The sequence below is a fragment of the Apium graveolens genome, chromosome 4, assembly GCF_009905375.1.
Source record: "Apium graveolens cultivar Ventura chromosome 4, ASM990537v1, whole genome shotgun sequence".
NCBI lineage: Eukaryota > Viridiplantae > Streptophyta > Magnoliopsida > Apiales > Apiaceae > Apium > Apium graveolens.
The window spans coordinates 268,258,526-268,402,704 of NC_133650.1; the positions used below are offsets into that span (position 1 = coordinate 268,258,526).

Sequence of the window (144,179 nt, forward strand, 5' to 3'; positions counted from 1 at the left end):
CGACCAAGGAAGGACGTCCAAGGAAATGGGTTTTTGCTGGAAAAGTTAGGGTGAGCCCAAACCTTGGACGAGTTAGGGCGCACATAAACCTTGGACGAGTTAGGGCGAGCCCAAACCTTGGACGAGTTAAGGCCAGCCCAAACCTTGGATGAGTTAGGGCCAGCCCAAACCTTGGACGAGTTAGGGCCAACCCAAACCTTGGACGAGTTAGGGCGAGTCCAAACCTTTGATGAGTTAGGGCAAGCCCAAACCTTGGACAGCTTGACGAGCCAAAATCTTTGGACGGGTCAGGGCAAGCCCTTTTTATTGGAAGAGTTAGGGCGAGCCCTAAATATTTGATTGACAGATTCCTTGGACGGATTCGTCGGACATGATTACTTTGACGGATTCATACATTGGCTTTTCTTGGACAGAGTTAAGGCGAGCCCTAACCATTGAATAAGTTAGGGCACGCCTTATAAAGAGATCAAAGGCTGATAACACAAGGTGGCGCCAACATACAGAAATGTTTGGGCGCGCCCTTAGATTCTACTTGGCACGAAATACAACTTTGACATGTTGTTTGGATGTGGACTTTGGATGCTTCAAGGAAGATGAAGATTATTATTACTAACTTATTTGATGCAGGTACTCTATTGAAGACTCCTTTCTTTAGTGCATCTATAGGAAGGCGGTGCCCATGGTCAGAGACCTCCAAGGATATGCCTGGACGGAAGGCCTGCTCTTGTAGTCAATGAGTGTCTTCATTGGAGATGTGGGTTGAACTTTGGTGTGTGCTTTGGGAGCTCTGTCTCTGTAGTCAACGAGTGTCCTCGTTGGGAGACTTCGGAGTATCCTGCACTTTGCACCCAAAAGCTTGGGATCACTTGTCCTATAATCTGGTAGGGGCTCCTTATCGGGGGACAAGGATGCGTCCAACATTTGGGATGAACTACGACTATACCTGCATCCACGGTCTAGAGAAACAACTGGAGCGGAGGGTTATCCTTGGCCAGGGAGATGTCTTTTCCGTGAAGTCTCGAAGGCCCGGACGAGCCTTGGGCCTTTGTGGTTGGGCCTCATCGGCGGATATTCCTAAAGCTAGTAGAAGACGGTTTCCAGTATGTTTCCTACTGGGACTCGGGACAAGAGATCTATGCCCATTAGGTTTCTTGTTCCCCAAGAACTACGTTGGCTTGATTCCCTATAAATAGGGATACGTAAGCAAATTGCAAGGGGTAAGAAGCGAGAGCACAAAAGGAGCCACCACTAACCCTAAGCAATCTCAGCCACCAATAATCACCACCACCAAACACTGTTCATACTTTCCGACGAACACTATTCATCAGATCCACCAGTACTGTACCGTTTCCGATAAAGAACCACAATCACGGATCTTGTTTCCGGCGACGAATCTCAAATTTTATTGCTCCCAAATTCCTCCGTCAACGCTAGTTTTTTACTAATCTAACAATTGTTGTTGGACAGCCCACAACAGTTTTTTTCAGAAAAGTTGTTTTAAAACTGTAAATTTAAAAGATGAATCCATTTACAAATGGACTAGAACATAAAAAAGTGACATATGACAATAATGTTACATTTGAATTTGTACAGAAGATATTAGAAATTTATAGAGGTATGTATATATTATTTTTTTTATGTGAATGCACAGAAATATTATTGTAATTACAGAATTAATTTAAAAAAAAAAACATTAAAAATATACTATATAATTAGGTGTACTTGGCGCATTTTTCTCTGATTTTAATTCAAACAACAAAAAGTCTCAAAAACCAAGTTTCTTGCACTTGGGAGAAAACCTGAAAACAACATTAGAATGATGGTATCTGGACCATTTACCAGACATAAAAAAGTATATCCAACATTGTAGAGAGCTGTATCAGCGCGAGGAGTGAACTATTTAACGGTACAGCTAGGATTGAACTTTCAAAAAGATTAAAATTGAGTTTTGGTTTCAGCAAACTCTAATGACTTCTTCCCTTCATGTGCTTTTCCAAAAAAATTGGCCATGTATTCGTTAAACATGTACTCTCGATAATGTGCAATCCCATCACGCTCTACCAGCTCAGGCAATGGTCCGATTTTCTCAGACGGTTTTGGCATTGTGAAGATTGGAACCGATACTCGTGATTGTGTGCTCGTGGTACGTACTCTATGTTCTGCACTTTTGTACCTTCCATTGCTTAGAACCTGATTAAACAAAATTTCAAGCACCAATAGCTTGAAATCAATCAAATTGTTCACTTATCGCTTTCAAGTGAAATTATGCATCCACTAAAATTATCTATTTGTCTTATATATGAGTAACTGTCAAAATTCTGCAATACTTAGTGTGGATCCATCTTGACAGAACCTTCATTCTGATACTCACACGCTCATGCCTCTACTGAATCGTTAAATAATCAACCTTCTTTTACTTCATTATACCAAGAGAAAAGTGACATTCTTTGGGTTAGAACGCTAGGTAACTAAAGTTAACATGTGTGAAATTCCTGAAATACAAATTAACTAAATTTAAATAAATCTAAACGAGTTCTGACCTGCAAAGTGTCTCCAATGTTGATTACTAAAGCACCAGGGATAGGAGGAATCTCCAACCAATCTTCTTCATCTCTTCCCTCTAAGTTTTTCTCAGTTTTAACATACAAACCACCAATGCCATCTTGTAGTAACAATGTCAAAGTTCCCAGGTCCGAATGACGACCCACACCGACAGTTAGATCTGGATCAGGACAGATTGGATAGAAGTTCATGTTGATCATTTTCAAGCCAACTAGTGCTTCAAGTTTCGATTCGTCTAATCTCACCCTAAGGTGTTCAACAAGAACCTCCAAAATGCTCTTTACCAAATGAGTCGTTGTCCTCAAAAACTCCAAAGCCACTTCCCTGTAAAAGAAAGTGTAATTCCTGAAAATTTTAACAGAAAAAGCTAGCTGCAGTAACCAAAAAAATGTAGTTGTAGTATTGTAATTACTTGTAATCATTTGGCCAAAACTTATGAGCATCTGAATCATTGGTATAAGTCATGCTAACATAGTCTTTCCACTCCAAAGCCTTCTCTTTGTCCGGGACAAAGCTCGTCCCATACTTAACGGAAGGGCTAGGACTATGCCCTTTAAGATAAACTGCCTTAGTTTCTGGAGGTTGTCCAAAAAACTTGTGAGCTGCATCTTTAAGTGCCTCAAGCAGTTCAAGTGGCACACCATGGTTGACTACCTGGAAAAACCCAAGTGTCTCTGCAGCTCTAGCAATAGCAGTTGCAACTTTATCGCGATTAGGCCCGTTAAGCTCAGATACATCAATGGCTACTTGTTGATTTGAGGCTGCTGTTAATTTGTTGATTCGCTCTTCTGGAGGCTGTATATAATTTTCGGGTACTTTGGTGAGCCCTGAATCGACTAAGCCTTTGACACCATTGCCCTTGACGACAACGAATTCGAACAATTCATTTCCATCATTCAGATTAGGAGCCATTTGTAAAGTGTGAATATGCTTGTTAGCTATTTAGAATGCACTTCTTTGTTTGTGATTAAGCTTGTTATCCCAGGCCAATATATATCTTTAATAAATACCAAGTGATCAGTTATTTACTATACTTCTAATTTGAAGTTTGAACCTTAAAGGCTAGTGGAGGTGGAGATTACACTAAAGACATGAAATCACTTATATTATAGCTACACATTCCATATTTTATAGCCACGCTTTCATAATTTGTAGAAACTGTTCCATATTTTATAGCAAATGTGTTGAAAGTTACTCTACTTAAGTCAATACGAAATCATGGTAATTTTATATTAGACATATCTTATACATATTAATTATTGTTATGATGAAAATGACAATTTTTGTCCACATTTAGTTTTTTTTTGACTAAACCTTCAGTAATGCTTTATCATCAAACATTTGAGACTGGTGGGTTTGGTAGGATTCAAACTGGCAAAATTTGGAAGTTGAGTTGATAAATCTTCCCTAATCTTACTGTGTCGAAACTGTTGATTATTTGGCATCTGTGGGAAAGAATCTATAAGAAAAAAGGAGTTGGAAAGACAGCCTAGGTTGTGTTAGCAGGCATAAAATGAAATGCAGACTAGTTTCGTAAACATATTTGTCACAAGGTATAAAACTCACAAAACTATAAGAATACAGTATTATGAAATGAAGAAGAAGGTCACCAACAATGGTGTCTTACTGAAGAAGCTAACTCATATTAAGAGAAGAGAGAGAGTTTATTATTTTTCAATTCTTATCTTTAGATCTACACCTCTAATCTATATTTATACTAACTACAAATCACTACTAACTAGCTGAGCTGGCATAACTAACTAACTGCAGTGATGTCACCCTGATGTTGACATGATGCTGTTCTATTTGATAGTGTATGTTCATCATCCCCCCTCAAGCTTGGACGTGAGAAAAGATTGAGCACTCCAAGCTTGGACAGTAAAAATTCCATTGCATATGAAGGAATGGCTTTAGTGAGTAAATCTGCAGGTTGCTCTTGAGACGGAAGATAAGCTGTCTGAATAACTCCTTTTTGAAGCTTCTCCCGAACTAGATGACAATCTATTTCAATATGTTTTGTCCGTTCATGAAAAACGGGGTTAGCTGCTATATGCAAAGCTGAACGGTTATCACAGAATAGTGTCACAGGTTTCAGATTCTGAACTCCTAGCTCATGAAACAGAGATAACAGCCAAGTAATCTCACAGCAGACATCAGCCAGAGCTCGATATTCTGCTTCAGCAGAAGATCTTGACACAGTATGCTATTTTTTCGACTTCCAAGAAAGCAAAGAATTACCCAATGTAATGCAATAGCCAGTTAGTGATTGTCGAGTATTTGGACAACCTCCCCAATCGGCATCAGCATAGGCTATTAAACTCAGAGAACTATCAGAGGACAAAAAAATCCCTTGGCCAATAGTATGTTTGAGATACTTTACAACTTTTAGAGCAGCATCCATGTGACATTGCCGTGGTGATGCTAAAAATTGAGATAACACGTGAACCGAGTAAGATAAATCTGGGTGAGTGATTGTTAAATATATCAATCGACCAACTAAACGTCTGTAGGGAGCAGGATTATACAGGAATGGTGAAGTACTATCACTTAACAAAGTGTGATTCTGTTCCATAGGAACTGTAGCAATACGAGCTTGCTCAAAACCAACATCTTTGATAATGTCAAAAGTATATTTCCTCTGATTCAAGTAGATACCTTTGTCTGATCTTGCAGCCTCAATCCCTAAGAAATACTTAATGGGACCTAAGTCCTTAATCTTGAAATGACTGGCTAAGTGTGACTTAATTCTGCTAACAGTAGTAGGATTGTTTCCCACGACTAGAATATCATCCACGTACACCAAAATAGCCAGAAAACTAGTTGGCTGAGCTAGTACAAACAAACTGTGATCTGAATGAGCTTGATGAAAGCCATACTCCAGTAAAACAGACTTAAATTTTATGAACCATTCTCTGGGAGATTGTTTTAGACCATAAATTGACTTAACCAGTCTACAAACAAGAGGAACATTATCAGAATAATGAGCAAACTGAGAAGGAATAGTGTACCCTTGAGGAATAGCCATATACACCTCCTCTTGCAACTCACCATAGAGAAAAGCATTAGTCACGTCCATCTGTGTAACAGACCAATTGCTAACTGCTGCCAAAGATAATAAAACTCTGACTGTAGTCATTTTTGCCACCGGGGCAAAAGTATCAAAATAATCCAGGCCTTCTGTTTGAGTAAATCCACGAGCAACTAACCTTGCTTTATAGCGTTCCACAGTACCATCTTGATGGAATTTCACCTTATACAACCATTTACAACTTACCACTCTCTTTCCTTCAGGTAAGGGTACTATTTTCCAAGTCTCATTAGCTTCAAGAGCTGCCAGCTCAGTAGCCATAGCTTCACACCACACTGAATGTTGACAAGCTGTTTTGTATGAAGTTGGTTTAGGAACATGAGTAATATTAGCCATAAAAGCATGATAGTCAGAAGAAAATAGATTTGACATCTGAAGTTGAACTGCATTAGTAGTTGGCTTGAGAATTTTTGGTACTCCGACATAATCTTGAAATTTTGCTGGCATTTGTTTGTGGCGAACCGATCTTTCTCTGATAACCGGAGGAGCTACTTGAGTTGATGATGACGTTTGAGTCGGAGAATCTCTATATTGCGATTCTACAACAGGATGAGAGCTAGAAGTTGTAGAATTAAAATCCTCAGAAAGAGGATCTGTATATGTAGTCTGTTCTGGGTACAAATAAGGAGGAGTAGGGGAAACAATGATAGATTTAAAAGGGTAGACCTGTTCACAAAAGTGTACATCTCTCGAAACAAAAACTTGTCTTGTTTCTAAATTTATTACTTTGTATGCCTTTTGAGCAAATGGGTAGCCAATGAATATGCATTTAGTAGATCTGTCAGCAAATTTATCTTTATGTGGACTATTATTTGTAGCAAAACACAAAGTTCCAAATACCTTCAAATGATCATATGATGGAGGTTTGTCAAATAAAATCTGATATGGAGACACCCCTTTTAAAAGTTGAGTAGGTGTTCTATTGAGCAAATAAGTGGCAGTGAGAATGCAATCCCCCCAGAAAGATATAGGTAAAGTTGCTTGAGTTCTTAGAGCTCTAGCAGTGTTTAAAAGGGTTCTGTGTTTGCGCTCCACAACACCATTTTGTTGTGGAGTGTATGCACAACTCTTTTGATGGATAATACCAAGAGATGAAAGATGACTTTGGAAAACTGAACTAAGAAATTCAGTTCCATTGTCAGTACGAATGTGTTTGACATCATACTTGAATTGTTTTGACACATAAGCTATAAAGTCTGTAAGTAATTTTGCAACTTGACCTTTATCTGCAAATAGATAAGTCCATGTAGCCCGAGATTTATCTTCAACTATAGTCAAGAAGTAGCTACAATTTCCATGAGTTTTATACTTGTATGGCCCCCAGACGTCCACATGAATAACATTGAATATTTCAGTACTAACAGAGATACTATTTGGAAATGGAATTCTAGTTTGTTTAGACAGAGAGCAAACTTCACAATCTTTGAACAACACGCTGTTATGATACATATCTTTAGGCAACAAGTTCATAGAAGAGATAGATGGGTGACCCAAATGGGCATGCCATAATGAAGAATCAACTACATGTGTCTTAGCTTGATTACAAAATACTGAATAAGCAGAATAACAATTTGTCACAAGTTTGTGAGTTGAAGTAGATGATTGAGCTGGCTGATTTAGGAGGTAGAGACCGTCTTGAAGTTCACCAATCTCTATGGTCTTCTTCAAGATATGGTCCTGAATATAACAAGCATCCTTAGTAAAAGATATATCACAAGAATTTGAATTTGTGAGTTTAGGAATAGACAGCAGATTGTAGTTAAAGCTCGGTACATGAAGCACTTCAGTAAGTGTTATATTGGAATGTAGTTGAATAATGCCAATGTGTGTGACTGTGGTTGTTTGACCATTAGGTAAATGAAGAGTGGAATTTATAGTTTGGATATCAGTCATTAGATGTAAATGAGGGGTTATATGGTCTGTAGCCCCTGAATCTATAATCCACATAGAATCATTTAACAACTGTTTATAATTTGTATGACAGACAAAATGAAGGGCAGTACCAGCTAGATGATGATGTCCAAGATTTGCATTTTGATTTGAAGCAGTATGACTTGCAGCAGAGGAGAGATCCTTAAGACTTGTCTGTATCATGTTCATTAGTTGCTGACATTGTGCATTAGTGAAAGCTCCAGATTCACTATTCTTATCAGTCCCTTCATGAACAGCATCTGAAATAACATTGTAAGCACGAGAGTTCTTAACATCAGAGTTCCTATTATTTTGAACCTTTGGTTTGGGCTTAGGCTTGCCATAGAGTCTATGCCATTCAGGATATCCGTGCACACAGAAACATTTATCCTTATTGTGACCTGTCATACTACAGATTTCACAAATCACATTACTATCTGCATTAGTCTTTAGTTTAGAGATACGAGTACTCTTGTTTCCAGAATTAGACTGAAATTGAGAAAACCTCCCAACATCATTTTGCTTCACTGCCAAAGCTATTGACTTAGATGAATCGACACTGCTAGTACCAGAGATACATTCTCTTTGACTTTCTTCTTGCATCAGTATACTATAAACAACACTCAAACTTGGAACCGGACTCATCAACAACAAATGTCCTCTAATTGCAGTATACTGATCACTTAATCCCATCAAGAACTGAGATAATTTTGTGCTCTTATAGAATTTATCCAGTTTCTCATTAACAGAGCAAGTGCACTTTTTACAATCACATCGAGGCACATCAGTTAGAGCATCTAATTCATCATTTAAGGAGCGAAACTTAGTGAAGTATGAAGAGACTGACATATTTCCTTGATTTAGATAGGCAATTTCTCTTCGAAGATTGAACAGTTTCGGAATGTTTGTCTGAGCAAACCTAATTCTCAAATCCTCCCAAATTTCATGAGCATCATTCAAGTACATAACACTCTGTCTAATTTCAGGAGAAACAGTGTTAAGCAGCCATGAAATTACAATATCATTACAACGAGTCCAGTAAGTAAACAGATTATCAGTACAAGCAGGCTTAACACATGTTCCATTGACAAAACCTAACTTCAGTTTTGATGATAAAGCAATACGCATAGATCTAGACCACTGATTGTAGTTGTGTTCGTTGAGAGTAACAGTGATTAAGATCATACCTGGATGATCAGAAGAGTGAAGATAATATGGTGAATTAGAGTCAAGACCTGTAGTTGCATTCAAGTATGAACGATTAGGTGTAGTAGTAGATGAACTCGCCATTAACGGAGATTGATAGCTTGAAGGTTGAATTAGATCAGCGGAAGTAATCAGTGTTGGTAATCTGGCTCTGATACCATGTCACAAGGTATAAAGCTCACAAAACTATAAGAATACAGTATTATGAAATGAAGAAGGTCACCAACAATGGTGTCTAACTGAAGAAGCTAACTCATATTAAGAGAAGAGAGAGAGTTTATTATTTTTCAATTCTTATCTTTAGATCTACACCTCTAATCTATATTTATACTAACTACAAATCACTACTAACTAGCTGAGCTGGCATAACTAACTAACTGCAGTGATGTCACCCTGATGTTGACATGATGTTGTTCTATTTGATAGTGTATGTTCATCAATATTTCATAGTATATATTGCTTTTGCCAATCGCCACTCTATTCTATCAACCTAAGCAACATTCATGATTTTAACTGCTGTTATCGTTGTGTTTATAAACTTCCCATGATTTCAACAATAAAATATAACTCTGCACACAGTAATGCAACGGATCTATAGACAACAAATCAGAAAACTTTACAAAAACAATGTAATTTCTGAAATGAAGAAAGTGTTGATTCTTATCATGACAACAATGAAATACTACTAATAAGAGGAGCATGTCAATTGTTAAGATGTTCGTTGATAATAAACTCACCAGTATTCACCACAAGAACAATTTTGCTTAACGTTTATTGTCTCTAACAATCAATTCTCTCCCGACTATCCTGTACATGATCTTGATGGAATGCAAAGGTTCTTGATGATTCTCAAGGTTGTCTGTGCTGATCAGTCCATATGCGATTGCCAGTTGTTCACTGTGATAAAGCAATGCCTGTTCTTTGGCTTCCTGGTCAATATCATGTCAAACATATCTGTGTCTGGCATATCTAGTGGCTCTTTCATTGCAGCCCTCAGCTTCTCATCATCCTTGTAAAGAGTTGGATTCCTGATCTCAGCAAGTCTATTTTTACCCTCCAACATAGAATCCAGTCCTGTTTTGCCCACCTTTGTGTTCATTTTCCCGGTTTTAGTTCAAGTTCCAGGACTGCCCATGTTTTCGGTTTTCTCTCTCTATTCTCTTTCCTGTATTGCACAATCTTCTTTTTATTACTTTTATTGTTTTATTTAATAAGCTAATTTTAACTCATTTTTTTTATTTATAAATTAACTAATTTAAAATTTTACTAAAATAAAATTAAAATTAAATTAAAACATGATATATTAGAATAAATGCGTGCATACATATTTAAAAACTACATTACATAAATATTAAAAAAATACATCAAACAAACATTAAAATAAAATACATTACAAGAAAAATAAAATACATAACAAAACAAATTAAAATATAAATAATTAATAGATATCAAATACTAATAACGATATTCAGGGCATCGTGAACTGCGTCTTGTATGCCCTTCTTATCCGCATTTTCCACACAATATCATCTTTCGAGAGTTGTCCATTTCAGTACGAATACGTGAGCTTTGACCCCTCTGTCCACGCTTCTTTTTCTTCTTCTTTGTGGCTTTATCAGCAATAAGAACCCCGTACATCTCCCAATTATTTGCTAGTGGAAATGTCCAATATATCTGATTAGAGATTGGGTCAAATTCGTACTTCCACATTTCACAAAGCGTTGATAGATTATGATATGGTTCAATGTAGTGCTTCCAATCTAGGCTGCAAGTCAAACAACCTGCCACAATATGTGAACATGGAAAATGATATCGGCTCCATTTTCCACATGAGCAAAAACCTCTATAGAGATCCACATTATGTTTGTTACCACATTTTCAAGATCCATTCTTAGTTCTGTATTGTGCGGTAATGATTTCGAAGACACCCCTTTGTTCATTATAGGGAATAATCGTATGTGCAGATGTTTTTTTCTCGACAGTTTCAAATAACTCCCTTGATTTTTTGCAATAAATTTGACCATTTTGAAGATCATCTAAAGTTTGGGTTCTTCTCTTGGCAACTAACTTCACAAATCGATAATATATGTACTCCACCATTGCTGTGACCGGTAGAAATCGAGCAGAACGTAAAAGATCATTAAAACTCTCAATTATGTTTGTTGTTACTTGGCCATAACGATAACCTCCATCATGAGACATAGTCCACATTTTCAGTGGAATCTTTCATAACCATCTTTCTGCATCGGGATTAAGCTCCCTAATTTGCGCCATTGCTGTCTCAAATTTTCGTAACTGAGATGTATTACCAGCCGCCCAACACAACATCTTCAAATGTGAACTTGGAAAAGTTGAACAGAAATTGCTACGCACAGTCAACAAACAAAATCGATGTATGCCCTACTAACCAGCAAATCCACTTTCCATCCTTTTCATGGCCTCGATGATTCCAGGATGTCTGTCAGAAATTATGCACACATCTTTTCTATATTGACATACATATATTCGAAGGTGGTATAGAAACCAAGAGCAATTGACAGTTGATTCTTCATGAACTAAGCCATATGCAATAGGATACTGTTGATTATTTAAATCAGATCCCATTGCAACTAATAGCTTCCCATTATACTTTCCTTTTAAAAAGGTACCGTTAATGCTGATAACAAGTCGGGCATGCTGCCATCCGTCAATCATTGGCTTAAATGCCCACCAAACACGTTTGCACACAGATGTGTTGGGCTTTGTAACATCAGATTCAGCATCAATTAAAGCAACTGTGCCTGGATTAAAATGCATTACAACACTAAGAAATGTAGGAAGTTTATTATAGGAAGTCATCCAATTGCCATAAACATCTGATATTGCCTTTTGTTTTCCAATCCACGCCTTCTTATAAGTAACATTGTAGTTATACATGGATGTTATTTGACTCATGATGTTATTTACTTTTAAATATGGACTCTCTGTAACCTGATTGATACAAACATAGAGAAAGAATTAATAATACAATATAAATTTAGCACAACTATATAATGAAAAAATTAGTATACTTACTTGTTGTTTAATTACGTTCGCAATCATCCTAGAAGTGAGTTGCTTGTGATCTCGTTGAAGTGTCCTCAAAATACAGTTATGTTCAGCAGGTAGTTTAGTGATTACAAAAAAACCAGATCGCTTTGATTTCATAACTCAAATTCTCTATGGACAATCTTCCACAACACATTTTGCCTCATACCGTGTTGTATCACTCTTTATAACATGATAATCCCTAGAGTTTTTTATGTGATTTGTTTTAACAACACTTATTGCAGTTTGCATATCTGCAAAATTTTGACCTTCAAATAAATCGTTATCAAGTGGATTAACGTTTGAACAATTACTTGATAAGACGTTAATTTCTTCACTTGTAAACCATGTGGCAGTTGAAATATGTTCATTATCATTATCGGTACTGTGATTAGAATCATCTTCCTCGTCATTGTCTATTTCATCGCCTTCAGATACATCCGTTTCCGACTCATGTTGATAGTCTTGCTCATCATCAACACCACTTAAATTATATATAGCATTTGATCTTGCTATTTCATTGAGAAGAAAAGAATTCATCTATAAATAGAAAAATATTAGTGATAAGCACATGAAATTCATAACAATAGAATTGTGAAAAAACTAACCTTATGAGTTTGTTTGATTTTGCAAACACGGTGGAAGTTATTTATAGAATGAATTCATACAAGTAATAATAATTTGAAGTAATAACACACTGAAAAGCTGAAAATAATTTATTTAAAAAATTGACATTGATGTCACACTAAAAAGTTTGAAAAACAACACACTGAGAACTTTGAGTTAACAACTCACTGGAAAAGCTGGACTTGACCAATTCAGTGTAAATTGAATTTTGAGTTAAGAAAGTCCACTTCAAAAGTTGGATTTGACAATTCACTACAAATGGTTGTAATAATGATAATTTAAAATTAAAAAAATTCATATATAATATTTTGAATTATATATTGAAAGGAAAAAAATATTAAAATAATTTTATAATTATTTATATGATCATTGTTCTTTGATTATTTAATTTAAAATCTAATTTTTATTAGTAAAATATTCACTGAACAATTATTCAAATATTAAGTGAGTTTTAAATATAAAATTATTACTTAAAATAATATTTTAATTTAATAGACATAATTTAAAAGATAAAAATAATACAAAATAAAAAGAATTAAAATTATAAATGCATGCATGTCCATATAAGTTAGGGGTCGTTTGGTTCAGAAAATTTGGGTATCAGGTATGTATTTTGTTCATTCCAAACTCATACCTGTTGTTTGGTTCATAATTTGTATTTCCTGAAACCCATACCTGAAACCTACTTGGGAGAGGTGGGTATGTACAAAGGGTATGAGGTATCAGATTTATTTTTATTATTCATCTTTATTTATATGATTAAATACAATTTATGTACACATATTTTAAATTTGATATATTATTTAATTTTAAATAAAATTATAATAATATTTTTCTATTGCTAATTTGTAAGATTTAATTTATTAAAAAATATTAAATTATTATTTAATTGGTTAAATGATATTTTACTAATCATATACTTTTGTAGTAAAAAAAATTTGTAAATTGTGTAAGAATTTAATTTCAATGTACCATGTATATTTGTACATAATATTAGAATCAAAATTGAAATGTCGATTATATTTAAAATAAAATAGATTTGTTCCAGTACTGAACTAAACACATAATTTCAGGAATCATTCATCATCTCCATACCAGTCTAACTCGATTTCTGATTCCAAACTTATACCGACTTCTGAACCAAATGACCCCTTACTGTTTATTTGGTTTATTTGAGTAAAAGTGGTGAAGGAATGAAGTGAGGTGGAGGAGAGGAGAGAGAATGAGAAAAGGGGGTAATTTGAGAAAGTTAATCAAAACATGGATAGTCCGGAAAAGGAAAGGTAAACATGGGCAAAACATGGGCAATATCCTAATATATTCCAAGGCCTCGTGAACTTTCCCAGTCTTCCCTAGAATGTCAAAAAACCCCAAATAATGCTCAATTTGTAGAGATATTCCATACTTTGGTCCTGATTGAATCAAAATTTATAAAACCTTCTTCAACAGCTTCGCCACCAGCACAAGCTGCTAAAACAGCCAGAAACGTTTGCTCATCTCGGATGCAATCCCAACGTTCGCATCTGCTCATACAATGCTAACCCTTCATCCCCCAACCCATTTGCTCCATATACATTTACTATCAAATGTCAGGTAATCCATATTCCTCTCCGCCACGCCATATGATCAAAAACTCTACATGCATCGACCATACTGCCACATGGGGTACATCTCAATCACTTTATAAATTAAGTTCATATCAGTACTAAACTTGGATCTTAAAATATAATCATGAACTTTTTTAGCAGTCTCCAATTTCTTTGATTTCCCACAACCCAAAAAGTACACCAAAGCACGTAGCATCAGCACGCACCCCTTCCTCCAACAGCTCAATAACTTCCTTAACTTTACAACTGGCATTTGATTATTCACAACTTTCTCATGACATCCCAGACTATTCTGACCTTCCCGGTTCATTTGATTCAGACTAACTCCTTGTAGATAACCCTGTTGCTGACTATGGTCCGGATAGCCCAGGTTGCGAATAACCCTGTTGCTGCAAACCATGGTCTGAATGACACTGACGAGGTTGCGAATAACCCCGCTGAGTGACGATGTGTATATCCCTGTTGTTGCTGCTTCTGCTGCTGACTAAGACCTAAATTACTAGCTTTTGCATAGCAATTCTTATTTCTGAGCAAAACTAGGACTAATTCCATTTTGTGAGGCCCAATCATTTTGTATATTTTGTGCATAGTTCTGGTTGTGATTATTCCACTGAGTAGTGCTATGTTGATGATTCTGTTTCGAAAACCCAGTGCCTCTCGGGCTCGTAAAATTAGAGTAATTACTAAATTGATTAGGCTGAGATTAGGAATGAGTGAATTGATCAGGTGGAGGAGGTTGTGGAAAGTCTTGGTTAGGGGTGGGATAAGAAGTTAGGGTTTTAGTCAACACTGGAAATCGTGAAATGAAATGACAAGGAGAGAAACGTAACTGGTTGTTGTTCAAGAGTGATGATTAAAGTGTGAAAAAGGAGGATTGAGTTGATCTGCCAAGAATCGCCATTGGAAGAGTGACTCGCTAGTTCTCTTCCAACAAACTGTTCTTCATTGTCATACATTTTGCTTATAATATCTGCGTAAAACAACGGGGGATGACACATTATTCTGCATTCAGAATGTGTAATGTTGTTTTATTTTAACATGGTTCCTTGCTTGGATTGATTACTGAAGTTAGATGGCTTCCACCAGCAGATAAGCAGATTAGGGTATTGAACTCTGCATTTGATGTTGAAGCAAGAATTCTAATGATAATTGTTCGAGTTCATAAACATCCGTCCTTGTGGTATTGGGTAGACCATGAAAAATTGCCACCAGACTAGATGTTACATGGTTCTACACAAGAATTCTTTAGTTGTAATTTCACAATTAGTCTTTGAATGTCAGATTCAATAGAGAAAAGATTAACAGTTCACTCTGAATTCAAAAATCAACAAGCGTCTTAATTTATTTTCATTACGTGCAGAATCTCAGAATTAGCAAACTCAAGTACGAGGAGGCTATTCTCGTGTATTGCTAGGCCTTAAAAGAGGTGAACTGTTAGAAGGGGAAGAGAATGTGATACATTACCTGATACAGTGATACACGAGCTGCTTAACAGACATATTTCAGTTTTTTTTGTTATTACTTGGAGATGGAGCTATGTATTTTAAAAATTAGTCGGGACCCTTTTTGGCTGATTGTTAAGGTCTTGTGGTCATAAATCATAGTAAGTATCATTTTTAGTTTTTGTGGTTCAGGGCTTTGAGAATGTTTCATGTCGCGTCTCTGATCTGTAGTGGTCGTTTCAACCTTTACGAGATCTTAAAGCTACCTAAAAAGCAACGCATTATGTTTATGAGATGTTAAGAACTTATAACTTATCACTCCCTCAGTATCAATACCTTAATATACTAGAGTTGCAAAGCGTCCGCGTTATAAATAGCAACAGAAACACGTATGGAAAAGTAGCCGTAAGAGCAAAAGAGGGGAGTGCAAAGGCTAAATATCCGAGTTAAAGAAGGGCAAGAGACATATTATGATGCAACAAAGAACAAACAAAACTGATAGCTGTGTACCCTGCTGTTAGACTTGTAAAACTGTTTAAATTGTACATTATTCCCTCAAATGTACCCAAAATATATGTTTATAGGATTCCAATCAATGATCTGTCAAACAACAAATAAATAATATATCCACTTGAGAGCTCTGAACCAAGATTTTTTTCACTAAACTCATAGACGAGCAGCATTTTACTTGCCTCAATGCAGCATCCATACAACTTTACAAGCTTGCAATGCAGCAGCCCCCATACATTGCCGCAGTCTCTGCAAATTTGATTATTTCCTTGATGAGGGATACGCTACAGAAAGTTGCCAATCCGCGATAACTCTTCCATCATAAGTATACCTTTGTTAATCTTACAGTCCACAACTGGACTCCTTTTCCCTTATTACAACGCGCACAAGAATATTGCTTTTGCACTTTTTCAAGCATTAAAGTTCCCTCTTTCATGTGTTCTGCTTCAGATTCAATTTTCTCCCAAACCTAATACTAATACTCCCTACATTCAATGAAAAGACTCCATTTGAGAAAAGTTCTGGTTCTGCAAAAAAACTTCACTTCACTTTCAATATACTGATAACTAATACATAATAATTAATGACGACACATAAGCAAGTTATTTTGGAATTCTCTTTTCATTTCACGGATTCTTTTAACAAAGGAATTTGATCTTATACTCGATCCTAACCTTCAAGATTGCTATAAAGAATTTTTTATAGCAATCCTAAAGGTTAGTATCGAGAATAAGATCGAGTTCCTTTGTTAAAATCTTGACTTTGTGATGTGGCTTTCGTGTACAAGTAATTTATAAGTTAAAAAATGTACAATTTTTTTAACTTATGTATAATTTTCCTTGGTACCCCCTCGGGTCGCCGCTGCGTATAACAATAGACTAAAGATAATCTGGTTGCAAAACAAGTCTGCATCGCAAATGTTCTATATCTTATTCTACTCAACTCCCCCCAGTCCCCTGTATGCAATCATGCAAGTAGAAAGCAATGATTATTGACAAAATAATGATAAAAAAAGTTTACAATAATCGATGGAGGGCCAGAAGAAGGGCCATGCAACTATGCAATCAAGCAACTTGGAGCATAAAGATTGAGATTAAGTGGTAGGCGTTTAAAGGGACTTTTATTCAGCTTCTTTCCCTACCAATCAAGCAACTATTCAGCTTATTTCCCTACCAAAAGAATAATTAGAAAATTACTAAGAGACAGAAACATACACAAAGGACAAGGAATGTAGAGACATGTTTTCAATGTTCAAATGTAAACGGATCCTTTTCTTTCGGCCATTTCTTAGAGTTAGTTTGATATCAATATTGGGATAAATTCTTGGATTCTCGTGCAGACTTTTGCATTAGTCCTGTCCGACAAAATAATATTATATACAAACAGTTGACGTCGAAATTATTAAAAATCATAATAGTATAATAGATTAATTTCGAATTTAAAATAGAAATTAGATAGTAAATATTAAATTTATGTATCAAACTTGACGCGGCACAAAAACCTTAGAAGAACTAAGTGTTAATCTCGCAATGACACTTACACGAATTTTTTTATAATATCTTAAATTTACAAGGTAAATTTTCAATTCAAAAGAAAAAAAGTTCTCTAGGATTTTAATTTCAATAATAAATTATCATACATCACATTATAAGGATAGAAAATCCTAAAGCGAAATAAAAAATAAATCGTAAATATATCGTGCAGAATTTTAGCATTATCATGCACAATCTCTCCCTGTCCAATATTTCAATTTGACATGATTATGTAGTCCAGCAGCATGATAATGTCATCATGAATCCTCAATCCTGAATATGATCATATCTTTACTCTTCTCGCATCTCATTACATTATCGTAATGCATGGAAAATTCTCCTATATCAGAGTCATCTACTTCAAAGAACTCATTCTCAAGTTCTCTATGTTAATAATTGCGACTACTTAATGTTTATCTATCTATCATGATATTTTTACACGCAAAAATCTTATTAAAATTTTGTACCTAAACTCCTCTCCAAGATTAATATATTGTGAAAATAACACTTGAAACACATCTTTATTAACCATTTCGACTTAAAGATTAAATCAACTTCAACTTATTTAAGTGCATTAATTTTAGTATCAAACACCACATATTTGAATTATGAAATCTAGTCACGCTTATCGTCCGATGAATATCATGCATAATTTTTATCATATAACCATGCATAATTTTTATCATCATATATGAAATCAATTATTTCCTCTCTACTTTTCTCACATAATGCATGACATAAGTTCTGATACTGTAAATCAAACACTGATTTAAAATTATCGAAAGTCAATTTTAATGCAACTTTAACCTGATGTTCGTCGTCATTTTATCTTTATAAGCATCATTAAGGTTTTTCTTGATGTGTTTTTTTGCAATATTCCCCCTTGTCTTCTTGTTTAACATTGTCAAGTACGTCAAAATTCATTTCAACACCATTTTCAGCACGCACTACCTTACCCATTTTAAATCTTTAACATAATTTTCAGCATTTACATAACCAAACACTTTTCTCTCTTCATTCGCCCAACAATCTACCCAATTTTGGTTGAGTACACTCACCTTACATAATCGATTTTAAAAAATTTATCAGTATCATCATCATGCTTAGCCACAATATACATCTTAGACTCGTATCCTTCCGATAAAAACCTATATGTCAGCAACTCTTTCATCTTACGCCATGTTCAAACGGGTCTCTTAATTAGTTTTTATCTATGTATAACATATTCATCCCACCACATAGACGCGACACGCATCAATCGAACGACTACCATCTTAACTTTCTTATCTTCAGGAATCTCAATGAACCGAAAAATTTATCAGCATCACTATGCCAATTTAGAAACTGCTCAACTCCCAAAGTCTCAAAGAATAAAGGTATATCAGTTTTTTCCATATAATAATTTGTTATTATATTGATTACATGTGTTTGACTTCGAGCTGGAATTCTTACCCCAGGTGATATTTTTTGTCTCGAGGGACTCGATTTCGATTTTCACTTTCACATTTACGTTGCTTATTATTGATTTTCCCTCGGTTTGACAATGTATCCACTCGATATGTGAAAAATTTTCAGACCGCGGTTAGAGCCGTCGTAACCTCTTGAAAATCTTCTTTGGTAACCGATTCTCCATAATGAATCTAGTAACGAAAAGACAAGATAGCGTGCTATGATGCCAATTGTTGTAGCACAGAAGCGTAGAAGAAGTAAGCGCTAATTCTCGTAAGGATTTTTACACGAGAAATTTTTTAATACTTTAAATACACAAGACAAACCTTAAATTCACAAGAATTTCTTAAATTTACAAGAAGAAGATAAAACTATCTAGTATTTTAATTTGAATAAAAGATTATCATACGTTATATTATAACATTGTTGTTTATATGAGAATAGAAAATCTTAAAATGAAATAAATATAAATTCTAAGTAATAATTAAAGATAGCGTGATCATGCAATATTTTAGCATGATCATTCCAATTTAGGTAGCGTGATAATGTCATCACGCATCCTCAATAACGTGATCGTGTGGTCTTCAACTTGATCAAGTATTTACTTTTCTCACATTTCATCATGTACTCGTAATGCACCAAAAATTCTCTTACGCCGAAAATTTAATTTTAATTTAATATATTTTTGTAAGAATAATATCATTATATGAAAAGTCAGTTTTAAATCTGACAAATTCATCAACAACATTGTAAATGATATACATTGTAAATGATATTTGTAGTTTTGACAAAAAAATATTTTTCGGATTTTACTTTGAAAATAATAAAAACATGTCATACTTTTATGATTTACTGGTATGAAAACACGTGCGAGCACGGGTTATGTTCTAGTGTAACTTCTAAGATATTGTAATGTGTACAATGTTCATAATTTATAATGGTAGTGTTATATTTTAGCTATGAAGTTACCTTATTTTCGATGAAAACCAATTTGACGCGTGTAATCTTATTATTATCCACGATTGAGATATTTTTGAGTTAGGAACTTAGTGACCATAATACTGAATATTTGGTGTGTGTAAGGTTTATTCAAAAAATACCATTTAAATTTGGTTTTGTTGTGCGTTAATGTACAAAATTATGTACAATTTTCATAAAAAGCATAAACCTACTTTATTTTGTTTTTGTTCAATGTATACAAATTACCTTTACAACTCATTAGATATAAAAGTTAAATTCGATAGTACACTAACATAAATGAATATGAATTGTATGCAAGGAAAATCCTTATAACCTAATTCTAAAAAGAAAAGTTTTATTTTCAGCTAACATAATTTCATCTGTGCATAGTGGTTTCGGTGTAAAATGTGCATTGGTACATGGTGCAAAGTACATAGGAATTGAGGTTGGTTTATATTTTCATTGACAGTGTCTTTCAAGTTTATACTATGTGTTGTGCGTTTACAATATTCTTACTGATTTTAAAGTTGCAGAAATGTAGTTTGCGTTTTTACATGCGCTATTTTACAATTTAATCTGACATGCTTGTTTTATTGTAAAGGCGTATTAATTTATGACAGAAATTGTCACACATCTCATATATTCCTTCCAATACGTATGTTTACCTTCAAAAACAATTGAGACTGCACTAAAAACTGGCAAAATGCCTGATATTTTATGCAACCTCGAGTTGTATGAGGCCACCGACATATCCCCTATAACAAGTTTAGAGTTTTAATATAAGGATGTGTAATAAATAATTCTCTGTAAACTTCATAAATAAATTGAAATAAAAAACCACGCACCCCCTAAAAAGCCTTCCGCCTTCAAACAATAATGAATCCAAATTTCAAATTTTATCCTTGTAAAAAAAAATTCCTTGCAAAATTATGTCTTTATTATATTGACAGTTCAAGACACACATTTTATTAAATGCTAAAATTCATAAAAGACAAATTTATCATGTACCTTATATTTCATTTAATAAATTACAATTTTAATTATATTATTGGTATTCTCTAATGGAGGCACGTGTTATCTCGTAGACATGACAGAAAATTGTGTTCAATGTGTTTGAAATATACGTGTTATCTCGTAGACATGACAGAAAATTGTGTTCAATGTGTTTGAAATATTTATTTGATATTATATCGAAGTAATATGATTTGTATAACTATTTGTGAATATTTTTAAAATTCTTATATTTAATAAGTTGCAATAGTTAAGATATTAAATATATCTGCATTACGCGGCACACGCATGTGCACACACACTCATGTATCATATGTATAATTGCAAATACATGATTGGATAGTTACGTGATCCGGTTGTTATATACTCAATGACAAATAATTTATCTAATCTTACTCAATCAAGTATCAATCCCGAAAGTGATATTAAAATCACATATATTATAAAAACTAACTATTTATATTATATTATTAATATGAATAATTTAGAAATGTAAAATTAGATTACATATGATACACATTACTAATTCATACTATAATATTGTACCATCAAAATATGTAAATATAAAAACAAAATATGACAAAAAAATTAAATAGTTTCAATAATCAATTTCAAATATTAATTCATTCATGACACACATATATGGATGAAGACACGTATGTTTCAGCGGCTAAGTTGAATAAATCAATTATTACACTCAAGTTCGATCAGCATTAATAACTTTTTTAAAAAAATAATAATAAACATGGGGTAAAATTATAATTTCAACTACTTGAATAAAATGTATATTATGAATTTAGAATCTAATAAAATATCTCAATCTCATCCATGTTGGGCTAATATTACTCTACAATACAATAGAAACACTAAATTGATAATCTTAAAATAAAAATATGATTACAAATCCCTAATTTTATTATAAAGATAAAATAAGCTTAATTGTTTTCTCTCTGAATTTTCTTATACAAATTTCTTTTCTATATACATTAATGCCAAGCTAAAAACCTCACCTCTGCAATCTATAACAAGATAACATACAGTTTTTTATATATATATATATATATATATATATATATATATATATTTAAGCTGAAATTCATATAGATCAAGTACCTAATAAACATCTACTATTATAATAATTATAAAGATGAAGAAGCAAGGAACGGTAGATAGTCCGTTGAGACGCCTGAAGTTGCAGAGCCCAAGATGATGGGGAAGTCGAAATAGGGCATAGCATTCACTAGGGACTCCGGTGAGCTGTTCTTGATTCATCAACTTTATAATTATTTAAATGGTTTTGCTTATTTGGTATGCGATTAACATGATAGGATACTTAAATATATAGAAATAACTGTTATGTGTAAATTGTTATGGATTGTAGAGAAATTATAAAATCATGTTTTATGATTTATATATCTGTGTGCCTTCCCTCTTTAGGGTTATTAGATATAGAAAACGATCCCCAATCAATCTGGTTTCAGAGCTAGGAAATAGGCCGAGAAGACGAACAGTAAATTACTGTAGCAAATAGTAGTAAAATCAAATCTATTAAATTATTTTATAGTAGAAAATAAAGAAACAAAACAAATGTGTAAGAAAAATCTATATAGACAGTTAATATATTTATATAAATAACATAAATAAATATTTGATTTATGGAAGATTATAAGTTAGAAAGTATTAAAATGATAGCAGATAAAAACTTTACTTTTAATAAAGATATAAATCAACATATTGAGAGTTGAAAAATAAGTATGCAAATAATAAATGAAAAGTTAGATATTATAGCTAGGTTACGAACAATGTTGGAAGAGAGAGATGAAAAAATTAGAAGACTGGAAGAAAAAAAACTTTTAATAAAATGAGAAAAATTTATCAAAGAAACTAATTTAGAAATTCAAATAAAAGACTTAAAAGAAGTATTAACTGAACAATATAAATTAATAAATGATTTAAGGCAAAAAATTAAAAAATGAATTGGATAGACTAGAAATAATAGAAAAATAAAAGAATTAATAAAAAATCAAGAAAAACTAGAAATAGAACTAGATAAATTCTTTTATTTTTCTATTATTTATAGTCTATCCAATTCATTTTTTAATTTTTTGCCTTAAATCATTTATTAATTTATATTGTTCAGTTAATACTTCTTTTAAGTCTTTTATTTGAATTTCTAAATTAGTTTCTTTAATAAATTTTTCTCGTTTTATTAAAAGTTTTTCTTCTTCCAGTCTTCTAATTTTTTCATCTCTCTCTTCCAACATTGTTCGTAACCTAGCTATAATATCTAACTTTTCATTTATTATTTGCATACTTATTTTACAACTCTTAATATGTTGATTTATATCTTTATTAAAAGTAAAGTTTTTATCTGCTATCATTTTAATACTTTCTAACTTATAATCTTCCATAAATCAAATATTTATTTATTTTATTTATATAAATATATTAACTGTCTATATAGATTTTTCTTACACATTTGTTTTGTTTCTTTATTTTCTACTATAAAATAAATTAATAGATTTGCTATTATTTTAGACTTATAACTTTTATTATTATCTTTTAGTATTTTTGCCGGAGGTCTCATTTAATTTTTATATTTTAATATTAATATTTTCGTTTTTTACTATTCATATTCATAATTACTATTCAATTTTCACTATTCATCGGTTACTATTCATTCCGAAATTTGGAATTTTACTACTATTTGCTACAGTAATTTACTGTTCATCTTCTCGGCCTATTTTCTAGCTCTGATACCAATCAATCTGGTATCAGAGCTAGAAAATAAAGCAAAATCATTTAAACAATTATAAAGTTGATAAATCAAGAACAGCTCACCGGAGTCCCTAGTGAATGCTATGTCATATTTCGACTTCCCTATCATCTTGGGCTCTGTAACTTCAGGCGTATCAACGGACTGTCTACCGTTTCTTACTTCTTCATCTTTATAATTTTTATAATAGTAGATGTTTATTAGTTATTTGATCTATATGAATTTTAGCTTAAATATATATATAAACTGTATATTATCTTGTTATAGATTGCAGATGTGAGGTTTTTAGCTTGCCATTAATGTATATAGAAAAGAAATTTGTATAAGAAAAATATTTTTTTAATTAATTATAAATTAAAAAATTAATTTAGATATTTTAAAATAAATAAATTATCTACCAATTAAATGTCTCACAAATGAATAGATTAACTTACGGACCGAAGAAAAAACAAGCTCTCGCTGTAAACAAGCTCTCACTGTCTCGCTCTTGCATGCTCTATTTTCCGATTCCTCTCGTGAAGTCTTCTTATTGAAGATATATTATATATATACTTCATCATTGAATTCACTCTTATTTCAACTCACATTGCTCTTAGTCACCGCACACAAATTTCCAATATTCAACCTTTAAGTTTCAACAGTCAAAAGATACCGTTCATCGACTTGTAATATATTAATTAATTGAAAATATATTTTTAAATTATCAAAATAATTAAGTTTCAAGTTCTGACCAAACTTATTACATACGTCTGGACGTATAAATAAATTAAAAAAATAGAATACGTGTTGAACTCTCTTATGTTGAATTGAATTAGAACATTCCAATGATAGTCAGTTATTGTTTACTAATTTGAAATTATACAAAATGCTTTCCTAATCAAAACTAATATTAAAATATGAAAAACTGCATTTACCAATTATACATCACCCTGTATATATATGCCATGTGCATAAAAATTAGTAATCGGTATAATATATTGATCGACAACACGGCCTTAACCATCAGTGGAGTTAACAACTATTAATTAGAATATTAATCGGACAGATTAAAAATAAAATAATTATTAAATTATTATTTTTTTCATAAATATCCAAGTTTACAATTTTTTGCAAAAATATCATCACTTCTTAAAAATATTTTAAAAAATATGTTATACAACTTTGAAACCATTTTTATAATATTCCGTAATTTTTAAAATTAGATTGATAATAGAATAATAGAAAAAAAAAGTATTAAAATTTGATAAGGAATATGATTTAAAATTGAATTAGAGTTTTGGGTATAAAATTTGGATCACATTCTTGTAGGTTAAGATATAGGGTTTTGTATATAAATACACCATATTCGTCTTCCTCGTTTTTAATATCAAAATTCGTAGGGCTTTTCTCAGCAAAAATCAGTATTCTAGTAAAATTCGTAGAAAATTCATCGTAAGTCGTAATTCAATGATTCTGAACTTTACGGAAAGATCTTTTTGTTGTCTACAACTTTCGTGTTTCGTGTTTTCCAAGAAAAAATCGTTTAGATGGTCAAAAAGGATATATTCAGATCTGATCAGATTTTGAGTTAAGTACTTTTTGACTTATTTTTATTTTCGAAAAAATTTTGATACTCTAATTTTCGAATTTCGTATAAGATATAAGAATTTTATTTCGAACTATATAAAAAATAAGATACGAGAATATTTTGAAACTCAGTCTCTATATTTTCGAACTCGTTCATAATTTACACTATAGTTCTGGAACTAGTCTTGGATACCCTTATTTGGCGCACAAGTGTTCAACATTAGATACCTATTAAGGGTGCATAATTATTGAACTTTAGATGCCGACCACTGGAAAAGTGTGGTATAAAGAATAAGAATAAGATGCCGATTACTGGCAAAGTGTGGCCGTAGATTAAGACTGTGGCATTTATAAGAATTATCGTTTCGTTCTATTTTACTCTGTTATAAATTCTGTTCTGTTTTAAATTTTGAATTTTGAAATATAAAACTTTGGGTTGGATCTATTTTTAGAAATTATTTTACAAAATATTATTGTTTTGAGAAAAAATCGTTTTATTAAAACACCCATTGTTTTCCGGTTAAATAGTTAATCAATTTGTACTTGCTGGGTTTTGTAACTCATCATTTTAATATTTAAGGTTCGGTCTATGATTCGAGTTGGATAGCATTGGAGTTCGAGGACTTATGATTCAAGTAGATTGGTTTGTGGACTTCCGTTAGCTGTGCTTTTGTAATAGCCACCTTTGTAATAAAAGATTTGATCAATAAAATGTATTTTGTATTAGTTTTTATTTAGAATTAATAGTCCGGAAGTGTGGGCTGTTACAGTATTTATAACATCCAAGTCCACAACCGAATGCGTACCGGACCCAACAACCCTCCACAGGTCAGTCCGCAAAAACTAGTGATTTGGTACACATTGGTTGTTTACTTGTATCTATAAAGGTCACAAACACTTTTATTCTCATCGATGTGGGATTTTACAAATACTCCTTCTTATATGATCGATGTCCTCGTCGATCTCACAAACACACATACGGAACCCGGACAGTGTCTCTGCACTTCCGGCCGGGCAGAGCTCTAATACCATTTATAACATCCAAACCCACAACCGAATGCGTACCGGACCCAACAACCCACCACAGGTCAGTCCGAAAAAGCTAGCGATTTGGTACACATTTGTTGTTTACTTGTATCTATAAAGGTCAAAAACACTCTTATTCCCATCGATGTGAGATGTTACAATTTTGCAATCACGTTTTCAACTTAAATTTTAAAAAATATTTGCAAAAATACGTTTAGAAAATTTGTAACCATATTTGCAACATAATTTGCAACCTAAAATATAACATAAAATGTAACCCGAAATACAACTAAAACAGTTGCACAATTTAAACAAAATAAACAGTTGCACAATTTAAACAAAATGCAGCTTATTATGCAATATCATATTTTTGCAAATATTTTCTAAACAAAACAGTATTTTTACAAATATTTTCAGAAGTTGGTAAAATTGTAAATAATTTTACAAGAAAATTGAATTTTGATAAATTCCCTTTAATTTATTGACCATAATATATTAATTTACAAAAATTATGTAGTGATTTTTTATATTGTAAAATAAAATAGGTGATTTTTTGTAAAAAATAATTAAAAATTTAATCGGTTAAACCAGAGAAATATATAATTATGACCATATCACTAAGGTTAAGAATAATTTTGTGAACGTACATCCATCTTTTCCGTCGATGATGAAATATTTTTATAATAAGAATTTATTTAGATTAGGACTAAATTTTCATCAACTTCATGCTTGGAGAATCAACTCACTGGAGCCGGCCAAACGAGCGGTTTGGCTCGGCCCGTTCGCTATTCGGCTCGTCAGAAAATCGTAAAAGTCGTCCCGCCACGTGCCGAATCAATATTCGGCTCGAACCGGTAAATATAGCGAACCGAACACGAATAGAAAAGCTGAAAACCGTAACCGGCCCGGAACCGGATCGGCTCGGCACGCCTGAATTCATCCCGAACTCACAGGCACGAACCGGCACGGCTCGGACCGCGGTTAACCGGCTCGGCCCGCGAGTCCCTGCCAAAGGTGTTATGTTTGCTGTGCTGAGTAATGTAAGAAGATATAGAATTTTTGATGACTCTCTTTGGTGTTGTTTTCAACAAGTATTTGTTATAATTGATTTTTGTCCCTCCCTTTTTGTAAAATAGTAATTTTTTTTCTTTTGATCAGAAAAGTTAAACGCAGAAAAAAAAGAGACAACTACAAGAATTATATTTTTGTAAATTTGTATGGGCTTTTATATGGGTTTAAGACTACTAAAGTTAATTTTGGATAATTATCTAAAGTTAAGTAACTTTTGGATACAAAATCAATACTATTTTTTTTAAATGCAGGAGTTTATTATTGCAAAAATGCTATTGAATTATGTTCGAATTTTTATAATTATGTATGCTAAAAATTGTTATTCTATTTTATTATGTCCATTTATGATCAAATTTTATATTGAAGATACAAACTTTGATCAAATGTTAATCAAATTCGAAAAAATAACAAACTTTGATCAAATAAAAATGTTGAAATGTTAAAATATGTTAAAAATTGAAAATGTTATTAATCGAACACAATAAAAATGTTATTTTATTATGAATCGGAATTTTATTATAACTAAAAAAATATTCATCATAATTCATAGCCATTTAAATATAATCTAAATATTTAATTTTGATTCTAGCTGTACAAGTTTACATAAATATAGAAATTGAATCACAATTCACAAGTTCTGAAACACAACAGACTTGACAATTTACAGTTGGTACATTCATAATAATAAAAAAAAAACCAAGTGGGAGTTGCTTGCCAGTTACCACTTGCAAAGTCAAAATTTGGTTATAAATTATAATTGCATTCATATCATCTGTCATGTCCAGCCTGTAGTAATAGTAACTAGAAAGCATTCATAATTAACCGGCTAACTCGTCTCAATTCGCTAAACAAACGGTTAACCGGCTCGTATTCGCTGAATTCGCCTAATTCGGGTAACTTGCCTAACTCGCGAGCCGATCACGGGTTATCGTTTAATCAAACCGGCACGGCTCGGCTCGACTCGTTCTCTTATACGTGCCGTTCACGGGTTACTTGGTAATTGAATCGGCTCGCCGAAAATTCGGCACGGCCCGGCCGGCACGATCGTCTGGCCACCTCTACAACTCACTGCTTGCATGGACAAACTTGCTACGAAGGAACTTTTTCCGTACCATATATATTTTAGGTACAGGTCACAAAAACAGACCGGTAACCACCCTTTAGTTACAAAAGTGTATTGAACTCTTGCAAACCCATATGTTTTTATTCGGCTGATCATCCAGATTACGTGTTTGGTTGTTAATATAGTTTTAAGAAGCGAAAACTTAGAATTTGCCACTCATTAGTAGAGTGCATTGTTGATATATTTGCCAAATCAAGAAATGGTAACAAAATGCCCAAACACTAATGTAGCTCCCAGTTGCGTAAGATGTTTGCCCAGGCCTAATTCCATGTGATTAATTGTTTTGCACAGCATATGGTAAGACTTGAGTTTTGGTAACAATTATTCAATTAGGTTAGACTCGTGTATATACGGTAAAGTATAGATTCTCTTACAAATCATAGACTAGTAATCTTCTTTTTTTCTTTCCTTGCGAAAATCTATAATGATTTCTCCATGTTATAGCATCTCTGATAGGGTACGGAAGGTGCCGTATGGAATGATCAGGCATGAAGTAAGTGAGAGAGTTAACCAATTTTTGACGCTTTTCATCACCCTCCCTAAAAAGAAAAATTTAATAAATGGTTTAAATATAACTTTAATTATACTCGTGTAGTAGTTTGAGACCTTTGAATATTGATTGTTGACTAAATTTTAGTAATAAGCTAGGGTGTATAAAATATAATTGAATAAAAAAAATTACAATATACTAATATAATTGATGAGTTGACAATACGCTGTGGAGCTCTTAGAAGGTCTCCCGTATGGCGAGCAAAATCAACCGAAATCGGAAAACCGAACCGTACTAATTCGATTCGGTTCAGTCCTGATTATTCAGAAATTCGGTCTATTTGCTCACCGAAATAAAATTTGGTTCAGTCCGATTTTTTTAGAAAATATTTTGATTCGGCCCGAACATACCAAATTATAAATACTATAATTTTATATTATATACGTTTTACATATATCTTAAAAATTATAATCATAATTTTTAATCTGTAATTGTGTTTATACACTCATAATACTTTATATATCACCTTACTTTGATAATATTTTAGATTTTATAATTTTTAGTTTAAAATTTCAATACAATTTTATTTAAAAAAAATCGGTCCGTTCGGTCCAAAACCAGGCCGGACCGAACCGAATTATTTCGGTTCGATTTTTTCGGTCCATATTACAATTTCGGTCCGGTCTGGTCCAAGAAAAAATGGTAATACGATTTTTCGGTCTATTCAGTTCAGTCCGTTTTGAACCGTACTCAGCCCTAGTCTCCCATAGTAGGAATTATTAGCAAAAAAAAGTTCTAATTAACAAAATTGTACACGTACAAACAATCTCATGAAACACAACATCTTCCAGATTAATTAGTAAATTATATATAATTGTTAGTTTCACAAACTATTATTTTTTATAGGATTTTCACAAACTATTCTAATTAACACTATTAGAGATGAGGAGGAGAAGCTTAAAGTATTTGATCACATTGTCCATCTTCATGTTGCTTGAAGCGTCCATCTTTATATTGCTTGAAGCGTCCATCTTCATCAGAGTTGTAGCCGTTGTTGCGGGAGTTTCCATCATTTTTGGACATCTTTTCCTCCTGAGATTCGATTTGATTCAAGCCTCTCCTTCTAGCACCAATTTCTTAATGGAGGAATTTGGTTAACAAAGATTTGAGGTTCGCGGTCGAAATCAAGATCTGCAGCGGTGGTCGGTGATAAGGGAAATCACCGGAGTGCGTTGATTTGTACTTTAGAAACGGCTGAGATTACTAGGGTTTATGTTTGCCACCTCAGAGTTCTCAAATACACTCTCCGCAATGTGCCCACGTACCTCCTTTTATAGAGGATCAAACCAGACATAGTTCTTGGGGAACAAGAAATTTAGATGGACTTGGCTTCTCATTCCGTGGCCCAATAGGATTTGTCGAACCAACTTTCTATTATAATTCGGACACTTATTTGCTTTAGTAGTGCCCAGCGATGCGACCTAGAAACAAAGGCCTAAGGCTCGGTTACAACTTCGGAACTTCACGGATATGAAAACTCCCTGGTCGGTGGATATCTCATCCGCTACCGTTATTTTTGTCGATCGTAACCGCAGGTATAACCTTAACTTACCGCAAATGCTAAAGCGCATCCTTGCCTCCCGACGGGGATAACCCACCAGACTCCAGGACAAGTGACCCCAACCGTATAAGTGTAAAGTGCGATATAACCCAAAAGTCTCACGGCGAGGACGACCCTACGAATGTAGGGACAGAGCTCCCAAAACACACATTAAGTGTTTACGACTGTTCCCCTACGAGGATAATTCACAAGACTATAGAACGACGCCTTCAATATATTTTCTGGCACGACGGGCTTCTGGAGGGCCCTTTTTCTTTTTCGGGTGCACCCTGGGAAGGATTGGAGTCCTCCAGAGTCCTCTTTCATGCCTAGGGCGCGCCCTAAGCATGGAGAGCTCCTCCGGGGCTCCTCTTCTTCTCTTGTGTGATTCTTATGCTTTATTTACTTCCCATGTTAGTTGTGGGAGCAACCGCCTTGCTAATTCATCTCAGTCTTCTCACTTGCACGGCGGAGCGGTCATCCCGTGCTACCATATAGCACGGGGCACGCTCTGGGGGAGTCTGGGGTCATTTCCCCGTAGCCCGGATCATTCTTCGTTCCTTGATTATTTCACTCTTTCTCCTTTGACTTAAAATCATCATTTACAGACTCTTCATCAAAACTTGTTTTTCATCGTCGTATTTTACTAGCGACCGTTGTGGTATCGTCGTCGTAGCAGTTGTTGCGCACTTCCTTCATTATAGTTGTGGTGATCTCCCGTCGTGATGGTCATCGTAAACCTTTATATAAAATTTCATCAATCGTTGTTATAACTTTTTGTCTTCAGTAGTCGTCGTAAGCGACGACCATATAGGGCAAGCCCTATAAGACGCGCCCTAGGCTACAAAGACGCGTTCTCCTGAACTCGTCCGTCTTCTTCCTCGTCGGTGATCTAACCCATTTTTTTAAAGGTCCGATAAAATACCGAACTCGTCTGCCTTCTTACTCTGTGGTGATCCGACCCATTTTCTTAAAGATCCAATAAAATAGCATGACGATTTTATGATATAACATGAAGTTCATGCCATAAAATAGTATTTAGAGTATAATGATGTTTAAATATGCATAACAGGGTATTGATAGCTTTTGTACACTTTTGTATGAGGTCAGAATTGTACCCCTTGCTGGAGATATAGTGAGGTGAATTTGGCGTGTAACATATGCGTGTGTCATCTATTAGGAAAAAAATATTTGAATGCGCATATTATTTTTGCACATACCTTAAAATGAAGAAATATTTAACTAAAATATAAACCATTAATAAAATGAGATACATTTAATATTCGATGATAAAAATGGTTAGTTGAATTTATGCAGAGAAAACATACGGTCAAAAAAATGAAGTTATATTTTATGGTAGTTTCCAAATAATATTCGTATATACTTTGTGTACCTTCCCGGTACACTTGTGTGTACCTCTCATGCTTATCGCACTCCTCAATATTCTACTCCTCCCCTGTATATATAATTACACACTTCTCCTTCACTCCCATCCATGCTCTTCACACTTTCTCTCTCTACAATCCACTCTCTCTCTCTCTCTCTCTACAATGAAGAAACTCATTCAGCGTCTCTCTCGCGTCGCGGACTCGACAAACTACTCACTCCTGCGATCCGAGTCACGCGTCTCAGCTCGTTCTCGCCGATGCAACTCACTCCGAATACTAAAACCTCGCCGGTCCGGCGGCGTTCCGGAAGGACACTTGCCGGTTTACGTGGGAGAAGAATCAGAGAGGTTTGTTGTGAACGCTGAGCTGTTAAATCACCCGGTATTTATGAAACTGTTGAATATATCAGCTCAGGAGTACGGTTACGAACAAAAAGGCGTGCTTCGGATTCCGTGCCATGTGCTTGTGTTCGAGAAAGTTCTAGAAGCCGTGAGAGTAAACGAGATCTCGCCGGACGTTCTTCAACTTCTCGATTCCTTTTAAAAGGCTCCGTTCATTTGACGGAAATTTGAATTCGATATTAGGTAGTTAAGCTTGCTTAGAGTTCAGAGTTTAGGTAATTAGATAGCTAGATTGTGGTATTCATCCATCGGCTTACTGTTGTAAATATATTGTGTATTTCTCATATATACAAACGGTTATTATATTCTATAATCATTTTGTCATACTCATGCACACGGTACAGCATCCGTTTTTCACAAATCTAATAATGACTTATATTTTGTCACGTCTGCTAAAAGAATTACGTTCATCACTGTAATTTGAGAAAAAGGAACACAACTTCATTGCAGCAAATGATCCCGCTGTAATCTATAATCAATCTTACAGATTTCGGAAATCGGGACTATTCGGTTGAGGTACCGATTTACGATTTATCGGACGATTTTTAAAAAATCGGATGATTAATCGGCGATTTATCAAAAATCGGTCAAATTGGACAAATATTTTTTACCGATATTTTAACGATTTATCGGAGATTTTTGAAAAATCGACCACTTTCAATAACAGAAACTATAATACGTAAAAGAGGACAACCCCATTGTAAAGCGAGTGTTGGGAACTCATTTCGTACGCTGTTTTGTTGCGGTTTTTAATTTGTGACGCATATTTATGCATGTCGAATCCGTTGATATATATATTTAGGAAGGTTATTGAAAATATCAGAATTCGGAAATTTTTGAGAATTTTTTTTGGGTAATATAGCATTTCTCTTATTTTATTTTTAATCTTATTATTTTATTTCCTTAAATGGATAATAACAAGAAAATTTTAGACCTAACAACATTTTAGCTAAAACCTGACAAAATATAAAGAATAGTTAAGTATTGTTATATTTAGGCATGGATGATTTATGATGTTATTAATAATTAGTTTGACTACTAAAAATTAAGTTATGACTTGTTTTAAAACTTTTTTTTATAATTAATTATATAAAAGATGTAAATCATATTTGAATTAAATGATCATGATTAATTAGTAAATTTTATCAACACTACAAGAAAAATGGGCATTTTTTACCGCCGAATTGGTAGGAAATGCCCCAAAATCGATAAGAAATGACTCATTTCCTATCGATAAGGAACGATAGAAAATCCTAAGTGGAAAATGATATTGGTAGGAAATGAGTATGATCACGGTTAATATGAGTTCCACGTATTGATGTGGACAGCCATACGTCGACAAAATTGGTAATAAAATACCCTCTAACTTAAAAATTGATAGGAAATGGTTGGTAGAAATTATATTCGATAGAAAAAACTGTTTTTCTTATAGTACAAATTTGATGTTGTGTGCATTCTGCTTTGATTATAAGTTATTAAAATTTTAATCAAAGGTATATCTATATAACAATATGTTCAATGAAGAAAAAGATACTTTCTCCGTCTTTTTGATAACACCGTCCTTTTGATTTGTTATTAAAAGGATTGAGTACGAACATTAAAAAATATGTATAACCTATAAAGTAGTGAAAAAGAGAAAGAAAAATGGATGAAGTGGTGTGATTCGTTGATTTTTAATATATAAAAGGGAGATAGTGGGGTAAAAATAGTGTGAAAAGGGAGGGAAAATAAGGAAATGAGAGGACTCATTAACTATTTTCGGTAAGTTTTGAAATGTAAAAAAATAAATTAAACATTCAAATAATGAAATTATAAAGAAATAAAAAAACGGAAGGAGTATACTAACGGTGGATACATAAAATATCTTGGAAGCAGCACTTGCTTGATTTTTATTATTATAAAAGGCCGCAATATCTTTGTGTGGCAATGACCAGCAACTGACCTTAAAAATGCAACCTTTTTGATAGAAAAATAATAACAATAACAAGTTGGATAAATTTATGAAGAACATTTTTATCATTGGACATGGGCATAGTTGATAAAATACAAGAACTTTTTACTTCTTAAACTTAATGAATCATATTGTATCTACAATCTAATGCCTAACGTCAATATAAATCTGGGGCACAAATTATCTGAAATTAAAATATTTTATAATATAAAATTTTAATGCTAAATATGTAAGAGTAAATAAGACCCGTTGCATTCATAATTAAAAATACCCCTACACTTATATTTTTTTAATCTCGGATAAATCTATTGAGTTCATTCTTAGACACATCAATTTCATATTATTAATATATTTTTATGTTAATGAACATATATAAGAAACATGATATTATTTTACATTTTATGATATTATACATTTGTGTAGTATTTATTTATATACACATGTAAAGTATACATTAAATAATATTATAATATTATAGAAAAAAATACTTTTTATTATTACAATATTACAGATATCAATTTAATTAATATTATACAATTTTATAATAATGATATAATATAATAGCATTGAAAATGTCAAACAGTTCTAGGAAAAGTAGTACGTTTACTTTACTACGGTGCAGATACTCCAGCAAGATTTGGAAAGATCTCTCGGTCTATAGCCCTATTTGGCTCTTTCTTATTTGATTTCTGGGACACTTTGGATTATGTGCTATGGCTAATTTTTTTCGAGAATTTACCAAAAACACTAATTTTTTTAAGTTTTTTTTGTAAAAATATTATATTTTTAAATTTATTGCAAATATACTATCTTAATTGTAAATATATTATTTTAATTATTTAATAATTATACTATGCTGACTATGCGCTGACTGTACCTATACTGACTGTATCTATGCCGACGTGGCAGCTGACGTGGCAAGTGGGTCCCACTCAATGCTGACGTGGCAGCTGACGTGACAAGTGGGTCTCATCTAATGCTGATGTGACAGCTGACATGACAGCTGACTAGGCAGGCTGTGTAGCTGCTATGTGGCAGTGGGCCCCACAGGAGCAGTAACCTAAAATGCAACCAAAAGTAATCTTAAATGCAACCAAAAGTAACCTTAAAAAGTATTTTTGTAATTTTTTTAAAAAAGTGACAGTATTTTTTGAAAAAATGTTTTTAGTTTTGAGTATTTTTCAAAAAAGCCCCTTTTTTTGGGGCTATCAAAAATTGAATTAAATTACTAATTCAAGCAAATTAAATGTGGAATACTTGAATAAGTTTTAGCACAATGCCTCACTGTGGCGAAGATTCAAATTCTACTTTTTTTTTTATTTTGTAAAACGATAGATTCGGGGACAAATAAAAAAAATAAAGGATGGATGGAGATTTTGTTTTTTGTTTATCATCTAGTTGGGTTCATAAAGATGGCGTGGGGATCATGAACAGAGGACTAGAAATTACAATAATAAACCTTGATCATGGTAAAGATTTTGTAGGAGGCCTGAGATAATACGCAAGTGATAGAAGATCCAAGAAAGAAGGGTTAGATTATGAAAATTAAAACTGTCAAAAAATAAAAGATTATTTCAACTTATTTTGCAAACGTTGTGAAATTGTCAGTATACAGTCTGAATCGAAGTCCTAAGCAAAATAAATACGAGAACGCCAGTAATTTTTAATAGGCAAAGGCTGAATATTGATACTGATCCCAATCTCATACTACCTCACCAACCAAATAATTTACAGTCTGCAATAAAAAAATACTATAATCAAATAATTTTCTGAGCCCAGTAAAAAACTCAAATCTTAGCAATCCATTTTTGTATATATCATCAGACTCTTCCCTCTCATTTTTGTATATCTTTTATGCACAAACCTGCGGAAACATATTTTATACCAAATAGTTGTTACAAGCATAGATCATAGTCATACTGTCTTCAGAGAATCAGAGTGATGATTCCTTTTTCTGTGGTTATGTTGCTTGCACTGCAGTGAGTCCAACAGCACCATACATAATTACATAGTACTTTTTGACCCCGAGCCCAAATCCTCACACACATTACACACATGAATTACAAGATTGTGATCATTATGTGGACTCTTATAAAGCAAAGCAAAGCAAAAAAAATATTTTTCCTTGTCACATATAGATGCCTGTTTGACAGGTTATAGTGGCCAATGCATAAAGATTAACTAATACCAATTCGGTTTAGTTCTGTTTCAGCAGTCATGCTACTATCAATGTTTATGTTTACAACTACACAATAACTTCAAAACAAGGACACCAGACTACTTTAATGTATGTTCGGTGGAAATATATCTAACTTGTAGCATACAACCAAGTAATTAGTAGAATATCTCACAACTCAACTCTCCAATTTGCAATTACCAAATTATCATCAAAATCCTTAACTGGTTCCTGAAATTACAACTAACAGAGAAACAGCCAAAACTGTAGCCAAACTCTACTTCATGACACGTGATTAAACCTCCTCAATCAACATCTTGCCTCTCGGTTGCGCTTTATCTTGTACATTCAAAATATCCTTTCTATTGCCTGTACAAGCCAAAGTTGCAGCTTTTTCTGCTTCTACCATGCTTGCTACAGAAAACCAAGTGTCCTCCGGCTGTTCATGGACCCAACACATTATAAAATACACCTTCCTCTCTGCAGACTTGAGATTACCCTTAATCTCTAATCTTCTTGACTTGTGTGGTTTCTCCGATTTGAGCTCCTTCTCTGCAGTCTGAATCATCCTTTGTAAATCACAAAGCAGACAAACCAAAGCTGTTCCTCCTAGGGAAAGCAGGCATACTACATCATCTAAGAGCCCCAATCCAAATTGCAAGCCACCCATGTGCCTCAAAGCCGGGGAACATGTTTGCTCCAAACAATGAGATAAAGCTTCAGAAACAGTTTCGGGCTTCCCCGCTTGACCAAGAACAAAAGATATATTCATACAATGCACGACTGATCCTATTGGATCTGTTAGCCACTCTCCATTATAAAGGCGAAGGGTAAAACAATAACTATAGATTATGTCTACTAGGTGAATTGCTAAAAGCGGGGAGGGTTCAGTTGCGCTGAGCTTGCTAATTGGAGGCAGCGGGGTCTCTGGTCCAGGTGGAATGTGGAGTGATTGATCAACTTCAATATTGTCACCCCTTGATGGCATACTCTCATGTATCACAAGCGGTTGCACTAGTCGACTACCTTGCTGGCCCAGAGAGATTGTTTTTGCAGAAGGCTTCAACCACCAAGGTTCCCACGGCTCAATCAACCTGCTTAGCTCTCCAGAAACCACCGCTCTTTGAAATCTTTTCTTATCATCATCAGACAAATCATCAACATGTATTTCTCCTCCTGCGGAGGTAAATAGCAAAAATAATCAGATGTTGAAGCAGAAGCAGTTCTGTAATAGCAAGCAAGACTCCAGAGTAAAAGATTTAGCACAAAAAAAAAAGGAAAAGAAAAAAAAAGTAAAGAATCCTAATACCAGATAAGATCTTTTGAATAACCTCCTCCGACAAAGTTGAATCCGTAACTGAAAGGACAAATATCGCCCAATTAAAAATCCATCAAAACATTTATAATAGTTTGCAAATAATAGCAAGCTACATGTTGCCGTAGTAGTGTGGTTGGGTATGTGGACATATAAATTCATAAAAATGCAAAATACTGTGTTCACGGTTGTGTTTGTTGCGAAGGTTAAATATGTCTTTGTCATCTGGCAGATAAATGGTTTGAACTTTGAATCCAGGAAACAGCTTAATTTTTATAATGTCTTATGCCAAATACAATTGCAGAAATAATTTACAATGTTCAACATTTACACAAGTCTAAGAGAAGGATACATAGCTATCATTCTTGTTTGTACTTTCCTGCACAAATGTATCCATTGAATTTGCATATTCTTAACGGGTATATAAGCTTTTCCATTTCCCTCCCTTGCTCTTAAGGCTAGCTTTAAAACGTGTTACTGTAGCTAAATATATCGCACATACCTCTCAACTCTGGCTTACACGGTATTGATACATTGGTTTTAGCTAAAGATTTGCTATAAATTGTCAGACACTTTAACTAGAATAACTGAAATGATATGATGCTATTACTAAAAGCACTAGACGCATTAAGTAAAAAACAATAAATGCTATCCATCTCCAAGTATCTAAAATTTATCATTAACTATATCTGCTAAGAAGAATTCCATATTAGGTATTGTACGATGTTCTTTCCCTTGTTATGATTGTTGCTTCATACCGCTTTTATATCTTGCAATAACACGAGGATAACCATGCAAGTGAGCTTGTTAAAATACCCATAAATTTTGTATTCGAATTGTATTCCTAATCTATTTCTGTATTCTTTTTATGCTCAAAAATGACTGACAAAAAAATTTGTAGAAAGGAACCATGCACCGGGACACGAGATACTTTTGGCACGTCTGTGTCGTCAAACGTTACAAAATTTGGGACCTCGTATATTTCATCAGATTACAAGTTGTTAGTTTAGTTAAATATTTTCAAAATTAGTACCATATTACCATGCAATAAGTCATTTACTTTCAGGTTTCTTTTTGTTTGGTGAGGGTTTTTTTTCACTAATTTGCTTCTTGTTTGTTGTGGGTTTTTTTCAATTTCTTTCCTGTTATCCTACTATACAGGTATGTTTCAGATAATAATAAATATACTTCGAATCTGGTATTGTGTCAATTCGCTGTAAAACAGGATGCCGAGTCCAAGAGTTTTGTGGAATTTGATGTATTGGGAGGATTACATATGAGGGATCAATTCCGTAAATGGGAGAATTTGGTAGAGGGGTACACTGGAATGCTGTCTGTCCTCTCATCACTATATTTTAACTTATATCCAACTACACAAACAAGTGATGTTAGTCTAACGAAAACATAAACAGTGTCAGAAGTAATCCTAGTTCTGCATCTTACCTTACTACCACCCAAATTGAGACTTTCTAAGATAGTAACCGAGTGTCAGAACTAAAGAATGTAACTTAGTTCCAACGAATAACAAGTCCCCAAAGTAACTTTTTAATTGGCTAAACAAACGAGGGCTACATTCTCAGATTCATTCCATTCCATTCCTTCCAACCAAACACAACATAATATTACGTATAACTGATATTATATCAGATCGTAAACATATACTAATCACTATTTCAAACTATGGAAGTACCCGGTTCCTGGATTGATAATACAAGGGTAGACAAGTTCTTAACTTACAGATAATCAGACAAATCAGTACTAAGTACTAAACTTTTTAATTCCTATTAAAATTAGCAAACTTCAAGTTTCACTATAATATATTGTATGTTCACAATGATAAAAAGAAAAAAATTCATAGCAGTATATGATAATTTTTTTAGTCAATAAAAAAGGATAAAAGATGACATACCATCCCCACTTGTGCTATCCATCTCTTCTTCTTGTGTATGAAACCGTCGGAGTATGTCCATCATTTTAAGTTTAGTTGCATCATCAGGTTCCAATTGTTGGAGCTCCTCCACTACATTATCTCTCATAAAAGATTCAGTGCAAGATCGACTATGAGACTGCAACAACAATACAAGTACTAATTAAGATGATGAGAATATAATAACGCACAATACCAAAAGCCCCCACATATATTTATCAATATGGAGAGCTAGAGAATCGCATTACTAAACAAAACAGTTGATAGAAGTCCAGAACTAACAAAAGCAAATAACAGAAGGTGAACAAACTAACCTTGTAGCAAAGAAGAGAGCAGTACCTCGTATTGCATCGTGGACAAGTATACTGTGAAAACTGCTTTTCACATCTGCATATTAAAAGATATAAGCTAAGATCCAGGCGAAAAAATAGAAACTACAACTAATAAAACAATTAAAATTAAGGTTGAACCGTACACACGACAGATAATGCGAGAGGAAGGATTCAACAACGCCGTAGTAAATCTTTGGGCCTCAGGAGTAGTAGTAGTTTCTGACATTACTAAATCTTCTTCTGATATAACACAAAATTGTAAGTAGATGTACAGTTGAATGAATAGTGGCATCAATTCCGAATATTAAATAATTAAAATCATAACACCGTATTAGTAGCTTTCATGGTTTTTAATTTTATTGTTAACTTGGACAGATGATGAACTGAATGATAAAATATTGGGTTCAATACAAGAAAACATAGAACTATACAAAGTAAGCAAGAAATTTCTAATTCTCAAATTTCAAATCCAACTCTAGTACCCCCACCCATTACCCATCAGAAAGGGGAGATGAGAAAAGAGGGAGGAGAGAGAAAATACTGGATCGCGGATGCTGATTGATTTATTCCCTCAGCTTCTATCTATAAATAATAGTATTGATTTGCTCGTGGCCGTAAAAATCGGTACTAATCGGTTAACATACTGATTAGGGATTAATCGATAAATTGGGGATTAATCGAAACGAAAATTGAATATATTTAAATATTTTAATAATGTTTAATATATTTACCTTATTTACTATAAAATATATAATTAAAAAATAATTTATAATATTAATCAAATTTCAAAAATAAAATCGGCCAAATATTTTTTAAGGATTTATCGGGGATTAATCAGGACATTTTTAAAAAAATGGGGATTTTAGAACACTAGATCTACTTAACAATTTTAACTTAATAGTAACATAATTATACTTAAATTATTAAAAATTAATTAATCTTATACTAATCCTAACTTACGACCCATTTGAAGCGCTGAATGTCCTCAAATAGGTTATTGTATTTGATATAAATTTTATTCAATATTTTAATATGTTTTTTTCATTGTTCTTTTTCTCTATTTATTATTATTTTCAGAATAGTAATATGAACTTACAGTATTAATGAGATTTAATGTAAATAAAAAATGACACTTTAAATGAATTATTTTACGAGTTTAATGGTGAAGAATGTGCAAGTACATTGGTAGGACTATGTTACTGGATATTAAATTGTAAGTAGAAATCTAACTATGAGTAAATAACTTTTAAGATATAAATCAAATCAGTTTAATGTAAAAAAATTGGGTAACCAAAACTCGGGGTTAAACGAAAACCACCTATTAAGAAAAGTTTCAAATTTGGTAATTATATATGGTGTATAGATAATTATATGATATATAGAATATAATTTAATAAAAAATTTATTGGAAAAATTAAGTTAATCAAAACCAGGGATTTAGTGCATGGCATTGTGTAATGGTTAGCAAATCAGAAAACTAACCTCCCTCTGTGAGCCTGACTTGATAAGATTTTTTTTAACCAGATCTAATGTATATATTAATGGTAGTCGTGAAAGAATTCCTTTCTTAAGATAAATTAATTAATTTTAGAAATTTGTAGGTAGAAATTGAGTACTAATAGTTATTACTTAAAAATTAAAACATAACTTTTATATTATACAAGATTTTTAATTAATATTAGGTTAACCAAAGAGTTAAAACTGAATTTACAGTTACATTTCAAATCTCGATCAATTTTACTAGTATTAAGAAAGTACATAATATTAATAGTTATAATAAGTTTAATTAGATAAAAGAATAATATTTTTATTAATGAGTTTTATTGTAAGCAATGAGCTATAATTTTAAACGAATTATGTAAAGAGAAATTTAAGAGGTGAATAAATTAATCAAATACCTATCTTGATATTAGTTTGTACGTAGAATTTTAAGGATCATTATGTATTATTTAAATACAATGTACATACAATATAGTATCAAAAGAATTGAGTTAATAGGTTAATTGATCTTAATTTTAAAACTTAATATATAACAGACCCCCACGGACGCATATATCTACAAACTAGTATTAGCCCTTTGTTATAAACAACATATGTCCAAGCTTTTTCTTTTGATACAAACCAGGGACACATGTCCCTCTCTCTAATGATGTGTGAACTCAAATCAACGATATATCATTTACAAATATTGCTCTATTGTTCAAGAGTTTAACACTAAACCATACATGACCTACTGCAAGCCCTTAAAAAAGTGTCAACATGTGTAAAAAGTGTTGATATAGTCTTATAAAGAACGCAACAACGTTAATTGTCATAATCAGTCCTTTATTTTCTCTTGCATATTCTCAGATAAGTTCCCATTCCATAAACTCTTCTTCAGGCTCCTTGAGTAAAAACATTTTGTCAGCAACAAATTTAGTCCATTTCCATCTAAGATCAAGCTTTTATCATAATCAAAACCCCCAATACCAAAGGATTAGCCTTACAGTTGGCTATCTAGTACTACTTATGTCACATATATTACATTTTCAACACCAAAAACCAGCTTAGGATTCTTAACCCTAAGGATCTTGTAACTTCAAAAGACTTGTCTCATGTAAACCATATAAAGGATCATTACAGGAAAGATTATTCATAAATATTTAAAACAAACCCTCTTGCAAACTTCTCTCTAGCTAAACACTCTGTCACGCGACAAATGTCCCTATCCGAAAGATGTATTTCTGTTAATGTTAATTCATTACATGAAGAAGCTTTCTCGGGTCAGTATAGTTCATATAGCCGTTCTAACAATGGACAAGTACAGTTTGGCATTATAACAAACAGGTAAGAATCATGTACAAGCAACTAATTATCCATTCGCATATATACGCAATGATTCTGTATGCAATTTACATTAGTACTAAGCACAATTCATACTAGGATTTGCAATCAACTCTCACACGTACTAAACCCCCTCGCGCATATAAAATCCACATATAGCCCCTAAATTAAATTACAAAGTACCGAATTAAACAGTGGACATAAGTATTATGATTTATAAACGATGATTCATGTAGTACAAACACAAGTAACTTATATTGGGGCTGGGCTTGAAGCAGAGAGAGAGAGAAAATAAATACCTAGAGAGTGTGCGAGACTGAACAAATAAGAGATTGTGTGAGAATCCACCAGATTTCTCCTATATGTAAGTGTGTGTGAGAGAAAGGAACACCGCAAGAGAAGAGAGTTGTGAGAGATACTCGCGTGTCTTGAAATATGGGTTCCCTCCGGTTTAGGAGTTTGACCAAGTCTATCTTGCTATTTCAGTTATGTTTGGTTTCATTTAACAAGTGCTATTATTTAGGATCAGTTTAGAGTTCAATTTAGAGTCGGTTTTTCTTTGTACACGTTGACATGTTTGTTTAACATGGGATAATTCAGTTGATTGTATTGGCTATTTATGTTAAGGCTATTGAATAATATAATCAGTTTTTATTTTACAAATTAAGTTATTTAGAGTTTAGTTTTTAATATTTATCAAATGGTATCAGAGCCATCATGCTAATCGGTGGTTCTGTGAGTAAGTGAAATAGTTGAGAGTGTGAGTGAAATAGTCGAGAGTGTGAGTGAATATGGCTGAGGGAAACAGTTCGTCACAACCATGTATTCTGAAGTTTGATGGAGATTATGATCACTGGAGTATGCTCATGGAAAACCTCTTTAGGTCAAAGGAGTATTGGAGTGTTGTTCAGGATGGTTACACGGAGCCAACAGAAAAGGAGAAAGAAGAGTTAACAGCAGCGAAGCGGAAGTCTGTTGAAGATATGAAGTTGAAGGATTTAAAATCTAAGAAATACCTTTTTAATTATATTGACTGGTCCATCTTGAGAACGATTACCCAGAAGGATACAACTAAGCAGTTGTGGGATTCTATGAAGGTGAAATATCAAGAAAATGTTCAGCTAAGCAGTTGTGGGTATCTATGAAGATGAAATATCAAGGAAATGCTTGAGTAAGGCGTGCTCAATTGCAAACCCTTCGCAGAGATTTTGAGTTATTAGCAATGAAGCCAAGTGAAACAGTTTCTGATTAATTCGGCAGAGTGATGGTGGTGGCCAATGATATGAGAAATTGTGGTGAAGATATGTCGGATGTGAAGATTGTCGAGAAGATTTTGCGTACTCTAATCGAGAAGTTTAATTATGTTGTGTGTTCAATTGAAGAATCAAAGGACATTGATTCACTTTCGGTTGATGCTTTACAAAGCTCACTTTTGGTTCATGAGCAGAAATTTAAGAAAGTTGGTGGTGAAGAACAAGTTTTAAAGGTCAGTTACGAGGAAAGAACCGTCAGAGGCAGGGGATTTGCAGCAAGAGACCGCAGAGGTGGTAGAAGCAGACAAGCATTCAACAAAGCAATTGTTGAGTGTTTTAAGTGTCATAATATTGGATACTATCAGTATGAATGTCCAAAGTGGAATAAGCAAGCCAGTTATGTGGAAAGTAAGGAAGAAGAGGAACTTTTATTGATGGATCAGGTCGAGGATGTGCGGGAAAAGAAATATGATGTTTGGTTTTTGGACTCTGGTTGTTCAAATCACATGAGCGGAGACAAGGAATTGTTCTCAAGCCTAAACGAAAATTTTAGACATTCAGTAAAGCTTGGAAACAATACAAGGATGAAAGTAGTAGGAAAAGGGAGCATTAAGCTTCCTTTAAATGACATGATGTCCACAATTACTGAGGTTTACTACGTTATTGAGCTTAAAAAAAATCTTTTGAGTTTGGGACAACTACAAGAAAAGGGTGTTGGGGTTAAACCCAATAGGTAGTATGGTCTTGGTGATAGAAAACATAATTGAATTGGGTAATAATTGTATGGGTAGACAATTATTATCATAATTGAGTTGGGTAATAATTGTATGTGTTGACAATTATTATTATAATGGGAATGGGTAATAATTGTATGGGTAGACAATTATTATTGTAATCAGATTAGGTATGTTTTGTTGGCTAAGTTTGTGATGGCTATATATACATAGTCATGTTATTGTTTTGATGTATGCTTGAGTATTGTTTGACTTAAGTATCGCTTGAGTGAATACCGTTTGGTGAGATTAATTGTATTATTGATAATTGTTTTGATTAATAATACAAGTTGGGACGTGAGTTTTTCTGCGTCATATATTGAGTGTGTGTTTTGCATTGTTTGTTTGGTTCTATACTTGTGTGTGTTCCCCCTAATAATTGGTATCAAGAGCCAAGGTTCATGATGGAGAAGGTTGGGGGATTTGAAATTGAATTGTTTAATGGAAGAAACAATTTTACCTTGTGACAAAGTACGGTAAAAGATCTGTTAATTCAACGAGGGTTATATGCGACTCTCGGAGGGAAGAAGCCTACTGAAGTTGATGATACAAAGTGGGGAGACATGAAGTTACGTGCGGCATCAACGATCCGGTTGGCCCTTGCACCGGAAATCAAGTATGATGTTCTTGAAGAGGACAATCCCAAGAATTTGTGGGAGAAGTTAACGAAGACTTATCACTCAAAGTCTTTGGCCAACAAGTTGTTTCTCAAGAAAGATTTGTTTGGGCTCAAGATGGAAGAAGACGGAGATTTAAGAGATCATCTGAATCGTTTTAATGGCTTAATCAACCAGCTAAATAATTTGGATGAAAAATTAAAGGATGAGGACAAAGCTGTTCTACTACTAGTGTCTCTACCAAAGAAGCATAATACTGTGATGACTTCTTTATTGGTTGGGAAAACGAAGTTAGATTTGGATGAGACTATTGTTGTTCTTCTGGAGGCCGAAAGATTGATGAAACAAGAATCGAGTGACACATCTGATGGAAGTGCATTTGTGGTACGTTCGCGTGACACGGAAAAGAAGTATGCTAAGAAACATAACCCTAATATCAGGTGTTTTTATTGTGAGGAATTGTGTCATATACAATTTATGTGTCCAAAGGCAAGAGAAGACTTGAGAGAGTTGAAGAAAAATCGAGGGGGTAGTGTTTCGCTTGTAGAAGCTGATGAAGATGTTCTTTTGGTTCAAGAAGAGAAGGGATCAAAAGAAGAATGGGTGTTTGACTCGGGATGTTCTCATCACATATGTGGTAGGAGGGAGTGGTTCTCGTCCTATAAAAAGTGTGAGGGAAAGATTGTAACTTTACCGAACGGTAAAACGGTAAAGGTTGCTGGCATTGGTGAGGTAACAATGAAACATCATAACGGTCGTGTTCAGAAGTTAACTCAAGTAAGATACATACCGGAGTTAAATCGAAATCTGATTTCGTTGGGTAAATTAGTTGATTTGGGATATATTGTTATGATGAAGAACATTATGTTGAAAGTCACTAAAGGAGATTTAGAGATACTCAAAGGTCGAAAAGATAAGAGAAATCTTTTTGTACTAGAAGGAGGGGTTATTGTTCGAGGGGAGGTATTGGGCGATCGACGTCGATGGCTTGATGGTGACCGTTAATTCGGTTGTGCATGAAATCATATTGGGTTGAAGGGGAGGATTGTTGGGGTTAAACCCAATAGGTAGTATGGTCTTGGTGATAGAAAACATAATTGAATTGGGTAATAATTGTATGGGTAGACAATTATTATCATAATTGAGTTGGGTAATAATTGTATGTGTTGACAATTATTATTATAATGGGAATGGGTAATAATTGTATGGGTAGACAATTATTATTGTAATCAGATTAGGTATGTTTTGTTGGCTAAGTTTGTGATGGCTATATATACATAGTCATGTTATTGTTTTGATGTATGCTTGAGTATTGTTTGACTTAAGTATCGCTTGAGTGAATACCGTTTGGTGAGATTGATTGTATTATTGATAATTGTTTTGATTAATAATACAAGTTGGGACGTGGGTATTTCCGCGTCATATATTGAGTGTGTGTTTTGCATTGTTTGTTTGGTTTTATACTTGTGTGTGTTCCCCCTAACAAAGGGTTTGGCTATACTTATACAAGGGGGTATGTGCAAAATATATCATCCAGAGAAAGGACTATTAGTTAAAAGTGAAATGAGTATGAATAGAATGTTTATACTTTCAGCAAGATCCTCTCCAATTACACACACTGAGAATTGCTTGCACTTAAGTTCTGTGAACCAATCTCAGTTATGGCATGAACGAAATGGACACTTAAGCTATAGAGGTTTGAAAATACTTCATGATAACAAGATGGTGATAGGTCTGCCACGGATTGAAGACACAACCAAGACATGCGTCGATTGTTTTGAAGGTAAGCAACAAAGGAAGGCAATTCCAAAACAGAGTATGTGGAGAGCAAAGGAGGTTCTTGAGCTAATTCATTCAGACATATGTGGACCAATCAGCCCAGCCTCAAGCAGCGGTAAGAGATATATTTTGTTTTTTATTGATGATTTTAGTCGTAAAGCATGGCCATATTTACTTGCTGAGAAATTTGAGGCACTAAGTTATTTCAAGACTTTCAAGATTTTGTTGAAAAGAAATCAAGTGGGCAGATTAAATGCTTAAGAACTGATAGAAGTGGTGAGTTCACCTCCGACGACTTCAATAATTTTTGTAAAGAGCATGGCATTCAGAGGCAACTTACTACCGCCTACACATCGCAGCAGAACGGTGTAGCTGAGCGCAAAAATAGGACGGTCATGAATATGGTCTGATCTATACTTATAGCAAAGAAGGTGCCTAAAGTTTTTTGGGCAGAAGCAGTGATTTGGACATTTTATGTCCTTAATAGAAGCCCTACATTGGCCATAAAAGATTTTACACCTCAAGAAGTATGGAGCGGAGAAAAGCCTTCAGTTGAACACTTCTGAACTTGGGGATGCCTTGCTCATGTACACATACCAGAAGCCAAAAGAGGTAAGCTCGACAAAAAAAGCTATGTTTGTATTTTATTGGGATGGAGTGAAGAGTCAAAGGGGTATAGGTTATTTGATCCAAAAACAAATAGAATTTCTTTTAGTAAAGATGTTGAGTTTGAGGAAAATAGAGAATGGGAATGGGGGAAGAGTTACGAAGAACAAATATGGACTGATCAGGTATGGAGTGTTGATGAGAATGATGAAAATGCTTTGAGTAGTGATGGCGGTAAGACTGCTCGTAACACAAGTGAGAACATAATTGAAGATGAAGGAAATAAAGAAGGCGAAAATGTTATTGGAGGTGCAGGTTCAAGGGAAGGAAGGATCAGAAAAGTTCCGGCTTATCTCAGTGATTATTTCAATGGTGATGATCTCTCCGAAGAAGAAATTGAGGTAAATATGGCAGAAATTGAAAGCCTTGAAGCAACTGATCCATCAACATTCGAGGAAGCTGTGACAAGTAAACTATGGATAGAAGCTATGGATGTAGAGATAGATGCAATCAACAAGAATCATACATGGGAGTTGACCAGTCTACCTAAAGGGGCTAAGTGCATTGGTGTGAGGTGGGTCTACAAGACCAAAATCAATGAACACGGAGAAGTAGACAAGCTCAAGGCGCGTTTAGTAGCAAAAGGGTTGTTAGGTCACACACACTGTAGAGGGGGTGAATACAGTGTATAATACAATCAAATCGAACTTTAATATTTTAAGTAACAGAAAACAAACTTTATTGAAATAATAAACTCTGTTACAGTATGGAACTGTTACCTCTCAGTGATGAACAAATATCACGAGAGCTGCTAGGGTTACAATGAATAATCTTCTCGAATATGATAATACTTATAGTGTAAACCCTATGTCTATGTTTATATACTACACAGTTACAAGATAATCGCTAATTGATATGGAATATAATTCTGCTTCCTAAAATATATCAATCAGATATCTTTTCTTCCAAGTATTCCATTCTTCACGGAACTCCTTCTTCATGCATATATCTTCTTATGTTTATCTTGATCTTCTTTCCTTTAATCAGCTACTGACCTTATCTGATCGTCCTTCAGCACTTAAGTTCTGATATCTAACTTCTGATGATTATCTCCTGATAATATAAGTACTGATATCCTTAAGTCCTGACTTCCAGTATAAGTACTGATCAACGGTTAAGTACTGATTTATCCTGTTAAGTAAGATCTGAAATCTAAACATAAATTATATTAGCCATGACATTATCAAACATATCTAACAATCTCCCCCAACTTGTAAATTAGCATAATATACAAGTTTAACAGATATTTGATGATGTCAAAAATATTAATTACAAATGCATGAGAATTAGACTAGATAACTATAACTTACAGTCCTTAAAACTTTACCAATATTCAACTTCTGATAACAACTTCAGTCTGTACAAATATCAGAATTTAAGCAGTTGTAGATCTTCGACTTGGCTTCATCATCTGATCTCTCTGATGTCAGGAGTTGTTCTGAGATAGTTCTTCAACAAACATCTCTCAGCATATCTAAGTTCATCAATCATTCTCCTTTTGGCATCTTTAAGCTCTGCAGTATCTTCACCAATTTGAAAGATTATAGCTCTGAGATCATTGATCTTTGCTTTTCTTATATCCTGATCCAGTCTGATCAAATATGCTTTATCAGACTCAAGATTGAATTCAACAGCCCTGTACCCCAGAAAGGTAGTTATAATCTTAGCAGTGTTGGGCTTCATTTCAACTATATCACCATTGTGATCTCTGTACTTTGGAACGTATGTGCTGTCAGACTTAACAGAATAAAGCCTTTTCTGTCTCTGAATCTGTTCTTTCAAATAGTTTGCAGCAGTTCCTGTTATTCTGTCATCCACTTGAAGTAAGAATAGTACATGCTCCAATTCTTCTAAATACTTCAATGGAATGACATTTTGTCTTATATGATAAACCCTACCATCTGTCATGAAATACAACATGATGTATTCTTTCAAGTAGGTTTGGTAAACCATCTGTACAGATTCCAATTGATTCAATCTCTCAGGAGTTGCTCCAATACCTGGTTCACTCAAGGAAGTTGGATCATTGGTAGTGTTATGTATTCTTCTTTCATCAGCACTTCCCAATCCAGTTTTATCTCTTGCTTCCTTTCCAGTAACTACTCTTGCTTCAAAACCACTTGCAGTAGTCTTCAAAGGTTGAGTCTGTTTTGCTTTAGTGAATCCTGGTAGGAGTGTCTTTGGTCTATCTTCTGATATCAAGTTAACTTGAGCTATGTCAGAGGTTACTTGCTTCTTCTGAATATCAGAACTTACAATTTCTTGACTCTGAACAACTTGAGCCATGTCAGAGGTTGTTTTAAGAATTTTTCTTGAAGTTAGAGCAAGATTATCCTTTTCATCAGTAATTTCTTCATCCTCTGGAGGCACATAAACCTTGATAGGTTCACCAACCTTTTCTTTACCCTTGGATCTTGGATCTATCTGTGGTTGTGATCTAGCCAATGTTGCTTCAGAATGTGTCCTTTCTTTGATCACAATGCCTTTGAGTTTTGGAAGTGGCTTTTTACCAGAAGCTTCAGATTTAGATGTGACTTTCTCTGATTTAAGCCTGGCTTCTTCTTCCATTAAACTTTCCAAGTCCATTCCTGGATTTTCCTGAAGAAATAACTGTCTTGACATTTCCTCATCAAGATCTAAAAGTTCATCAGAACTTATCCTTTTACCAGCAGCAGAACTTATTCTTTTCCCAGTATCAGAACTTGTCCTGCGACTTGTGATTTCAGCTTTTCTTGATGTGAATCTTCTACCTTGACTATGACCTCTACCCATTCCAGGGTTTCCTTGATCATCTTTTTCATCATCCTTCCCTTTCAGTGTCTTGTCAGTCTTGCATTTGGACTTAATTACTTTCTCCCCCTTTTTGGCATCAGCAGGTAGTAGAAGAGAGATAAGCAATTCCACTGAGGTCTGGATTTTAGTCAGTTGTGATTGCTGAGAAGCTTGATTTGTCAGAATATCATCAATCTGAGCTTGTTGATGATCTTGAGTCTTCTCAATATAAGCAATCCTGACAATGGTAGGTTGGAAGAACTTTTTCTTATCAATTTTCCAAACTTGTTCCTGTTTGATAAATTCTTCCTGAATCTTGTGTAGCTCTGCATGAGTAGTTGAGTGAAGACCTTTTAGATGTTTAGTACTCAATGCAGTGACTCTAAGCTGGGTTTTGAAATCATCAGAATTTAACATTTCATCAGCTTTAGTCAAGTGCTCAGCAAGATGCTTTCCAGTTGGAACACATGAAACTGAGTTCCATTCCTTAGTCCACTTCTGTCCTGCAGGAGTTTCACTCCAAGGTACTGGTGCTTCTCCGGTAACAAACTTCTTAACCAGTTCAGACTTTAGAATAGTCTGTTGAGGAGCATGTCCTGAAGGACCTGCTGCATCAGTATCTGCAGTTGGAGCAGCATCACCAGTATCTCCAGCATTTGCAGCATCAGAACTTAAAGATTCAATATCTTCTGATAAGACAACAGTGTGAGTAGCAATGGAGGCTTCAGCATCCTCTAATTGCTGATCTGGTTCTAAGTTCTGATCAACAGCCATATCCTGATGCTCACCTAAAGTCTGATCATCAGCATCATGATGCAGAGAAGGTGTTGTTGATAACTCTGGAGTTTGAACAGCATCAGTAACAGGTGTTGTTGAAGGATTAGTTGCTGTTGGAGCTTCTAAGAGAATTACTTCAGGCACAACCAAGTTTTGAACATCAATATCAGCACTTGTGCCTGGATCAACAGGAGACACAGATGGTGTGGTAGCCTTTTCAGAAACAGCTTCCTTAGATGGAGTTGATGGAGAAGAAGTGACTGGAGCAAATTCCTTGTCTTGTGAGATCAGAGATTCCTGATCCCCTTCCTTAGCTGCTTCCTCTTCAGCATCTGAAACTGGCCTTTTTGCCCTCTGTTTCTTGTATCTCTTTGTTGATTTGGATTCCTTGGGAGTTTCAGGAACTGTCATTCTTCTAAGCCTTTTGAGAAGCCTAGATCCCCCAATTCCAGAATCCTTCTGAGAAGTCTTTTTCTCAGCTTCACATACAACAGGTTCTGAAGAAGGAACCTGGTCCTCAGTATCAGATTCATCTCTCAAGGCAATCCTCCTTCTCTTTTGAGGTGTTTGAGGAACAGTCTTTGTCCTCTTTGGCTTGGAGGATGAATGCTTCACAGTAGGTGCTGAGGATGAGGGTTGATCAGTCTGTGAAGTGAAGAGATAGGATTTGAGATATGTCATGAGGGTAGGTTGAGTAGAATGAGTGGTAGGTGCTGAAGATGATGATTTTTGGGTGTTTGTTGTTGGTTGGACATCAGAGTAAACAGATCTATAAGTAGCAGGATCATCATTTACTAGGATCTGTTTTACAGACTGAGGAATCTGTAATGGTCTAACCACTGATTTCTTAGTGTCAGCATTTACCAGGTCATTAAAGTAGCGTTTTGCAACTTTAAAAGGCGGGGTTGAGGAACTGACTAATTGAGGTTCATCAGTGCAAAAAGTATAAATAAGTTGACAGAATCTAGCAAAATAGACAACATTCCTATCCTCTGTCATCCTATCCCCAATAAAACCAATTATACCAGTTGCAAAATCAAAATGAGTTTGATTGATAATAGCATACCCGATGTGCTGACTCAGAATTGGGATAACATCAAAATTCGAACATTTGTTCCCAAAAGCTTTGGTGATGCAGTCGAAGAAGAAGCTCCATTCTCTTCTGATATGAGCCCGTTTCAACTGCCCAAGTTTTTCCAAACTCTGTTCATACCCCAAATTTGCCATTAACTCCTCAAGAGCTGATTCTTCTGGAATTGAAAAAGTACAACCTTCTGGGAGATGTAGAGCCTTGCGTATTGTACCAGGAGTAACTGCATAAGATGAATCACCCACTTCGAAAACAATACTGGGAGTGCCATGTTTACCACCATCATCAAAGTGTCCAGTCCGCCAAAACGTCAGAACTTGTTGGCTCGAAAAGACTGAAGGCTGGGTTAATGCATACCCAATCTCACTGTGTGCAAGAAGATCTTGCACAAAATGCAATTCAGATGGAGCTTCAGCATGATCAAGAATTGCAGCATAGTTGTTTAGAACAAACTTAGCTCCATCAATGATTAAATCCTTAGGTGCCATGTGAAAAATTGAGATTCAAAAGTGCCTGTTAGGTGTTTGATAAAATGTCTGTATGAAAAACCAACGTGAGAAGAAAAGAGTAAGAGAGTAAAAGCAAGTAGAGAGAAAAAAATATGAAGGAAATAAAAGATTAAAGAAATCCTCTCTCTGTCGTACTTATACTCTGGAAAAAAAATGTTACCGTTGGACACCTGTCAGACATGCAGTAATAACGGATAGTTACTGGGCGCGAGAAAACAATAATCATTACTTGCCCACTTGCCTGTTTTCAAGGAAAAACTGTTCCACTTACCCAGATATTCCATTAATCAAGGTGAAACAGTTTTAATTCAAAATTGAAACTGTTCCCACTTATTTAATTAATTTTCACTGCAACATTAATATTCTGAAAAGAAATCAAGGGAAAGTGACCAAGATAAATTATATGAGTAAGTACTGATAAAGGAAAATCAGAACTTAAATTAAAACAGAATTTATATGGTCATCAGAATATGAATAATTATCAGGATTTATCAATACATTACAAAATAACTTAGAGATAAAATCTTGAAGCAAAAACAAATTTCATTAATATATCAAGAGAATACATTCATGAAATTGAAATTACATCAGTACTTATACAAGATTTCCCTAAGCTACTAAACCTAACATCAACAGCCTTAGTCCTAGCTAAGAAGCCTGACAAAGCTGATGATGAAGAAAAATAGGAAGAAGACGAGATTAAATCATTTCTTCTTCCTACTCTCGACAAACAGAATGGCGAGTCGGATGATTCGCTCTTGCTGGCGGAGAGCTTCCAGCCTTTCATCCTCCAATCGCTCCAGATGGCAATGGTAGTCCATATAGAAGAACAAGAGGTGGGTCAGTATCTCCTGTGGGACAGAGTCTCATATCTCCTCAGGAATGGCCGTGATGTGCCATTCCTGCTGCCAGTCGGCACAGCTTAGCTCCATATTGAAGTTTTGGTAGTTCAAAAACATGTTGTATCTGACCATTGCATTTTTGAAAGAAAAGTATGAAGGTAAGTTTGTGAGAAAGAATTTGATGGGAAGGCTGATGTGAAGTGGCTGCTTATATAGGCAAGAGAATGTCAGGAGACGTAAAAGTATTTAATGCTGACAGGTAGAATTAGTTCTACCTCGTCTCCCCAGACTTTGAAAAAGAATAACATTCATTGGAAGGAGAAAAAAATGGTTTAATGCGCACAAGAAACAAGTAAAAGTGGACTGTTCAAGTACGAATACCATTAACCCTAACCATAATGACTATTAATCTTCCACTTCAACATATTCTAGTTTGAACCGAGACTGTTATTAAATTTTATCCACAGATAAGCCAAGTAAAGAATTAGACTGTAATATCAGAACTTAGACTTATATCAGAACTTAACAGTCATCAGAACATAATTTCTTAACTCGAAAAAGGAATGCCTATCTAAGTAAATCCTCATACAAGTTCTGAGTTATACTCTTCAGAACTTAATCATCTGAATATGCAACCAGAACTTGTCCTCAGAGTTAGTGCAAAATGACACAATGACTGTTTATCTAAAACAACATAGACCACCACAGTAATTTTCATCATTCAGATGAAGTGATTAGTGTGTGCATTAAGCTAAATTCCAGACAAGGAGTAAAGTCTGATTCACTTCATTACATATTAGAAATAAGGCATAACTAAAATTGTGCTAAAGAGCTGTCATTATCCTGAATACCTACTGATGAATGAGTTCATGCTTGAGTCCACCTCAGCTGTTTTGTGCTAATTTTATGCATATTTTTAAATTCTATTTTACAGTGGCTTCTCAGTGTAAGTGAGTCATGACTGCTTATCAGAATTTATGCTATTATCAGAGTATTTCTCCAGTAATCATAGAGTGTGAAAAGTCACCAAGAAAATATTTTGCTTTTTTTAATGCATATTTACTTAATACCAGCAATGCGCTTGGGTCGTCCCTTCCACTTTTTTACTCTAGATCTCAAAGGAGTACCTGATTTTATTCTTTGATCCTTTTTGCTTTTTCTTTTGATAAGTGAGGTTTATCAGCACTTAGTACATTCAGCAGTTTTACTAGTATCAGAACTTAACAGATGAGTAGCATTATTTTAATTTGTGACTTAGTAATAAGATAAACAAAGTAAACTCAACTAAGCTCAATTATCAGAATTTGCTTGTGACATAAGATTTCCACAGAAATAATTACTTCTTATATGGGATCATCTGTTTATTGAAGACTACTAGGTCAGTATATAGCACAGTTATCCTCATAGGATTGAATAGTTACTTAAACAGACATATCACTTATCAGAGTTTAGAAACATATATCAGACAACAATCAGTACTTGAACGCATATTTCAATTAATCACAGAATACACAAAGAGATTACATTCTGTAAATACTGATCATAAAGTCTAATGATACAGAACAAAACTAGACAGATTTAGAAAAAAAACCTGAAACCATTCCAAGTTCATTTACCAATCTTGTAAAAGTGGCTTCACATAGTGGTTTTGTGAAGATATCTGCTAGTTGTTGATCTGTTGGAACAAAGTGCAATTCCACTGTACCTTCATCCACATGTTCCCTTATGAAGTGGTACCTGATGCTGATGTGCTTTGTCATAGAGTGTTGAACTGGATTACCTGTCATAGCAATAGCACTTTGATTATCACAGTAAATAGGGATTTTGAAATAAGTTAACCCATAATCTAGTAACTGATTCTTCATCCAAAGAATCCGTGCACAACAGCTTCCTGCAGCAATATACTCTGCTTCTGCAGTTGATGTGGAAATTGACTTTTGTTTCTTGCTGAACCAAGAAACCAATCTGCCTCCAAGAAATTGGCAGCTTCCACTTGTGCTTTTCCTGTCAATTTTGCAACCTGCAAAATCTGCATCTGAGTAACCTATTAGTTTAAAATCTGATTCTCTAGGATACCACAATCCCAGATCAGCTGTTCCTTTAAGATACTTAAAGATTCTTTTCACAGCTGTTAAGTGAGGTTCTCTTGGATCTGCTTGAAATCTTGCACAAAGACAGGTAGCATACATGATATCAGGTCTACTAGCAGTTAGATAGAGTAGAGAGCCAATCATACCTCTGTAATCAGTAATATCTACTGATTTACCAGTATCCTTATCCAGTTTTGTTGCAGTGGCCATGGGAGTGGATGCACTTGAACAATCTTGCATTCTGAATTTCTTTAGAAAGTTTCTAGTGTACTTAGTTTGACAAATAAAAGTGCCTTCTTCATTCTGCTTGACTTGAAGGCCCAGAAAATAGCTAAGTTCCCCCATCATACTCATCTGATATCTTGACTGCATCAGTTTGGCAAACTTCTTGCAAAGTCTGTCATTTGTAGACCCAAAAATGATATCATCAACATAAATCTGGACGAGAAGTAAGTCCTTTCCACGGTTGAGGTAGAGCAGTGTTTTGTCTATTGTTCCTCTGTTGAATCCACTTTCTAGAAGAAACTGAGCTAAAGTCTCATACCATGCTCTAGGAGCTTGCTTAAGTCCATAAAGTGCTTTATCAAGCCTGTAGACATAATCTGGATATTTGGAATCTACAAATCCTGGAGGTTGTTCAACATATACTTCCTCCTCTAATTCTCCATTGAGAAAAGCACTTTTCACATCCATTTGAAAGACAGTAAATTTTTTGTGAGCAGCATAAGCCAAAAATATCCTTATGGCTTCTAACCTAGCAACCGGTGCAAATGTTTCATCATAGTCAATTCCCTCCTGTTGAGAATATCCTTTTGCAACCAACCTTGCCTTATTCCTTGTAATTATGCCATCACTGTCAGTTTTGTTTCTGAATACCCACTTTGTACCAACAACAGATCTATTCTTTGGTCTTGGCACTAGGGTCCAAACTTTGTTTCTTTCAAACTCATTTAACTCTTCCTGCATTGCTTGCACCCAATCAGCATCTTGAAGAGCTTCTTCCACTTTCTTTGGCTCAGTCTGAGAGAGAAAAGAATTGTAAAGACATTCATTTGAAGTACCTGTTCTAGTTCTGACACCTGCATCAGGATTTCCAATTATCAAATCAGGTGTATGTGACTTTGTCCACTTCCTTGCAGATGGAAGGTTTTCTCTAGAACTGGATGCTCCCCCGTGATCCATGCTGTCTTCATTTTCATTTTCTGATGCTCCCCCTGAAACTATGCTCTCTGAGTTGGATTCTTCAGAATTTAGATTTTCAGCACTATCAGAACTTGGCTTATCAGAACTTGACGAATCAGAACTTGAAGAGCCAGATGTATGTTCTGATGTTTCTTGAGATGTGGTTGGATCTTGAGTATGCTCCCCCTGCATTGGTGCATCTTCCTTTGACGTAGTCACCACAATTTCAATAAAATCAGAGTTTAATCCATCAGAGTTTACAGTATCAGGACTTAGACTGTCAGGATTTTCAGTATCAGAATTTGAGTCTTCATTTTCAAATCTCAGCTGATCATGATCAATGAAATCTTCAAGACCAGTAATCTTCTTATCATCAAAAGAGACATTGATAGATTCCATGACCACTTTTGTTCTCAAATTATAGACTCTGAAGGCTTTTATGGAAAGTGGATATCCAACAAAGATTCCTTCATCAGCTTTTAGATCAAACTTGGATAGCTGTTCAGGATGAGTCTTGAGAACAAAACACTTGCATCCAAATACATGAAAGTACTTCAGATTTGGCTTCTTTTTCTTCACCATCTCATATGGTGTTTTTCCATGCTTGTTAATAAGTGTTGCATTTTGAGTAAAACAAGCAGTCTGCACATCTTCAGCCCAGAAATAGGTTGGAAGCTTTGCTTCTTCAAGCATTGTACGTGCAGCTTCAATGAGAGTTCTATTCTTCCTTTCAACAACTCCATTTTGCTGTAGAGTTCCAGGAGCAGAAAATTCCTGCTTTATTCCATGGTTTTTGCAGAACTCTTCCATCATAAAAATTCTTGAACTCAGTGTCATTATCACTCCTTAAGATTTTCACAGAATCTTTGAGCAATTTATCCAGATGTTTGACATGATCAATCAAGATAGATGCAGTTTCACTTTTTGTGTGCAAGAAATACACCCATGTGTATCTGGTGAACTCATCCACTATGACCAACGCATACTTCTTCTTTGCAAGACATGACATTCACTGGACCAAATAGATCAACATGTAATAGATGATAAGGCTCAAGAATTGATGATTCAGTCTTGCTCTTGAATGAAGATTTTCTTTGTTTGGCCTTCTGACATGAATCACAAAGACCATCAGGAGCAAATACTGACTTTGGCAATCCTCTCACAAGATCTTTCTTGACCAGTTCATTTATATTATTGAAATTTAAATGAGAGAGTTTCTTGTGCCAATTCCAGCTTTCTTCAATTGATGCTCTACTCATCAGACAGATTGCAGAACCATCAGTACTTGTTGAAAGCTTAGCTTCATAAATGTTACCACGCCTGTATCCTTTCAGAACAACTTTGCCTTTAGATTTACTCACAATTTCACAGTGTTCTTCAAAAAAATCAACATGATAACCTTTGTCACAGATTTGACTTATACTCAGCAGATTGTGTTTAAGTCCTGAGACTAGAGCTACATCTTTAATTATGACATTCCCAAGATTGATATTGCCATATCCCAATGTTTTTCCAATGTTGCCATCTCCATAGGAAACACTTGGGCCAGCTTTCTCCACAAAGTCTGATAGCAGGGCCTTATTTCCAGTCATATGTCCTGAACATCCACTGTCCAGAACTAGAATATTTTTCCTGTTGCCCTGCAATTACAAAGACCACTAATTATTAGTTTTAAGGACCCAGACTTGCTTGGATCCTTTGGTCTTATTAAGTTTGTTAACATTTGCAGCGGATTTAGCATCAGAGTTTATGTTAACATTTTTCTTTTCAGAACTTACATTATCAGACTTTGAATCAGAATTTACACTAGAAGGAACAATGGAAACTTTCTTCAAAGAAGGTTTTATTTGATAATAATCATAGTACAAACTATGATATTCCTTACAAGTATAAATGGAATGCCATAAACTACCACAATGAAAACAAGGATTTTGTGGTTTGTATCTAACAGACTGACTCTTAACTCCTGATTTTGAAGGTAAGGAGTTAATATTCTTATTCTTCCTGCAAAAAGAAGCCAGATGATTAGAACTTCCACAGTTATGACATATTTTCCTAGGAGCATCAGGAACAAGTTTATAATTATTGCTTTTATTCACACCTTCCTTTCCATTCCTATTTTTCCTAGGTGATTTTACCTTGTTTGCATTCTTAACATCTTTCAGCTTATGCTTAAGCTGCTTCTTTGTCATTAAGCCTATGTTTACTTCAGCTGTCTTTTCCTGTTATAGTTTGTCAGAAGTTAATTCCTCTTTAACTTCTGATTTCTCATTTTCAGACTTTACAGTTACAAACTTAACAGGTTTTAACTTTGGCTTTTGCTTAACAACAGGCTTAATTTCTTCAGTTCCTTTATCATTCTTATCCTCTCCATAACCTAAGCCCTCTTTCCAGTTTCCACTACTTAGCAAATTTTGAGTTGTTTTGCAAGAATTAATCCAAGTTCTGATAATCTCTCTTTCCTTTTCTAACTCAGTTTTTAGAGATTCATTCATTTTTAGCACTTCATCCCTAACATAGAAAGCATCATCTCTATCCTTCTGAGTTTGATGAAATATGACTAACTCTTTTTCTAAGAAATCATTTCTTTTCTTAAAAGCAAGATTTTCAGAAGTTAATCTTTCACATGTTAAAGTTTGATCTATATAACTAACAAACATGGTTTTAAGATATCTTCTCAACTCATTAATATCATCAGTATGAAAAGCATAAGTAGTCTGAGGTACCTTTGTTTCAGCAGCTTTAGAACTGCTCTCAGCACATTCTTTATCAGCATTTGCCATTAATGCATAGTTCTCCTCACTTTCAGAGTCTGAGGTGTCTGTCCAGCTTTTCTGCTTTGTGACAAGAGCCTTGCCTTTGTCACCCTTTACCTTTTTGCAATCAGGAGATATGTGGCCTTTCTCACCACAGTTATAGCATTTAACATTGGTATAATCTCCTCTGTCAGACTTTCCTCCTCTGCCTTCAGATCTTCTGAAATTCTTCTTATCAGAACTTATGCCTTTCCTGGAAAACTTCTTTCCCTTCCTGAACTTCCTGTATGCAATCTTTGTGATTCCTTTCACCATAAGAGCATACAGCTTCATCATCAGCATCAGTCTCAGGCAAGCTTTCAGAATCTGAGTCATCATCACTTTCAGAACTTGATGACTCAGTATCAGACTTTATAACAAGAGCTTTACCCTTGTCTTTCTTTGAGGAAGCTGCTTTGAGGGATTCTTCTTCAGCCTTAAGAGCAACTGTCCTTGACTTTCCTCCTTTCCTCTTGCTTCTTTGTTCCATCTCAAGTTCATGAGTCTTGAGCATTCCATAGATTTCATCAAGAGTTGTTTCATCAAGATTGTAGTTATCTCTTATTGTTGTTGCCTTCAAATCCCAACATTTAGGAAGAGCTAACAGGAATTTAAGGTTTGAATCTTCAAGATCATACTCTTTATCAACCAATGACAAATCATTCAAAAGTTTGACAAATCTATCATATAAATCATTCAATGACTCATTAGTCTTTGAGTCAAAGTGTTCATACTCTTGAGTGAGTATTGTCTTCCTGTTCTTCTTAATTGTGTCAGTTCCCTGACACCTTGTTTCCAGAGCATCCCATATCTCCTTAGCAGTCTTGCAGTTGATTACCCTGTTTGACATTACATTATCAATGGCACTATGCAGTAAGTGTCGTACCTTAGCATCCTTAGCAATTGATGTTATATCTTCAGCAGTATAATCACTCCTTTCCTTTGGTACAGTCTTTGCTGCTTCACCTGCAACTGCAACAGCAAGCTTGGTTGGTTTGTGAGCCCCTTCCTTGATTCTATCAAGGTATTCTGGATCTGTTGCTTCCAGGAACATGGTCATCCTTACCTTCCATATGGGATATTCAGATGGTCTCAGTATGGGAACTCTGATGGTCTCATACCGACTCTGAATTTGTGTTTTTGGTGGTTCCTCAGTTTTGGTAGGCTTAGTTGGAGTTTCTGTGTCAGACATGATTGTGTTTGGATCTTTAACTGTATGTGTGTTAACAGATAAGCTCTGATACCACTTGTTAGGTCACACACACTGTAGAGGGGGTGAATACAGTGTATAATACAATCAAATCGAACTTTAATATCTTAAGTAACAGAAAACAAACTTTATTGAAACAATAAACTTTGTTACAGTATGGAACTGTTACCTCTCAGTGATGAACAAATATCACGAGAGCTGCTAGGGTTACAATGAATAATCTTCTCGAATATGATAACACTTATAGTGTAAACCCTATGTCTGTGTTTATATACTACACAATTACAAGATAATCGCTAATTGATATGAAATATAATTTTGCTTCCTAAAATATATCAATCAGATATCTTTTCTTCCAAGTATTCCATTCTTCACGGAACTCCTTCTTCATGCATATCTCTTCTTATGTTTATCTTGATCTTCTTTCCTTTAATCAGCTACTGTCCTTATCTGATCGTCCTTCAGCACTTAAGTTCTGATATCTAACTTCTGATGATTATCTCCTGATAATATAAGTACTGATATCCTTAAGTCCTGACTTCCAGTATAAGTACTGATCAACGGTTAAGTACTGATTTATCCTGTTAAGTAAGATCTGAAATCTAAACATAAATTATATTAGCCATGACATTATCAAATATATCTAACAAGGGTATTCTTAGAAATATGGGGTGGACTACACAGAGGTATATGCACCAGTTACACGAATGGATACAGTAAGGATGATAGTTGCCATGGCTGCTTAGAATGGTTGGGAAATTCACCAACTTGATGTTAAATCTGCATTTCTACATGGTACGTTGCAAGAGGATGTATATGTGTAACAACCAAAGGGATATGTGATTAAGGGAAGTGAACATAAATTTTACAAGCTTCACAAAGCATTGTATGACCTAAGACAAGCATCAAGGACATGGTTCAGCCGTATCGAGAAATATTTCCTTAAAGAAGGCTTTCAAAAGAGTCAAAATGAGGAAACTCTTTTCTTGAAGAAGAATGAAGAAGGTAAGATTCTCATTGTTAGCGTTTATGTAGATGATTTAATATATACTAGCAATGATAATTTAATGATGCAAAAGTTCAAGAGTTCTATGCAAAGAGAATTTGATATGACTGATCTTGGAAAAATGAGGCTCTTTCTTGAAATAGAGGTGATGCAAACATATAAAGAAATCCATATATCACAACACAAGTATGCAGTCGAATTGCTGAGGCGTTTTGGTATGGAGGACTGCAATGAAGTAAGCAATCATGTTATTCCAGGTAGCAAGATAGATTTGGATGAAGATGGAGAAAAGGGAGATGAAACTCTTTATAAGCATATTATTGGAATTCTTACATATCTCACCAACATACGATCATACTTTAAATTTATTGTAAGTTTTTTAAGTCGTTATATGTCCAGGCCTACAAAGCTACATTTTTGGCAGCCAAAAGAGCGTTGAGATACTTGAAGGGGACTCTAGATTATAGTATTTGGTACAAACGAGGAGGCATAGCTGGATTGAAAGTGTTCACACGGATAGTGATTATGCAGGGGACGTCGATAGAAGGAAGAGCACTTCAGGTTATACATTTATGATGGATGGAGGAGCAGTAGCGTGGTCATCAAAGAAGCAATTAGTGGTTGCCTTATCGACAACAAAGGCAGAATATATAGTTGCTGCCATGTGTGCATGTCAAGTAATTTGGATGAGAAGAATTTTGCAGGAGCTAGAATATGGATTGGAAGACAATGTAACTAATATTATGTATGACAACACTTCTGCTATTAAGTTGTCAGTAAATCAAATTTTCTATAACAGAAGCAAACATGTGGATGTACGGTATCATTTCTTGTGCAATTTAGTCAATGATGGAGTTGTGAGGCTGGAGCACTGTGGTACACAAGATCAATTGGCTGATATATTCACCAAACCCTTGAAGAAAGATTCATTTCAGAAGCTCCGAGCAATGCCGGGCATATGTTCTGCAACGGATAAACTAACTTACAATAGTAAGCTTAGTTTAAGGGAGGGTATGAAATATGTGTTCCCTCAAGTTTAGGAGTTTGACCAAGTCTATCTTGGTATTTCAGTTATGTTTGGTTTCATTTAATAAGTCCTATTATTTAGGACCAGTTTAGAGTTCAGTTTAGAGTCGGTTTTTCCTTGTACACGTTGACATGTTTGTTTAACGTGGGCTATTTCTTCGGTATTTCAGTTATTGTATTGACTATTTATGCCAAGGTTGTTGAATAATATATTAGTTTTTATTTTTCAAACTGAGTATCCAGAGTTCAGTTCTTAATATTTATCATGTCCTCTATTTCTGAGTGTAATATTTCCCCGTATAAACAACCCGAGATTTTTATTTTTTTAGGGCTACAAGTTTACAACCCGAGAATACAGAGGATGTAATAAACGTAACCTTACCCACCATTAAAAAAGGGGAATTTGTATAATATATATCAAATTATTAAGTTATTTTATAAATATATCTCATCTTTTTCAATAGTTATAAAAATGTTCCATGCTTAAATTAACTCTTATATAATTCATATACATGTAACTAATTAGATTTTTTGTACTTGAATTGACTAAAAGGTCCTCAATAATATAATATACGTGGCAATAAGATTTAATTATTATGATAGATTCACACTTTTGAATTAATTTTCTTGTGAGAGCTTGAGTGTGATAATTGGGTGACTTAAAATTCTTTATCTCAATCTTTTCTCTCTCCTCTTCATCCAAAAATCCAGTCATATGTTAGATTTTTATTACATGTAGCAAGATATGATCATAAAATATGTTGTTAATCAGTTAGTTTTTGTTGATTTGGAAGTAGGGATATAATGTTGTCATGTGACCTTAGACATAACCTTATTATTAATCTTACTATAGCTTAACCCAAAAAAGTAATATAAAAATATTGATATTTAAATAACTAATTATTTAAGGTACTGAAATAGTAACATATTAAATATAATATTTAAGTAAAGGTTAAACATGTCATTTAAAAATGTGAAATAGTAAAATTAACTATGATTAACTTAAAATAATCAAAAAATTTGAAAATGGGACATATTTATAAATAATATTATAAATGATATATATTTATAAATGGGTTTTTTAAATGGGACATATTCATAAAAACCCCTAAAAAAGTGAACGAGATTATTTTCACCAAAGACTCTTACTCAGACTTATGTGTGTACACGTGTGTTTTACGTAAAGATTGATATATAATAATATGATGATAACTCATGAAGGTCTCTATTAAAGAAGAGTCTGTAGAAAATCATTATTTAAAAAATATAATTACATATTTTATTTCATTTTTCATCATATATAGTTACAAATTTTAATTACCAAATTAAAAATGAAGTTGCAAATTTTTTTATTTAAAAATCATTGAAATTTGATAAAATAGTTTCAAGTGCTTATGTAGCAAAATCACAACAAAATCACATTTATCCAAAATTATCCCACAGTAGAGTCAAATTTAAAATTAATTTTTTTTCAAATTTCAATGATTAAACATTTTATCATATTTAAATATAATTATTATTCTACATTTGCAATGAATTTGATGAAATTCTATAATAGAATCAATGGTTCTATACGATTCTCTATATAAAAGGGTTGTTTTTTGAAGAAATACCTATATATATAAAAGTACGTAAAAAATCAACATAAAAAATTGGGTAAAGTATGCGAGATAATATATTAGCTCATGATTTTCTTCACATGGGATTTACTTATGCCATAAAAATCCCCATTATATTAGTTAAACTATTCTCATCTGACCAGTTTGTCATTAAAGAAGAATCAATCGAGAGATTTGAAGGCCAATAATGACTATCATAGGTCACTTCTATTTCTCATATTGCACTTCTTTTGATGCATCGAACTCAATCTTTTGCTTGAAGGTCACGCTCAAAACTAGATGCTTTGAATTTACCACATACATGTCCAAAGAACTGAAACTGGACACAACTTATCTACCATAAAATTGGTCAAATGAATATGTTATGCCATAAAATTTTCATGAGTACCTTATCGGGTTTTCAAGTAAATGGGTCGGATCATCGTCAACAAAGAAGAAAGACGAGCTCCGGAGACCATGTCTCCAGAGCCTTAAGAGCGCCCTATACCTGTATGGAGGCCGTTTGCGATGATTATCAATGATGAAAAATTACGACAATGATTTATAGAGTTCTAGCGAAGGTTTACGATGGTCATTACAACGAAAGCTTGCAATGATCATAGTAAAGGAGGCGTGCGAAGGTCGCTACAGCGAAAATGTTATGACGACCGTTATATCTTAAAAATTAAGCATAAAAATGAGAAGTAAATTAGGCATAAAAATTACACAAGTAAATAATAGGAGCCCCCGGTGGAGCTCCACCACACCTAGGGCGCGCCCTAGGTGTATGGAGAAGCCTCTAGAGGACCCTAAACCCCTCAGAGCGCGCCCTGAGAAGATAAAAGGGTATCGGGGAGACCGTCTTCCCCGAAAACATGTTGAATATGTTCTTCTGTAGTTTTGTGAGTTATCCTCGTAGGGAACGATCGTTAATACTTAGTGTGTGCTTTGAGAGCCATGTCTCTACATTCGACGTGTTATCATCGTCGGGAAACTTTAGGATTATCTCATACTATGCACTTATACGCTTTGGATCACTTGTCGTGTAGTCTGGTGGGTTATCCTCATCGGGAGGTGTTGATGTGTATTTTTAGAGTATTGTTCGTTGGGAAGGACTAATATCGATACTAATTCCAAGTCTTTTATATTTTACAATTCAGAAGTGTGGAGAATAATTTGATGGGTGTTTTAACTATCTACTCGTTTAATCTAATAAACAAATAAAACTTTATAATAAGTGTGAGAGAAAACAATCTAAGAATCAGGGTTCTTCAATGGCTATCATGAATGTCTAGTTTGTGTCTCTTGTTAGCTAAAAATAATCCTTTTATGTTTATAAAATCCTCTCCCAATATAGATTATAGTGCCCACAACTATCCATTGAACGCCACTGCCATGGTCATACAAAGTACAATTATAGACTACTAAAAGGTAAGGATTATAAGTTTCACAATTCTCATATCAATCTGCCGATCTAATACTTAAATATTGTTTATCATATCATGTACTAGAATTACAACTCATCTTCGATTCGTTATAACTTCTAAAGATTCAATTAAAAGTTAGCCACTCCTATCTATACTATATTATTATAGACAAAACATTAAAAGTTTGGTTGTCCGGTCAGTCATTTTTAATTCTAATTCATATTAAAGTCAACTCCCTCTATCAATTTAAATTCTATTCCATATTGAACTCTGTATTATTATAATTGATATTAAAATCAAGTTCTTCCGCCAATTTAAATTCTAATTCATATTGAGGTCTACTATTAGGAATATGTTATAGTCTTGATAATAATTCACCAAAACACCTAAGTAGATTTATTTACTATCTTTTGTAACCATCAATGGATAATCACGGTTATCTTTCCGTTGATGGAGTAGCTTATAACAATAAGTATGTAGCACATTTGGTACACTAGAATAGCTGGGGAATTTAGCAATATTAGTTAGTTTCTAAGTCATGTTGACTACTAGCAAGATATGCAAAATAGGTGGGTTAATTGTAAATATAAAATGCCTTGTAATTTTGTATAAGTGAGAGGGTATCAACTGCTATGGAAACAACTTCAATTGATAATCTACAAAGCTTCAACGGATGACTCTACAAGCTTCAACGGATAATTCATATGCCCTCAATGGATAAACCAGTCAAGCCCTCAACGGATAACAGACAAAGTTGTCAACGAATATTATCTACAAAGCTTCAACGGATGACATTAATATAGTGTCAACGGATAATTTAAAAAACTTCAACGGATAATCAACTAGATAGTAGTTGATAGGGACTTGACAGAAGCTGATAGAGTCACATGGGTTGATAGAGCATAAAAGGAATGTGATAGCCCGTTTGCAGGCGTTAGAAGAAAATGAAGCATTTCCATTTCCATGCAAGACAAGCTCTTTCAAAGATGTTGTATCTAACTTGGATTGCATTGGACAGAGAAATGAAAAAATATGTGAATTGGACTTAGCTGTTAGAATTTTTTTTTGTCTTATTACACATGTAACTTGGTGATATAGAAACCGAGTGTAGCAAGTATTTTTGAACTAAGAATTATAGGCAAGAAAACAGAGAGTCTTTGTAAGCTATATCTTTTGGCACTCTCAAGTTTAAGTTGTAATACGTGTAAGGAGCTGTGTGCATTCTTGCATCACAGAGATTTTCTCAATATATACATCTCTGGTGGTAATACAAATCCACCAAAAAGTTTAAAAACACTTATTTGTTTACTTTGTGTGATTGAATACTTTATAATCATAATCCACACTCTTGCACATTCAAACACAGTTGTATATTTAAGAAAGAATTTTTCATAAAGGCAAAAAGCAGCTAGAATTTCATTCAACTCCCTTTCTATGTTGTTATATTTTTAGGGAATAATAATTGGTATCAGAGCAATATCTTAACATACAAAGAGTTTAAAGATCAAAGTAATCGACAACATGAGCAGGAAGGATGTAGGCGTGAAGATTCCAACTATGGATAAAGATAACTATCATCACTGGGAAGTAAAGATGTACCTGCATATACTCTCTCAAGATGAAAGTTATGTCAAGTGCATAAAGAATGGACCTCATGTTCCTAGAAGGGTTGCAACAGATGTTGAAAATGTAACTGGAAATGAGCAAGTTATCCCAAATCCAAAGTCAGAATGGACAGATGAAGACATTGAAGCAATTCACAAAGACAAGAAGGCCATGAACATTTTGTTCAATGGTCTTCATCAAGCCATGTTTGACAATGTCATTAACTGCAAAACTACTAAAAATGTATGGGACACTGTTCAAGTTCTATTGGAAGGAACTGAGCAAGTAAGAGAAAATAAGATGCAACTTCTTATACAACAATATGAACATTTTCACTTTGAAGATGGTGAGTCACTGAGTGACATTTTCAGTAGATTTCAAAAACTACTGAATGATCTAAAGTTGTATGTGAGGGTCCACCAAACCAAGGATTTCAACCTAAAATTACCGAGGTCTTTACCAAAAAAGTGCAAGCCAATGACAATCTCTCTTAAAAATTTACAAGAGTACAAGGATTTTACTCTTAAGAGACTGTATGGAATTGTAAAGACATATGGGCTTGAAATGAAACATGATGAATTGATTGAAAAGAGAAGAATGGAAGGTGGATCAGTGGCACTAGTAGCTAAACAAGAGAGAGTGGTAGAGTTGAAGGTTAAAGTTGTTAAGGCTGCATCAAATAGCAATATTTGTGAAGGTAAATTTGACTTGAGCAAAGGGAAAGGGCTGATGACTGAAGATGATGATTGTCCCAGCCAAGACGATATGGATGAAGTGGATGAGCATCTAGCATTTCTGTCAAAAAAGTTTACAAAGCTCAAATTTAAGAAAAATTTTGAAGCTGCAAAATCCAAGAGAAACATGGTTGGTAAAACTAAATTTAAATAATTCAAATGTGGGATGAATGGTCATTTTTAAAATAATTGTAGAAATCCAAGCTCTAAGAAGAAAAGGTTTGAGCTTGTGGATTATAAGAAAAAATACTTTGAGTTGCTTAAACAAAAAGAGAAGGCCTTCATCACTCAACAAAATGTCTGGACAGCTGATGGAGAGGATGCAGATGAAGACATGAATAATGTCAACCTAGCTCTAATGGCCAAGTCAGATGAAACAGAAGTAGCTCATCCCACAACCAGGTAATCACTACAAATATTTCACATCTCACTAAAGATATATGTAATGATGCTATAAATGATATGTCTACTGAATTATATCATTTATGTATCACACTTAAATCAATCACTAAAGAGAACACTAGAATTAAAGAAATTAATCAGTTCTTGAGTGATAGAAATGTTGTGTTAAAAACTTAATTCATTGAGTTTGAGAAATTAAAATTCAGTGTAAAGTTTATAAAGATGAGTTAACTAAGTCTTTGAAGAAAGAGGAAATTCTGAGAAAGCAGCTTGAACGTGAGCAAGAAGTCATTAAAGCCTGGAAATCTTTTAGGGATGTTAGTGCACAGATTTCCAAAGTTCAAGGAATTGAATCATTTTGTAAAGCAGCCTGGTAGAAGGACAAGAAGAAACTGGACTAACAGTTAGTTGATGGTCAATCAATGGATAGTGAATCAATGGATGACGAAGTTTATCCATTGAAAAATAAAGCTCATCCGTTGAAAGATGATACTCATTCGTTAATGGAGAAAAAGACTATCAACAAAGGAAAGCTAGCAAAGCTTAACGAGAAATATGGTTCAGTTACCAATAATTTTATTTCAGGAGAATCAAGTAGAAGCAAGAATGCAGGGAAAGTGAATATAAGGCAACGGTCAATGAAGCAATTGAATGACGGATTGGAAAAGATTGAGATCAAAGCAGAATTAAAAAGGAAAACAAATAGGAATGGGAAAGTAGGGATTAACAAACATAACAACTACACACCTGATAAGTATGCACCTAGAAAAATTTATGTGAAATATGTAGTGTTAATCATTTGTCTACTAATTTCAAGTCTGTCATGAATGCACCCATGTTTGCACTTCTTCCTTTTCCTAATATGCCTATGACACCCATGCATGTCATGCATGTTATGCCACCACATAATTCACTTGCATATTTTGCTAATATATCATTTGCACAAAATTCTTATTATGTTGCATTCAATATGCCACAAATTCCATTTAGCATGCATGTCTGGAATAACATGTTTACACAACCCATGCCATATCATGTTAATAACAATGTGCTTTATGAATCTCAAACTAGTCGTAAATTTCAAAGACCTACCCCCAAGATAAAGGTTGATCTTGGATTACCTTAATCTAGTGGTGGAAATTTTGAGAAAATTAAGAAGAAAGCTAACAAGACAGGACCCAAGGAAACTTTACAAAAATCAACTTGATTTGGTTTTGATGTGTGCAGGAAAATAGAAAGAATCTGTGATTTTGGACAGTGGATGCTCAAGGCATATGACTGGAGATTCTACCCTGCTCACAGAGTTCAAGGAAAGATCTGGCCTAGCATTACCTTTGGAGATGACGACAAAGAATATACTATAGAATATGCCTTGATTTTAAAAGGGAATTTCATCATTGATGAAGTCGTACTAGTTGATAGACTCAAACACAATCTTTTGAGTGTCAGTCAACTATGTTATAAAGGCAACTCGGTCACCTTTAATTCTGAAGCATGTGTTGTAACCTGCAAAAAGGATAACAAGGTGGTTCTTACTGGAGTAAGAAAAGGAAATGTGTATTTAGATGACTTCAACTCAACAAATGCAGATTCAGTCACTTGTCTTTTCAGCAAAGCAAGTCAAGATGAAGTTGGCTATGGCACCAGAAGCTATCTCATTTGAATTTCAAAACAATGAATGAACTGGCCAGGAAAGACCTTGTTAGAGGCATTCCTCGAGTTGAATTTTCAAAGGATAGATTGTGTAATGCTTTTCAGAAAGGAAAGCAAATGAAGGCATCATTAAAAAGGAAGCTTGAATCAACAATTGATGAACCATTACAACTGTTGCATATGGATTTATTTAGACCAGTCAATATATTTTCAATTTCCAAGAAGAGGTATTGCCTAGTGATTGTAGATGATTTATCCAAGTTCTCATGGACATATTTTATTTGATCAAAGGATGAAACTAGTGAAATCATTATCAATCATATTAGCAAGTCAATAATTATCATGATCTCAAAGTTGGAAGAATCAGGAGTGACAATGGAACTGAGTTCAAGAATTCTACAATGAGGTTATTTTGTGAAGAAAATGGAATCATACATGAGTTCTCAGCTCCAAGGACACCACAGCAAAATGGAGTGGTTGAGAGAAAGAACATATCATTAATTGAAGCTACAAGGACTATACTAGAAGAATTAAAGTTACCAAGTTATTTTTGGGCTGAAGCTGTCAATACTGCATGCTACACTCGAATATTTCTTTGATCAATCAAGCCAAATGCATGACTTCTTTTCAATTGTTCAAGAATAGGAATCCAACACTAAACTTTCTTCATGTTTTTAGATGCAAGTGCTATATTCTAAGCAATCAAGCCGACCAACATGAAAAGTTTGATGCAAAAATTGATGAAAGTATCTTTGTTGAATATGCTATTGGTAGAGTCTACAACCTAAGAACCAACATTGTTATGGAATCTGTACATGTTGTGTTTGATGATAAAATGATTGATGGACTTGGAGATGAATGTTTCCATAAAAGCCTCAAATTTGATAATGTTGAGATGTATTTTGATGACAGTGATGATGAAAGTGATAAAGAAGGAATGGAAAAATAATATTCAAACTTACAAATATTATTTCAATTTAATGTCAAATATCATAGAATATATTCTGTACTAATGCCATCATACCCCAAAAATGACACATCATATAGACAAACAAATACATCATCTATCCACAGGAGATAACACAAATATATAGTCAACAACCGCAGTTAAAATAATATATTCGTGCAATTTAGATCATGCACGTGCATTGCATGGGATATAGAGCTAGTTGCCTATAAAAGACCAAAACATATGCCATAACAAATAGCCCCCATAAATTATACATAACAGCCTTCAATCAAGGCACTAACTAAAAATCTCCAGTCAAAATTTTCCATCATCTTTTTCACCCCCTCACCCCACTACTGCCATCAATGGCAATTACCGGCGGCAGTCACTGTCCGGTCACCGGACAGTCAAATATCGACAAGCTCCAATACTCATTTTTATCCCGGATTTTTACTCATAATGACCCGATCTATCAATCTACCTAAACTATTTAACTAAATTCGAACCGAAATATGAATTTCGGTCAAACTTCGACCCTCTTTTACCTTCTCTCTCTCCCCCTCGAATTAGTGTAACACAACAAACGCCACCACCCCTAGATGTGGTCCGGCCAACACACAAAACACACACACAACTTGCACACATGCATACACATGAACACAACACACCCACACACTCACACCCTCTTCCTCTCGCTCTCATCATTACCAAAAAATCGCCTTCAAAATCCTCCGTTCTGGCGCTTCCACACCCACCGTCGACACCTCTCCTGACTCTCATACAAAGGAAGTCATTTACTCAGTTATAAAATCTCTTGTAATAATAAATTTTAATTTATATTTTCAAATCATTCACCTCTCTCACAACTCTTTAAATCACACTACAATAATGTAAACATCTCTCTCGTTTATCTCACCATCTCCGTTTTTTCACTCCTCTCTCGTCGGAAAGCCCACCATCGTCGTCGCTCTCACCGCAATCTCTCAACTCCGGCATCCTCCAATGCCTGGTGGACCTCACTGTTCGGCTGGTCATCAGATCCTAATTATATTTGAGGATTCAGATTTAGTATTGAAGATATAAATACAATAGAATGAACCATCAACTTTAGTATTAATATACATTACATAAAATGGATGTTACAAGTTATTGTGTTGACATTCTAAAGTCTACCCTCCAATGACTGCATAACATTATTAATGCAAAGATTCGATTGTTATTAAGGGTATCCTCCCAGGTTTCATCGAATTAGGATATAGTAATTCCATATCACATACACTCTTCATGATCTTTTATTTTATATGGACATATGGTTCTAGTCTTACTTTAATTTTAAGTTAAATGTGGGGTTAACTAGATTTTAGGTTAATCGATCAAAAATCAAAAATCGGTTTGATTTTGTTGAGCCCGTGGAGTAATGCATAACCAGGTTATTGGGAAAATACTCTAAATTAATCTTCTAATAAAAAATAAGATGTATTTTTTTTATTATTAAGATTTTATAAAGAAGGTTGGTAACACTTCAAGGCCCAAAGACAAAAGCCTAACCGACCTATTACAACCCCATAAAAAAATGGGCCAATAGGCTCCACCATATGGAGTAGAAACAGAAAGAGAAAGAGAAACATGAAGGTAAAATAAAATATAAATCCTTGAAATGCGAAACAAGGGTTGTAACGACAAAAAAAAGCTGAAATTGTTACTCTACTGCGGCTCCACCTCCATTGTCAGTCTTGGGCCTCCACTACAACCAAAGCTGGGAAATTATCTACTGTTGGAGCAAATCCAAGGATAAAATCATTGCCATCAGTTGGGATTGGAGAAACCCTTAGCCATTGGGATAAAACCCGTGTCTAATTTCAGTTTTTCATGTAGTCTCTCAAATGATTCATTACTTCCGATTTTCCAGTCCCATAGCATTAAGATATTGAGTAGTCATTTTTTCAAATCCACAACATATTATATTTGTTCCACCACCCAAATGCAAGTTCAATCCCATGTACCATCTTTGTGAATGATCTCAAAGTACGAATTAAAGTTAACAGTCTCAAGACTGACTGTTTCGTTATTAGTCAGTCTAGCATGGTTGAGTACAATAGCCCATAGTTGTGTACTAAGAGGAGAGAAATCAGATGTATTAAAAAATCTATTTTTATAAATTAAACAATTAGTAAATATATGTATAATATAATAAAATACATTAAGATTAAAAACCGAAACCAACGAAGAACTAAAATCAACTAAAATAATACATATTATTATTATTATTCTTAGCAATATATACCTCCTTAACTAATGAAAAAAGCCGTAAATTGTAATTCAAATTTCGATGGTTGAAGCCTAAAGATAAGATGAGTTTCAGACTCGTGATGGGGAAAATTATCAATTGTTTACATAATCAGGTATATAAAGACTATGCAATATGATAAATTAGTAAATTTTGGTATAGTCTTAAATATTTAGATTATTATGTTAATTCATTTTTATTTTATTAAATCTTTTTTCCACTTTCTAGGTCTTTTAATGTATAATCCGAGTTGGACTAAGTATGTCCTGAGTTATGTCCAGGTTGACCTTATTTATTCTTAAGAATCGGATTATTATCCGAAAGTAATGAAAAATCTAATTGAGAATAAGTCTGAATACAAGTATGTCAAGTTTTAGAATATTGTTAATAAGTCATTGTCATTGTGTAGGTTTCATTTTATTTCATATTTTTGCATAATTTTATTTAATCAATTTAATGTTATGTTTAGAGGTGAACCCGTGTTGAGTCGTTAAAGGAATGAAACCAATCTTATCATTTATATGTTGAGTTGGGTCAAATAGAATTGAGTTAATCGAGTCAAAAATTTAAATATTGATGTTAAAAATATTGTTAATAATTAATAAAAGATAAATTATGAACACAACATAAACTAGTCCTCTAAGACATCATACTAAAAATTGTTACATATCAATAAATAAAAAAGTCATACTAAGATTTCTTATGTATTAATACAAAATAAAGAAATCCTAGTTATATGATCTTGTGGCTTCTGCTACGGAACTGCAGCGCTTATGTTTCCGTATTAGGCATGCATTAAAAAATTATTTAAAGAACCTTTTACTGTCTGGAGTCCTAGGTTGGAAGAAAAAATCATTTGTTATTATTTGAACTCATAAAGAATTTCAAATCATCTGTTGCAAGCTGTTATGTCCAAAATTTGGTATAAACCTTATTCGGGTCAAAACCGGGTCAATTGGTCAGAATTGGGATTGGTGCCTAAAATTAAGGAAAAGATAAGGCATCTATTTTATCACGAAGGAAGAAGGCGCGCCCTACAGATATGAGGAGGCGCGTCCTTATGCAAAGAAGAAGAGTAATGCTGACGCCTTACATAATCAAGGTGCGCCCTCGTTGGTGAATGAGGCGCGCACTATAGATGTATGAAGGAATTTTGAATGATTTCTTGAGCTAGACCCTAACCTATATATGTGTTAGGGAGCGCCCTCACTAAAGGAAGTGAATTTCAACATGTTATTTGGACGAGTTCTTTGGATGCATCAACGAGGGAAGAAGGTTATTATTACTAACATATTTGCTGCAGGTACTCTATTGAAAAACTTCTTCCTGTAATGCAACCACATGAAGGTGGTATACGTGGTCAGAGACCTCCAGGGGTATGCCTGGACGGAAGTCCTCTTGTAGTCAATGAGTGTCCTCATTGGGGATGTGAGGTAAAATCTGGTGTGTGCTTTGGGAGCTCTGTCTCTGAAGTCAATGGGTGTCCTCGTTGGGAGACTTCAGAGTATCCTGCACTTTGCACCCAAAAGCTTGGGATCACTTGTCGTGCAATCTGGTAGGGGCTCCTTATCTGGGGGACACGGGTGCGTCCAACATTTGGGGTGAACCACGGCTATACCTGCGTTCACAGATTAGAGAAACAGCTGGCAGCGAAGGGTTATCCTTGGCCAGGGAGATGTCTTATCTGTGAAGTCTCGAAGCCGTGGATGAGTCTTGGGCCTTTGTGGTTGGGCATCATCGGCGGACATTCCTAAAACTAGTAGAAGACGGTTTCCAGTGGATTTTCCACTGGGCCTCGGAACAAGAGATCTAAGCCCATTAGATTTCTTGTTCTCCAAGAACTACGTTGGCTTGATTCTCTATAAATAGGGATACGTAGAAAAATTGTAAGGGGTCGGAAGCGAGAGCCATAAGGAGCCATCACAAACCTTAAGCAATCTCAGTCCCCGATTCATCACAACCATCATAATCAGCTCACTTTTCAGAAAAAAGAACCATCATCGTAGATCTTGATTTCGGCGACGAATCTCAAATTTTGTTGATACCAAATTCCTCCGTCAACACAAGCCAAACCAACAAAAATGTTATATTTTTACGAGATTGTGATTCTAACTTATCAAGGGTTTTGATAAAATACAAAATAAAGGTACGATAAATGTAATATTATTTTTGAAATTTATAATCTATAAAAATCTGAATTTCTATATTATGAGATTTTGTAAATCTTAGATATCACAATTTATTTAAAAATTTAATATTGGACTTTGTTCCGCCACTCCAGATATGCTTAAAGCAGGTCATGTTAGTCAACTAATATGTATACGTTGAAATAGCATATCTGCCGAAAGCAACAACAACAAATGCTTTAGTTTCTATAACCGAATTATTTGTTGATTTGTTGAAATTTCATTTATCTCACCATTTAAGGTGAGTATTCTTGTAACTGTTTGTATTTTTTGTTTAACTTTTAGTATATCAACCAATGTGCATATGTCGAAATAGTCTTTCTGCTTAAAGCAATAATAACGAAAGTGTTAAATTTTATCGACAAATTCTTTATTGATTTGTAAAAAAAATTCGCTCAGTTTTCACATATCTCACTATCAAAGATAAGTATTCTTACAATTGTTTAAATTTTTTGTTCAACTTTTAGTATATCAACCAATGTATATATATCAATAGCCTGATATGTATATAAACCATATGAATTAATATCACAAATTTTTAGTTCTTGTATAAGGCTAACTAATATAAATGATATATTTTATATCTTGTTTCATTTCATTTTATGCATTTGATGGTGTGACAATTTTTTTTTTCTTTTAAACTTTAACTTAGAGTGTAATTGTAACTCTGGCTATCGATAACAATATGCTTCTCTTTTTCTAAATTACTTTTAGTATAAACGACATGTCATTATTCTAGATTACTCTTTTGATAAATGAAATGTTTGTCATGTTTTTCCAAGAGTGCTTCTCTTGTTATCTAAACCTCTATTTAAAATAGTGGACGTAAGTAGAACAAATTAAAAATATATTACTATATTTGATGTAAAAATTTACTTTTGTCAAATAATATTTTTAAACTATTTTTTTATCAAGCTTTTTTCAATATGTTAATATCAGCCTATTGTTATCTATTTTTCATTGTGAAGGTGTAATAATATAATAATTTTTATGAAATTCAATAGACTTTTAGTTCTATCTTAGAATATATTATTAATAATTAATTCTTAGTAAATTAGTATATTTATTTTTTAACCATTTTATACCTTCCTTATTTAAATTTTATTATTAAAAGTAATTTGAATTAAAAATCATACAAAAGAAATGTATAGCAAAAGAAATTATATTTATGAATATATTATATAATATTATTAAAGATCGGAATGAATGAATAAAGAGAAGGACGATAATCCTATTAATTTATTGTGATATGCATTACTATCTAAACTCCATTGTGATATGCATTACTTAAATTTATTTTATCTTATTAATTAACAACCAATTGACAACCCAACAATATTTTCCCTTCAAACTATACTAACAAACTTAACCACAATATTTTCCCTTCAAACTATACTAACAAACTTAACCATCATTGTTTTTCTCAAACCAATTGATATAAATCACATGGCTGGTTTCTAATTCAGATTTGAAAATAGTGAATTATACAAGTCTAGTTGTCATTTTTTCTTTCCCCTCATTGTCTCATGGTTGAGTTTGTAATTAAGTTGTTCATTTGGTTGTTTTAATATATTGATACAATGTGTGTGTACTGTGTATAGATGTGCATATATTTTTATTAAACTTTTATGATAAGTTGTTAACTAATAATATGCACGACAGGTTATGGATCACTCTTAACAAGCCCAAAACCAGCAGAAAATTAAGAATGGTGCAACACAAATTCCAGGCACAGCTGCCTTCAATTATGCTGTCACGCCTGTTATGGCCATTGTGTTCCGCTTGCTCGAATTAAGAGAATAATGCAAGCTGATCAGGATGTGATCATGACAGCTGCTGAGGCACCGGTTCTCTTTGCCAAAGCGGTTGAAATGTTCATTATGGAAATGTCTTTACGTGGTTGGGCTCACACTGAGGAGGATGGGAGAAGAACACTCCGAATGAAGGACATTGCTGCAGCAATATCTGATATTGATATTTTTGATTTTCTGGATGATGTTATACCGAAACACTTGTCGAAACACGCAAATGCTACAATCACACAGGTGGGTTCATCTGCCATGACATATGAGTATGTCCCTGATCAGCAGTATATTGCTGGTCCTTCTGGCACTATAGTGCATGCTGGTGGTCAGCAGCCTCAACCATATACAGCATTCCCTTAGATTAAACCACCGCTTAAGCCAAGTTTTGATTGGAAGCCAGCCTTTGAACCTTGAGCGCTGCAGCCAGAGAAAGATAACCAGCAGCAGAACCAGGAGTCATCTGTGACACTGGCCTCACGCTCACAGCAACAGGAAATGCAGCAGAACTACCAGAAGAGCCAGGAATCATCAATGCCTCTGGCCACACAGCCACAGTATATGCGGCATAACAAAGATGACAATGAAGAGTTTTGATCGTTGCAATTTGTGCATTCTAGTGTGTTAGGAAGTTTGATAAAGGAGTGTTAGGAAGTTTGATTTTATGGTGTCAACACTGTTCCAGTTTCGTTTTATGTTCTGCGAACTTATCTGATATGATGACTTGTTTAAAATTAAATCAAACTGTTTCTGTTTACGGGTCAACAACTATTCTTATTTGATATTTCTGTTACAATCTTTGACGTATTATTTACTTATCGGAATTGACATTATTTACTTAGCGTCTGTTGTGATTTTTATTTCTTTTACAGTTGTAAATTTCTTTTACACTATTTTATTCAAAAGATGATTTTGAAGTTAATTGCAGTTGCACTACATTTTTGGGTTGAATTATAGGTATGTAATAAGCAACCATAATCTATCAAAATTCAACATAGGCAACCTAAATTTTACAAATACAACTTTGTAATCCTAAAATACCCACAAAGGGACCATCCAAAAGTAGGGAGAAACAAAATTTCTTTTCAGTTTCACGATAAGATTTCACCTTCTCCTGTTCACTATTGTAAAAACCGTAAATTAATGGGAACAAATTACAAGCTGAAGCACTTAGTTGTCCAGATTATATCAATTAGTTCGTTTGTCGACTAAAAACTATGACTTGATTCTCTCAGTATGATTCTACACTTGTTGTCTTATGAAGCGTAAGACAACAAGTTCACAACATTGTGTAGTCCTAAACGTGGAAAAGTTCAATCCTAACAAAACTAATTTGTTGTTTTATGGGTCTTTCTTAAATAAATTTTGTTAGGTTCATCTTGTGGTGTTCTTTTATGTTATCAGTAGGTTAGATTACAATTAAATTTAAGTTAAATCTGTGCTGATTGCTAAGAGTCTCTTTGAACCGAAAGTCGTTACACTGAGCAGGTACCACTGGGATCAGCATTCTTGACTATCCAAGGGTGTTCGATGATCTTCTTAAGAGAGAGCCTTTTAGAAGAGTCCCTCACTAGAAGCTGCAGAATGTTTACAGTAGCATAATTGGCCAGGGAACAATAACTTCTCATTCATCACTATCCTTCTCATTAACAAACAAATGGATCTAACTGATGAAAAAACTTACCCGGCTAATGAGATCTTTTGCTTCTGTAGACACACGATGTGAGGGAAGGAACATAAGATCGATCTTCATAATCCAGTGTTAGATGTTTGTATCTAATAAGGTCCAACTAACAATATAATTACACAATATGAACCAGCATATGATACATATACCTTCTAAATGTGTCTTTCTGTGTCTCTGCTTCAGAAGGAGGATTGCCATACGAAAACTCATAACATAGGACGCCTAATGTCCAGTTATCAACTGCAAAATCATGGGCTCTGTTGTCAACCATCTCTGGTGCTAAATAATCCAATGTTCCACACATGGTGTTTCTCTTGCTTTTTGACTGTACAGACCATCCAAAATCTGCAATCTTTAGTGGACCCTGTATTTGTCATAAGAATATTACAAACTCTTCAAGTTATACACCAGTAAGAAAATAATAATAATGTGGTCTTTGACCATTCCAATAAACCAAGATATTTCTTTTCAACAAGTTTCTATGGCAAATTCAAGAAAGTCATGTAATCTGGCAAGGATAAATTAACCCGTACAATAAGTGGTGCTGGTTTTCAAGGAAACGTTCACTCTGTTCTTGGGCTACTTCTGAGTGAGACAATACTGAGAAAGTTAGACCATTTACTTTCCATACAAAAAGAAAGTAAAAATAGTTAGGTGTGAGTATGTCAGTTGCTAGTCAACATAAATCAAATTAGATGAGATTTATCTAAACCTTTTCCCATCAGATTGTATGCATAATCATTCACAATTGGAGATATCTTGTGCGACATACCTCGTGATCTAGTAGTAAATTTTCTGGCTTGATATCCCTATGAATCACATCCTACTGATGATAATACGCCAATGCTTGAGTAAGGCTTGAAATATACTACAATTACACATTTACCAAAGGTCAAAAAGAACTTGTTTAAGAGTGTTTTCAACCTTAAACTAAACCAACAAGGTCATGCACAAAACTCAAAAGCCCTAGTAAATAAAAACCGATATCACAATATTTACAAAGCAGAGAAGTAAGATAACATCAAGAGTCTATAATCACTTAAGTTAAACTTTGCTACAATGTCGAAACATACAACATAACCGAACTTAATATAATACCTAAAATAGGTTTCCAAGCAAGTAAATACAAACAATCAATTGAATCAAACGTTGATCTAACTCCACAATGAACAAAGTTAAAATCATTTCAATACAAGAATCATCATCACAATACATAACATCCATCTGAGCAAGTGAATAACAATCATATAAATCTAACTTCTTAAATCTTAACAACCAAAATTACGAATGCTAAAAAAATGCCTAAATGTATCCAAACAAGTGAACAAACATAATAGTCGAATTAAACTTTGCTATAATCTCGTAATTCACAAAACTTAAATTCACCTAAGTAAAATTAGAAAAAATGACAAAAATACTTCTTTTTTTAGAGTTTATGACAAAAATACCTTTTTTTTAAATTTTGACCAAAAATACCCGTCTAATACGCATTTTAAAAATGGTAATTCGTATTAAAAAAAATTGAAAAAAAAATAAAAAAAAATAAAAAATAAGATACGCATTCACAAAATGCGTATCACCCATTTGATTCTGGTGGTACGCATTTGTGACATGCGTATCACATATTCTTCTTTTTTTTTTTATGTAATACCCATTTTTCAGATGCGTAATAGATTTACTCATTTCTAAAATGCGTATTATAAGGGTATTTTTGGCCATAAACTCCAAAAAGTGGTATTCTTGTTACAACTTCTAAAAAAAAGGTATTTTTGGCCATCACCCGTAAAATTACAGTTCTACATATATATATAGAGAGAGAGATATGAAATTACAGTGGCAGCCTGTTTCTCAGAGAGATAGCCAGTACAACGAAGCTCAGGATAAAGTTCACTCGATGAGCCTACTCCAAAATCAAACAAATCCTCTCATCATCATGAAATCATCCGTAAAGTCTAAGAACATATTAGGGTTGTGTCTGGTTGGTTGGGGCGAATAGAATGGAATAAATGTAATTAAAGGAATTAAATGAGAGTTGGATGAAAAATTTTAAAAAAAATAATTAGATGGATAAAATTGTTATGATAAGAATTGCGAAGAAAATAGGGTTAATAAGCAACGGATCATTTCATCTCAAATTGGTGGGAGTGTTCAATTATAATGTAAGTAGTTATGAATGAAATGATAGAAAGTAGGGGAGAGCGCGGGCGGATGGGGCGGGTTTTACATGAAACCGAATCCGCTTACCTTCGGTTTTTAAAATTTAAAACCGCAACCGCAACCAAAGATACCGGTTCGGGTTTGGTTTTAAAATTCTCGGTTTGGTTTTTATCGGATCGGTTTCGGTTATAAACTGCGTCCGATAAAATTAACAAAGTATATACGATTAGTAAAATTCTTAAATATATAAATTAGAAATACAAAATAAATTTGTACCGAAATAAGAATACAAAGTTTTCATAATTTATTACAAAAATCTAACATAAATTTTGACCAGAAATGAGCAACAACAAGCAATGCATGGCCACTGATCACAAACATATAAATACTAATTTCTTGCAGAATGACTGCAACATTATAAACAACATAGTAGTAATTTGAGTTGGCCCAACTATTCATTCGGTTCATTAATCATGCAAATGGTAGTGCAGAATTACAATTTGGTCTACTATGTGTACTTAAATTATATGTATTTATTAATTTTTAAAACATATATATATTTATTAAATATATTTGATTTATTTATTTATTTTTAATTATCGGTTCGGATCGGGTTTTTTCGGTTCGGTTTTCACCTATAACCGAACCCGAACCCGGAAAATCGTATTCGGTTTTTAATTTTGCGGTTTCGGTTTCGTATCGGATTTTTGCGATTCGGATTTTAACGTTTTTTAGCGGTTTCGATTTCAGATTCGGATTTTTTTGGTTTTTTGCTCAGCCCTGGGTGAAAGAATGGAAACTTTAGAAAATTTAATCATTTTCTACTTAAAATCTCATTTCATTCCATTCCATTTAATTCATCCCAACCAAACACAACCTAGGATGATTTGGGTCATTTGTTTACCCATGAATAATGGAGCAAAATCTGACCTCTTCTTTTATTAAGGTCATTTGGGATGTTTTTTTTGTCACCTGATGTATAATGATCTGAATGGCTCGTGTCCAAAAACTTTGAACCATTAATATTTTGTTGGTTTATACGAACCGGTCGTATTTGGTATGCAATCACTGCATTCCTGGGTTTAACGTTCGCATTTGGACAATACACAAATTTAGAAGTTAGATTCTTTGATTTTGGATTTTAAGTAATAAAATTTGAAATTACACATATACATACACATATACATACACCATTTTATGTATATTATCAAGAACAGAAATAGGAACATGACATGCAAAGTGATTTACTTAATGAAATTCAGAAATACGAGAGACTAGTTATACCTTTTCGAATGGGGAAGAAGTTGGCTGTAAAAGATTTGGAGAATGGTAACAGAGAAGACTGGTTCCGAGTGAAACAATGCCGTTGGTTTTTGGAGTCTTCGGGAGGAGAGAGAAAGTAAGAAAAAGGGGGGAGAGTAAAAGTAAAAGAAAAATGACTGATTGAGACTAGTATTTATAGTAAAAGGGTGACAGCTGTCAAAACGGTCACATCAATTATGAATCCCTAAATACTGAGGAGAACTGCTTCTAAATCGTTTAAACTTCTAGGACACGCCATATTCAAGGCGCGCCTTATTATATAATCATTGAAACTTTAAAGGGGAAAATTGGAAGATCCGCCCTGATTAGGGCGCGCCCTATAATAAAAATATATATATTGGAAAATTTGTTTATACGAATTTCGATAAAGATGAAGAGAAATTCCAATCCCATTTTTAATAGCATATGGAATTTGGGGGTAGTTGTTATGCCCAAAAATTGGTATAAACAATATTCATATTAAGATTAATAAAATGAGCAGAATCAAAGGAGAAGCGCCTGAAATCTAGGAAAAAGATAAGATTGACTTTCCATAAATAGAAGGCGCGCCCAAAAATTGCGCCCCATTGACTGAGTAGCTGATTAACGGTTGTGATTATCATGTATTGAAGGCGCGCCCTCAAACATGGTAAAGGAGGCGCGCCCAATTATCGAAAAGGAGGAGATAAATTCCTTAATTGAAACCTGTTCTGTGGTGAGCCTTAGGGCGCGCCTTGGGCAAGGAAGGCTCCTTGGACGGATTGCTTGGACATGATTGCTTTGACAGACCTACACTTTGGCCTGGACAGAATTGGAGCGAGCCCTAACAATGAATAATTTAGGGCGCGCCCTATGATGTAGAATGATATAGGAAGAGACCAAAGGCTGATGATACAGGGCGGCACCAACATACAGGAATGTAAGGGCGCGCCCTTAACTTCTACTTGACATATAAATGCAGCTTTGATATGCTACTTGGATGGATTCTCTGGAAGATTCAAGGAAGATGGAAAATGTTATTACTAACCTATTTGATGCAGGTACTCTATTGAAAAACTCCTTCCTGTAGCACATCTACAGGAAAGGCGGTGTCCGTGGTCAGAGACCTCCAGGGGTATGCCTGGACTGAAAGCCTCCTCCTGTAGTCAATGGGTGTCCTCATTGGGGATGTGGGGTGAAATCTGGTGTGTGCTTTGGGAGCTCTGTCTCTGTAGTCAACGGGTGTCCTCGTTGAGAGACTTTGGAGCATCCTGCACTTTGCACCCAAAAGCTTGGGATCACTTGTCCTGCAATCTGGTAGGGGCTCCTTATCGGGGGACAAGGATGCGTCCAACATTTGGGGTGAACCACGGCTATACATGTATCCGTGGACTAGAGAAACAGCTGGTAGCGGAGGGTTATCCTTGGCCAGGGAGATGCCTCATCCGTGAAGTCTCGAAGCTGCGGATGAGCCTTGGGCCTTTGTGGTTGGGCCTCATCGGCGGACATTCCTAAAACTAGTAGAAGACGGTTTCCAGTGGGTTTCCTACTGGGCCTCGGGATAAGAAATCTAAGCCCATTAGGTTTCTTGTTCCCCAAGAACTACGTGGGCTTGATCCCCTATAAATAGGGGTACGTAGGCACATTATAAGGGGTCAGAAGCGAGAGCGCAAAGGAGCCACCACTAACCCTAAGCAATCTCAGCCCCCAATAATCATCACCACCAAACACTATTCATCTTTTCCGAAGAATACTGTTCATCGAATTCATCGGTTACTGTTCACGTTTCCGACGAAGAACTGCCATCACAGATCTTGTTTCCGGCTACTAACCTCAAGTTTTGTTGTTCCCAAATTCCTTCGTCAACAATTATTTTTATAAAATAAATGAAATATGATATGTTCATTTTATTCAATAAGATGAAGACCTTTTGTTGAATTTTGTTATATTTTTTTAATGCTATACATCTTAAATTAATTAAAAATCGCACTTTACATTTATAGTTTTAAATCTATATGGAACCTAAATTTTATAACAATATTTAGTTATTTATTTTTCTTACTAATATAATTTTGGGCTTCTGCAAATACCCAAATCTAAAATATTTTTCCAATTTTAAAAATATTTGTAAAAATACAGTTTTTACACCTCGAATCAACTGAATGCAATATTCGACAAAATTTTCCAACTACATACAAACTCAAATGCAACAAAAAACTATTTGCATATCTGTTTTATTTTGGTTAATTTTAGTTGATTCCGTATTTTTGTAAAAAAAACTCAGAAAATAATAAAATTGCAAAAAAAAATCAGAAAAAATAGTATTTTTGGTAACTTCTCTATAATTTATAATCTTACAATTTAATATCGGTTCTAAGAAATTTTTTAAGGTGAGTCAGAGTCAAATCTAATACCTCGGACTATAAAAATAAACTCTTGACTATTTATGTCATTGAATTAAATATTTTAATTAGTAAGGTATGTCAATAAATGAATATATAAATGGTTAGCAAGAACAAAATAATAAATATTATTATTCATATAAAAATAAATTTACCAAACAATATTAAAATTACCTTTAGTGCCACTATATACCTGCTCTGTTAATAATTACAATTACAAACTCTAATTAAAATTCCAATTTAATCAAAAAACACAAAAAATAGATATATGTGTTTATTTAAACCTTGATTTCATGATCGAGATATGTGCGGCCGAATTTACCTTTACCGAGAGGCTTTCTGATCCCGAAATCATCCATTGACAATTTGCGTGATGGCGATTAAGATTGTTGGTTGTGATTGTGAGTAGTTCTCGATCTTCTCATTTCAATTTTTTCAAAATAAGGAATGAGAGGGGCCCTTGTTATTTTAAATTTAACTAACCGCCTTGAACGACTTTATTTTATTTTTTAATGCGTCTGGGAGCGTGAATAAATTTGCGTACTTAGAGCACCGTAACGCGGGGTCTTTTGTTGCCTAGGCCACCTGAAGTGGCTTAAATATAAAAATTGGAACTTTGTTAAAGTTGCAGGAAAGAAGATAGAAATGGGCAGTCCATCCTGAAACAGTCCCATTTCATTATTTTAACGTATATTCAAAGTCATCCAACATGCTTACTTTGTTTTTTTAGTTTATAGGTACCTACTGATTGCTTTTCTAACTTTTCTAACGTTAATATAACGTATATATTTCTAACATAAACTTTAAAAACGGTAATATTTTTCCCTATAAATACTCAATTCTCATACCTTATTCATAATCTTTACATTCTGAAAAATATTAAAAAAAATCTTTGGAAAAATATGAATCCAAACAATTCCAACAATTCTCCACCTTCAAATTCTCAAAATTCAAACCCTCAATTTCCATACCTATATCTAAATTCCTATTTTGCAAACCCACAAATTTTTAATTTTAATTCTCAAAATCCGAATTCACCATACCAATTTCCATTATCTCAGAATTCTCAATTTCCATTTTCATGTCCTCAAAATTCTCCATACCAAATTTTCATTTCCTCCGTTTTCAAATCCACTATTTGAAACCCAACAACCAATTAATACCAGAAGCGCAGGTGTCGGCATTTGGTCGCGAAAATATTATTGATCTAAATGATGATTACGAAGAAACCGAAGATTTACGAGAAATTACCGGTCTATAGAAGTGGGTTGAAGATAAACTCTTAATAAGTATATTGTTGAATGTATCAATTGATCCATTAGTTTGTACTGATCAAAAGCTGAAGCATTTTGGGAACGAATTCATCAATATTGTGAAGAAGACAATTCTGGTGTCATTAAAAGAGAAGTTGTGGCAATGAAAAAAAGGTGACAAAGAATAAATGAAGTTGCTCAGAAATTTGGTGTGTGTTATGATGAGGCTCAGCGGAAAATCAGGAGTGGTTCAAACTTGGACAAAATAATTGAGAAAGCTCACCAAGATCATTTAATTAATTACAAGAAGAAGTATAATTTTGAGTTTCATTGGCGTGAAGTTCGTAGACATCCCAAGTAGAGAAATCCTTCAAGTAGTGTGAGTTCTAAAAGAACTAAATTAAGTAGTTCTGGAGCTTACTCATCAAAAGAAAATAACGATACACCAACATCCGATGAATTTGAACCGATTCGTCCTAAAGGTACGAAAGATGCAATTAAAAGGAAGGGAAAAGGGAAGGCCACGACTGCAGAAGTTGATGAATGGAAATCTTTACAAGTTAATCACGAAAGAAAAATGGACATAATGAATAAACTAAATAAAATTTTTTATTAGAAAATTGAGGCTAAATAGCGTAAAATGTTGTTAGAGAATCGTATACAATGAGCATTCATTATAATAGTTTATAAAGGTAGCCTAAAATATGAATATATTATTTTGGAAAGAGTGAAATGACCATTGCATTGGAAGCAATTGGCCATTTCTTTTCCATTAACTAGTTTAGCTGAGGTGGCTGTGTTGTGGGGTCTTGAAAATGATAAAAGACTAACTACCCGCTGCTAATAATGAGAGCATCTCCGATGAAAAACAAACTACAAGAGTTTCTTAATTCTTCCATACATATCAAGAAGTCAATTTTTCCTCGTCTCTTTCCTCTTCTATTACTCGTATTCGTATACATCCATTATATTTGTTCGTAAAAAAATGACATTTTAGTATTTTGCACAAATTATAAGAAAGTCAATTATTGTTGCTTAGATCATTAGATGCAGTAAATGTGGAGCAAAATTCCTTCCTGGCCCTTCATTTTTGTTTGTTAATTACACCTCTCCAGCTTACAAACAGAAGACTTCCACAGGAAAAAGTTGGAAATAAAATAATTAATTGTCATTGATAACCGAGAATGACAATTAATAAAAGACAAAAAGAAAAGATTTCTAAAGCGTCATTTTATTGTAACAGAGAGAGTTTTCAATTTTTCACTAACATCATATATTTCTTTTCCAATATAATAAGTATATTTATTAATATTTTGTCAAAAAAAATACTTTTATTAATAAAAATATTTGTTAAGAGGTAGGGATAGAGATGTTGTTGAAGATGATAAGTAATTTTAGATTTTAGATGCTTAGGAGGCAATTAAATTATATTATATTTAGAGAAAGTACAAGGAAATTGTGGGAGTTGCTCTAACTTGATGAGCATAAAAAGCGAGTTTTTAACGTGAATGAATGCACCAAGGATATAGTTGTAAATATATAATTTATTTAAAAAATTACAATTTTACAATTTAAAAATATATTATGTAACATGGTAAGCCGCCTAAGTACATATTTAGGAACAATTTTTTTCTCTCTAATAAAATTCTTAATTTTTTGTAGATGTACTGTACACTATTTTTTTTAATTGTAGGGAGGTTCTCGAGCCTATGTAGCTTGAATTCGTCTTCATCTGATGAAAAACATTATAAATTCGGATCAACATCGTATACTAAAGTGACTCGCTTGTGTTATAGTAACCTCCTCACAATATATATAAACATAAACATCGGGGACAATTAAATAAAATAAACTGATACTGTTTTGTCCCAAAAATATTTTAAGATAAATCATAAATATTTTTTCTCTCCGCATGAGAGTCGGCCGCCCTACCTTCTTCTAACCTTAGCCGTCTTACCTTCTTTTTCTCCTTTTTTACCCATTTTTATCTCCATATTCATCTCCATCTCCTCTTTTTGTTTACTTCTTCTTCAATAAAATCGAGATTTGTTCCCCAAAACTCGAAAAACTCATTACAGTTCTTCACTTTAGTTTTCAGATCTATTAGGGTAAGAGCTTGGACCTATAATAAAACAGATTCAAAACAGCTGGTCCAACAACATATTACAATTTGGTGTTATTCCGAGATTTTTGAATTTTGGGCTTTTTTCGTATTGTATGTTTAAGTTATTATTTGTGTGTTTGATTGTCTCGCTTTATGCGATGTGTCTCGCTTTGTGCGATGTGGTGGTTGTGTTGAAAATGAATTTGACGGTATATTGGGAGATCTGGATATATCGCATCAACAACACTTTCGACAAGTTTATAGCTGATGTCCAGCAATTAGATAGATGAGGTGCACTTGGAACGATTGTGAAAATCACATGTGCTCACCTCTCACAAAAAATATGTGCTCATAACACGAGGTCCCTAAGCTCAATTGTTGCAACCCAGTCTTCTGAACATTGCACTATCAATGAAATTAATGTGAGGATCAATTGTGAAACTACTATTTTCAGAGAAGATGCATGTTGGATTGCCGAGAAACCATTACATTCAATTTTAATTTTAAAAATATTTGTATTCAGCTTGTTGAGCAATCCGGAAACAAAACGACTAATTATTTAGCTCTATTTATTTTTCAACCTGGTTGTATGATCAGTTGGGGGTTTGTCTCAATTGAGTCTCTTTCAAGTTATTAAATAAACTAGCTTACGGTCGTGCCCGTGTTTGTTAATATTTATATATTTTTATTTCTTTTAATTTTATTAAAATTTTATATAAATAATTAAATACTAAATAACGATTATATACTTATAAGTTCATTGTATATAATTTTAAGTTAAGTTCAAAGTATAAATAATATATGATTGATGAGATCTTATTTATAAATAATAATGTAAATATTTGTTGTTGATAAGATTCATATATATATATATATATATATATATATTTATAAATAATAATAAAATTGTTTGTTTTTAACTGAATTCGAACTTGAGAACTTATATGTATAATTATAAATAATAATATAAATGTTAGTTGTTGACGGGATTCGAACTTGTGAAGCTTATTTTTCTAGTATTTGAATTTAACGACAGTAATTATTTGATAAAGAAGATTCGACGATAGTGATGAAAAGGGATAACAGGGTTAACCAAATTACAAATTATACCATATTCCGGTTATTATAGTATAGTACTAGCCTATAACCCGTGCTTTGCACGGGCTAGCATATATTGTAATTATTTATATATTAAATTTTTATATAATATTAATTTTAATTTGAAATGATAGTTGATTTTTTTTATTGTTAGTTTAAAAAGTACATTTGCTCAATTACTTTCCTTTGTTGAGGCAAATGTTTAATACTAAACTAAACAATGTCTTTACATTTTTTTGTTGAATGTCTTTGAGATTTGAAAACTACTTTTATATATATATATATATATAGGTCTTTACTCCGTGGAGAACCATCTTATATAGAGAATCGTGGAGAGCCATTGTTTTATTTTAAAATCTCATCACAAATTGTAAAATTTTTATTTTAAAAAATATAAAATTTGATGCTAATCTAGAATAATAAATATAATAAAAAATTTAACAATTAAAATTTGATAAAATTACTTGATTTTAAATTTGATTTTACACTGGAATAATTTTTAATAAGTGTGATTGTACTGTGATTCTGCTATATAACTTTTTTGATAATTTTAATGATTTTTTTAAATAAAAAATTGTGTAATTTCGATTTTTAACTTGATAATTAAAATTTATAACTATATATGATGAAAAATAAAATAAATTATATATTTTTTGTTTTTTAAATAATGGTTCTCCACGATTCTCTATATAAGAGGGTACTCCATGAAGTGCTACCCTATATATATATATAATCCTAAATCACAACCTTTTGAAGTGTATTCATGCGGTATTTAAATCACTTGAATATGTAGTCAATGTTTAAGGTACTGTCATATAATATATAATAAGTCAATTTAAAATTGACTTTTAACCACACTCATAAAGACAATTCAGAAAATATTATAATGATAATAGTCTAAGAACTGAATTTTGGGATGTGTTTCAGGTAGTGGTGGCCAAACGAGTGTGTCAGACGAGCCGTGCCGGGTTTTCAACGGGCCGAGTTGGCTAACTTATGACTCGGGAAGGCATCTAATTATACGGACCGTGCCGGGTTCGTGCCGGATCACAGAAGTTGAGCTCGCGTGCAGCTCGCGATTTACACGAGCTGGACGGGTCAGGTTACAGTCATACAAAAGTACATAAATAATATGCTATAATCGGGTGTGCTGGCGGGTTGACGGGGCGAGGCGGGTTTATACGGGTTGAGGCGTGTTAAGTTTTTTATTATTTAAACAATACATTGTTGTATGCCATGCAGGCATGTTCTGTTGTGTTGATTATTTTATTTATAATAATAATCAAACTAACAATTGTATTTTGTCGATTCTTCAAGTCAAGAATAAATGCTTGCCAGTTGCCACTTGCCAATTGTCTATTATTTTAATTATAATATTATAAAAATCAAGCAGCTCGTTTAGACTATATGTTTGTGCAATTCACAATTATTTTAGTTATAATATTATAACAATTAAACTGTAAACAACTAACTACTGTGCCGACAATTGTCTCGATTTTATTTTTTTCCAAAATTATATTAAATATTCATCTGAACTTATAATAATAATATGTGTTAAATAAATAAAAGATGACGGTACCTCTATAAATTTTATTAATTAAAAAAGATTTACAAAAAGTTTGAGAGGACTCCTCTCTAAAAAAACGGAACAAACCGCATTTATATTTTAAACAAACTACGAAACAATTGAAATTTAAAATACATAACAAAATATTCTATCTAATCCACTATTTATTTATACAAATTCTTCTTGTTCTTGTTGTTCGTTGGTAGTTGACGTGCCCGATTCTGATGAAGTGTCCATTGTCATCCAAATATCTTCTTCTCCATCCGAATCATCTTCTTTCCTCCCTTGTTGTCTTTTTGCAGTTTGATCCCAATCTTTTTTACAAACACATATCTTTACAACGTCCGGTGCAAGACTTGATCTTTTCTCGTCCAACACTCTTCTACCTGCGCTAAAAGCGGACTCGGACGCAATTGTAGAGGCAGGAACTACTAAAATATCCCTTGCAATTTTAGCTAAAACCGGAAATTGATTCTCATGATTTTTCCACCACATTAGTATTAAAAAATCTTCGTCTAACTCATAATTATAAGAAAAAAACTCTCGAGTCATACTAAAAGAAGAAATAGGTGTGGAAGTCGTAGTGGAAATTCTACACTTTTGTTTTTTAGTTAAGATTTCCGAAATAGTACTATTAAATCTGCTAACACTACTAGTTTTAGGTGGTACAATATTTTGAGTTTTGGGAGTATATATCTACAAGACGATGTAAAAAGTCTAAACAATTTTGTACATAAAGTGTATGATTATATGAAACTCATAACACTTGATAGTAGTGTTCTAACATATTTTCTAAACCCTCCTTCCTAACACCGTCAAGAAGACATGCAATACCATAAATATAAGGAAATTCCGTAAAATACTCAATCCACTTTTTTTTCATTTTGATAACTATTGCAGAAAAGCGATCATCATTTTCAAATGTTGTAAAGTAGTAACAATATTTACACACTCAATAATAACATGATGTACATTTGGTTCGTAAACATAAGAAAAAAATTTAGTGGCATGTGCAAAACACTCAAGCAAATCACGAACTTTAATTGCCAAATTCCACATAGATTCGTTAATCAATCTATCCTCCACTTGATTTCTGGAATCAGAATTATATAACTCGGTGATAACTACCTTATATTTAATTGCTTCACATAGTAAGTTATAAGTAGAACTCCATCTTGTGGAACAATTAATACCCCATTTTTCGGCCTTAACCCATTTGCTTTGCATAATTTTTTATATTCTCTTCTTAATGTGTGTGCTATACGTAAATATTTAATAATTTTTCTAATGGGTTCTAAAAAATGAGTTATTTCCGCAATTCCTTTTTGAGCTGATAGATTAATTATATGTGCACAACATCGAACATGCAAGAATTCACCATCTAAAATCGTGGGAATATCATTCTTAATATAAAACATAGCTCAATTATTTGACGAGGCATTATCCAAAGATATCGTAAACACCTTGTGAAACAAATTAAATTCGGTTATTGTTTCTACAATTCTTTGTTTTATGTTATAACCGATGTGTGACTCGTCCATGACATCAAAAGCAATTATTCGTTTTTATAAAAAATAGTCGGAATCGATCCAATGAACCGTAACACAAATAAATGGCTCACCTTGACTCGAACTCCAACAATCACTAGTTAACGAAACCATACCATCATAATCATGAAAATATTCAATTAATTGCGATCGTTGACGATAATATTGTTTTTATGTGTGACGTTTAATTTTGTTTCTAGGAATCCTTCTAAATGTCGGGTTAATTGATTATTTAACCATATGTTCTAAATTTAGACTCTCGACGTGAGAAAAAGGCATCTCGTCTAACGTAAGATAAGTAGCAAATGATTCGATCATTCTATCTCTATTATAAACGAAAGGCATACCTCCACCGGGCGACGATGTCACGAAGCCACCCATCTGTGTTTGTTGTGGTGAACCTCCACGTGCGGTTCCACTTTCATGACTTTGCTTCGTAATATCGTGATGTTTTTGTAAATGTCTATCAAGCGTTCTCGTACCGGGTCCTTTAGAGTGAGTAAAAGGGGGTGGATTTCGACCATTTTGAATACAAAGTAAACAAAACACTTTAAATTTATTCGGTTCTTCCGTCATTGGTTCTCTCGAAAAATAATTCCAAACATGTGATGAATGTCTTGCACTAGAAACACTACCTGCAAAATTCGAATATAAAAAATTAATTCGGATTTAATCTACTGCTGCATTTGAACACATATTATTCAAAATAAAACAATAACCCTTTTATATGAAAATTAAAAACAAATTTTTTTAAAACATGTAATAATCAAACACAATTAGAACAAAAAGGACATTTACATATGCAAACATAATTAATTTTGAAAAATATAATAAAAATACAAAAAATCAACAAATCTTACGGTAAGGTTTTTATACGAAAATAAAAAACAATAATTAAGTTTAACAAATATAATAAAATACAAAAAATTAACAAAATTTAACCAGGTTCCATAGGTCGAGGTGGTCGCATGGTCGTTGCTTGTGTTTAACCATGGGATGAAACTGTTCCTCTGCCTTCTTCCATAATTTAAAATTTTCGCCGGAATTAGATTGAAACTCGCCAGAATATTACTTATGTTTTGCCAGAATAATTACAAAACTAAATAAAATCTACAGACTTGAGAAGAGAGTGGCAGTGAGTTGGTGAGTGAGAAAGTAAAGAATAGAGAATAGAGTAGAGAGTAAGAAGTGCAGTGGAAAGAGTGAAATGGTTTGAATGTGATTTATGGGGAGAGAAAAGAAAATGGACGTTAAAGGGTGAGAGCCTGAGAGGAGAGAAGAGAGCCATTTAAAAGCTGCATGAGAGCCGTTGAGTTAAGCCTGTGACTCGAATAAATTTGAACGTTGAATTTACAGAGGTGCAGAGGTGCAGAGGTGCAGGACACAGACATAATAGGACACACAGGCACAACACATGAATACAAACATAGAGTAACAGACTCAGAGAGATGACACTGGCACAGGCTCGTTAAAGTATTTAATTCACGTGCCGGTTCATACGGGTTGGTCGGGTTACGCGAGTTCAGGCGGGTTGGCGGGTTGACGTGTCGGTCTGTTCTCGCGTCCCGGTTCAGTCTCGTGCCGTGCCGCTTTAACGAGCTGTGCCGTGCCGATTCACGGTTAGAAAATAACGAAACCGTATTCACACCGTTACTGTTCCTGTTCAGTGCCGAGTTTGACTCGCCCCATTACGAGTCGAATTAAAACGGTTTACTAGACGAGTCGGGGCGAGTTCGGGCGGGTTGAACCACCCGTTTGGCCACCTCTAGTTCCAGGAAGCACAAACCCACCCTGTTTTTCGTTACTCAAAAGAAAATTCAATCTCTCCAGGAACCTTTTTATTGGGAGTAGTAGCAATATAAGCAACTGAATGAGGAGTTGGAGTCATGCCTGTTTGCACTGGAATTGACGGTGTTGAAGGTTTAAAGGGTATATGAATTGTCTTCGGAGTCATGTTCTCTTCTTCAACTGCAGCAAAAACCGTCCTGGAGGGAGTGGTAAATAGCATAGTGTTACCTGTAATTGTTTTTTGTACTGTCTCGTTACGTTTCCGATTCAAGTCTTCCATTATATTTGTTGCATTCTTTGAACATTCTCTGGATGATATATGCGAGAAAGGATTGCGCGAACACACGAAATAATTTGACTTCGTGAGCATTGAATGAGTTTTTTCCCCATAAAAACCAATAATGCCCAAGCCTCTCCTACCTGAACGATAACAATAATTAAAAAATAAGAAAATGTGACAGATATGAGGCAATTATAACATATCCAAGGATTTAAACAAAATCTAATAATAATCAATTGCAGTTGAAACCATACGGGTGTGCTTGGAACGCAAAATAAAGTTTAATAAACTAAACAAAAGTACTATGAAGTGCTTCCTTGTTATATGCATTTCTTAATAAAATCAACTTATATAACACAATAAATATGAAGCTTTACTCTACATTTGTCAACTGGATATATTGATATTATATCATGAAAATAATGTACATGCAAAAAATTAATTATTCATAAAGAGAAAAAGAAATTACCAGCTGATAAAGTTGTACGCCCGTCGTCTTTTTGTGCATTTAACTGGCCATTTTGTTGTGGTCGCTCATTCTTTTTGTATGATGTGTCTTAGGAGTGGTTTGAAATACGGAAGCTGGTCAGTTTTTGGAGTTTGAAGCATTGCTCCCTCAGGAGAAAGTATTCTATTGCTTGTACCACTACCACCACATGACAGTCTGGAACCTTTTTTTTACATTCTGGTTGTCATACTTTCATGTTATCTTTTCTATTCATGCCGCATCTCCTGCTTTTAAGCTTGCTATTGTTGCCATCCATAGTTAAAGTGAAGAACTACGACATTCTGTTTGTGGGATTTTACATCCTGTATATCAGATAGAACTGCTGTTGGGAGACCTTAGAGAATTTTACCTAGAAATCATCTTTGGAACTTTCTGATATGTTCATCAAATGTTGCTTGCTATCATCCCGAACGTAACTTATGAATTACTGGTTTGTAATTCTTTCTGCCCATATAGTTAAATAAATAATTTATAACTAATTAGTAAACTTTGTATTGATCTACTGAAACTAAAATACGTACTCCCTCCGCCTTTATTACGTGGCCTCTTTGTTTTTTTCTCGTACTTTAAGACATATGGAAGAGGTGCTTGTACACCATTTTATTTTTTTTGTTATTTTCATTTATTCACCAACATTTGGAGGGAGTAATATATAATTATGAACCTTAGAATTCTTTTAGATGGTGTTTAAGCTATCAAATATCATATCAATATAAAGTATCTGCATACTGACAAAGTAGATGTCCAAATAAAAGCCATTTAATTTAACTGGAAGCCTTTTTGCTCTGCCTGGATACCCTGTTGCCTAGGAATTCGTCATGTTTTTGTAAAGTTTTTGAATAAATTTTCTGATTAATCTTTTTGAGTTGGAATCCGTGTTTTTTAGCGCCACATCTTTCGATATGACTCATCCCAGTGAAAGAATCAGAGTAAGCAATACATAATTTGTTAGGTTGTCTTTTTGCAATTTCAAATTTACTTTATACCTATATTGTCTTATAAACTGAGCAGTTGATGTCGAAGAGAGACTATTAAATTTTAATGATAAGGCCAGAGCTCAAGCAGTAACTGTAATTTTTGATCTGGCTAAGTCTAACATTAAGTCATTTCCACCTTACCTAATTTTTGAGGCTGCTAATAGATTTCACGATAAAGAGATATATGTACCTTATCGAAAGAGTGTTGTTCTTCTCTAATTTCCTTCCTCGAAGAGCATGCAAACTGAATGTCACTTTCGCCCTGCAATAATAATTAAGTCAGTCACTCGTATTATTTATCATTATCATTAAAGAACACAAAAGAAAAAATTTACCCAGTTTGGTGGGATAATTGATTGAGTTGATCCCATCTTTCCATGGTGATGCAATCATTAGAGAATCTGAAATGCTAAGTTTGTTGATGTTGATCCTGACGTGTGACACATGTATATTAAAATATAAATAAAGATACTACAGAAAAAATAACCAAGCAATAATTGTTATTATTATCCCTATCGCCAAATTTATCCTCGATTTTCAAGTTTTCATTTTAGTTGTTTTTTAGTATTAATATAATAATATTCAAATTCAACCAATTGATTGAGAATCTTGTTATTATTGATATATTTAGATTATTATTACTAATTTTATATTTCATGATCCAACTGACAATATATCTAATTATTTGCGAAAAAGATAAAATAAGATTTGTCATTATCCTGTTGAGGATTCTATTGATGACAACAAAAAAGATGATATAACCGTCCATTACTTTTTATATCTTTAATATATGTGACCCTACTAAAAAACTTAATAAGAAAATATAAATCTATTATATTATTAATAAAGAAACATATCTCAATCCTTCTGAACTAATCACCACCATTTACTCCTTATTAATTATAATTAAAAATGGGGGAACCAACCTCACGGGCCTTGGCAGCAGCAATGGGCTCGACAGAGGGTGTCGGAGCGACTGCTGCTCCAAGCAACTCCTCAGGCAGCTCAGGAACGCCCTTCAAGTAAAAAAAGTAGAATTACTTGTATGGTTTCTTAGTACTCTCTTATGAATTTAACATACTCGCATTTAAATTATAGGGAGAACATGAGTTCTGAAATTATTTATATTAGCAAAAAGTATAAATTAATAAATACGCAATTTGATTAAAATTTGTGATGTATAAAACCCGAGCATCAACTCTTTAAATAGTGAACAGACTACACACATACATTGAATATGACTTTACTTGCTTAAACAATCGGAAGTCCAAAAAAACTTAAACATTCATTTTATAAATGTTAGGATTAAGTGCAATATAAACCTTTTGTGGCTGTAATGATCTAAGATAATCCAACAAATCATTTTTCTCTTCCCGACAAACTGTTGCATCCGTAGAGCAGCATTTTCTTCTTGGCTTCACGAAGCTCCTTGAATATGGAAACTGTAAAGTCTATAAGAATGAATATTTATCCAATGAAGAGGAAATTTAGTGAAAAAGGCATGAGTAATAATGCATAAGATATAATGTAAAATTAACACTGTAAAAATTGTTTCAGAATTTTCTACTTATAGAAGACAATAAACTTCGAGTTACAGTAACTACAACCAAGCATAACCTGACTTAGTAGTACAAAGTTATTAACCTGATGCAATGTGGTTAGATAATTGTTTTCCCACATATACTATCAAGGCAGACACTAAAGATGGGTCACTTCTACGTTTTAACTGATGCCACTTCAAATAATTGACTTGAGAAAGTTCTTATAATATTATTTTTATAATAATTAAAACAGGGATAATGGTTGGACCAAATTGTTCATATTCCAATTATTATAGTTTAACTTCAAGTTTATACTGGTCGTAACTCTTGTCTGAGTTATTTTAATTCTATTTTGCTAAAGCCTTAGGTTGTGTTTGGTTGGGGTGAATGGAATGGAATGAATGTAATTAAAGGAATTAAATGAGAGTTGGAGGGAAGATTTGAAAAAAATAATTAGATGGATAAAATTTTTATGATAAGAATTGTGAAGAAAATGGGGTTAATAAGAAATGGAGCATTCTATCTCAAATTGGGGATGTTTAATTATAATGTAGGTGGTTAGGAATGGAATGGGTGAAAAATGGAAATTTTAGAAAATTTAATCATTTTCCACTTAAAATCTCATTCTATTCCATTCCATTTCATTCACCTCACCCAAACACAACCTTAAGGATAAGAGTTGGTCAAGGGACATAGATTAAGAAGATTGAGACCACACAGCTTTCGCGGACCATAAACTTCAAGTTTAATACTATGTGGCAACTCGTTTGAGTGATTATTGGCACGATTCTTGGAAAACTAAACTAACGTATTCCTAATTACATTTATATCTTAATCAAATCAGTTTACTTTGATTATTAAAGTAGTGATTAAAAAAATGATAGATGGTAAGTGCAAATTAACTATAACAGAACTAACTGTGAGTTTTTAGTATAAACCAGTGGCACAACATGAATTAATCCTACAAAATTTATTGTCATTTTGTAGTATAAGCTTTTGAATCTTGACTCTTTTATGAATCAAGAAATAATAGCAATTGAGACACAATTTTTATTTATGTCTTCTCTTGAATGACGCAGTTTCAAGTCATGTACCATGTTAATTTTATTTTTTATATATAAGTGGCTTTACAATTAGAGAATATTGCTTATATTTGATTGCTTGCTTTTGGGGAATCGGACAAATGTATAATTTTCACCAGCAATAAAGTCTAGTTTGGAACAACCTACTACTAGTTCCTCATGGCTACTGATTATAGTGGTTAACATTTCAAGCAAAAGATGAATTAATCTCAATATGCGGGGATGCAGAAATAAACCAAAAAACAATTTTCATGAATCTAATTATCATACCCTCTGTGCAAAAGGTATAATAGATTTGAAGTCCTATTTACGCACATACCACATTATAAAAGGAATTTAATCAAACACAATACACACATATCACATTACATTAGTACTAATTACATAACATGAATTATGAATTGGCCTTAAAATTTGACCAAATCGCACAAATCAACCTTACCCGAGTGGTGTGTATGGAATGCTGTGAAGAGAGTTTGTGTAAAATGAATTGGAGAGAGTTTGGTAGAGTCGTGACCTCTCTAATTTCAATTTCTGCCGAGGAAGTGGCGTGGGTTTTAGCTATACTATTAATATATTAATATTATTTATATAATATTATATTATTTTGAAAAAAGATAACCAAAATCATGGATAAACCAAACTACCAATTATGTTTAGCTATTATAGTTTATTATAGTTTAGTATTGATCGATAGATATGCTTTAAATTTGGCAAGAAAAATAGATACTGTTTTAATTTTCTTAAAGAATTTCACAGCTAACAAGATTCGTTAACCACAAAATATAGTGTCTCGTTTTACAAAAAAGCCCAATACCTCTCCAATCTTTACATAGCACAAATAAATTGATGTTCACTTTTCACTATGTTCTGCACTTCGTCTTAACCCCCACAACCACACAAGCCACTGATGCTGTTATATTTACATCGTTTCATAATTCACGTACATGCATACAGAAGCTTAAATCTTATGTTAGCAAATTTGCCATTAAGGCGGCACCACCTATATTATAATGACCGTTTACAATAAAATTTTGGAAATGGCAAGGGTACAGCATTATTTAAGTATAAGCTTTATCGTCCCAAACTGTTAGAATTATATATATAAGTTTTTTTCTATTTAATTATCTAAATAAAATTTTGAGCAAGCTCCAAAATATAATACAACTTGCCACGAAGCCAGGAACAATTCATCTTATCATTCAGTTTACATTCTCTGAAGGCAAAATATTATGTCAAAACCAAATGTGCTCAGGCAATTCCTGAGCTAACAGAAACTTCTGTTTTATTTAATTAAACTAGTAAACTAGCTCAATTTTGGTTCACAATCCTACTGGTCGAGCCCAGTCAATTTGACAGCAAAAAAGATGCAGGGAAGACAACTATGACAACCCTAAACTCAAGCATCATTGAGGGCAAGAACTCCGGGTAGCACTTTCCCCTCTAGAAGTTCCAAACTAGCACCGCCTCCAGTTGAGATGTGACTCATCTTGTCTGCGAGCCCAACTTTCTCCACGGCTGCTACAGAATCACCTCCTCCGATGATTGTTGTAACTCCTTTTGCGCTAAGGTCTGCCAATTTCTTTGCAATTGCCTGATAAGGAACAGTACAAGCAATAAGTTCCAGAAGTAAGCGGAGAAAAAAAATTAAGTTCAAGAAGTACTAAGACATTGAAATGGTATCAGTCTACTAGAAAGATTAGAAAAAACATACATCAGTTCCCGCTGCAAACTTTTCCATCTCAAACACACCCATAGGTCCATTCCAGATGATAGTTTTTGAAGTATCCAATGCTTCACTAAATGTTTTTATAGAATCAGGTCCAATATCCAAACCCATCCAGCCATCAGGAATACCAGTTGATGGAACAGTCTGCAAAATCACAAAAAAAAACTGAGTAATTCACATAGAATCATAATCAATTCAATTGGTATCCATTATGATTGATGGTTTTGGCCAAACAGGGAGCCCACTTGCATTGAAAAGTGAAAAAATGCAGCAATTACTTCATCTCAAAGAACCAATCAGAAGCATGTAACGGCAAAAGAGCTTACCTTACTGTTGGCATCAGCAGCAAACTTATCCGCAATAACTACATCAGAGGGGAGCATAAGTGCTACCCCTTTAGACTTTGCTTTCTCCATTAGCGAGGTTGCAAGATCAAGCTTGTCTTCCTCCACAAGTGAAGATCCAACTGCCAGCCCTTGGGCTTTGTAAAAAGTGAAAATCATCCCTCCACCCAGTATAAGGATGTTGACCTTTTCCAACAGCGACTCGATCACACCAATCTTACTTGACACCTTTGAACCACCAACAATTGCAGCAAATGGCTTCGTGGGGTTCGAAACAGCACCAACTAGAAAGTCAAGCTCCTGATAAAAGAGAGCAACAATACGATAATGCACTATTAAGCAAAATTTAATTCTCAGTTAAAGCTATGGCATTAATTCTCAGCTAATAATTCTCTTGAAAGTCTGCAATAAAAAATGTCCTGAAGTAGATTAGCATTTGAGCTACATATCACAAACCTTCTGCATCAGGAAACCAGCAACAGCAGGCTTCAAATATTTTGCCACACCCTCTGTGGAAGCATGTGCTCGATGGGCAGTGCCAAATGCATCATTAACATATAAATCTGCAAGAGATGCTAGCTTCTTAGCAAATTCAGGGTCATTTTTCTCCTCTTCCTTGTAGAACCTTACATTCTCAAGGAGAAGAACACCCCCTTCTGGTATTTCAGCGACCAGTTTCTCAACTTCCTCACCAATACAGTCATTTGCCATCTTGACCTGTACACGCACGCGAGCAAGGAATGAACTTTAACCAGCTCTATACGCCAGTCTCGATTTTAGATATATGTATCACACATGAAAAAATTATGATAAAATAAATGTTAACTCATACCTCATCTCCTAGGAGTTCAGACAGTCTTGGGACAAGAGGCTTCAAGCTGTACTTCGGAGTGACACCTTTTGGACGCCCCTGAAAATTGATAATCAAACTGAGTTTCAGACTGAATGACACAAGTTTTACGTCAACATAAAACAAATCATAATTGGCTAAACATTCTCTAAACAAATCACATCAAACAAGAGATCCCAATCATATTGGAAGTGAAATCTAGTTCCCTTCCGGCCTTCCCTGCTTTTAAATTATGACTGAGCACCAAACAAACAGCTAAAGTAATACTCAAAGCATCTGCAGTGCAGGGTCGGTTGAGACATTGGGACATAGTAAAATGAAACGTCATACTTATTGTGCATTGGAGCACAATAACAAAACTGGCCAGGGACGGCTTCATGTACCCGAACCACTTCCTGCAACACTGACTTACACGTGTCCTTAATCAATTAAGAAATATATTATATTGTTAGTTTATTAAAGTTAGTGTAAAAGTTTACTAGATTTACGTGCAAGCTGTCAAATGGAAGAGTCTTTTGTGTTATCCTGAAATGACCCTTAACTAGTTAATACACAGTTGGGTCTAGAGTTACAAGTCTACTGGCTACTGCTATAAAGAGATACAAATACACGAGTCACCACAACCAAAGTTAGTGAAGGCAAAAAACCCTGAGCTTAAGTACAAGGTGCACAAGCAGCAATGCAATTAATCGAAGACGAATGAAAACCTTAATGTGGGTGGGTGTGAATATAGTACAAATTTATAACACTCATCACAATGTATAACTAATAATATATATAAAAAGAGAATGAAAAAAGAGGGAAATCAGAAATGAGATTTAATTACTTAAAAAAAAAAAGTTAACAAATATTATGGGCAAATGGAATAGAAAAACCACATAACAAATTACATAACTTGAAGCACTGACTGAAAATTTAAAAGATTTCAATTAGATGGGACTAGATTTGTGCTTCTGTTTAATACTTCGTTTCAAAAACGCAAGTACCAATTGTCAAACTACTTACCCTAGCTAAAACAGGATCCAACAACACTTCAGTATATGCGTTCTATTTACTTCCAAAACAATAGAATTAAATTTTCAACACTTTAGCCATAGGGCAAATTCAGCCTGTCATAAAAATAACAAAAATAATAATTATAGTAATATAGTACCAGGTAACTTAAAGGAAACTATCACAATATGCAGAATAATTTTCATATATAGCGTTGAAAATAAAAATCATAACAGCTGACTAAACCGAATTAATACAGCTAGTGTATCAAGTCATTCAGGAACAACTCTTATTCATTTGAGGCCTCAACATAAGTTATCTGTTCAACATAGCTCGGTAAATTAAATATAAATCATCTCCTCTCTACTTGTATATCAGTTTATCAAACACCTAATTACCTACCAATTTATCATATATAGTTGAAAATCAAAATAATATCCGTTAACTAACCCGAAGATTCTCGAATCACATCTACTCATCTCCTCTCTAATCAATATAGACATAAAAAATAATAGATCGCGAAGTACATATATACAGAGCATCATATACAGAATTAAACAATTACACATCTAAAAACATCATAAAATACATTAATAAAGGTAAAAAGAAAGAAGAAATATAAAAGAATACCAAGTGAGAAGATAAAATGACTTTAGCGCCATGATCTTTGAGATACTTAATAGTAGGCACAGCGGCTCGAACCCGAGTATCATCGGTGATTTTCAAATTATCATCCAACGGAACATTCAGATCTACTCTTACGAACACTTTCTTTCCTTTTAGATCAGCCTCTTTTAGTGATCCTACGCTCTTCTTTGTCGCCATTTTCTGCAAATCAAACAATCAATTAGATGAATATTATGTATAAATAAACCTGTAAGTATTGTATTGAAGAGTTAGTGATGGAGCTTACGATGATGTTGTAGAGAGAGAAGATGAGTTGGGAAAGATCGAGAGAGACGAGATGGGTTTTTATATAAAGGTGGAGGAGGTGGGGTGATGCGTAAGTTAAGGGTGTTGAGCTAGAGTGAGCAGGATGCGTAGTGACGGTGTAATTTAGGTTACATCCAAATTTGGAAATGTCTCGTGACTTCACGTGAATATATTTTTTACTGGGCTTCACGATGCTGAGTGGCTCGGTTCTTTTGTATATAATTATTTTTATTTTATGTTAATTTTATTTTAAAAAAATTAAATGCAAATCTATACTACTCACTAATAGAGAGGAATAAATTCATTTGAGATTTTAATAGATTGATAATGATTCATGTACTTTAAAGAATTTTGTAAATACATAGACTATTCAAATTTCACACAGACTTAAATATTAACTTTTAAATTCTATACATATTTTGATGAATTGTAATGAATTGTTTTATCAATATTTTGGTGAACCAAATAAAATCACATAAATTTTATTGGATTAATTTACTAATATTTATTTTTTTCACAATTTCATATATAAATTAATAATAATATTATATTTCAAAAATAAAATAAATAACAATATTCAAATAACAAGGCTGGCTCATCAACTAACAAAAAATAAAATCAAACTCATCGTACATTTATCCGTTACGTTACTCGTTCTCATTTATATGGTCGTCATAAGTAGAAAATCACTTATGTGATGACGTGTGTTCTATTTTAGGGTTTGTTTGGCAAATATGATAAGTCTGTTTAATGATTATAAGTCTCCAGCTGCAACAATTGATATGTGTTTGTCAACCCAACTTATAAGTTGAGTTTACAATTTATAAGCTGATAAGTTGAATGTTAATAAGAACGTACTCTTTCTCAGCTTATTTTTTAATTTTAATTTTTTATTAATTTTAGTTTTAAAAAAAATGTTAATCTAACTTAAAATATAATAATTAAGATAATTATATTTATAAATTATTTATTTTAGTCCATTTAAGTAAAAATAATTCTGAATTATAAGTAAAATTATTCAAACACTTACATAACTTATAAGTATTCATCAACTTATCACTTATAAGTTACTTATTTTAAGATTTCTCTGGCTGGAATCGAACTTGAGGGTTGGGGTTGCTCAACTCACAATCATACCATCAAGCTACTCTACCATATTGTTAATCATATACATACGTGCTTGTGTGTCGTTAAGAAATAATATTTGGTATTATATATATATATATTAAGACTAACAAATAACTTTTAGTCATCTTTTTGCTTTACATTAATACTTTGTATCTATATTATTACATAGCATAAATTAGTAATGTATGATATATAGTCAGCTTATTAATTTTAAATTATTCAACTTAATGATATGATATTAGTAGTAAATATTTATATATATATATATATTAATGTAATATATTAACTAAATATTTATAATTATTTAATAAATTCACACGTAATAATCACAAATTGATATAAAAAGTTATTAAAGTAGATACATGTATATAATAGAAAATAATTTTTAAAATTATATTGTTAGAAAGTAAATGTAAATTAATTCTTAAGGAATAAAATATTATATTTTAGTCATTTGATCAAGTTGACCGTAAAAGTGAAAGAAGTCAATAGTTGTGAGATACAATTATTATTAATTGTACCACAAGTAAAACTATTTTTAATATTTATTCGGACTAATACATTTAAACTGATCTTATTTTGAACTCAGTATCAGAATATCACTTATTTTTTAAAAAATACACAAAAATTGATCATTTTTCATAAAAAGTGTCAAAACCTTATCGAGCTAAAATATTTTTTTACTCTCAGATTTAGTGTATTCATTTTTTGGTTCGATAACGACATTATCCCAATGAAACTAGGTGTTTCTAACATTTTACATTTACATGAATTAGTGCGTTAGAGGCATTTGTAATTTCATGTTAATAAAAAACGTAGATCCAAGTTGTTAGATTAATTTGTGGTGAGTTGTTAAGAACTTGGCCTGATTATTAATAAAATACTCAAAACTTGATCCAAGTTATCGCACGAACGGGTAAAAAGTATGAGCGCGATATTTAAAAAACTTTTTTCTCATTATTCCATTTCGCTAGAAAAATATGCATGATTATCAAATTTTAAAATATTTGTAAACGTATATGTGTTATTTTTTAATAATGGTAAATTATAAAATAATTGAATTTTAAATTCTAATTTATTTCATTCGAAATTAGAAAAAGAAAATTAAATTTTTATAATTATAAAAAATGGCAAGGTTAATTTAATTTGAAAACTATATATTTAACTATTTTATATATTACCCTTATAAAAAATAAGTAAATTATAATTGTTTGATATAATTACATTATATTTCTATTCAAAACTTTGTGAATGAAATATTAAATATCACATAATTGTTTAATTGATATAATATTATTTCATATTTTTAAAAATCATGAAAAAATATTCAATTATATTTTTATCAGAGATATGTAAAGATTAGGTAACTGACTATGTTTAAAATTACTTTGATATTAAAGAATTACATTATATGCATATAACTTGTAAATTCACTCAATTATATGACTTGATTTATTCCTTTTTATGTTATTTAAAATATAATGAATATATTATTCATATAAATTATTGTATGAATTCTTTCATAGAGATTTAAAAGGATAATAATCTTAAACTAATATTTATGACATTTTAAACGAATTTAGAAAATTTTGATTAGAAAATTAATATATATTATTATTAAGTTAGTATATTGAAAAAGTGGAAATTATTCACGAACAAGACTAAACAATGACTAAAATAACGTTACATTAGTCCTTATAGTAGAACACAATGTATGTATACATCATGCATAATGATAAACATACATATATTTGTTAATGTTAGGTAATGAATTATACACAGAGGGGGGTGAATGTGTTTTAGTGTTTTTATACTTTTCTTGAACTATTTTGGTTTTGAACAAAGTAAATCAAATCTTGTAGTAAGATGTGTTAAAACAAAAATTAAACATGCAACTATGAATTACACAGATCTTTCAAAACTAACTTAATTTTATATTAAAATTAAGAATGTTTTGCTACAAAATTTCTAGGCTCTTTGTTGCTAAAGAGCTTAGCTTCAATATTGAGAGAATACAAGAATTCCTTATCTAATTGTTACAACTAACAAAGGACCAGTGTTAACTTTATATGGTAGGTAACTACTGGTTTATACAGTGTATAATAAGAGATGTTATTCACTTTAGTAAACTGTCACTAATCATTCCATTTTAGGAAAAGTATATCTACCATTTCTGGCTTAGCATATCTTTGCACATTGTGTTAACATTGATCTTCCTTTGTCAGTTAATCTTTACCCTTGATCTTGCACACTCTTCAAGCTGCTTTTTGTAGACTTGTCAATCCAGCTGGTTGAATTATTTGTTGATTGTTAATCTTGGATATTGAACTGGTCTGCAATTTGTACTTTGAGATTTTACCTCGAGATCTCCAATTTGGCCTATAGAGATCTTGACATCTCGATAAGTATATTGACTTATCGAGATCTCTAATACTCCATAGTAAATTTGACTTGTAGAGGTCTCTGAGTTCTCTATAAGAGAATTTAGCTTGTCGAGATCTCTCATCTTCATATCTTCACTTTGACTTATCGACACCTCTGAGTTCTCCAGTGACTTGTTGACTTGTCATTAACTCAGAGTTCTCTAGTGAAATTTGACTTGTCGATAACTCAGAGTTCTCTAGTCAACTTTGGCTTATCGATAACTCTGAGTTCTCTAGTGAAGAAATGACTTGTGAATATCTTTGAGTTCTCTAGTAGCTTTCCTGAGTTCTCTATAAGTCATTCTGGAGTTCTCGAATGATTTCTTTATAACACTAAATCTGTGACTTGTAGAGCTCTTGACTTAGAACATTTTTCACAAAACAGATTTATTCAACTCCAAGATTCTTTATAATACTTCTGAGGCATGATCTTCTTGATCTTCTTCCAGATAGAATTCTTATGTATGATACCGTTTACAGAAAAAGACTATAGTCTGCTCTTTGATCATTTTTACAGACTTTAAATGTTACAATATAAAATGCAAACTAAGATTACAATACAACTTACTTAGGGTTGTCAATTTGACTTAGTCTTGTTAAAGTACAGGCATGTCTTGCACAACAATCTCCCCCAATTTGTGAGAAGATTGCTTAACACAAATTCATGCCTGTTAACAAGACTAACCCTAAGTTATAATGGAAAGTAAGACCAATATAAAAATTGACACAATTACATCAATTGTACATTAGATGGTTTTTAGTTTGAGTATTTACAAGCATCAGACAAAGATTGGAACTTCTGATTCTTTTCTCATGAGGTCTTTTAAATATACAAGAATTTCAAGTTCCTCTATGATTGGAGTCCCTGTTAGAGCTTCTATCAAATTGAGTCTGTCTTGCTTTGGATAACCATCTAACATTTCAATTCTGAATCTTGAAAATGAGCCATCCTTTACATTTAGAAATCTTCCAGCTTTGAAGATTCCGCTCACCCCTTTTGCTTTGAGTTCTTCAGATCCTTTGATATACATTTCAATTTCCTCATCATACTTCCTCCTTTTCTCCTCATATTCTGCTTTACTCCTTGCTCTTATTTCCTCTCTTGCAATCAACCATTCAGCTAGAACTGATCTCCATGCTCTTGTAGCAGTGTCCCTGTCCTTCAACAAACTTGTCACTCTCTTGATTTCTGTTGGAGAGAGAGTGTCCATCAAATTGCTGCCAAGAAAAGTGAAGGTCCCATCTTGAAAGTAGATTCTCACTTCCTTTAGAGTGACAACGCAGACTCTAACTATTTCCTCAGCCAGTTGTTGAAAATAGTCTTCATCTGAACAACACCAGTTTACGGGTAGAAAATCATTCTGCTTGAAACAATTCCAGATGGCCCTTTCAGTGACTTTAACTTTTTCAGTAGGCTTAGCTTTCTTAGGTTTTCTCCCAACAGACTTGAAATGAGTTTTGTGTGATGGTTTGACAGAAGGTAGGTCTGTGATTTTCTTGAGAGATGTTTGGCTTGTGGTGATTGAAATTTTTAGAAAAGAGTTAGCAGTTTGTCTGTATAGAAATTTGGGCTTAGAGGTTTGAGGTGGTTTGATGTTTAAAATTGTTGACTTTGAATGTTGAGCTAAAGGTTGAGCTAGAGTTATTTGGATTTTTAGGGTTTGGTGTGGTTCTGAGCCATCATGATTCTTCTTGCTTCTCCTCTCACTTCTTCTCTTCTTCTCATCATCCTTCTTTTCATCTTGACTCTTGTCCTTGCTACCAGTTGCTTTAGAGGCTTGGCTTGGATTTGAGCCAGAAGGATTTTGTTTGTCATCCTTCTGCTCATCATCATCCTCATCTTTCCTTAAATTGTATTGAGTATTTGGCAACATGGTGCTAGGATTTACAAGATATATGTTTAAGATTTTTATCATCTCCACATCCTCTTGCTTCTTGTTCCTTTTGTGCTTTAGATCAGACTGCAAGGTCATGATCAGCCTCATGTTTGATTTGACACAATGTTTAGGAATAATGAGATGTCTTGCTTGACTGGTTGTTGGACAGACATAGACTACTCCTTTGTGTGGATATAGATAGGCTTCTGGAAAAGCTGTTATATGTGCCTTTTTGAGCTCTTGGAGAAGTTAAGTGTTTTCTTGAATAACTGGATTCACTCTATCAATCATTACATCCAGTTCAGATACTCTTAAAGTTTGAAGATATGGAAGAGTCACCTGGAGACACCTGTCCACACCACCATCATTGATGTTCATGACAATCCTTTTCTCTAGGAAGTTATCAACTTTCACCACCACTGCCCTTATGAAATTGATGTTCTTGCCCAAAGCTTTCTTGCAACCCATATAGTTGTTTTGAAGAGACACTCTTAGTGCTGAAAGAAGGTCATTGAATTCCTGATCTTAATTGGGTCCTTCTACAGCCTTTAAAAGTCTTTCTTTTCCAACATCAACTTGAGCACTTGAGCTTTGTCCCTCCTGAACAGGTTCTTTAGATTTTGACTTAGCATCCCTAGATTGTTGAAACCTAGCCTCAATCTCCCCCTTAGTCATGGTGACAGGCATGAGGAGGGGAGTTGGTAACTCTGGCCTTATTTGTTCAGGTAAAGCAGGCTGTGATATGTTGAGCTTCCCCATGATGGCCCCCAAAGCAATAGAATTCTGCATTTGAAGATGCTTGTGAAAGTTTACCAGGGTCTGGATGTCTGTTTGTTGACTCTTGACTAGAAAGGTCAAGGCTTGGACTTGGGCATTCAGAGAAATATTGGAGGTCTGCAAGTCTGAGACTTGTTGTTGAAGAGATTGGATTTGAAGATTTGTAGAAGTGGAGCCAGGCTGATAAGAGCTTGTAGATGTTGAGGAGCCAAAGGTTGCTTCCACAGCCTGTTTGATGCCATCCATGAGCAAAGCAGAAGGCTCATATCTGCTTTGGTGAAGTTGTTCTAGCTTGACCTTTGTGTCATTTGAATGAGTGATTTGCTGTTAAACAACTGCATGAAGAGTAATGAAGGATTGTTTGAGATTTTTGACTTCTTTTTTAATGGAAGTAAGATCCATCCTTGACATTTGATCAGCAAAATGCTTGAACTTGGAGGTGATTTGTACTTGAGATGGTATAATCTGATCCATTTTATCCTTTACCAGCTTCCTTATCTTGTCTTCATGACCAGTCAACTTAAGTTATAGAGCTTTACCAAAAAGATGAAAAGCCTTGAGTTGAGCTTTGTAGACCTCAGTGTTGCATTATAGACATCCTGTGGAGTCAAGGACTTGGCATTGCTTCCAAGAATAGTGACATATTCATCTCTAAATCTAGCCAAGACCTGATCCATTTCCAACACAAAGTCTTTAGATAGTCATGCATCCACATTCCCATTTGTTTCTGCATCATTCACAATCTTCTCCTTCTGTTTTTCAACATCTTCATTGTATGTGAGCATAATGGCTTGATAGTCTTGATTGCTCATGTCAGAGGTGAGTAGATGTTGTGAGATGTTTGCTAATCCAGAAATTTGCTCAACTAGAAGATCATCTACAAATGTGGGTTGAGAGTTAGATTCTTGCAGCCATTGAGAGATAATGAGTTGTTGTTAAGGTTGTGAGGTTGAAGGTTGAGCTTTGAGGGATCAGAACCACCTGTGACTGAAGTCACGGTTTTACTCACAGATTGCTCTGTGTTTATGACCAATTGTTGTTCCTAACTAGTTTTGGGAACCTCCAATTGAATTAGAGAAAATTTGACTGGGTTACTGTCATGTGCACCAGTCTCAAACCCTTGTGCTTCTTGCAAAGTACTGTCACATGAATGTGATAAACTTGCCTCTCCCATAGCAGGGTCATTGGAAATTGTACTCCTAGCATCAACTGCTAATGCAATTTCTGCTAGGGTTTTGAGGGGAGTTGTTCCTTGTACAGGAACCTCCAATTGAATTGGAGAGGATTTAGATAGCTCCCCATCAGGAGTACTACCCTCAAACCTAACAGTCTGTGAAAGCTGATTTGCACATGAAGGTGCATTTGAGACATCCACGAGGTCTTTAGTAAAAACTGATGAATCCCCCATGGTTTTGATGGTGTCATCAAGGTCTACCCCAGCTAGTAGCCTCTCACCATCTGACTGTAGTGTCTGGGTAATGAGCAAGGTTTCTTAAACCAAGTCACTTAATTTAGCTTGCACTTGAGAATTTGATTCAAGTGTTGTAGGTGGAGAAGAAATTTGTGAGATTAGAAGTTGTTGTTCAGAAGTGAGTGTTGGCAGCTCCCCCTGAATGGATGAGGGAGCTTCAATAAATGTGCCCTCACTGTATGTGTCATCCTTATTTTTTCTACCATACACTTGGATTTGATCAAGTGCAGGCTGTGCAGACTCTATACAGGATGCATTTGGGTGAATGCTCTTTTCAATAGACACACCCTATTGAGAGGATGTATCTAGAGTCTATATAGTCCCCATTTTTACAGCTGCATCCTTTTGGGAGGATACATAGGTGGCTTGAGTGGTCAACTCAGATTTCTTACCGTTCTTTGTTTTCTTGACCAATGGTGACTCAGCTTCTGTTTGGTCCTCACCACTCTCAGTCAAAACAGTAAAGGTGATCTCCTTTCTTTTCTTTTTACTCACCTCATCCTTTTGGGAAGATGAGGTGGTTGGTTTCCTAGCTGCTATTGGTTGGTTTGAAGAAGTGGTTTCAGCTTGGGAAGGTCCCTGTGGGTGTTCCTGTGTTTGTACTTCCACAGGTTCAGGAACCATAGCTGTGTTAGATTGTACATTGGATCTCATGTCAACCATTGGGTAAGGGTAATTCCTAAATATCTCCATCATAAATGGACTGATTTTCAGACTCACATTTACCTTATTCTTTTTAGTAAGTGAACCAAATATTATTTTGGACACTTGCTTTCAATTTCCTATTTTGGTGCTATCTATACCATTCAACAAATGTGTGTCTGTTACTTTATGAATTAAAGTAGACATAATGAATCTAGGAAAGAAAATTTCCTTACCTCTAGCAGATTGGGGCATGGTCAGCCAGGTTGCAAGTTCTTCCAAGATCAGTAGACCAACATTCAAGTGTCTGTTGTGGGCTATTGAGTACACCAGCTTCTACACCACACTTGAAATGTTGTCATACCCTGTCTTCCTGCATGTGAAGGCCCTCACTACAGAATCAAACACAAAGGACCATTCTTTCCTTAAGTTTGTCATGTTCAAGCTTGAAAAGTTGATTCTCCCACCATAGTTGATGAAGTCCATAAACTCAGTCAATTCATCCTGGGTTGGTACCTCCACTAAGTTTGCAGTTGGAAGACCCAAGGCTATGTTCACATCTTGCTCATTAATCTCTATTTGTTGGCCGCCAACTGAGCAAGTTACCACCAAAGATACAGAGTTGTCATTCATAACAGTCCTTACCACAGTTGTTGTCCAAAACTCATGCAGAACATCCAAGTACAACACTGGGTTAGCAGTTAAAGCTCCTGCAAGGTAGGATTCAGACAATAATTTTAAAAACCCCTTGAAACTATCAGGAGCTTGGTTAGCATCAGTAAAAGCTAGGTAGTTTGTTCCTTTCTATGGGATAGTTGCTCTAACAATATTGAGTGTCATTGTTCTTTAGTAAGAGTGAATGGGTAAAAAAAATTAGTGAGAAAGGAGTGAAAACAAGAGAGAGAAATCGGTTTTGGATTGAAAAGCTATGTGGCGCCCTCCAAACCCGGGTCAGAAGTTTGGGGTCCAAACACACACACCTTATTTATATCCTGCTTAACAATAATAAAGATAATAATAATATGCAGCGACCCTACTTACCAACTACCACGGACCGCAACAGGTTAAAGTATGCACACAAGCCAAACACACACTTATATTACAAACCGTTCAAATCCCAACTATCCAAACTCAGAACTGAGTATTAAACATTATTACAAACTTTTACAAACTTAAATTACTCCAAAAGGTGCCTACTAGCTTAACTCGATCAACCTGAACCCTTAGCTCTCGCTCTGGACTGGGGATCCTCGTTACCAACTGGTTCCTTCTTAACTGGAAAAGAACATAAATAATATCGCACAAATGAGCTAACTAGCTCAGCAAGTCACAATGACAAAACTGAGAATAATGATCATCAAATGAAAAGGGTTATGATATCAAGTGAACAATGAATTATGATTTAGAATTGGATATTACATTTTCATTTTAAAAACCAAGGTTAGGCTGCTGATCAGTCACGCACTAACCCCAAGCAAAGCACACATCACAGCTCTAACTACTGGATCCAAGGCACACATTGGCCTAACTTGACCATTTATATGGTCTGACCACGAATCTGGTCCACAATTTTATAAAACAATCCAATTCTAACATAACAACAAGATAAACAATTTAAAACAATAAACAGAATGATAAGCAACATTGGATATTTAATAAGGAAATGGTTGTAATCTTTACAAGGGATCAGTATGGCAATTTCAAAGTTTGACTGTTAAGTGATGAAAGAATTGGATAACAAAGGAATCAATATTTCAGGGTTACAAGGATTTGGTATTTCAAAGCATAAGGTACAATAGGTTGAATATGTAAGTAATCCGGTTCAGTGTTTGGTATTCAGATTGTATGTATTTGTGGAGTAGTATCGTCTATTTGTGGTTCGTATCCGGGTGTACAACAATCAATGGTTTAGAAAGAATAAGGTTTACGGCTCAAGATCAATAAATGGAATCAGGGTTTAGGGTTCAGTGCTTCAAAGCACTTGCAATATAAAACATGATTATCAATCATCTACAATATATCTCGAGAAAGTTCAGAACACTTGCCTGGTACTAGCTTGCTATACTGTACTATCTTCCAATCACAACCGTCTTACTCCTCGACTATCGGTTTCCCTTTCCTACCCCTTGCCTCTTCTTTGATTCTACAGTTCGGGAACTTGTATAATATGATAGTACTCTTCAAAACCTCTGTTTTGGTTTCTAGAGCTTCCCGAGCAGATTTCAATAACACCTCCAAATAGTAGTTTGATTCTCAGAAAGGTTTATGAATATAGGTATTTTCTCTGGAAAATTATATAATTACTGTCTGCAAATGATTTTGATACGGAATAAATACGGTAAAGGCAATTTATAATTACGGAAAATTAGTATCCCGTTGGATCATTCCAGATACAAAATGGTACGTTTATTTATAAAAACTGATCCAAACGGTATCGATTTTCGGGATAATTATCCAAACCAGTACAATTTGTACTGCGGTCTTGGTCTCAGCACATGGTTACACGTATTACGAGGTGATAATTATGATAGTTTAATAAAAAGATCTCGTTTATCAAAAATACGAGTTTTATTGATTTACCGAAACGAATAATGTATCGAAAATGTTGCGCCGGGACCCACGCAGGACAAACCGTACGCCGGATCGAAAAAATCGAAACATGGAAAATGCTCGGAATATTGCAATTAGGTTAGGAAGGAGTTTTCGAAAGAGTTTTGGTTATAAAAACGTAACAACGGATGACGTCGGTTGGTTTTCGATTGTATAAAATAGTTTTTAAATACTCGGAAAAAGATTTTATAAAATCCATATATTTCCTATAAAATCATAAATCATCATAAAAATAATTAGGAAGATATGACAATTATCTATATTTTATTTTGGACATATAAAAATTAAAATACTCAATTAATATTATTTTTAAACATCCAGACACATTTAACACTTAACAAATAATTCAGAGAATAGATATTGAACACATATAATAATTGTCTATTAGCAAAAATAATTACGCGATATATCCCGGATATTACAAGCTAGGTCACTTGAGATCTCGAAAGTTGTAAGTATGTATATGTATCGAGATATCTGGGTATTTATAGTAATAGCAAATGACTTGTCGAGAATTCAAAAATAGACGTTTGGAATTAGTCTATCGAGAAGTCATTTTAAGAAATGAAAAACATATTAAGAAGTCATTTTAAATTTCTCTTATAGAGAACTAAAAATTGACTTATCGAGATATCAAATAAATACCCAGTTTCTCCAAAAATGGACTGAATTAATCCCAACTTTTATTTGAATAAATTCAAAATAAAAATAGAATAAATTTGCCAAAAGTATTTTACCAAAATAATTTATTAACTTAAATTATTTCAGTTCTGAGTTATTGAGAAGTCTAGAAATTATACTTGAAGAGAACTCTGTGAATTAACACTACTAGAGAACTCTACAAGGACTTATCGATAAGTCATAACAGAGCATATCGAGAAGTCACTTGAGAAGTCAGTGAATTGACTTATCGAGAGCTCACTCGAGAAGTCTTAAAATGACTTGTCGATAAGTCATTTAGACTTATCGAGAACTCAGTTCTCTATATAATTTTGATCAATTTTGAGTCTGCCTTGTGTTAATTTTATATATTAATTATGTAGATTAACAACTTAGCAGTTTACTTAGAATTTGAAAAATTCCAAATTAGATTTTTGTTTTTGGAAGATAAATATGCAGAGATTTCTGAAATATTTATAATTCATATTTCAGTTAATTTCCAATTAAATCAAATAAATGTTGATTTATTAGAAATTAATCTGTTGCAAAATATTAGCTGAGTTCTTGCCTTAGGATGAAGAATTAAGCATTCCAATTTCACCTACAAGTCTAGTGAAAGTTGCTTCATCCAAAGGTTTAGTAAAAATGTCAGCTAATTATTTTTCTGTTGGAACAAAGATAAACTCAATGGTACCATTTGTAGCATGTTCTCTAATAAAATGGTACCTTACATCAATGTGCTTTGTTCTAGAATGATTAACTGGATTAGCCACTATAGATATAGCACTAGTATTGTCACACATAATTGGAATTTTGTGTAACACTAGGCCATAGTCCATTAGCTGATTTCTAATCCAAAGCACTTGAGTACAACAACTTCTTGTAGCTATGTATTCAGCCTCTGCTGTAGAAGTTGATGCAAATTGTTGTTTCTTGCTATACCAGGATACCAGTCTTTGTCCAAGAAATTGACAGCTTCCACTAGTACTCTTTCTGTCAACCCTGCATCCAGCAAAATATCCATCTGTGTAACCAACAGTTTCAAAACCAGTTTCCTTAAGATACCAAAATCCCAAATTTGGAGTCCCTTTCAAGTATCTGAAAATCCTCTTCACAGCCATCAAATGTGATTCTTTTGGATTGGCTTGAAATTTTTCACACAAACATGTAGCAAACATGATGTATGGTCTACTTGCAGTTAAATAAAGCAATGATACAATCATCCCTCTATAGCTTGAAATATCTACACTTTTGCCCTTTTTATCTTCATCCAACTTTGTTGCAGTAGACATAGGTGTAGATGCAGGTGAACAATCAAACATGCCAAACTTTTTCAATAAATCTTTAACATATTTAGTTTGGCTAATGAAGATTCCATCACTTCTTTGACTGACTTGATGTCCAAAAAAGTAACTTAATTCTCCTGTCATACTCATTTCATATTCACTCTGCATAAGCCTGGAGAACCTTTGGCAAAGCTTTTCATTTGTAGAACCAAAGATGATATCATCTACATAGATCTGAACTAGGATTATATCTTCACCATGTTTCTTGTAGAAGAGAGTTTTGTCTATAGTACCTTTAGTAAAACCATGTTTAAGTAGAAATTCTGACAATGTATCATACCAAGCTCTAGGTGCCTGCTTTAGTCCATATAGAGCCTTTAGTAACTAGTACACAAAATCTGGAAATTCCGGATCTTCAAAGCCAGGGGCTGTTGCACATAAACCTCTTCTTCTAGCTCACCATTTGGAATGGCACTCTTGACATCCATTTGATACACTTTAAAATTTGAATGTGCAGCAAATGCTAGAAAAATCCTTATTGCTTCAAGTCTTGCAACTGGAGCAAAAGTTTCATCATAATTAATTCCTTCTTCTTGTGAGTAGCCTTTAGCAACCAACCTTGCCTTGTTTCTGGTAACTATATCATTTTCATCCATCTTGTTCCTGAACACCCATTTTATTCCAATTATGCTTCTATTCTTTGGTGCAGGAACTAACTTCCAAACTTTGTTCCTTTCAAACTGATTCAGCTATTCCTGCAAGGCAGATAACCAATCAGGATCCATTAGAGCTTCTCTAGTTTTCTTAGGCTCTACTTGAGACAAAAAGCATGCATGTAAGCACTCATTAGCAGTTGGACTCCTAGTTCTCACACTAGCAGTATGATCACCAATAATTGCTTCTCTAGTGTGACTTCTATCCCATTTCCTTGTGTGAGTTTGTTGACTTGTGCCTTCATTATTTTCTTCATCATTGGTATGACTTGTAGATCCTTCTTCTCTTTCTCCTTCTGAGTTTGTGCTGTCAAATTCAGGTGTTTGAGATAAGCTTCTATTCCCATGATTTTCCTGTTCAGTAATCTCTTCATTCATTATCTGTTGTGCATTAACTTCATCTTCTCCATCAGAATCACTATCAATGTTGAGGTTTTCAAATGCAAGGGTTTCAGCTTCATTGTCATAAAGGCATTCTAATCCTGGACACTTGTCATCATCAAAAGTCACATCTGTGCTTTCCATAATCTTCTTTTGATCAATCACAAAGACCTTGTAGGTTGTTCTTTTCAATGAATATCCTAGAAAAATTACTTCAAAAACCTTTGAGTCAAATTTTCCCACATATTCAGAGTTGTCTTTTAAGATGTAACACTTGCTTCCAAACACATGAAGATGCTTTACAGTAGGCTTTCTCTTAGACATGATTGAGTAAGGTGATTTGCCATGTGCCTTGTTAATGAAATATCTGTTTTGAGTGTAGCTTGCAGTGTTAACAGCTTCTTCCCAAAAACTTGTAGGCAACTTGGCATCTTGCAATATTGTTCTAGCAGCTTCAACTAATGTTCTGTTCTTTCTTTCAACTACTCCATTTTGTTGAGGTGTTCTAGCTGCTGAAAATTCTTGAACAATGCCTTTGCTTTTGCAGAATTCACTCAATGTTGCATTCCTGAACTTTGTTCCATTATCACTTTTCAATCTCTTTACACAATTATTATCTTCAGCCTATTTTTCAATCTTCTTGATGTGCTTAATTATGATGTGTGGAGTCTCATCCTTAGAGTGCATGAACTCTACCCAAGTGTATCTTGAGAAATTATCCACCATCACAAGTGCATATTTGTTCCTTGAAATTGATAAGACATTTACTGGCCAAAACAAGTCCATGTGAATAAGTTGCAATGGTGCACTTATAGAATTCACCGTTTTTGACTTGTGACTTGATCTTTTCATTTTTCCTTTCTGACAAGCTTCACAGACTTCAACTTGAGAAAACTCCATATTAGGCATGTCTCTTACCAACTCCTTTTTGACCAAGGTGTTGATTGCCTTGAAATTCAAGTGAGACAACTTCTTATGACATAGCTTGCTTTGTTCTTCTGATGCCTTGGTGTAGAAGCAACAAATTCCATCCTTATTTGTTGAGTCCAAGTCTACAACAAATAAGGTTCCTTTTCTTGCTCCTTTCAGAACGACTTCACCAGTTTTCTTGCTAATAAAAGTGCATTCTTCTTTGTTGAATAAAACTTCAAAACCTTTGTCTGCAAACTGGCTAACACTGAGAAGATTCACTTCAAGACCAACTACTAGTGCTACATCATCAATGACAACATTTCCAGAAATAATCTTGCCATATCCCAATGTGAATCCTTTATTGTTGTCTCCAATGGTCACCAAAGGGCCAGCCTTCTCCTCAAACTGTGATAGAAGGGCCTCATCACATGTCATATATCTGGAGCATCCACTGTCTATGATCCATATGACTTTCTTCATTTTTCCCTGCACATAATGAGTTTTAAGTGTGTTTAGCAACCCAAGCAGTGTTGGGTACTTTATTCTTGTTAACTGATTTAGCAGAAGTAGAATGAGTAGTTACAGATAAAATATAATTCATTGACTGTTGTGCATTTTCCCTATCCATTGTAGACCCAATTTTTGTTTCTTTAAGGTCTACTCTCAGTTTGTGGCAACTTTTCATCACTTTCAATTTGCAAGGGATGCAATCAAACTTATCACAGAATGAGTAGGGATCATTTGCATCTGCTTCATTGCATTTGCAGGCTCCTTCAACTAGCTTGCTTGCAACCTTTTTACAAAGGTGAGTTAGATAATTCATAGAACCACATTTCTCATATTTCTTTCTTGGAACATCTGCAACATAAGCAAAATTGTTGCTTTTGTTAATCCCAATATTCCCATTTCTATTTTTCTTCTTCTTTCTTGCATCTTCAGTCTTGGTTTCTTTGATAGGTGTCTTGGGACTTTGTTTGTCCATGAGCTTCTCTTCAGCTTTGGAAGATTGAGTTGCTTCTTCATTTTTCTTCTCATTATCTTCATCAGCAATTTCTTGCTTGATAATCAACTCTTCTTCACTAAAGTTAACTTTACATGCCTTGAACATAGGTGATACAACCTTTTTCAGCATTGCTGGAACATTTTCATTATCTGTTGCTTTTCTTTTGTTACCTATATCTTTCTTCATACTGTTCAAGGCATCATAATCAAGACCAATAGCAATGTTTGCACATGGCTTGTTTTTCTCATGGTATTTCCCAACCAACTCATATGCATTCTTGAAGGACTTCAACTTGACCTCATTCTTTTCCAGCTTATCCCTTAACACTGCTTCAATTTCACTTGCACACTTGAGCTTGTTCTTCAGATGTGCATTTTCTTGTCTTACAGCTTCAAGCTCTACCAACAACAATTTAGCTTCTTGTTTCTCATTTTCAAGCTTCTCATTTATCTTTGTCAGTCTGCTAACTTCTTCATTTGCAACAACCATATTTGTGTGAATGTGAAACATTTCCATGCTCATCTTCTCTACAGTTTCCTTATATTGACTCACGTTTAAATCAATGGTGGTAAGAGTTGGTACCTGTGATTTTGATGAGGATGATTCTCCTTGTTCTAAGGCCATTAGTGCATAATTTCCAACTTCCTCATCTTCATCATCATCAGAATCATCCCAACTTTTTCCCTCTGCAATATAAGCTTTGCTTTGCTGTTTCTTCAGAAGAGCTTCATACTTTGCTTCCAGTTCAAGATAAGCTTTGTCTTTCTTTGCTTTCTTAGGTTTCCTGCATTCTGTAGCAAAATGGCCTAGTTCATCACAGTTGAAGCATCTTATCTTTGATCTGTCAACAGATCCATTTTTGTAACCATTTTTGCTATCAGATGTGTACTTCCCTTTTCCTTTCCAGCTGCTATCTTTGTTGAAAGACTATCCTTTACCCTTGAAGAATCTTGGCTTATTTACTCTAATGTTAGAGAATTTTCTTGCTAAATAGGCCATTGACTAATCTAGCTCATCAAGTTCATCCAGGGTGTAGAACTCATCCTCTTCCAGTTACAGTATGACTTGTTCTTGAGATTCATTGTTTCTTTGCTCACTTGTTGAGGCAACTGAAGTTTGGGATCTTGGCTCATCATTAGAGGTCTGGTCATCATTGACAATTAGAGCACCGAAACCATCAATAACATGCCCTTGACCAACTCTTAATGATTTCCTTTGAATCATTTCTAATTCATATGTTTTTAAGATTCCATAAAGAACTTCCAGAGTTATCCTGCTTAGATCTCTCCCTTCTCTGATTGCTAAAATTTTCTGTTCCAAATGATCAGGGAGTGTGAGCAAAAACTTTAAGTTCACCTCTTCAGATTCATAATATTTATCATGCAGCTGCAAGTCATTTATCAGCTTGTTAAACCTTTCAAACACATCAGTGATACTTTCTTTTGGCTTAGCCATGAAACCCTCATACTGTGAGATCAGTATCCTTCTTTGATTTGACCTAACTTCCTTAGTTTCTTCACAGAGTATTTCAATCTTTTTCCAGATCTGTTTGGCATTGTCACAATTGACAATGTTGTTGTACATTACATTGTCAAGTGATTCTATCAATATCAGCTGCAAGCCACTATCCAGGGAAACTTTTTCTTTCTCAGGCTTAGTGTACTCAGAAGGATCTTTTGGAGCATAATGAGATTGGATGACCATGTCTTCATCTGTAGATTCCTCAATTCTAACCATAGGAAAGAAGGGTCCATTTTTTAGAATCTGAATGTAGAGTGGATTGTAACACCCCCAAATCCGGGGTCGGGGATCCGGGTTGTCACGAGTTCCATTTCCCTTAATAACACCCAATCTTAATAAACAATCAACTACTCCGTACTGTGACCCCACAATAAACACACACACCACAAGTTATAGTCTCAGAGATGAATATCCAAAATAACATGAGTCATTTTATTCCACAATTATTTGCCATTACACCTTAAAAGGGTTTCTGAATAAATTTACATTTTCCTTGCCATTATTACAATTCATAATATACATAAGTTTGGTACATCAAAAGTTGAAAGCCCAGCCTATTGGTAGTTCCTACCTCAGCTACAGCGACATCAACGCCTATTGGAAACTGCGGAACGTTTCCTATCCGCTCGTGAATTGGGAGCTTGGTCATGTTCATCATGTCTATTTGTTGTTGTGTGATGAAAGAAGAAAGCAAGGGTGAGCCACAAGCCCACCGAAATAATATGTATAATAATTAACAATATATGAGCATTCTCATAGTACTCATGCAAGTCTTGGTCAAGAAGAAATGAACCAAGCTGATATCTTAACGCGACCAAGTCGCAAAATATTCAGTATATATATATACATATATACTTTTCACAATCTTTGAAATCCTCTGACATGTATAATATACACAGAGTTCCCGTTTATAACTGTATAAAATATCGTTGCAAGGTGATCTCATATATCTAACCTTGTCTCAACGTTTTTCCGAAAATCTTTGACATGCACAAGATAATCATTTACTAGATATAAGTTTAAAAGATGAAGTTACAAGATACTCCAATATACTTATATCTTTCCGAATACTACTTGAACTACCACCGTTCAAGTTATAATCAGTTTCAAAAGTTCATCACCCAGATGAGACTACAAGATAAGACTTGAATAGATTCAATCTTTGAAATATTAGTGAATGAAATGAAGTTACGAGATACTTCATTAAGTCCCGATATATATCCATATATATCTCTCATACATTTCCTGAAAACCTCTATCATGTAAGGTATGAACGGAGTTGTAATATCCAATGAATTTGGAAAGAAAAGAATTTTGGCATAAACCCGATATCTTGCTGATCAGGCAAAGATACCAATAAGTAACCTTTTCTACTGTAGATGGATGAATTCCTCGCCGGTCATCACCCTGGCCGCATTAGGACCTTGCGCTAGACCGTTACCCGGCCACTCACGCGTGGATGGACTGTTACCCAGCCTATTACACCTTCATAGACCGTACCCGGCCTGTCGCTTATGCCGACTCAATTAGATGGACTTACTTCCCGAACGTTGGGCAAGTAATCAAATTGTTTTCTCAAAACAGCAACCTCGTTGCGAATATAAAATACACCACAGAGCCGGACCCCTAAGATTTTGAGCGAGTATTTAAATCCCCTTCGAAATGAAGATCTTAAATATAAAAATGAGTTTTGGGATCCGCTCTAACTTTTAAAATTCAATTTGAAGACTTGAAAACATTTTTAAGAATGTTTGGAGTAATGCTGATTTAATGAAATAAATCAGTCCCGATATATTAGAAAATATATGAATATTATTATTTAAATAATATTCCCATAAGGATAATCCTTATAAAAATAATTGAAGTAAAAGTTTTAAAACTTATACTTGAAATGAATGATAAATAACCAAAGATATACTTATACGAAAGTACGATCTTTATTTGAATAATCGAAAATAAGTTTGATTATCGAAACATTGTTCTTTAATAAAATAAAGAATATTATTTAATAAATAAGCGGAGTCATAAGTCCTCAAATAAATATTCAAAATATTATTAATTAAATAAAATAAACGGAGTCTTAAGTCCTCGAATGAATATTCAAAATAATATTCATTAAATAAAGTAAAGTTATCGAATAAACCCCTTATTCGATTAATAGTTTTGAAAACTATATCAGTATATATATATATATATATATATATTATACTCGGGAACATCGACTCCCGGTTTAGAAAAATATTCACCTTTGGGTCCCCTATACTAAGGGTATACGCAACTACTGCTTATCTCTAGCATAGGTATTATGCAACTTATAAGCAATTGAATCAACAATTAGATATCAAGATTACGAAACAGACATGCAGATATACCATATCACATGCTCCAATATATCGCAAGATTTGCTAATAACAATCATGCACTTATCACAAGATAATGCATATACATATATTTACATCACAACAACAGTATAACGGGTAGAAAACTTGCCTGAGCGTTCCGGGGTAGACTTAAGCTTAGAGTGGGTCTGGTAAACTATGAACAACAACATAAGCCGGAATTAAACCACGGTCGCTTAAGAAACTAGACTTTAACCAATTGAACCCTAACGTTTCCTTATGGTCACTTCTACGCTTAACGAATCACATAAGTCGTTCGAGTACCCTTGGCTCCACCATTTTTAATAAATTAACCATTAAGAATTTTAAGACGATTCTTTCGCGAGTACCCTACCAACTGCCTAATCCACTTTACATAATTGTTTCATACTCCAATTAGTGATTTAAGGGCCTTAACCAAGGTTTCAAAGTAAGGCGAGGGGTAATGGTTCGTTCGCGAAATGCCGTTAATTAAAACGGTCATTTCTCCTAAACCGTACCTCGGATTCAAGCGAACCACATATCAAAACGAAGCTCGTAACATTAAATATCTAAACATGGCAATGGTTAGAATCTTACAGTGAGTTCACGGGTCCTAAAGTTAAGAACAAAAACAGTCTAAGGTAAATCGGGCATTACGACGGCTATGTTTACGCGATTACTAATTTTCTCACTACACCAAAACCTCACCAAACAACCCCCAATCATTAACACATCAAAACCTCAACTAAACAATACTATACCAGTCCTTATTCTCCAGATTCTTCATCTCAACCAACCACAATCAAGTTCTATTAACTATAATAAGATTCATTCACCAAATCACTCCAAATTCAAATCAAACTACTAATAATCAAAGTTCATGCTTCTCATTTAGAAAACCAACTATCAAACTCACTAATAATCAAAGTAAAGGCTAGGTTTTGAAGTTTATACCTTCCTTGGGAGGTGTTAAGTTTCTAGGAAGCCTTAGGGAGCCTCCTACAAGCATGATCTTTCCAAAGAAATCAAGAACACAAAGTTAGGCTTTGAAGTTTCTAAAAGTCCGATTTAAAGAACTGTAAAAATAAGGATCTTACCATGCTTATTTGGACGAGACTTGTGAACAAGAGTTGTAGGACATCTCAATACCTTTCCAACGAGCTATAGAACACAACATTTTAGTGAGTATTGAAGGAGATATGGCAGTTTGAAGTTGCCGGGTTTGTTTTGGCCGAGAGCTTTCATGGATGGGGAGAGAAAAAGCTTGCTTGTGTTGACTTATTTTGTGGTGTAAATGGAATGGTAGGTGGATATTTGTTTGGATAACTCTTGGTTAGTTAGTGGAAAGTGATGTAAGCAAGCCTATGTCACCACTTGCATCACTCTTTCCACTTGTCCTCTTCTTATGGTGGAAGCTTTTCATTAAGCTTAATCCTTGTTAATTAGGTGCTTTAATACTTGAATTATCCTTGCTAATCCCCTAGCTACTTGCCCAAGCTTGATCCTTAGTCATTAGTTGCTTTACGACTCGTTTATCGTTTGAGGGATCATATTCGGGATCATATTACTTGGGTTCCCCTAAACCTTTCTCAATATTTTATATTCCTTTTATGATCCTCTCTTATAACCCTTGAATTTAAATTCTTTTAATCATGTTACCTTATACTCAATTCTTTCGGTATCTGGTGGATTTTCGGGAAAAATCAAAGTGTCCGGATCTGAATTCTAATGACCTTTACATACACTCATTTACTTTATGGAATACTAATACGATCTTAGAATTTCCATAACAGTACTCCTATATAATGTGGTCTGATAATTTTCCTTAATCAGCATTGTCAGCAAAAGTTACTATTCATCCGGGTTTCAAAAATTTCCAAAAATTGGGGTTATTACAGTCTCCCCTCCTTAAAAGGATTCCGTCCCGGAATCAGATAGAAAACCGTTGGGGATACTTTTCTAGCATTGCACTTTCTAACTCCCAAGTCAATTTTTCCCACATGGTGGTTCTACCACCAAACTCGGTCTAGTTTGATAACCCTACTCCTAAGCACTTAATCCCTTTTCATCTATAACCCTTCCTGGTTGCTCCATATAGGTTACGCCTGGTTGCATGTCTATGCGCTCATATGCCCTTATTTGTCTGGCATCCGGATTACACTTCCTTAACATTGATATGTGAAACACGTTATGAACTTGCTACAGGTTCGGGGATAGGGCTAACTCATATGCTAACTTCCCAATACGTCTTAATATCTCCAAGGGTCCAACAAATCGTGGACTTAGCTTTCCTTTCTTTCAGAACCTCATCAATCCTTTCCAAGGCTTTCCAAGGGGATATCTTTCACAACACTAGGTCCCCTACTTCATACTCCTTGTCCTTTCGTTGTCAAATCAGCATACTTTTTATGTCCATCTTGGGCTACTACCAGTCGTCCTCTAATTAGATCTATTATATCCTTGGTCCTTTGGACCACTGCTGGTCTGAGCATCTTGCGCTCTGCAACTTCATCCTATCATAAGGGAGATCGACATTGTCTTCCCTCAAGAATCTAATAAGGCGACATCTCGATACTGTCATATGATCTATTGTCGTAAGAAAACTCAATCCGTGTTAAGTGATCATTCCAAATTCTTTCAAGTCTATTGCACAGACTCTCATCATAGCTTCTAGCGTTATAGCTTTTGCTTCTCGCTACCCACCCTTTTCTAGTTCATAATCGTTACTATCCTCCGCACCTAATATTATACTGGTTACACTTTTGCTTGTTAGCGTTCTATAATGTTTTAATAACCGCGTCAACCTTACTATCATGAACGCGTTAGATTCGGAATACCACCGCAGTGATACTACTTCCTTTAGCTGCTTCCATCTTTGAAAGCTTGATCTATCATATAGAAGTAAAAGATTTTATTGAGAGATCACTATGATCATGAACACTTGTTCTATTGCATAGTTAGTACAGAAGGTGGCCAACCTTTAGTACTTGACAAGCAATTAAACAACATGTGGTATCCTACTAGGCTTCTATCACACAGATAGATAGTCATTCGGCAATACCTCCCCTTCTGGAAGGGTTGTTCTTCTCAGCTTATATAAAATGAAAAGGAGAGAAAAGAACGAATTGAAGAGAATTGTATATGAAAAAAATACTGCCACAAATATCTGGCTTGGAATCTACCTCTGAACTATAGAGGTTTGTCATAGGAGAACAAAACATATACGTATAAATATCAACATCAAGTATTATATCATCGTATTTCACATGCCTAAATATTTTTGCTATCCCGTCCATCATTCTATGGACCCATGCTCTTGTACGAGCTTATACACAATCACCTTTGAAACTCCCTCGACATCGAAAATCGAATCTGGGATTTCATTCTAGACGTCATCGTTATTAGAATTCTATGCTTGCATCACAACCTTCTTCGTATAATAATACGACCCTCTATTGATAAGAAGGAATAAATATTCAATAGGTAGATAATTGACTTAATTAGCCTATCAATGATAACTTATACACCACCACGACCCGATTAGTGGTACTCACTCTCAACATCCATTACACTACAACTCTCCCGGTTGTAACCAGCTCATTATTCGAAGAATCGTTGCTGCATTACTATGGTCCACCACTGGTCTACTGTCGTCATTCGTTTTCCTTGGAATCTTAATAGCTAACCATACGGAGTCCATACCTGTCGTATCAAATTCTTCTAAGGAGTTAACATAATCACCATTCATGATTCATGAAGAACACTCCAGATCCTGATGTACATTCATGACATGAAGCAGATAAAATTACAGAAGAGCTTCAATTAAAGCAACGATAGCAGGTTAATACCATTCTTAATCATATGCCTTAAATAGAAGACTTAACTCAAAGGTTCATTCAGTCCTTTTTGAAACATGGTCCTGGCTTATCTCAAGATAGTGCCTTCTAAGATAGATAGCCCGCTCATGGCGATTACACGAATTAAACCTTTACCAACTACTGTTACGGTTGGGTATTGCACAGTCATCAGAAGGAATGTCAATCTTCCAAACCATAATACAACCTTCACAGCTTTAACCATCATCACTGTATTCCTCTGGCATGAGCACCTATAATTATCCTCTTACATTTAAAGTGTCGGCCACCTCTTTGGCCTTTCTAGATAGTAAAATTTCCTTACAATCAATGTCATTTTAACCACCTCCAACTAAATTTTCTACCTCATTTCAATCACTGCTTATGTGAAAATGCTTTTCTTAAGTCCTGGTGAGAAAAGAGAAAAAAAATCACCATTTTTCCATAAGTCATTGCCTTAGTCTTTAGATGTGAACATTGTCACGACTAACTCTCGATCATACTTAGGACGTCTCTTATCTTGGGTCCTTCTCATTTTCACCAATCTCGACCTTCATTGGGTCGATCTATACTTCTTATGGTTTAACACGTGCCCACCTGGCATTATTATAATTATGCCATTTTTCCTTTATCAAATTTCTATTCTTGAGAACTTCGAATAATACCTTTCTCCTTATAAAACCTCTAAGGTTATCCTTGAATCGTTCCTCCTGTATTCCCTAGATACAGGGCATATCAAAATACCATTTACTAATAGTAGAACCATTGTCTATTTACTTCTGAAAAATTTCTCTACTGATCTTTAAAGGTTGTTATTACTTTAGTCCTTCATTCCATACTACCTAAACTCATAATGTCCCTATTAAGGGTGAAATGCCAACCTTTATGCATTCCCCTAGGGTTCATCTCAAGTTATCGAAGTTATATCCTTAATTCCACCTTTAAAAAGGTACTTGCATCCTTCCATGGATAAATCAAGTCATATATCCTTGATAGATTATCTTATTCAATCATTCCCACCTCGATAGTCTATACCAATTTCACGATAGCATCCTTATTCAAAATAAGTTCAATCCATATGGCCTCCAAAAGATAACAACGGTTATCCACTTTTCTTGCCAGATTTGGTAATGATAACAGGGATGTTCTAGAAGATATTGGTCGTGTTCAACGTGAACTTCTTCTTAATAAATCCTTATTTACTTTTGTTGTTTATCTCAACAGTCATCTCAATGTTGGGATATCTTTCATACCTGGCGTCTCCCTTTCTGGGTATCATGCCACCGGTCTTACACTTCACATTCTTGAAGGTCACTTCCTTCATCCAATTTTCCTAATTTCTTACTTCCTTGTCTCCTCAGTCTATCCGCGTCTCATTATTTTTCCTTCAAACTATCTCAAGGTTTCCTCGAATCCTCCCAACTTACAGGGGATAAAACATATGTATCTCTTATTCCTTCAATCATCAACTTTAACTCATGGTGAATCACCCTCATCCTGACGATTACATACTTTTCTATTTCTTTTGCTACGAGTCTTTAGGGTTTCCTCATACCCAACTCCCTTATCATTCCTCAAACTCTATTGCCTTTATATTCCTTTCCACTTTAGTTTCTTTTTATTTTCCTTTCTCTTATCATTATTTCATGAACCAACACAACATAAACATTGATTTCAAACATCCCATCATTCTGGATTCGTGTCCTCAGAACGAATCTTGACAACTTTTACAACTTAGATTCATAATTCATCATACTCGTCTGCCTTGGTTCTGGCTCTAAAGCTTTTACACTATCTCCATAACCTTGGGAAGTATTTTCCCGGAAATAATTGACTGAACTTTAATCAGTTTATTCTAACCTCTGGCTCCGTGCCTTTCTTGGTCTTTCACCAGTGGGTGGCCTCTCTCTTAGGAGGGTAAGTGACAAAAACAGTCTTTTGTGATTCGTCCATCATTTAGAATCTCAAATGATTCCTATATTTCCTTTAGCCAGGCTCTCGCCTCTACTGGGTTTGCTTGTTCCTTGGAACTCTGAGAGCTTAGCGACTTAAAGGTCCTGAAAGAATTTCCCACCGCACTGTCTCCTCAGGGTGGTGGTTGGGGATAATAGTCTAAGTTCTTTTTAGACAGGTCCATGAATTGCCGTATAGGAGTACCGTCTCGGGTCTCCTTTACTTACTCGACTTTCCGTTTCCTTAGTATGGAATGTTTCATCCTTCTCCCATACTTGGGGTTATCTTATACGTTAAAATCCTTGTTTCCCACTTCATTATGTTATGGGTTCCTTCTACCTTGATGGCGTCCTCCCTGACTATCACATTCAGGGTTTGCCCTAAATCTTATTCCTCGAACTATGACTTTCATCTAAGATCTAGTCCTTAAGCTCTTGAACATTTGGAACCCAAATTCTGTAGGAATACCTCGTTATTCCCTTATCATCTTTCTTGGTATTAATCTCTTCTCCAGTCATTGACTCTCTGCCTTCATTCATCACTTTTTCTTGGCACAATATGATCTTTTTCGATAATTCGGGTTGTATTACAATCTCAAACAGCTTTTCGGTACCGACTCCGGTTACCTTCACTTCTATTTCCATCCGGCAACGCCAATATAGGGGTTGTCACCAATCTTTGCCTCAGTTCTTAAAAGCTGTTCTCGCATTTCTCTGTCCATTAGAACTTCTCAGTCTTACGAGTAAGCCGCGTTAAAGGGGCTACTATCTTTGCAAACTTGAACGAACCTCCGGTAGTTCCCGGCCAATCCTACCTCTGGTAGTCGCCCTAACCATGGTTATCAATTCCTCAGCGGTCCTTTATTCATTCTTGTGAAGATCCTCCACGGGATCCTCCTCAGCAACAATCCCTTCTAGGACAACATCCTCAACCGCTACATCCTCAATATGATAATCATTCGGTCCCTCATTAGGATGCTCTATCGGATCCACAATCTGATCTCCAATAAGTAATAAAACATCATCGCGCTGTTGCTCCTCAACCTCAGGGTTCGGAGTCCCGCTACCATATACGATAACGAACTACACTTCTATCATGATATTTATAAGGGTTCCCATAAGGGTTTTAACTGTCAGTACTACGTTAGGTTGTCCGACTATGAACTTGGCAAGAGTCCTTATTATCTTAGTGAACTTATTATTTTAACGTCACATCATCTCTGAGGTTTATAACGCTTAGCTCTGATACCATTTCTGGAACACCCCCAAATCTGGGGTCGGGGATCCAGGTTGTCACGAGTTCCATTTCCCTTAATAACACCCAATCTTAATAAACAATCCACTACTCCGTACTGTGACCCCACAATAAACACACACACCACAAGTTATAGTCTCAGAGATGAATATCCAAAAATAACACGAGTCATTTTATTCCATAATTATTTGCCATTACACCTTAAAAGGGTTTCTGAATAAATTTACATTTTCCTTGCCATTATTACAATTCATAATATACATAAGTCTGGTACATCAAAAGTTGAAAGCCTAGCCTATTGGTAGTTCCTACCTCAGCTACAGCGACATCAACGCCTATAGAAAACTGCGGAACGTTTCCTATCCGCTCGTGAATTGGGAGCTTGGTCATGTTCATCATGTCTATCTGTTGTTGTGTGATGAAAGAAGAAAGCAAGGGTGAGCCACAAGCCCACCGAAATAATATGTATAATAATTAACAATATATGAGCATTCTCATAGTACTCATGCAAGTCTTGGTCAAGAAGAAATGAACCAAGCTGATATTTTAACGCGACCAAGTCGCAAAATATTAAGTATATATATATATATACATATATACTTTTCACAATCTTTGAAATCCTCTGACATGTATAATATACACAGAGTTCCCGTTTATAACTGTATACAATATCGTTGCAAGGTGATCTCATATATCTAACCTTGTCTCAACGTTTTTACGAAAATCTTTGACATGCACAAGATAATCATTTACTAGATATAAGTTTAAAAGATGAAGTTACAAGATACTCCAATATACTTATATCTTTCCGAATACTACTTGAACTACCACCGTTCAAGTTATAATCAGTTTCAAAAGTTCATCACCCAGATGAGACTACAAGATAAGACTTGAATAGATTCAATCTTTGAAATATTAGTGAATGAAATGAAGTTACGAGATACTTCATTAAGTCCCGATATATATCCATATATATATATATATATCTCATACATTTCCTGAAAACCTCTGTCATGTAAGGTATGAACGGAGTTGCAATATCCAATGAATTTGGAAAGAAAAGAATTTTGGCATAAACCCGATATCTTGCTGATCAGGCAAAGATACCAATAAGTAACCTTTTCTACTGTAGATGGATGAATTCCTCGCCGATCATCACCCTGGCCGCATTAGGACCTTGCGCTAGACCGTTACCCGGCCACTCACGCGTGAATGGACTGTTACCCAGCCTCTTACACCTTCATAGACCGTACCCCGGCCTGTCGCTTATGCCGACTCAATTAGATGGACTTACTTCCCGAACGTTGGGCAAGTAATCAAATTATTTTCTCAAACAGCAACCTCGTTGCGAATTTAAAATACACCACAGAGCCGGATCCCTAAGATTTTGAGCGAGTATTTAAATCCCCTTCGAAAAGAAGATCTTAAATATAAAAATGAGTTTTGGGATCCGCTCTAACTTTTAAAATTCAATTTAAAGACTCGAAAACATTTTTTAAGAATGTTTGGAGTAATGCTGATTTAATGAAATAAATCAGTCCCGATATATTAGAAAATATATGAATATTATTATTTAAATAATTTTCCCATAAGGATAATCTTTATAAAAATAATTGAAGTAAAAGTTTTAAAACTTATACTTGAAATGAATGATAAATAACAAAAGATATACTTATACGAAAGTACGATCTTTATTTGAATAATCGAAAATAAGTTTGATTATCGAAACATTATTCTTTAATAAAATAAAGAATATTATTTAATAAATAAGCGGAATCATAAGTCCTCAAATGAATATTCAAAATATTATTCATTAAATAAAATAAACGGAGTCTTAAGTCCTCGAATGAATATTCAAAATAATATTCATTAAATAAAGTAAAGTTATCGAATAAAACTTATTCGATTAATTGTTTTGAAAACTATATCAATATATATATATATATAAATATTATACTCGGGAACATCGACTCCCGGTTTAGAAAAATGTTCACCTTTGGGTCCCCTATACTAAGGGTATACGCAACTACTGCTTATCTCTAGCATGGGTATTATGCAACTTATAAGCAATTGAATCAACAATTAGATATCAAGATTATGAAACAGACATGCATATATACCATATCACATGCTCCAATATATCACAAGATTTGCTAATAACAATCATGCACTTATCACAAGATAATGCATATACATATATTTACATCACAACAACAGTATAACGGGTAGAAAACTTGCCTGAGCGTTCCGGGGTAGACTTAAGCTTAGAGTGGGTCCGGTAACCTATGAACAACAACATAAGCCAGAATTAAACCACGGTCGCTTAAGAAACTAGACTTTAACCAATTGAACCCTAACGTTTGCTTATGGTCACTTCTACGCTTAACGAATCACATAAGTCGTTCGAGTACCCTTGGCTCCACCATTTTTAATAAATTAACCATTAAGAATTTTAAGGCGATTCTTTCGCGAGTACCCTACCAACTGCCTAATCCGCTTTACATAATTGTTTCATACTCCAATTAGTCATTTAAGGGCCTTAACCAAGGTTTCAAAGTAAGGCGAGGGGTAATGGTTCGTTCGCGAAACGCCGTTAATTAAAACGGTCGTTTCTCCTAAACCGTACCTCGGATTCAAGCAAACCACATATCAAAACGAAGCTCGTAACATGAACTATCTAAAAATGACAATGGTCAGAATCTTACAGTGAGTTCACGGGTCCTAAAGTTAAGAACAAAAATATTCTAAGGTAAATCGGGCATTACGACGGCTATGTTTACGCGATTACCAATTTTCTCACTATACCAAAACCTCACCAAACAACCCCCAATCATTAACACATCAAAACCTCAACTAAACAATACTATACCAGTCCTTATTCTCCAGATTCTTCATCTCAACCAACCACAATCAAGTTCTATTAACTATAATAAGATTCATTCACCAAATCACTCCAAATTCAAATCAAACTACTAATAATCAAAGTTCATGCTTCTCATTTAGAAAACCAACCATCAAACTCACTAATAGTCAAAGTAAAGGCTAGGTTTTGAAGTTTATACCTTCCTTGGGAGGTGTTAAGTTGCTAGGAAGCCTTAGGGAGCCTCCTACAAGCTTGATCTTTCCAAAGAAATCAAGAACACAAAGTTAGGCTTTGAAGTTTCTAAAAGTCTGATTTAAAGAACTGTAAAAATGAGGGTCTTACCATGATTATTTGGATGAGACTTGTGAACAAGAGTTGTAGGACATCTCAATACCTTTCCAACGAGCTATAGAATACAATATTTGAGTGAGTATTGAAGGAGATATGGCAGTTTGAAGTTGCTGGGTTTGTTTTGGCCGAGAGCTTTCATGGATGGGGAGAGAAAAAGCTTGCTTGTATTGACTTATTTTGTGGTGTAAATGGAATGGTAGGTGGATATTTGTTTGGCTAACTCTTGGTTAGTTAGTGGAAAGTGATGTAAGCCAGCCTATGTCACCACTTACATCACTCTTTCCACTTGTCCTCTTCTTATGCTTATGGTGGAAGCTTTTCATTAAGCTTAATCCTTGTTAATTAGGTGCTTTAATACTTGTATTATCCTTGCTAATCCCCTAGCTACTTGCCCAAGCTTGATCCTTAGTCGTTTAATTGCTTTACGACTCGTTTATCGTTTGAGGGATCATATTCGGGATCTTATTACTTGGGTTCCCCTAAACCTTTCTCAATATTTTATATTCCTTTTATGATCCTCTCTTATAACCCTTGAATTTAAATTCTTTTAATCATGTTACCTTATACTCAATTCTTTCGGTATCTGGTGGATTTTCGGGAAAAATCAAAGTGTCCGGATCCGAATTCTAATGACCTTTACATACACTCATTTACTTTATGGAATACTAATACGATCTTAGAATTTCCATAACAGTACTCCTATATAATGTGGTCTGATAATTTTCCTTAATCAGCATTGTCAGCAAAAGTTACTATTCATCCGGGTTTCAAAAATTTCCAAAAATTGGGGTTATTACATGGATTGACCATCTTGATAAACAACAACATTTTCTTCTTCCATAGCGTGTAGTTGGTTTTATCAAATGTAGGGATTTTGATGCTACTGATTTTATGTGTATTCATTTTTCCAAGATCTTGAACCTGTTTACTTTCAGATTTTGCTCTGATACCACTTGTTAGGTAATGAATTACACACAGAGGGGGGGTGAATGTGTTTCAGAGTTTTTATGCTTTTCTTGAACTATTTTGGTTTTGAACAAAGTATATCAAATCTTGTAGTAAGATGTGTTAAAACAGAAATTAAACATGCAACTATGAATAACACAGATCTTTCAAAACTCACTTAATTTTATATTAAAATTAAGAATGTTTTGCTACAAAATTTCTAGGCTCTTTGTTGCTAAAGAGCTTAGCTTCAATCTTGAGAGAATACAAGAATTCCTGATCTAATTGTTACAACTAACAAAGGGCCAATGTCAACTTTATACGATAGTTAACTACTGGTTTACACAGTGTATAATAAGAGATGCTATTCACTTTAGTAAACTGTCACTAATCATTTCATTTTAGCAAAAGTATATCTACCATTTCTGGCTTAGCATATCTTTGCACACTGTGTAAACATTGATCTTCCTTTGTCAGTTAATCTTCACCCTTGATCTTGCACACTCTTCAAACTGCTTTTTGTAGACATGTCAATCCAGCTGGTTAGATTGTTTGTTGATTGTTAATCTTGGATATTGAACTGGTCTGCAATTTATACTTTGAGATTTTACCTCGAGATCTCGAGTTTGGCCTATAGAGATCTTGACATCTCGATAAGTATATTGACTTATCGAGATCTCTAATACTCCATAGTAAATTTGACTTGTAGAGGTCTCTGAGTTCTCTATAAGAGAATTTAGCTTGTCGAGATCTCTCATCTTCATATCTTCGTTTTGACTTATCGACATCTCTGAGTTCTCTAGTGACTTGTTCACTTATCGATAACTCAGAGTTCTATAATGAAATTTGACTTGTCGATAACTCAGAGTTCTCTAGTAAACTTTGGCTTGTCGATAACTCTGAGTTTTCTAGTGAAGAAATGACTTGTCGATATCTCATGTTAGTCCCTTAACAATATAACAAGAATTACAGAAGGGGGTTGAATGGAATTCTTGAAACTTTTTCTTGAAATAAAATGTTCAAACTCGAATATAAATATAAGTGTATTGATTAGCACAATGCGGAATAAAAACTTAAGTGAATCAAAACACAAGTAATTAAAAACAAGAGTCTTTAAAAACTTTCTGGTGGATTTGAATGATTCCACCAGAGATATATAATATATATCGAGAGAACTCTGTGTGCAAGAATGCTCACAACTGCTTACAAATATGAACTACTGAGAATACAGAGAAATGCTAATAATTCCGCTTACAAATGTTTCTCACTTTTTGTATCTCAGATCCCTGTTTCTATTTGCTACTTCTTGGTTTATATATTACCAAGATTACAAAGTCAAAAGACAGGATCATCATAAAAACTATCGAGTCTAACACTTTGCTACTTTGTTCTCTATTACCCAGTTAATAGGCTTCCTCATTCCTTTTGCATATACTTCGACGCATGTGACTAGTTGTCACTGTCAACGGATATTTGAATTCTTTATCCATTGAGTACATGATCATCCGTCGAGTTTATGATCATCCGTTGATGGCTTTATTGATCATCCGTCAACTGCTATATTGATTATCCGTTGATAGCTATTTGATCATCCGTCGATGGCTTTGTTAATCATCCGTCGGTAGCTATTTTGGCACTTGACTTCAATTCATTTATACAGAATTACAAGACATCATCTATGTACATTTAATCATCCTATTCTGTATATCTAGTTAAAGTCAACATGACTTATATGCTACTACATAATCTATATAAAGGTGTATGCAAAAATGTGCTACAGACTCATTATTACATAAGCTACTCACTCGATGGATAATAAGTCATCATCCGTCGGGACTATAATGAGTTATCCACCGGGACTATAATTCTTATCCGTCGAGTGCTACATTATTTCACTAAGTAAAATCTACTCAGGTGTTTTGTTTATGTAATCATCAAGTACACAACATATGCACAACAATCTCCCCCAATTTATGTCTACTGGAATTGTAGCCATAAATTAAGAGATACTTGATGATAACAAAACACCCTAAACATACAACTTTAAAGAAAAGTAGATAATACTGAAAAGTGCTTCAATTAATCAAAATGTACAAAGTTTAGCTCACAGTCATTTTTCAAGATGCTCTTCAAGCCTGAGCAGATTTATCTAGTTCCTTGAAGGTCTGGATCTTCTTCCAAACTTTCTATTGTTTTCATCAATCTGATTTTGGAGCTGCCTATGGAATTCCAGTTCATCAGATTCTGAGAGATTTAGCTTTCCTTGCATTTCCAAGAGAGTCTCGTTGCTAGAGATGCTCAATTGGTCTTCTAATCTGAAGAATCTTCTCACACCTTTATCATCCATGAACTCCATCAGCCAGTATGGCCTTAGATGCACTCTTCTCCCTGTGTATGGGATGATTAGAGTCTTTGGGAGTGCATCTTTAGCTCTAACACTCCTTAGTTCTTCAATCTTCTTCAATACTAGTCTTCTTGCAGTGATATTGAACCCAAAGTTCTGCTTAAAGGATGAGTAAACTTTAATCAGTACAGCTTGGCTCTCTTGAAGAATCACGTGAAGTTGCCACTAAATCTCTCTTCCTCCTTTGTACTTGAACACTAACCTTTCAGGTAGGTTTCTGTATGCATCAATTCCCCTCACTTCATCTAGTTCATCCAGATAGAGGTTTAGATCAGAAAATTCTTTGATGTCACACAAGTACAGATAGTCTCCCCTATTGACTTTGGGCTGAGCTTTGACTATAGATTTGGATTTGAGAGGTGACAGATTCACTTTCTTGACTGCTCTTGACTTTGTCCTTTTTGGCTTACTAAGGATTGGTAGATTGAAGTCTGGAATTGGTATGTTCTCCCATTCTATTAGCTCATCCTTGGGCACAATAGGTTCACCATGAATATTCCTGTAGGGATCCACCACCCTTATATCTTCAAATACCACAGAGGGTTTTGATGCTTGAGTTGTAGCTGGTGTGGGTTCCTTAGGAAATTGATCTTCCAATTCCTTGTCAACAATATCCAGTTTCCTTTTAGTTCTTTTAGCCAATTCTTTCTTTCTTGGAGATTTCTTCTGTTCTTCAACTTGCTTCCTTGATTCAGTAGCTTCAGATGGTTGAGAGGGAATTTGTTGTGATGAATTTACAGCCTGTAGCTTGGCCAAGATAGCAATTTGCTCTTTCTTTTGTTTAGCCTTCTTAGCATCTAGAGCAGCTTGCTTCTTTTCCTGTTTCAATCTGGCTTTTTCTTCTCTCTTTGCTTGAGCAAATTGAGGATGTCCAGCTACCACACAAATTTCCTTCCCATTTCTGAAAATCTTAGCAATCCTCCTTTTAGAAGCTGAATCAGCTGGATCTTTATAGAAGACAATTGATCTTGATAGAAGATTCTTCTCATCAGGCTTTGGTGTCTCATACACAGTGTCCAAGGGGTTCTTCAAAGATGATTTTGAGTAGTTTTCCCTTGGTTTAAGAATCATTTCAGCCTTTGGAGACTTGATGCAGGAAGATTGTCCTCTTTTCAGATAATTCATGCTCATCTCATTCACACTAATTTGCTTGACTTGAGAGTGATGGATGGCTGACTTAACTGGTTCCTTGACAAGTTGGAACTTCTTCTGTATTTCCTCATCAATCTTCTCCCAGTTGACTAGACTCAACTTTTCCTTATCAGCTGCTTTTAAGTTAGCTGTTGCTGCTTTAATCAGATATATACCATCTATGACTGGTGGCTTTGAGATATTAATTGAAGGCACAATTACTTTACTGATTCGTATCTGAAGCTTCTCCCCCTCACTTGGTCCTTTCTCCCCCTTTTTGTTATCATCAAGTTGAGCTGTGGAGGGGGGTTGAGCTGCCACCAGTTTTTGAAGTAGATCAGTTTGTTGGGCTTGATGGAGATGAATGGCAGTCAAAGATGCTTCCATGGCTGACATTCTTGTGTCCAAGGCATCTATCTTGGTTGACAGATCAGAATTTTTCCTTAATTGCCTCTTGATGTCAAGCATTGTAGCCTCTGGAAGTTTAGAATCTATCCTTTCTGAAATAGCCTTCTTCATCTCCTCAATATCACCCTTCATAGAATTCATATCTCTAGCATATTGGAAGCCTTGTATTTGCTGAAGTTGCAGGGAGGCTAGATGTGCCTGAAGGAGCTTCTTGGTGCTGGCATTGGAAGTGGTTTGAAGAGCAGTATGTGTCTGGTTGATTAATTGGATCAGGGTTGTCTTGAAGTAATGCTCATTACAGTTCTTTGAGAATGCCCATGATGGCAAACCTGATCTTGAGCTTGAGCCCACTTCTCCCCCTATGTCCATTGCTTCATCTTCACTATCCCTACTCTCATCTCCAAAGAAATCAGCTGACCCCCTAGTCTCATAGTCCACATCACCAGCTGTAGAAGGCAGAGCTGTGATGGCATCCTTAGCCCTTTGCATAGACTGGGTGGTATGCACCAGATTGATCATCCTTTCTTCATTATCATTGCCCTGTTCAGCTAGAATTTGATAAGCTGGAACAAGGTGAGTAAATGCCTTAGCATTAAGGGAAGTAGAATCTATAACAGCTTTAGGATGCTGAGATAGTCCTTCCCTGTCTGCATCCTGAATATTCATTAACTCACTAGCAACAACATCCATCCTTATTTCTCCAGTACCTGCATTTCTCTCATGTTCTCTCTTTTGTTGCATCAGGGTCTCACCCTGGCTCCCCACCTTCACACCCTCACCTTCACCTACTAAGGTGGGACTCCTCTCACTCTCTTTTGCCAATCCTGAAGAAATGGATTACAGATTTTCACTCATTGCCTCTCCTTTTTCCTGGGAGCAACCCAGACTCTCACTCAAAACACTCTGCTCTCTCAATCCTAAGAGTGACTGTACAACCACTAGATCTTCTGCACTTGAAATAATTGAAGTTAGAAGCTGTGCAGAGATACTCGACGGATGAGTGATATCCATCGAGTGAGTGGTTTTGCTATCCGACGAATAACTGCTGTTAGGCTTATCCGTCAGGATACAATCACTACTCGACGGATGAACAATATCCGTCGAGAGAGTAGAAATGAATGAGTTGGGAAGAGAAACTATTATTGACTCTGTGCTGATTGAAGATATTTTAGGCACAGATGACATAATAGTTCCTGAAAGAATTGGCAAGTGAGCCAACAAATCATCTAAAAGATGATGCTCACTTGCACTGAATTTAGGCTTCCCCAACAGAGTTAAAGAAGGGGAATCAGGAATTGATGTGTTTATCATATCCACATCCAGAGAATTTGTTGGTGAGTTTGGTGTTTGAAGTGCTTCTATAACTAGAGATTTTGGTTGTGACTCTATATTTATTGGAGCCAAATCAAGCTGAATTTGTGAAGGTGTAGTGACTTGTCTGTTGCACCAGTTTGCACTGTGTGTGTACCCTCATCCCCAAATGTTTTTGATTTCTTCTTTCTGACATAAGTTTGGGGTGAGCTTGTGTCCCTAACCCTCTTGGCCTGTGCTCTTGGTTGAGAGCTTTGTTCAATAGCTACATCCTTTTGGGTAGAGCTGTTCGCGAAGCGAGCTGTTCACGAACAAGCTCGAGCTCGGCTCGTTAAGGGCTCGGTTCGTTAAGGGCTCGAGCTCGAGCTCGAACACAAAAATGTGTTCGTTAAGAAAACGAGCTCGAGCCGAGCTTTTGGCATGTTCGGCTCGAGCTTGGCTCGAGCTCGGCTCGAGCTTGGCTCGACTCGGTTCGAGCTCGGTTCGGCTCGAAAAAAAATAATTTTTTTTAATTTTTTTTATATATTTAATTATTATGAATTTTATTCAGATTTTTTATAAATATTTTTAAATTATTGAATTATACGAATTTTAAACTATATATTTTAGTAATTTAAAAAAATCAGATATTAAAAATAAATTTTTTAATTTGATATTTTAATAATTAACAAGTGATTTGACTACTACTTGTAACTAGTATTTATTTCCCGATTGGTATTTCGATTTTTTGAAATTATTTATAAATGATCCAACCGTATGGATGTCAAAATCTATATATTTAAGTGATATAATAAAAAATTTAGAAAAAATAAATATATTTGGTTTGCTATTTTAACAGTTAACTAGTAGTTTGACCAGTACTTCTATTTAGTCCCGTATTGATGTTTCGATTTTTTAAAAATATTTATGAATGATCCAACCGTACGGATGTTAATATCTATATATTTTAGTGATATGACTAAAGTTTTAGAAAAAAATAAATGTATTTGGTTTGTTATTTTAACAGTCTCTTATTGAAGCTGCAAGGACAATGCTTGAAGAATCAAAGTTACCAACATACTTTTGGGCTGAAGCTGTGAATACTGCATGCTACACTCAGAATATCTCTTTGGTTAATCAAGCCAAATGCATGACCCCTTATCAGTTGTTCAAGAATAGGAAGCCAACTCTAAATTTTCTTCATATCTTTGGCTGCAAATGTTATATCTTAAGGAATCAAACTGATCAACATGGAAAGTTTGATGCCAAAGCAGATGAAGGAATTTTTGTTGGATATGCTGTTGGAAAAGCATACAGAGTCTACAATATAAGAACCAACATTGTTATGGAATCAGTACATGTTGTGTTTGATGATAAAAAGATTGAAGGACCGCAAGATGGAGATTTCCATGAAAGCCTCAAATTTGATAATGTTGAGATGGTTAGTGATGACAGTGATGATGAAAGTTATCAAGAAACAGTAGCTAAGGATAATGCAGAAAAATCTACAACTAATGAAGCACATAATTCAACATCCGTCGACTTACAGAATGCTTCATCCGTCAGTAGACAATCTGCGTCATCTGTCAGTAGACAATCAGCTTCATCCGTCGAGATACAAAGTGCATCATCCGTCGGAACAATGAGAGAAGCTGAGAGTCAAAACAGATCCTCAAATCAAAGATTCACAAACTCAGGGGGAGTTTCTCATAATCAAAACTCAGTCACACATCAAGACAATAATGAGGCCTCTTCATCTAGAGCTAATCTACCACAACAGAGAAAATAGACTAAAGATCAACCTTTTGAGCTCATTATTGGTAATGCCTCTTCTAGAGTTCAAACAAGGAAAGCAACTCAAGAAGAGTGTTTGTATAGCAGCTTCCTTTCTAAGGAAGAACCAAAGAAGGTAGAAGAAGCTCTGTTGGATCCTGATTGGATTTTAGCTATGCAGGAGGAGCTAAACCAATTTGAAAGGAACAAGGTATGGAAACTGGTACCCAAACCTAAAGGAAAGAATCCAATTGACACCAAGTGGGTATTCAGAAACAAGATGGATGAAAATGGCATAATGGTCAGGAACAAAGCTAGATTGGTTGCTAAGGGCTATTGTCAACAAGAAGGGATAGATTTTGATGAAACTTTTGCTCCTGTTGTAAGACTTGAAGCCATCAGAATTTTTTTAGCCTATGCAGCCCATGCCAATTTTAAAGTCTATCAAATGAATGTCAAAAATGCCTTTCTGAATGGATATTTGGAGGAGGAAGTCTATGTCAGTCAGCCTCCTGGTTTTGAAGATCCAAATTTTCCAGAATATGTCTACTATCTTTTGAAAGCACTTTATGGATTGAAGTAGGCACCTAGAGCCTGGTATGACACTTTATCAAAGTTTCTCTAAGAAAATCACTTCACAAGAGGTACTGTTGATAAAACTTTATTTTTTAGAAATGTTAATGGCTCTAGTATACTTGTTCAAATTTATGTAGATGATATTATATTTGGCTCTACAGATGAAAAACTTTGTAAAAAGTTTGCCAAATTGATGCAAAGTAAGTATGAAATGAGCATGATGGGAGAACTAACTTACTTTCTTAGTTTACAAGTTAAGCAAGTTAGTGATGGAATATTCATTAGTTAAACAAAATATATTTATGATCTTTTAAAGAAGTTTGATCTAATGGATTGCACATATGGAAAAACTCCCATGACCACTGCAACTAAACTTGAATTAAACACTACTGAAAAGTTTGTGGATATTTCAAGCTATAGAGGCATGGTAGGCTCACTTTTGTACTTAACAGCTAGTAGGCCAGATATAATGTTTGCTACCTATCTTTGTGCTAGATTTCAGGCTGATCCTAGAGAATCTCACTTAGTAGCTATTAAGAGAATTTTCAGATATCTCAAGGGTACACCAAAACTTGGCATTTGGTACCCTAGAGATTCTGGTTTTGATCTAACTGGTTATTCAGATGCAGATTATGCAAGTTGTAAAATTGATAGAAAAAGAACAACATGAACCTGTCAATTTCTAGGAAACAAGCCGGTATCCTGGTTCAGTAAAAAGCAAATTTAGTTTCTACTTCTACAGCTGAAGCTGAATATATTGCTGCTGGTAGTTGCTGTGCACAAATTTCATGGATGAAAAAGCAATTGTTGGACTTGTTGGGTTCCGAGGCATAAAACACAGCGGATAAACGTAAATAAAACAAAAAAAATTCGAAACCCAAAAACAGGATCCATGTATAATTATGGGCAGATTATGGAGATAACGAATCATACCTTTCAAGAGCTTAACTTTCACGAACTCAACGGAGATCCTAGCTATCACACTTTGTGTCTACTTCTCGGAGAAACACCTCTATGGTATCCACACGAGCACCTCCAAGAAAGTCTCACGAACTTGACTACAGAATGGATGTAATAGCCTCCTTCTTGACGATCCGAATTGCCTCTGCCTCTCTTTGCTGCTAGGGTTTTCTAAAAAAAACATACCCCTTCTTTAACCTATCATTATCTATTTATAATGGCTGATTAAAAAGGCCCATAATAGCAAAGCCCAACCCTAATAGGTATTGGATTAAATAATAAAAACGAATTTCTATTATTTAATTAATAACTAAGTCATACTTAATTATTATGGGCAAAAACATTCCTTTTAATTCGAATTTATATTATCTCAATTAAGTCTTACTTAATTATAATAAAATTTGAATAATCATCAATTAATTTAAATCCATAATTTTAATTAACTACTCCATTAAGTGCTCTATTTGTGCGACCCTATAGGCTATTATTTAATTGGCAATAATTTTATTCTCTAATAAAATTATAAACAATGAGCGGTATCTAGTAATACATCATTGTTACCCAAT

The 144,179-nt window shown here is 34.3% G+C and overlaps 5 protein-coding genes, 1 long non-coding RNA gene and 1 pseudogene across 7 annotated transcripts; 2 read left to right on the forward strand and 5 right to left on the reverse strand.

Moving 5' to 3' along the window:
• Positions 1-1,777: 1,777 nt before the first annotated feature.
• On the reverse strand, positions 1,778-3,653 carry LOC141717130 (scopoletin 8-hydroxylase-like). The gene is made up of 3 exons (XM_074519238.1): positions 2,975-3,653; positions 2,541-2,886; positions 1,778-2,190 (listed from the first exon to the last, which is right to left on the reverse strand). The coding sequence occupies exons 1-3, from the start codon at positions 3,472-3,474 to the stop codon at positions 1,936-1,938; spliced, it is 1,101 nt and encodes a 366-aa protein (XP_074375339.1). The 5' UTR covers positions 3,475-3,653; the 3' UTR covers positions 1,778-1,935.
• A 9,951-nt stretch (positions 3,654-13,604) lies between these two features.
• On the reverse strand, positions 13,605-14,619 carry LOC141719616 (pentatricopeptide repeat-containing protein At2g15690, mitochondrial-like; annotated as a pseudogene).
• Positions 14,620-32,096: 17,477 nt separating this feature from the next.
• On the forward strand, positions 32,097-32,725 carry LOC141717131 (auxin-responsive protein SAUR71-like). The gene has a single exon (XM_074519239.1). It carries the CDS (start codon positions 32,174-32,176, stop codon positions 32,552-32,554), a length of 381 nt encoding a protein of 126 aa, XP_074375340.1. The 5' UTR covers positions 32,097-32,173; the 3' UTR covers positions 32,555-32,725.
• A 3,916-nt stretch (positions 32,726-36,641) lies between these two features.
• LOC141720958 (uncharacterized) lies at positions 36,642-43,410 on the reverse strand. 2 transcript variants are annotated; one of them, XM_074523676.1, is made up of 6 exons: positions 43,236-43,410; positions 40,257-40,350; positions 40,096-40,168; positions 39,764-39,920; positions 37,849-37,896; positions 36,642-37,715 (listed from the first exon to the last, which is right to left on the reverse strand). In XM_074523676.1, exons 2-6 carry the CDS (start codon positions 40,337-40,339, stop codon positions 36,835-36,837), a joined length of 1,242 nt encoding a protein of 413 aa, XP_074379777.1. In that variant the 5' UTR covers positions 40,340-40,350; positions 43,236-43,410; the 3' UTR covers positions 36,642-36,834. The 2 variants fall into 2 exon arrangements, with proteins under 2 accessions (XP_074379777.1, XP_074379776.1); XM_074523675.1 differs by having other exon boundaries at positions 40,257-40,353.
• Positions 43,411-44,200: 790 nt separating this feature from the next.
• On the forward strand, positions 44,201-62,873 carry LOC141719617 (uncharacterized). Its single transcript, XM_074521994.1, has 10 exons — positions 44,201-44,922; positions 45,435-45,654; positions 45,757-45,963; positions 46,069-46,311; positions 47,239-47,473; positions 47,578-47,762; positions 47,869-47,970; positions 48,150-48,538; positions 62,346-62,532; positions 62,697-62,873. Exons 1-10 carry the CDS (start codon positions 44,201-44,203, stop codon positions 62,871-62,873), a joined length of 2,667 nt encoding a protein of 888 aa, XP_074378095.1.
• Positions 62,874-77,937: 15,064 nt separating this feature from the next.
• On the reverse strand, positions 77,938-81,771 carry LOC141717132 (uncharacterized). The gene is made up of 4 exons (XR_012573536.1): positions 81,486-81,771; positions 80,426-80,521; positions 79,651-80,017; positions 77,938-79,543 (listed from the first exon to the last, which is right to left on the reverse strand). It is a non-coding gene; the product is annotated as an uncharacterized LOC141717132 (long non-coding RNA).
• An 18,624-nt stretch (positions 81,772-100,395) lies between these two features.
• Positions 100,396-104,194, reverse strand: LOC141720960 (phosphoglycerate kinase, cytosolic). Its single transcript, XM_074523677.1, has 7 exons — positions 104,068-104,194; positions 103,785-103,982; positions 102,144-102,221; positions 101,768-102,028; positions 101,294-101,611; positions 100,953-101,111; positions 100,396-100,832 (listed from the first exon to the last, which is right to left on the reverse strand). The coding sequence occupies exons 2-7, from the start codon at positions 103,977-103,979 to the stop codon at positions 100,638-100,640; spliced, it is 1,206 nt and encodes a 401-aa protein (XP_074379778.1). The 5' UTR covers positions 103,980-103,982; positions 104,068-104,194; the 3' UTR covers positions 100,396-100,637.
• Positions 104,195-144,179: the final 39,985 nt, after the last annotated feature.

Bases quoted from the DNA above. Each gene is read 5' to 3' on its own strand.
- LOC141717130 (XM_074519238.1), bottom strand. From the start codon at position 3,474: ATGGCTCCTAATCTGAATGATGGAAATGAATTGTTCGAATTCGTTGTC. The intron at 2,887-2,974 runs GTAATTACAATA...TTTCTTTTACAG, and splicing joins TTTTGGCCAAATGATTACAA to GGAAGTGGCTTTGGAGTTTT. The intron at 2,191-2,540 runs GTCAGAACTCGT...TTGTTTAATCAG, and splicing joins ACATTGGAGACACTTTGCAG to GTTCTAAGCAATGGAAGGTA.
- LOC141717131 (XM_074519239.1), top strand. From the start codon at position 32,174: ATGAAGAAACTCATTCAGCGTCTCTCTCGCGTCGCGGACTCGACAAAC.
- LOC141720958 (XM_074523676.1), bottom strand. From the start codon at position 40,339: ATGTCAGAAACTACTACTACTCCTGAGGCCCAAAGATTTACTACGGCG. The intron at 40,169-40,256 runs GTACGGTTCAAC...TTTAATATGCAG, and splicing joins TCTCGCATTATCTGTCGTGT to ATGTGAAAAGCAGTTTTCAC. The intron at 39,921-40,095 runs GTTAGTTTGTTC...TTGTTGTTGCAG, and splicing joins GCTCTCTTCTTTGCTACAAG to TCTCATAGTCGATCTTGCAC.
- LOC141719617 (XM_074521994.1), top strand. From the start codon at position 44,201: ATGGTGGTGGCCAATGATATGAGAAATTGTGGTGAAGATATGTCGGAT. The intron at 47,971-48,149 runs GTAAGCTCGACA...TGGACTGATCAG, and splicing joins CATACCAGAAGCCAAAAGAG to GTATGGAGTGTTGATGAGAA. The intron at 62,533-62,696 runs GTAAGCAATCAT...TTATATGTCCAG, and splicing joins GTATGGAGGACTGCAATGAA to GCCTACAAAGCTACATTTTT.
- LOC141720960 (XM_074523677.1), bottom strand. From the start codon at position 103,979: ATGGCGACAAAGAAGAGCGTAGGATCACTAAAAGAGGCTGATCTAAAA. The intron at 102,222-103,784 runs GTATTCTTTTAT...ATCAATTTTCAG, and splicing joins TCATTTTATCTTCTCACTTG to GGGCGTCCAAAAGGTGTCAC. The intron at 102,029-102,143 runs GTATGAGTTAAC...GTGCGTGTACAG, and splicing joins CTGAACTCCTAGGAGATGAG to GTCAAGATGGCAAATGACTG.